This window comes from Nelumbo lutea, chromosome 3, assembly GCF_056320005.1.
Source record: "Nelumbo lutea isolate HS-2025 chromosome 3, American lotus-T2T, whole genome shotgun sequence".
NCBI lineage: Eukaryota > Viridiplantae > Streptophyta > Magnoliopsida > Proteales > Nelumbonaceae > Nelumbo > Nelumbo lutea.
In genome coordinates this window covers 61,394,506-61,538,684 of record NC_142686.1, presented here as the reverse complement: position 1 = coordinate 61,538,684, position 144,179 = coordinate 61,394,506, and the positions used below count along the sequence as shown (strand labels likewise).

The 144,179-nt window shown below is 37.7% G+C and overlaps 3 protein-coding genes and 1 long non-coding RNA gene across 6 annotated transcripts; all 4 read right to left on the bottom strand.

The window, feature by feature from the left end:
* Positions 1-20,390: 20,390 nt before the first annotated feature.
* Positions 20,391-22,766, bottom strand: LOC148865263 (transcription factor FAMA-like). 2 transcript variants are annotated; one of them, XM_088975761.1, is made up of 4 exons: positions 22,364-22,766; positions 21,592-22,281; positions 20,812-21,258; positions 20,391-20,707 (listed from the first exon to the last, which is right to left on the bottom strand). In XM_088975761.1, the coding sequence occupies exons 1-4, from the start codon at positions 22,385-22,387 to the stop codon at positions 20,603-20,605; spliced, it is 1,266 nt and encodes a 421-aa protein (XP_088831887.1). In that variant the 5' UTR covers positions 22,388-22,766; the 3' UTR covers positions 20,391-20,602. The 2 variants fall into 2 exon arrangements, with proteins under 2 accessions (XP_088831887.1, XP_088831886.1); XM_088975760.1 differs by lacking the exon at positions 22,364-22,766 and having other exon boundaries at positions 21,592-22,363.
* A 12,088-nt stretch (positions 22,767-34,854) lies between these two features.
* LOC148865262 (uncharacterized) lies at positions 34,855-36,761 on the bottom strand. Its single transcript, XR_016109381.1, has 2 exons — positions 36,301-36,761; positions 34,855-36,210 (listed from the first exon to the last, which is right to left on the bottom strand). It is a non-coding gene; the product is annotated as an uncharacterized LOC148865262 (long non-coding RNA).
* A 14,401-nt stretch (positions 36,762-51,162) lies between these two features.
* LOC148865261 (26S proteasome non-ATPase regulatory subunit 1 homolog A-like) lies at positions 51,163-97,398 on the bottom strand. 2 transcript variants are annotated; one of them, XM_088977810.1, is made up of 15 exons: positions 97,116-97,398; positions 96,818-97,021; positions 84,486-84,549; positions 63,539-63,644; positions 63,333-63,444; positions 62,947-63,115; positions 55,836-55,973; positions 55,387-55,748; positions 55,126-55,261; positions 54,769-55,026; positions 54,459-54,679; positions 54,118-54,376; positions 53,409-53,641; positions 52,793-53,312; positions 51,163-51,973 (listed from the first exon to the last, which is right to left on the bottom strand). In XM_088977810.1, exons 2-15 carry the CDS (start codon positions 96,958-96,960, stop codon positions 51,647-51,649), a joined length of 3,048 nt encoding a protein of 1,015 aa, XP_088833936.1. In that variant the 5' UTR covers positions 96,961-97,021; positions 97,116-97,398; the 3' UTR covers positions 51,163-51,646. The 2 variants fall into 2 exon arrangements, with proteins under 2 accessions (XP_088833936.1, XP_088833937.1); XM_088977811.1 differs by having other exon boundaries at positions 97,128-97,288.
* A 15,491-nt stretch (positions 97,399-112,889) lies between these two features.
* On the bottom strand, positions 112,890-115,485 carry LOC148865260 (uncharacterized). The gene is made up of 5 exons (XM_088976371.1): positions 115,142-115,485; positions 114,985-115,051; positions 114,741-114,887; positions 113,231-113,281; positions 112,890-113,090 (listed from the first exon to the last, which is right to left on the bottom strand). The coding sequence occupies exons 1-5, from the start codon at positions 115,483-115,485 to the stop codon at positions 112,890-112,892; spliced, it is 810 nt and encodes a 269-aa protein (XP_088832497.1).
* Between the last annotated feature and the right edge of the window lie 28,694 nt (positions 115,486-144,179).

Below are 144,179 nucleotides of genomic sequence, written 5' to 3'. Positions count from 1 at the left end.
TGAATATTTCCCTTATCCTTTTAACACTTTAGGAAATTACTTGATCCTATTTTATGTGATATACATATATAATGAGGAAGGCTATTTAATAAACCTTCTTCTCAGGAAAGAATAAATTATGTTCTGAGGATTAGAAAGGAACATGACTTTACTATGAGCCCCTAGCCTCTTCCCCATTCTTATCAAATCATCACTATAGGGGATCTTATGGACCAATCTTGAAATTGGAATACAAATCTTCATCAAAAGCTACTTACTCCAAATTTGGTGTTGCAGATTACTCAAACTCTATTTTCTCTTCTATGACCTTGGTTAATTATAATTGGTGGAAAGGTAAAAATGTTCAGTTTACTTCCAAACAAGCTTATCTCGATTCTCAAAGTCCCTTCCTTTAGGTCTACTTTAGCTAATCAAAAGTTTTGTTTAAAGACTGTTTTGGAAGTTGCATATTCCCCCTCATTATATATTATTTCTTTGGAGAGTGATCAAGGATTTAATTTGCTTCCTACTAAGGATAGGCTTGGGTTTGATGTGAATGATGTAATGTGTTGCTTTTGCAATTAGGCCAATGAATATGCTTTCCACCTATTCAGTGAATGCCCTTTTGCTGCTAATCTCTTTTTTGCTTCAAATTGGAATTTTCTATGGGTGAACAAATGATTTATTCAGTTCCAAAATTTTAAATGGAAAACCAAACTGAAACTGGAACCGAAATTATCAGTTATTTTGATTAAAACCGAATTTCAACACTATATATATATTTTAATATATTATATGTTTTATTTATTATACAATATATGTAATAAATTATATTTTTCAATGTATAATATAATGCAATATAATATATATTAGAGAAAATTCCTAAACTTTAAAACGTGCCAATTCAGTACCCAAACTTTCAAAACATGCCAATCTAGTACCTGCCATTAATGGACCGTGAGTCAGAACCATCACGTGACATCATGTGCAAATTAAATAATTTTGAAATAACTAAACTACCCTTTATGATATTTTTTGGAACATTTTACCCTTTTCTTTTAAATGTTAAAAGAAAGGGAAAGGGTTATTTTCTCTTCAATTTGGATTGAATGAACAATGAAGGAGAATCACCATTCTTAATTTCTGAATGTGCGGAGGGCTCCTCTGTTAGAACAATCAATTGTAATTGGTTATTGATGAAGAAGGAGGTAAGTTCATGTCAGTTCCCTTTACATCTTTCCTCCTCTTTTCCTTTTATGTTTATGGTCATTTTCATGTTGATTGTTTACCAGTTAAGTTTATTCTTCCAATAAAACTTAGGTCCTTAAAAAACTAAAAAGTTCAAGTGAAATTTTGAGTTGGTGTATTTTTTATACTCGAAAGGAATATTGTTTAGCCTGTATCTTTTTTTTTTTTCTATCTATTTATGCAATAAATTTTGTTTCACCTTCAATGCAATTTTTTTTTTCAAATGTTTTGATTGTAATTGCATGTTTCATAGATTATTTTGGTAAATTTTTCTGAGTCCACAAGTGATAATTAACATGTTAAGTACCTTAAATACTAGCCAAAGAATTGTAAATGTGGAAAGAGGACAGTGATTCAAGTTTTGGAAACAAATTATAATCCTAATATGATATTTTACAACTGTACAATTAGTCTTATATGCAATTCAGTTAAATCATGTTGTATGATCTTTATTACAATGATGAGATGTTGACCTCCATTACATTTGATTGTATTTAGGGCAGCATACCTCTACCATGCAATTTTTTTTTATGGGTAGTTTCCACAAACTAATCTAATGAAGACAACTCAGCAATGATTCATTTGGAAAATTGTATTGGAGAGCTTTAGGAATTGGTAGCTGATTTGGACTGTCATATGAAGGCTATGGAGTCCTTCCAACAAACAATTATTGAAAGGTTGAAGACCATGAGGGTCTTACTCATTGTGTTCATTGTTGTGTTTTTTGGCATGTATATGTATAAGAATTAGAGTTGGGATTATGTGTTTGCTTGTTTTGTTTCTGGACATGTCTAGTTTTTGGTTACTAATGAACCATATATTGATGAACTTGAGTGTTCTGTGTATGGAAAGGGTTAATAGTATGTCACCATTGGAGTAGCTCAATTATACATTTTATTTAACTTTCCATTGTATTCAAGTTTAATAAACTAATCAATAAAGTACCCATAGTAACAAAACTGAAGTCATGGGTTCTATAACAACTAATACACTAATAAAAGGAGAAAAAGAAAGATAGAAACTACATAGATAACCACATGTACATAAAGAATGAGAAAATTAGTTCTTGAATAAATTGTGTTACTATCCAAGAAAGAATAGATGTTTAGTCTAGCAATTAGGGAGATGTTAGTGTCCAAGAATGAACATATGATTTCATGGATCTGTTGAGGACTCAATGGTTCAGGTTGGGACTCACTGTTCTAAATGGATCACCATCAAAATTCCAAGTAAAGAACCTGTAGTAATGCAACTTATTCTAAACTCAGCGATTGTCATTGATCAATGCAAGACTTCTGATGTGTTCTTACAACCCTCATTCTCATGTAGTTTGGTTCTGAACAACACTACTACACCAACAAAGTATGGCTTCTCAATAATAGAGACTACAGTAATTACGGCCTATGTCCATCCTTACGGCCTAGCTCTTTTTGGGCCAACTGTCTTTCACCCTTCACGTTGATGTCTGTAGAGAAGTTCAACACTAATAAGGAACAAATCTTTAGGTGTAGAGTGGTTGTCTCTATGGAGATTTGGTGGATCAATTTTGTTGGTCTTGTTTACATGGATGGCACTAGTTCCATTTGTTATTAGTCATTGGTGAAAGAGTTATTTGCCAAAGAAACATAGGGGGATCTGCCTCTAGTAGTAAAAAGAATTGAACACGAACTAATTGTTAGTTGGATGGGTTTATGGTGCATACTTGTAAAGGTTTTGCTCTTGAACCAATTCTATGCTCTTTATTGCAACTTCTTTATTGTTTCTTATCTTATGTTGCATCTTTCCCCAACTAATGTCTTTGGTTGCTGTGAGAAGGGACATGAGAAGGCACAAATCCCTGAAGTTTCTAGAGATGATGGGTTATTGAAACCTGTTTTAGTAGGTGCATGTTCAATAACTTGCTCAAGAATGAGAAAATTAGTCAATAACTTGTACAAAACTTGCATATCCAAATATATATATCCTACACAAACTGTATCTCCCTCAATACACAAAAGTTCACAAAAACATGTATCACAGGTCCAACTCCTCCCATACACAAAATATATATTTCTTGTGATTCCAACCAATAAAAGGCACATGTTTAACTCTTCCTATTCACAAAATAAATAAATAAATTAAATAATTAATTCATAAAACACTTGTATCACAAATCTCCTATCATCCACCATTCAAAAAAAAACCCCAGAAGTTCCAATTGCAAATTATCCTCTCTACAAAAGCTTCACGATCAAAAGTTCCTATACATTAATGTCCAACCATTATAGCCTTGTATCATACATTAAGCATAACAAATTAGAAATGCATTGACCATGTTTACATGCTAATAAGGCATCATGAATTTACATGGCTGAGGCAAGTGTGTTCTTTTGGTTTTCACTCTATTAGTTTATTGACAAGATGTGGTTGTTAAAGATTAATGTAGAAACTATTTACTATTGAGTTAGTCAAATAATGACTTAGTCCTTTCAATTGGGCTATATTTGCTATTTTTTAGGAGTCATATCAGGAGTGTTTGGTATTAGAATCTCTGATAGTTTGTTATGTTTTCTTGCTATTTAAATGTTGGTTATACAGTGAATAAAGATATGCCCTTTTTGCTAATTTCGTTGTCTTGTTACTGTTGTGTTAACCATCATTTATTTTTTTAACATCTGATATTAGAGCTATTTCAATCCAGATGGCCAATAATCACATTGGAGTGAACCCATCACAACCTTCAATTCCGATTTTCCAAGGGAGTAATTATGATGTGTGGAGTACCAAGATGAAGACCTTGTTTTTATCCAAAAGAAAGATGCCAAAGCTTTATTCTTCATCCAACAAGCTGTGGATGACGTGATTTTCCGACACATATCTGCTGCAACAAGGTCCAAAGAAGCCTGTGATGGATTGTATACAAAGTATCAAGGCACTGCAAAAGTGGTAATTGTTAAACTTCAAACTCTTCGTAGAAAATTTGAAAGTTTGCTTATGAAAGATGGAGATGTTTTGTCTGATTATATTTCCAACATGATTGATGTTGTGATTCAAATTAGATAGTATGGTGAAGATTTGAGTGAGCAAAAAGTGGTTGAGAAAATTCTTTGGTGTTTGCCTAAGAAATATGATCATGTTGTGGCTGCAATAGAAGAATCAAAAGACTTGAGTATGTTAACTCTTGATGAGTTGTAGGGTTCTCTTTTCTCTCATAAAGATAGGATGAAGAGATATAATGATGTTTCTGTTGAGAATGCTTTTTACAGTAAGATGCAACTCTCACAAGATGAACCAAGAAATTTGAATTCAGCTAGTTAACAACTAATTACACTCCACAGCAAAATGGAGTGGCTGAGCGGAAGAATCAAAGTCTTGTAGCAATGGCAAAAAGCATGCTGAAAGCTAAAAACCTTCCAAAAACTTTTTGGGCAGAAGCAATCCATATAGCATCCTACCTTCTCAATAGATCATTAACAACTTTGAGTCAAAAGACACCATTTGAAGCATGGCATGGGTGGAAGCCTAAGGTAACTCATCTCAGAATCTTTGGATGTATTGCACATGTGCATGTTCCATCTCAAAAGAGAGGGAAGTTAGATGACAATAGTATTAAATCCATATTTGTTGGCTATAGTACTGAAACTAAAGGGTATCGTCTCTATGACCCTATCACAAAAAATGTACTAATTTGTCGTGATGTTGTATTTGATGAGAAGAGTGCATGGAATTGGGAGATTGTGCAATCAGGTCCAATGTTAGAAGATAGTGAGTTCCTTAACTCTCCTACAAGGCAAGAAAATGTGAATGGAGGTTTTGGTTCCTCTACACCAGCAAACAGTCAATCACCGGTCTCAAGCTCACACTCACCAAGCTTGTCTTCATCAGAGACACCTCTAAGAAAATGAAGATCATTGCAAGAAATTTATGACAACACAAAACGATGTCAAATTGCCAAGATTGATGAACCAATTGTCTTTGAAGAAGCCATCAAGTCCAAAGAATGATGTACAACAATGGATGAGGAAATGAAAGCCTTAGAAAGAAACAAGACATGAGAGCTACTTGACATTCCAGATGGAAAGGAGGTCATTGGGCTGAAATGAGTCTATAAGATCAAGTACCAGGCTGATGATTCTGTAAAAGTATAAGGCAAGTCTTGTTGCACTTGGTACATGTAGTGAAAGGGGATAGACTTCAAAGAAACCTTCTCTCTAGTAGCAAGGTTTGATACTATATGAACTATTTTATCTATTACTGCTCATTTTCACTAGAAAGTTTAGCAGTTTGATGTGAAGTCAACACTCTTAAATGGAATCTTAGAAGAAGAAGTGTACGTACGACAACCGAAAGGCTATGAGATTGCAAGCCATGAAGATAAAGTGTACCAGTTGAGGAAAGCCCTTTACGGCTTAAAACAAGAACCACGTGCTTGGTATGGGAGAATTGATGGACATTTTAGTAATAATGGATTTCAAAGAAGCCCAAGTGAACCAACCTTGTACGTCAAAGCCAGAGATAAGTTTGACATGACTGATTTGGGGGTGATGAATTTCTTTTTGTGGCTGGAAATTAAGCAATGTGATAATGGGATTTTAATGACACAAGAAAAATATGTCAATGATCTTCTTACAAGGTTTAGCTTAACAGATTGCAATCCTGTGAGTACTCCCATGTGCACTAATCAAAAGTTCAGCTTGGATGATGGAGGAGAAAAAGTTGATGTTCAGCTCTATCGAAGCCATGTTGGTTGTCTATTATATCTCATGAATAGCAGGCTGGATATTTCGCAAGCAACAAGTCTCTTGTCCAGGTTTATGCAAAGTCCAAGCAAGTATCATTTGGGGGCTGCCAAACAAATTCTCAGATACTTGAAAGGGACAAGTTCATTTGGGATATGGTACAAGCACAATAACAACTTCAAGCTGTATGGTTTTTCTGACAGTGATTGGAGAGGTTGCATTGATGATTGGAAGAGTACTACAGGTTATGTTTTCACTATGGGCAACAGAGCTATTTCTTGGAGCTCAAAGAAACAACCATCTACAACTTTATCATCCTTAGAAGTTGAATATATGGCAGTAAGAGCAGCAGCTTGTCAAGGAGTTTGGTTGCGAAAAATTCTAGATGATATGAAGCAAATTCAAGTAGAGGCGACTACTATTTATTGTGACAATCAATCCACAATTGCTATGACAAAGAATCCAGTCTGTCATCGTAGAACAAGGCATATTGAGACATGTCATCATTTCATAAGAGAGCTAGTTACAAAAAGAAGACATCAAGATGGAATATTGCAGTACCAATGATCAAGTTGCGGATGTATTCACCAAGCCACTTCCACTAAAGAAAATCATGGATTTGAGAGATCTTTTAGCGTGTTGTTAAATTTCTACATTAAGGGATGGTGTTAAAGATTAATGTAGAAACTATTTACTATTGAGTTAGTCAAATAATGACTTAGTTCTTTCAATTGGGTTGTATTTGCTATTTTTTAGGTGTCATATCAGGGGTGTTTGGTACTAGAATCTCTGATAGTTTGTTATGTTTTCTTGCTATTTAAATGCTGGTTATGCAGTGAATAAAGATATGCCCTTTCTGCTAATTTCGTTGTCTTGTTACTGTTCTTTTCATTGTGTTAACCATCCTTTATTTTTTTAACAATGGTCTATTAGTTAAAATAAAGTATGGGTAAAAATTTTAGATGGCAAAAGTGTATTTAGTGTATGTAAATGAGGGTACTTTGATCAACTAAGGGCCTCCATCATGAAGACTAGTTGTAGCTAAAATTGTCTTGAAACATAAGCTACATCATCAAAGCCCTTATTCTCCTGTATCAACTTGGTGGTAACATGGGTTTCCCCTACTATCTGTTAATTGCCTTCATCTGGTTTTTGTGAACAATATTCTTCCCAACAAATAATTGTCTTTCTCATAGGCATCTATACAATAGTTAATAGATAAACTACCTTTTTCTTTTTTCTTTTTTTTTTGAGAAGTAAAGTATTAGTAAAAATATATGGGTCTGGTCATATCTATAGGGTATAGCTATGTACAACCAGCTGTTGTGATCAGGGTAATAACCCAAAAGTGCTACCATCATCCATATCCCATACCACTTATACATTATCCATATTTTAGCCATATCATCATTTTTTGTTTGATGCTCTCTTAGCCAGAAAATGATGATGGAAAAGCAAAGGCCCTAGCTACAGCGACATCTGAGTTGGAAATGTTCTTCAATGTAACTGATTTTGGCATAATGAAGGTGTTAGCTATAGGTGATATTGGCAGAATGAAGGTTCTAGTATGATAAACTGTTTACTTTTTTTCAACAAAAAATTTAATGAAGTTGACTTTACCATTGGAAAATAGATGAAGGACTTTTCACTGTAAATTAGGTAAATTTCCTTTTTCAGGTAAGTTTCCTTTTTCAAGTTGCATTTTTAGCTTAATTTAGAAGGGCACTTGTTAAGAGGCTATCTCAAACAATTATCTTGAACCTACAACCTTTGCCTCAGAATATATGAAGTACTTTTTTTGTGAACCACTCTTTTGTTTTTCATAGAATATATGATATTGGGTGTAATAGTAAAAGACTAGATGGACTCGGGTCAAATTAAGGTGCATAATTAAACCTTCACTGTGGCATAAGAGGAAACACATTTTCTTTAAAGGTGAACAAATGGAACTAGAGAAGGCAGCATTAAGTAATAGGAATTAGATGACCTGTTGATATTGCAACAGTGAATGCAAATACATAAATAATTCTAGAATATGTAGTGGGTGCAAATCAGAAGTGATATATAAATCCAATATCAATTTGTATGCACCACTATATTCATCTAATCTGATATACCATGTATAGTACTAGGGACCTATTCATCCAATATCAGTGTGTATTCTTCAAAATACACTTTTCCCTATCAATAGCCAATACAATACTAGGAACCTCCATGGTTGATGGATTCCATTTATCCTCCTAGAATCTCATATTGGTCATTCCTCTCTGTTATGGATGCATTCATGGGAAAGACTTACTGCTGCCAGCAACAACAATAAGGAGGGGCCCACACGACAGCTCATCAGGGGTCCACACTTATCTTGCCACGACAACTCTTCTTGCTAACTCACCACTTGCTTACCTTATCCCTTATCCCATCTATCCTTATCTTATCTTCTGTTCTTAGTAGGAGTTTTGTTACCATTAGAAGTAGGAGTTTGATTTAAAGTTGGATTATCCTACCCTAGTCGAATACAATAAGGACTTCCCTCTTGTAATCTCCTATTTAAGGAGCTGTGAATTGGAATAAAGTCATTTTGTTTTCCAGTTAAGAGAAGAGTGAGGAGAGTTTGGGTGGTCTCTTGGACCAATCACCCATTCGGTTACCACAATAGGGTCTACATGCAAGGGAAGGTGCAAGAGGTTCTCCCCGTGGACCGACCCGCGATGAGATCCTACCCCGGGCCCATAACATTCTGGTATCAGAGCCTACCATCATGGGGGAACAGAAGCCGCTATTATCCAGGGTCCACGAACTGGAACATAGGCTCGCAAAGACTAGAATGGAGGTTTGTGAAGTTTAGGATGATGTCCGGGAACTGCGACCCCTGCTGGAAGCATTCCTCTCCAACAAAGAAAGAAGTTCTAAGGGAACTACCACCACCAACAGTCGCCGTCCGGACTGGACAAAGACATCCAAAGAACAACAGATCACTGTGCCGATAGCCGCAGTTATTCCCAAGTATAGCCGGCTGGAATTTCTGTCTTACAACGACACCGAAGACCCGTTAGGATGGTTTTACCACTGCGAATAGTTCTTCCGTAATCAGTGCACTGATGACAAAGATAAGGTCAGTCTGGCCGCCTTCCACCTATTGGAAGACGCACAACTCTAGTTCTATCATCTGGAGCAGGAAGAGCCTGGGCTCAGTTGGGGGCAATTTAAATCCTATTGCCTCCTCAGGTTTGGACCCCCATTGACAAGCAACCCATTGGGCGAGTTAATCAACCTCAAGCAAACTGGAACCATGGCAGAATACCAATGTTAGTTCCAAACCCTCCTCGCCAGAGCAACCTCAGTTCGCGCAGATCAGCAAGTCAATATGTTTACAGCAGGGTTAGTAGAACCCCTACGAGTGGATGTAGAGATGCAACACCCTCCTAACCTGGTCACAGCAATGGACCTCACCCACGCCTTCGAACGGAAGATGCAACTTTCCCACGGAAACCTCAGTATAGGTCGGTTGGCAACGACCTGGGCACCTTCGAAGACAGCAGGAGTGCCTCAATCTTTGACCGCCAGTAGGGAATAGAGGCCCCCTGCCGGTAACCCTTCCAGATCAGCATCAAGTATAGGGAGTAGCAGGATAGCACCCCCCATTAGACGGCTGTCCCGAGCCCAGATGGCAGAACGGCGCGCAAGAGGGCAGTGCTTCAACTGCGACGATCTGTGCTCCTCTGGGCATAGGTGCAAGAAACTATTTTGTCTACTGGTAGATGCACCCGAAGAAGACGAGGATGAACCTACAGCATCTGAACCAGAGATCTTCCTCCATGCCATCACAGGGATCAAAACATCACAGACCATGCAACTAAGGGCACTGGTAGCAGGGCAACCAATTCGCATTCTCGTAGACTCCAGAAGCACCCACAACTTCGTCAGTGAACAGGTTGCCCATCAGTTAGCGTTACCGATGGAAATCAGGCCGCATTTACAAGTAGCCATGGCCAACGGGGAAAGAGTTCATAGCCCCGGTATCTACAAGGACACCAAGATTCAGGTCGGATCAGAGTCCTTCTATGTTGATTTATTCATACTCTCCTTGGATGAATTCGACATCGTCCTAGGAGTCAAGTGGCTGATAACTCTAGGGCCCATCCTATGGGATTTCAGTGCCCTAACAATGACTTTCCACCTGGATGGGAAACCGATTACATGGCAGTGAACCATAATAAGAACTAAAACACAACTACATACACTCCAAGGTGAGAACTCGCGCGCAACAGATATGGAGAGGCTCCTCATGAATTTCTCTACAGTATTCAAAGAACCCAAGGGGCTCCCACCTTCCAAAGCCTACGATCATTGAAACCCTCTGATAGCCAGATCGGATCCCGTTGTCGTCCGACCCTATCGCTACCCACACCAATAGAAGGATGAAATAGAAAGATAGTGCGTGGACATGTTACAACAGGGGATCATCCATCCCAGCCGCTCCCCCTTCTCATCTCTGGTTCTATTGGTACCCAAGCAAGATGGGACTAGGAGATTTTATGTGGACTACAAAGAACTTAACAGTCGGGCGGTCAAGGATAAATTTCCTATTCCCATCATAGATGAGCTATTGGATGAGCTCCATGGCGCACAGTACTTCTCAAAATTAGACCTCCGATCAGGTTACTTCCAGGTCCGAATGACTCCCGAAGATGTAGAGAAAATGACCTTCAGAACACACCATTCGGCCTCAGCAACGCTCCCTCCATGTTCCAGGCCTTGATGAACGAGGTGTTCCACTCCCACCTCCGCAGATTTGTCTTGGTATTCTTTGATGACATCCTAGTCTATAGCAAGTCGTGGGTAGAACACATGCAGCATCTACATGTCGTTCTTGAACTCCTGCAGCAACACCAACTTGTACTTAAGCGATCCAAATGCTCCTTTGGAGAATGCCGGGTCCTTTACTTTGGACATGTGATCAGCGGACAAGGGGTCACTGTGGATGACTCCAAGATTCAGGTGATCAAAGAATGGCCCAGACCACAATCCGCCAAGGCTCTCTGCGGGTTCCTAGGGTTGACAGGTTACTACCGCAAGTTCGTACAAAATTATGGAATTTTTGGCGGCCCCACTAACCAATCTGCTCAAGAAAAATGCCTTCCACTGGGATAGTACAGCCGAGGAGGCCTTTGTAAATTTAAGAGAAGCCCTCCTCCATGCCGGTTCTACAGTTACCAAACTTTGATCTCGAGTTTACGTTGAATGCGATGCATCCAGCACCGGCATCGTTGCCATACTACAAGAACAAGGGCATCCGGTAGACTTCTTCAGCCGTAAACTGGCCAGCCGCCACTTTAAGTTACCCACCTATGAATGGGAACTGATTGGGCTGGCAAAGGCAATGCAGCACTGGAGGCCGTACCTATGGGGAAGGTCCTTCGTGGTCAAGACGGACCACTACAGCCTCAAATATTTGTTGGAACAACGGCTTACCACCTTGCCACAACAACATTGGGTCAGCAAACTTCCTGGCTTCGATTTCTGGGTGGACTACAAGGCGGGAACCTTGAACCATGCCGCAGATGCCTTGTCTCGCCGAGAGGAAGACAATATGCTCCTCCATGCGATCTCACAGCCCCGAGCCACCCTACTGGAGGACATTCGGAACATACTGCCATAATCACCAGAGTGGAACGATCTTGTCCAGAGAATACAAGCCGGAATGACCAACCCAAACTGGTCCATGCACGGCGGGTTGGCACTATACAAGGGACGAATTTATCTCCCAACTGACTGTCCCTTAATCCCTTCCGTCATCTCCAACATACACAACTCTACGCATGAAGGTGTACTGAAGACTTTGCACTACATCCACGCTGATTTCCACTGGCAGGGTATTAAGGTTGCAGTGCGGGACTTCATTCAGAACTACTCTATGTGCCAACAACAAAAGTGGGAAAACTTGCACCCAGCTGGCCTTCTCCAACCACGTTCACTTCCAACTCAGATCTGGGCAGATATTCCATGGACTTCATCGAGGGCCTACCCAAGGTTGGCGGAAAGACGGTCTTATTTGTGGTAGTGGACCGTTTCTCCAAATATGCTCATTTCCTTCCCTTATCCCACCCTTACAGTGTGGTTTCAGTGGCCCACACCTTCTTTACCCACATCTTTCGATTGCATGGGCTACCCGAGCCCATCGTAAGTGACAGAGACCCGATCTATACTAGCACCTTTTGGAAGGAGCTATTCCAAATGCAGGGAACAACCTTGGCCTTCTCCTCTGCCTACCATCCACAGACTGACGACCAAACAGAGGTGGTAAACCGAACAATAGAGATGTACCTCCGTTGTTTTGTGGGAGACCAGCCCCGACACTGGGTGGAGTACCTTTCATGGGCCGAATACTGTTACAACGTCTTATCACTCCTCTCTTGGCATGACTCCCTTCCGGGTCATTAATGGTCAGGGCCCTCCCCGTCTATTGTCTTACGAACCCAGTTCAACACGGTTGGAAGAAGTTGATCGCAACCTTCAAGATCGTGATGCCCTCCTGGCCGAAGTCTCCCAATGCTTACAACAGGCTCAGGCACGCATGAAGAACGCCTACGATCAGCACCATCGAGAGTTAACCTTCGAGCCAGGATAGTTTGTTTGGCTTGTTAGACAATTTTGTATGCCCTTAGCTTCAATCTGATTTGATGTACTTTTGGCATTTAGTGTAAATAAATAAAGTGCATGTTTGATTCATGTTGTTTGGTTTGATTCTATGTAAGACCCTAAAACTGGACACTTATTGAGACTCGTGTTAGTTTTAAAGGTTCACAGCCATTGGATAAGTTTGGGGAGATTTATCCTGCCAAGGCTGATACTAGTGTGCCGCCAAGTGTTGGGATGGTCTGTCTCGACCACTAGTGTAAGACCCAAGGCACGTGCAGTATAGGATTACACGAACCCTTGAACTAGACCAGATTTCCAGTATTGCCCTGGACCTTAGAGATAGATGGGCAAAACTGAAAAGTTACACCTGACCCCTAGACTCGATTATGATACTTCACTAGATGTCGGATTGGACTGTCTTTGATATGCCAATCAGTGAGATCCTTAGCGAGGGTCAAAACCTGGGCATGTTGGGGCAGTCTAAGAATTCATCTGAGTGGGTGATCATAGTGACAGGATCAGCCCCTTTGTCGAACAAAGGTAATGATCAGGAATGCACTCTCTCTGATGGAAACCAAATTGCCGGCAGTTGATTTCAATCGTTGGAATTTTGTTTTGCAAAATGTTTGCAAATGGTTTTAATTCTCGGGATCCATGTGAGTAGAGAGTGCAACACTATTCCTGATGGGCTAATCTTGCACCTGCCCACAGTCCCTGGGTTTTTATAAGATGGCTTGTCCCAGGGACCACTTAATGTAAGTGTTGGGCCCATAGGGTCCATATGATGGGCTCAGGGGTTCACTGGGCTTCTTAGTGAATTCGGCTAGGCCTTGTAATAAAGGTTGGGCCGAACCCATGTTGGTGTGTAGATCAATGCTTGGGTCCCACGCCATACAAAGAAGCCCAACTGGGTAGCAGATTGGAAACTAATTAAGCAATGATTATTTAATGGGCCAAAAGCCCATTTTGAACTAGGTTGATATGATCATCCACTTAAGGGGCGGATTGAGATTAAGGTTAGCAAAAGGATTGGGCTTTTAACCTAATCCACTCTAGGACACCAAATTCAAATAAGATTTGAATATGGTAATCTCCTAATAAGATTAGGAGTTATCGAACCTAATCTGCAGATAGGATTAAGATCATCCCCTATCCAAATGCTGATTTGAATTGGGATAACTCCTAATTAGGAGATTTTTCTTAATCATGAAGAAAGGAGGAGAAACCCTAAGAGAGAAACAACAGAATTCGAACCGAGGGTTTTTGAGAAAGAAATCATCCTACGAATTGAGATAGGATCTCATACACACTCTAGAGAGAAGAGAAGCATTCTTTGCCATCTTCATCTTAGGAATTTTCCTCCAGCCGCCGCCTTTCTCTGAAAAGATTCAATCTTTGAAGAAAAGAAATCAAGAAATCAGTTCTTGATATCAAAGAACTGAAAATGTTCGGTGCTCAGTGTTTCCAGAGGATTATTTTGAAGGATTCAATGTGTGGGACGCACTCTGCTGGTTCCGTTCCACATATTGCCGTGTCGTCTTCAGCAGGAGCAGATATTGGTGTCCTCTTTGGGCGTGAGCACCAACTTTGGGAGATACTGCTTCTCTGGATTAGGTATAATTCCTCCCTTGTCCTTTGGTTCAGATCTGGTTCGATTATGGTTCAAGTAGGATCCTTGAATATTGTATTCTAAATTTAGGGAATATAATTCCTAGTTGGAAGAAGGTAAGAATTTTTTTTGAAATTCGCCCACCCATTCCGCAACCTTTTTGGCGTCCATACGATGGATCCTACCATTCTTTCATGGCTGAAGCTCCAACCCTATCGGCAGCTCTCCCTCAAACGTAGAGCCTTTCCTAAAATGGCCCCCAAGTTCTACGGGCCCTTCAAGATCTTGCGGTAGATCGGGAAGGTCGCATATCATCTCGAGCTACCAGAACACAACAGACTACATGATACCTTCCACATGTCCGTCCTGAAGCCTTTTATAGGGACTCCTCCTGATCAAGTACCTTCCCTACCCCCTTGAAGGACGGCAGACCCATTCTCTAACCTCGGGCACTTGTCCAGTCTCGCGTCAATCGGGGTACCTTAGAAGTCCTCGTAGAGTGGGATGGACTACCATTAGCTGAGGCCACCTAGATTCTCTAGTCTGATCTTGACAACGCCTATCCAGATCTCGAGCTTGGGGACAAGCTCTTTGCCCAGGAGGGGTGTGATGTTATGGATGTATTTGTGGGAAAGACTTATCGCCGCCGGCAGCAGCAATAAGGAGGGTCCCACACGACATCTCATCAGGGGTCCACACTTATCTTGCCACGACAGCTCTTCTTGCCAACTCGCCACTTGCTTATCTTATCCCTTATCCCATCTATCTTTATCTCATCTTCTGTTCTTAGTAGGAGTTTTGTTACCATTAGAAGTAGGAGTTTGATTTAAAGTTGGATTATCCTAGCCTAGTCGAATACAATAAGGACTTCCCTCTTGTAATCTCCTATTTAAGGAGTTGTGAATTGGAATAAAGTCATTCAGTTTTCCAGTTAAGAGAAGAGTGAGGAGAATTCGGGTGGTCTCTTGAACAAATCACCCATTCGGTTACCACAATAGGGTCTACGCGCAAGGGAAGGCGCAAGGGGAAACAAGAGGTTCTCCCTGTGGATCAACCCGTGACGAGATCCTATGCTCGGACCTATAACACTCTCTTTCAGAAAGCTTAACCCAAAGAGTTAAAGTTGAGAGAAGAGTTGGCTATTTCAAAGCAGTTAAAGCTTAAGGAGAGATTTTCCAAGGTTAGGTCAACACGGAGATTTCTTACCCAAATTATTTAAGTTGAAAATCTTATTAAGTGAATTTCTATATGCTGAAAGGTGTGGGGGGGGGGGGTCTTTGTGTTATTATGTCATTAAGCTCATTTATGCAATCCTACACTGGATGAAACATGGCACTCATTATGATTTAAAAAGCCTTCAAACAAAGATGCAAGTCCTCTAAAGAAGATGGTTTGTGTTTGTCTTCATGCCTATCAGAAGCATGACACAAACATAACTAACAAGATGGTTAGTGCTAGCTTCATGACTCTCAGAAACTAACAAGAAAATTCATAAGAAACCTATGAGTGTATGGTTAAATTATCTAATTAACTTCACTGAACCCATGTAAGAAACAAGTTTAGAAAACAATGAAGACCCATGCATACGAGTACACTAAAAAACTTCAGAATAGAACCAACGAATGAATGACGTGTATGGTAAAATCTTCTTATCATCCAAACCCATGCATGGTACTTTGTAGAAGGACCATCATCCATGTTAAAGCTCTCTTGCAACAATCTTCATGTAGTAAAATTAATTAATGTGTTCAAACATGCAAATAAACAAGCATACACATGTAATGAGAGTAAAGACCATTCAACATGGGAATAAACATCAACAACTACATTTGGTAGTTGGGGTGTGATGGAAGCTGCAACAAAGGTCTCATCTGATGTGGAATTTCATCCTTCCTATATGTTGATCTTCCTCTATGGGATGATGATCCACTCCTCTAGAATGATGACCCGCCTCTAGATGTTGATGATTTACCCCTTTGTGATATACCAACAATCCTGCCCCAAGTCTGTCTTTATGCCCCAAATGATGATGTTTGTGATAGGCCTATATTTGATGCCTAACACCACCCATTGCAATACCACCTCTCATACCATAATCATTCCTACTCTCAGAGTTTCCTTGCTACCGGCCCTTGCACACAGTAAATTTGATGCCTAAGCTCAAAATCATACCCTGGCTTTATGTAGCAAACTTGATATTGGCCTTTCTATCCCAAGTCCTTCAACATGACCTCTATCTCAATGTATGACAATAAGTCACCGTCAACATTGTTGCACACAATTTAGAAATAACATCTTTATCTACCACATTAATTAGGGGCTCTCCATCCACCCAATTGTTAAGCCAGAATCTAGTTGAGTTACCATTTCCAATAACAACTCCAATTCCTCGTTTAATAAGATCTCTAGAAGAAAGGATGCCTTTCAAGGTTCAAGAATATCTTTTCTTGCTGCCTTACTTCTAGAAACTCTTTGTTTCTTAATTATTTCTGTCTTACTACTTGGATCAAAAGATTATCCTCTTCATTCAAAATTCTCCAACCGAGCTTAACCAAGTTTACTTGATTGGTCCGCAAGAGATTTCTAAGACCCAAACCACCCCAATGTTTGGATGTACAAACTCTATTCCAGTTAACAAGATGAAAAGGATTTCTATCTTTATGACTTGTCCAGAGAAAATCTTTTTGTTTCCTGACCATTTCTTCTATGGCACCTTTGGGAATTTTAAAGGCCCTCATTGTATATTGAGGAATCATACTAGCCGAAAACTTGAGGATGGTAACCTTTCCTGCAAGAGACAGAGTGTTTCTCTTCCATCCCGCAAGTCTTCTTACAATACCTGTAAGAGAAGACAGAGGCCCCTAATCTACTTACACTTCAAATCCTTTTCTGTGCCCATACAAGATTCGTTTTCTATATATTTCAACTAGCATCTCTGCTATCCTCTTCTCTGATGGTGGCACTAGTTCTTCTAATGTCAGTTCTTATTTTCTAATCAGTTTTCTTTTATAGAAGCTTATGGAAGACATTTTGGAAGTTCGGGGTTAGCAGATGAGACTGAACTTAATCTAGGTATCCAAATTGAAAAAAGGAGGGAAAGGCATTTTGACTGAAGTTCTGTTTTGAACTCGAATTTTAACTGAGAACACTCCACAAGTGTTCCCAGCTATATCACACATGCATGATGTTTCTTCTCTAGGGCTTTGAAAAGTCAACTGGGCTCCAGGAGGATTATGTAGGCTCCAATGGGGGGGGGGGGTGTGGATCTTCACTAGTAATGAACCATTAAGCCCAGCTTTGAAAAAGAAAAAAGAAGTGTTCTCTTAAGAATCCCAGTCTGGTTGACTGGTTGGTTGCTTATTAGGTGCTTTCTGGGCCATATTTTCACTAGTAATGGGCCATTAAGCCCAGTTTTGGAAAAAAAGTGTTCTCTTAAGAAGCCCAGTTTTGTTGCTTATTAGGAGCTTTTTGGGCCAGCATTAAAGCCCTCTTTGGGATGAAACTAGTTGATAACCACAGACAATTAAAAACTTTTATGGGACCGGATGACTGTCATATCCCTAATATATTATGTTTGAACATGGACAAGTAAGAAGAAGACAAAGAAACGACCTTTTGCAAATTGCAAGGTGCAGAAGAGTTGGAAGATACGAGGTTGAGTAGTAACAAATGATTTGAGAGGGACCATAAATATAACAATTGATTTGATATTCAAGAGATAGAACTGATTGTAGCCGGACCCATATAGTTGGGATAAGGCATGGATGATGATGATGATGATATGATATTGAAGATTGCAGAATGGGGGAACAATTGGAACAAGAATTAAGGTCAGTTAGATAACAGCTGATGTGGCTGAATTGAGTAAATTGTTGATTTGTCTTGTCTTTTAGTGAATAAACAATTAAATAATAAAATATTCGATAAGTATTTAGTGGATGAAACAATTAAACCATTGTCTTTTAGTGGATATTTCAGTTGAGTTGCTTGGAATAAAAATATTAATAGAAACTCTTGATCAATTGAGTTCCAAGTATAAGAAGCATGCTATTTTAGTTCTGCAAAAGAAAATAACATAAAAAGATTTTGAATTGGGAAAAAAAGTGATCATTAAAAAGTAATGGTGGTGAAAAAATACAGCACATGCTTTAAGCTATTAGATTCATTGATTTTAAGCCCTTTTGGCTTCTCTATTACTTTTTGTACTTGATCTTGATGGATTTAAGTTTTAACCTCTTGGATATACTCATCTGGAGATTGTTCTCTACCATTTCTTTAGCTTTATTTATTCATTTTTTTATTTTCATACTGGTAGTGGTGAACAACAATACAATTTAGAGGGATGTTCATCAATATATATGATTTTGTTCTTTTAAGAACAATAACAACTGCCACATTAGCAAAATCATATTGTTTTAGCTGATGTAATAGTTGTCTTTATTTTTGAAAACACAATAATATATATTGGCAAACAGCCCCTTATGTTTTGCAAGAACAAAAATCGTGTAGATAAAGTGGTGTTTGCCGATATGTTTGATTTTTTAAGGCAAAATCATCCATTTTAGAGAATACCCCCCAATAGGAAAGTTGCCCCCCCCCTCAGAATTTTGGTTCCCCTTCTTCAATATCTCAATCAATTTTCTAAGATTTTCTGTTTTCCAATTAGCATTTCTTTTTCATGCCAAAAAAAAAAAGGGAAAACCTTAAGGCTGTATTAGGTTTGAAACAAAAGGTAGGGAAGCCTTTTCTTTCAAACCAAACACAGCCTGACTCTTGATTGGAAATGTAGAAGGGGAAATGGAAAACGATGAGAAGCCATAGGAAACGTTTTTAGCCCATTATGTATCCCAGTTGTCTATCTATCCTGGAGCAATTTTCAAAATTTGTGCCTCCAAAGCCTTGAACCTATCAAAAGCCCAAATGTATAGCATTCAACATGGCTTGGCCTATCAAATCAAATTACAACCCCTAATTATAAATAAAGAACTTCAACATGGTCTCCCCATACACCATCATGAACATTCATATTCTTCTCCTCCCTTTATTCAATTCATGGGTGAAATTCAGCCGAGGAAAACCTGTCCATGAGCTCAAATATGCCCCTCTCTATGTGCATTTCTTGTATTAAATAGCAAATAGGAACATACACTAATCAAGCTTAATTGCTTTATTAATTTGGGATCTTGTAATTAATCTTTAGTTTAATAGGGTTTGCCGCATTCACTAAATGATAGACCAGAAAAACAATATCTAGTTAAACAATGATAGACCAGAGTCATTTTGTTATTATATGCCAGTAGCAGGGATGTTTTAGTAATTCAGAGACTCTTTTTAATTGCACTCCACCACAGCCTTGTCCTTGCATTCTGGAATCTGTTATCCTTACTTGTTTGGACTTTGGACAGTGGCAAATCAGGTCCACATTCTAGTAAATTTTCAGAAGTCTTGATGGAATCCTCTCCTTAATTAGGAGAACCAACATGGGTTGTCCTCCTTGGACTAAAAACAATTGGAATGAGACTCACAGTACTCTTGTCTCCTGGGTAGATTATAGATAGAGTAGAAGAAAAATCTCAGCTCGGAGGACCTCTAGCCATTGCTAAGGGAGATAAAAGGAGATTCCAATTCAATGGCTTCCATTGCCTGGGACCCACAACCCCCAAGTATATATGAATGAAGTAAAGTGATCTATCAGTTACCTCAACTGAAAATTTATTAAACCAACAGTTGTAGCCTGAGAGGACAAATTAACCCCCTTTGTCCCCCTGAGGAGACTCCATTACAAACTCTTCTTTAATTTTAACCAGAGTGCCCCTAGGCCCTTGAATGGGGCTGTTCAAACCAAAAGAAGGTAAAAATTTTTAATTTGGTCGAACAGATGGTGGGGTATTGGCATCAAACGGTCAAACCCATACAAACTCCAAATTACAAAAGGACAAATGGGACCCATCCTCGTGCACTGCAATGCATTGCAGCCTAATACAACAAAGATCTCCTGACAAGTCAACCCACTGCATAAGAGTACATACGCGTTGACTTTCAACTCAGTAGCTTGCAAAACATTTTAATTCACACAAGCGCCATTCAATGCACAGAACCTGTCTCCCTCCCCATCTCTTCTTCAACCAAAAAACAAACTGGTCCACTGCTCCCACACAATTTGGATAGATCGATTCGATGGATAGAAACAACAGATGTCTTCCTCAAATAAAACTTCCAAATAGTTAAGTAAAGCTTCTATTGTTTCACAAGTATTGAAGTCACGAAGAAAACAAGCTCCCCCCAGTTCCCCCCACAAACCCAGATCATGAAAATCCAAGCCCCCAACAAAGAAAACTATTAAAAGAAAAAATAAGATCAATAGAAAACACAGACCCATCTTCTTTAATTCACAAGATTACATTACATATTATATGGTGGTGGTGGTGGCAGTAGTACTTGCATGAATGAAATTGAATATCTGCTGAACTGAGCTCGCAATGTCCTCGGCCGTGAACCTTGACTCACTTGCAACCTGATGAAGATATGTAGAAACCATGAAACCATGATCAATTTGAGCATCTATCTGAAGCTGTAATATTTTCAAGGAAGAAGAAAGAAAAGAAGTTGGTTAATTACCTTGACATTGAAGGAATACAGAACAGTTTGTTCAATGGTGGTAATGTTGGTATGGAGGATATTGAGCTGCAAATCTTCGAGGGCGGCAATTGTTTTGAGGAGCTGACCGGGCCTTCTTCGAGAGAGGATCTTAATCATGGCGTCGAATCCCAGGAGCTTCACTTCGACGTCGGCTAAGCACGTTTTGTTTTCTGCTGTTTCTTCCCGGAGTCCAGCTGCTTCGAATTCAGCAAGCTTCATCTGGTCATTGGGGAAGGCCGGCAGAGGAGGAAAGAATGGTGGCTGAGTCTGCTGGATTGCTAGCGAAGGTGTGTCATCCACAGGTCGTGGAGGTTCAGTACCATTCCCATACAGTCTTCTGCGCTTCTGAGATTCTAAGCATTGAAGAAGCTGCTCCAATTCTCTTACGAACTCAATGGCTCCACCTATAATGGAGGCTTGATCTCCCTGTAAATGTTCGCATAAACAAATGCTTGCACCATGAGCTTGTGGATTGCTTCAACGTCAAGTCTCTCAACTTTCAGAAAAGATATATATATATATATATATATATATATATACTTACTGCAGCATATATATATATATATATTACTTTGTTGGATCTAACATGATAAACTGTAAATCAAATTTGGAGTTGCAGGTTCTAAAAACCAAGATATCTTGTTCTAAGTGGGATCAGATCAACTGTTCTTCTTAACAAAAGTGCCAAATTTTGAATGCACAGAAAAGCAGAAATAATGTATATGTGCAGTGCAAGTATATATATATATATATATATACCCTTTGAACATATGAGCTCGGCATGAGAGACCTGAGCACTCGTAGGTGCTCGTTCATTTGCTTTCTTCGGTTACGTTCGACGGCTATGTGAGTCATACGTTGGCTCTCGACCTCCTCGCTCGTCTTCACCGTCCTCGGCCTCTTGCGTCGGTTCTTTGCTTCAGCTCCAGGGCTTTTCGTCTGAGTATTATTTCCTACGAGAATATGGAGCTGCACCGAGTTGTTCTCAGACACACGGCCTTCTTCCTCTACTTCCTCTTCCTGATCGGGCGCCATTGTTAACTTACTTTCTGCTACATTCCCGATAGCTTTGAATTTTTCTTCCTCATTTGCTGTCGGTAGAGGATTAATAAAGAGGCTTTGATCCTGCAGTTTGTCATTCAACACTGGAAACTTGAGAAAAAAACCTGGGTCGATCCCGTTTTCCTCATCGGATAGCTTGGCCTGGTTCACGGCCAATTTGGGTCCAAAGTCGGCGAATTGCATAACTTCGGCGAAGCTCAATCTATCGAGAGACGTGGCACTGCAGAAGCCAGAAGACATTTGGGGAGGTGGAGGATTGTTCAGCATGTAATCCACCATTCCGGTATTGTTGTCGTCGGAGTTCTGATCACCAAACCGTTGCTTCAGTTGATGGTGATAGTGGTCTAGAGGGTAATCTAGACCTGTGAAGCCCGTCGGCAGACCCGCCTGCAACAATTGAGGTTTCAAGTAAAACATGGCCATGAATCAGAAGAAAAAAAACGCGAGATGACTGAGAGAGTAAGCCTACCGAGTAGCTTTCTTCCTTGTCCATTATTTTATATATAGGAGAAGTGAGACGAGATGACAAGATCGAACCAGGAAAACCCAAGTGGAGTCAATCTCAACCCATGTAAGAACAGAAACTTTCCTCCAAGTTACCCAACTTGGGTCCCCACCAGAGAGAAGGTGACAAAAGAGTCAATTTAGAGCCAGTAAGTCGACATGTTTCGAATCAGACAACTTAAGGAATAGATTTTCTTCAGTTGAAGCAATGAATACTGAACATCTGACGACGGTGAAAACTAAGTAGAAGGCTGAAATGGCTTCTCTCAATTGTTTGAGAAGAAAAACAACATAGAAAATTAATTGGGTTCTGCTTTTGAAGAGGGAGAAGTACTTGCAGAAGCTTGGCCACCGCCATGCATATTCAGAGTTCAGAATTCAGATTTGATATGGGGATATGGCGAAATTATCACCTTAGAGAGAGAGAGAGAGAGAGAGAGAGAGAAAGAGAGAGAGGAGCCTGTTAAATTTATTGAGGTGGAGATTAAATTTCACCACCTTTTATTTATATTTATCACAGACCTACAACGCTCTTCTTCATCTCTGACCCTCGCCTCCTCCCTCCCTTATCTCATGACACCCATTTAATCAGACGACGACGATTTCAAACGTCTCAGGAACCAGGAACGTAATGATATGGTGTATAAACATTAATAGACCAAAAGTGATCCATTATCAGCAGATTCTGATCAGATGGTTGGGATGATTCCTTGATGGATGCACATGCGGTATCCTGTCGCTCCAACGATGTACGTCAAAGAATCGATTGGACCCGGTTTAGAACAGTGATCGTGAATAGTGTTTTAGCGCGTTGAATTCCTATGATGCACCCAGGCGTTCCCGAGGTGGGCTGATGATGGTACAAGGAAAAATAAAAAATAAAAAAAAACAGAAAAGTTCGGTCCTTGGAGGACCTATAGTGAATATGGGGCCCGCACTCCATTGGCTCTCACATGCTTTGTTTGGGGTTTAACCCCTTCTCATCAGATGCTACACGTGGAGGGCTAATGTCCAGACAACTGTTTAAATGGTATGACAATCCATTTATGATTCCAATTTAATGGTTAGTTGTTTTTCGGATATCATATCTTCGAAATTAATATGTAAAATGCTATTTGGCCCGTAGATGTTTTTTTTTTTTTTTAATAATATGATATTTAAGGTTATGTTAAAAGTGCACCACGTGGCACTATTATTTACAAATGTATTTATTTTCGTCTTTTGCGTGGAAGGAAAGACACGTAACCAAACATAACTTTTTGGCTCTACATAGTAAGTACTTCGGCTTTTCTTACGTGGATGACAAAGTCACGTCTCTTGTGCTGCCAAGGATTGTAGCGTAGCAGGGGTGATATGGGAACTTTCAAGTTGATTAGGGTAAGGGTTCCACCTATCAATACTGTTACTCTCAAGGATGAGCCGAGGGCAGGTAAATCTGCTTCCTTATACGAGGTTGATGTATCCAATTTGAGAGCAAGAGATTATACGTTACAGTGCCCCAAGTGTTTTCTTAGAGATGGAGGTTTCGACGGTCAAGTTAAGCGTGTATGAGGGGTTGGACAAGGTCCTAGGTGAGAGCTTAAACAAGATCACTCGAGAGCAAGAGAGCTAAAGAGCAGGAGTGAACAAGATGGTTTACTTAGAGAGGGGCACCCCTATTTATACTTGACCTTACCTTGGGAGTGGTTGGCAATGGGTGGCCAGAATTGCATCCAGTCAATGCCGCACGGTGCCATCTTAGGCATTGCCACATGCACCTACATCATTTGCCCCCCCCACTCTCGAGGTCGTGATGGACAAGGTCTAATAGATGACTGAACGGAGACCTCGACTTCGGCCAAAGAGAGTGCAATAGTGCCATTGGGAGGCGTTGGATGGTGCGTCAATTGCCTTGACTTGGTTAAAGAGGGTGCCATTCAGAAGTGTGGAGGCATTAGCCTCGGTTCCTAGGAGCTCCCCTTGGTTGTGCAGTGGCAATTTCCTTGTAGTTGACACCACCCCTTAGGAGGACCATGGAGGGCCAAGGGTGTGGAGTCATGGCTTGCACGGGCGTAAGGCATCTGTGTTCGCCGATCGTGCCCTTCACGAGTGCCATTGTGGACTCGTACGCCAGACAGGCATTGGCATTGACTGGTCGTGATTGTACAAGAGACAGGCGGTCAAGTCACCTGGATTGGATCACTTCAAACTTGGAGTTGGAGGGCGAACCGCCTAACTTGCTCGATGTTGTTTCGTATTCCTGAGGTCGACTATATGTGTCATGCATTGGTTCTAGCTGTCAAGTCGGTTGCTTCATGGCCATTGGATCGAAGCAATCTGAGTCATTTGTTCTTCTTTAAATAGCGTCATTGGTTGAGGCAATCGCTACCATTTGCTTGCTTCCGCTCGAATCTCCAAAGACCTCGGCCACCTTGTAGCTGAACCCTTAGCTTTCTTCTTTAACCTCAACTACTAGGTAAAGGACTTCTCCCTTGACCATGTCATACTCTGATTCTGGTCCAAATGCTATGAGCTTCCTGACCTTTCAAGCGCTAGCTCGTCCTGTTCCAAACTTGTCCAATGGTAGTGAGAGTTTTAGTAGTGGGTCCGAGGGCTCACCTTGTAGGCCCGAGGTCCAAGTACTGAGGGAGAGAACTACTCCTGGAGGCACTGAGTGCGAACTGTGGGGTGGTAAATCTCCCGATGAAAGTAATAGTTCTATGAGGCCAAAGGGCAGCACGACTGCAAATGCCTTGGCACCACCTGAAGTGGTGAAGGGAGATGACATCGAAGACCCAAGCCTTGAGGACATAGCTGGGGCCAAAGCTCAAGGCGTCACACTGATGCACTATCCGCACTGCGACCTGGATAGCAAACTTAGCATATAGCAAGTGAGGTTGCTTGTTGAGTTGTACCATATTCTCAGGGGCTATAGGCTTAGAGTCCCCGATGTAGGCGATAGACCCTAGTGGCTAGCCAGGGGGAGGTGTCCATACATGAGCATTACCTCCACTTCGGCCTCCGATTCCCCATGCCTCCTCTCATCTCCAAGCTCTTGAACTGCTACAACATCTCCCTCAATTAGCTTGCCTCCAACATTGTTAGGACTATCATTGCCATGTCAGTGATGGCCTGGCTCCAAGGTGTCTACGTGATCATGAACATATTTCAGTGTCTTTTCATCTTGAGGAAGCACCCTGTTGGGAAAGGTCTTTTCTACTTCTAGGGCCGACATGGTAGAGTGGTGGACAACCTGTCGTCTATCCACAACTGGAAGAAGTACTCTTTCACATCTTATTCGGAGTGTTGGCCATTTAGGTTTGACTGGGGGAAGCCGGATATCATGGCCAAGATGACTCGTATTTGATTGAAGGGGACGATTCGTATTTTAAGGATGAGGAGGCCAATGTGATGACCTAGATTCGACTGAAGGGGACGATTCTTCTGAGCCCTTGGCATCAGAGGAAGCCTTTGTGTGGACTGGCCTCAACCTTTCTCACCTTAGTAGGGGAACTCCTACTGTTGGTTGCACACATCATCTTCATCCCTTCTTTTGCACTGCATATTGACATGCTTCGCAGTGTTTTGCAGAGATGCAGGGCAACATCAAAGACAAGATAATGCAAATGGCGAAGTCCAAGAAGGGGACTTCAGGCATTGGTCTATTGAGGAAGCAGACACCAAGACAAGTTGTTACAAGAGAAATGCCACGGGCGAAGGCTCCCTTCGAGGCTAAGAGGAGAAAGGGGCCTACTGAAGCTGAGAGGGGGAGGAAGCCCATCGAGGCTGAAAGAAGGAAGGAGCCTACCCCCAAGAGACCTGTTGAGCCCCTCCAACCTTTGAGGGGAAAAAGACTGGCAAAGAAAGAGCCCACCCCCAAGAGGCCATTGCGATGAAATGCCATTGATGGTGCGATGTATCTTCCGCTCTCATTGGAGCGTTTGAGAGGGTGATACCTTGAGTACCCTAGAGGTTGGCTAGGCCTTGTTGATTGGGATGCTCCCATCTAGGGACAGGCAATCCTAGACCCAGGTGAGCGTTTAGGGTGTCCGAGACACCCTTCTAGATCAATTGGCCGAGGTAGTTTACATCTTCAAACACTTAGCTGAATTTCTTCTTTTTCTTGCTTTTCTTTAGCTGATAGTCGGATCTTCGTTGGAGGCGTTTTTGACAGTTGTTAGCCTCTATGAAAAGGTTGAGGTCCTCTTGCAACAATTAAGGACCTCACAGGAGGAGAAGGAAAAGTTAGAGCGGTAACTAGTCGAGGCTGAGAAGGGCCGAGAGGCAGCCACCAATGCGACGCATGAGGAGCGTACTCACCAAAAGGATTTGGAGGCCGATGTCACGGTTGAGAAGGAGTAGCTACGGGCTGCTCGGGTTTCTCTAAGCGAGGTAGAGGAGAAGCAGAAAGAGGCTGAAGGGGGCCAAAGAGAACCTGCGAGAGGACGAAGAGAGACTTGAGGTGGCCGAGAAAAGAGCTGAGGAGGCCTCGGCCCAGGCTATCAAAGAATGGAAGACCATCGAGGCCTATGCAGCTAAAAAGGTTGAATTCAGTGTCACCTCTTGGAGGACATCAAAGATACAAAGTCCCAACCGTTGGCTCTATTGCTTGACCTCGACGTCAGTTAATTAGGAGTCCAACCCGATCCGATGGTGCCGATGGCAGAAGGGATGATGCCTGTCAACGAAGTGCAACCTTCCGAGGGCATAGCCATTGATGAGCTGCCCGCATAAACCGAGGTAGTCGAGGAGAACATGGAATCCGAAGCCTGAGAAGCTTTGAAGTATCCTTTCTTGTTTTTGCTTAGTTATTTTTTGTAAGGGGCTCGACCTCCCCCATCTGAGGTCATTTTTTGTAAAGCTCAATGTGAGAAATCAATGAACGAACGAAACAAACTTTTTGTCTAACTTGTACCTTTTTCTTCTTCTTTCTTTGTGCTTTCTTTCTGTCGTGCTAGGGGCCGATACCCCTCTCCGAGGGGTCATAGTAGCAAAAATCTGTTGCTCCTTACTTAGCTATTCACTTTGGAATTTACGTTAAGTGGGTTAGGCCGAGGTTGAGCTTTGTCGTTGATGTCTCAAGGCCCCTTTCTTAGCAAGGAGGAAAGGGAGGCGAGTGCCTTAGCTCTCTTGGTTAGCTCTCTTGGCTTGTTCCTTATACCCGTCAAGGTAGTTAGACCGAGGCCGAGCTGTATTGCTAAGGACTCGAGGCCCCTTTCCATAGTGAGAAGTGAAGGGAGGCGAATGCCTTAGCCCACTTGGCCTAACTTTCCTTAGGGATTTAGTGTATGGACTCGCGTGCAGCCGAGGCTTTGCAAATGGTGCTTGGATGAGGTCACCGGGTGTTTCTTGCCTTAACGATATAGTTTGTCTATTTTAGTGTGTTTGTTCATTAGGTAGTGGGTTGACATCGCAGGCCGATACCATGGCCGAGGTCCCCGAGCGTATAACCTTGGTGAAGGTTGTGTGCTACAGCTAGCCATGTGGCTGAGGGGTCCTAGCGTTTAATTGGAATAAAAATGTTTACACTAAAATTAGAGCCGAGGTGAGAGGAACTTTTCACTTTTCATTGATAAGTTCTTTGTGCAAAAGATTACACATCACCACTGGTAGTATATCCAGAGGTTTTCGGAGTTCTAAGTACGAGGTACGATGTTTTTGTTTGAGGTTTATGAAGTCAATACAGATCTGCCATTTGCCGTTGGCCTTCTTAACCATGACCACATTGGACAACCAGTTAGGTAGTGTACCTCTTGGATGAAGTCAATGTCAAGTAGTTTGTCCACCTCATCTCCAATTGCTTTCCAATGCTCCAATGCAAAGTTCCTCTTTTTCTACCGAACTGGCCTACAGATCGGGTCCACACTTAGCCTATGAGTAATGACCAAGGGGTCAATTCTGGGCATGTCAACGGAAGACCATGCAAATACGTCAACATTAGATTTGAGGAAGCTTACCAGTTCGGAAAGGGTGTCTAGAGGAAGGCTAGACCCAATACACACCATCTTCTCGAGCTCGGCCTCGTCTAGGGGAACTAAGACGAGGTCCTCAGTTGGCTGGTCTCGGCTCACTAATTCATCCTTGAGGTCGAGCCCTTCCATCGGTAGGACTTTTTTATTCTTGCCTTTTAGTGCCACTATATAGCACTGTCTAGCTGCTTTCTGGTTCCCTCAAACGACTCCAACATCATGCTCGGTGGGGAACTTCACGGCGAGGTGGTAGGAGGAGATGGCCGCCTTGAGTTTATGAAGGGTCGGCCTCCCAATGATATCGTTGTATGGGGAGCCTATCTTCACTACCAAGAGCTTGGTCATTTTGGTCACCTATTGAGGCTTTATCCCTATTGTGATTGGCAAGGTGATTCTTCCTTCCAGTTTGATGATGTCTCTGGAGAACGCGACTAGTGATACATCAACTAGCTACAATTGATCTGGTGTGAGCTTCATCTTTTCGAAGGTATCATAGAAGAGGATGTCCCTAATGATCTGCTGTTTACAAGGATCCTCTTCACCATGTAATTGGTGATGGTCATCGACACCACCAATGCATCATCATGGGGGACTGAGACCTCCTTTAGGTCATCGTCCGAGAAGGAGATGACATTGTTTGTCTTCTTCTTCTTGGGTGTTGGTCTCTGGATGCTAAGATTCCTAGCATAGGCCTTTCAGGCCAAAGCCGAGGCTCCACCCAAGGCCGTACCCCTAGCAATGACATTGATGACCCTAACCAGGTTGTGATGCTACTATTTCTATGACTACTATTGTGAGGACGAGGCACCGACGTTTCTGCCCACGTGCTCCTTCAAGTGACCACGGCGGTGGTATTTGCAGTATTTCTTTGGATTACCCTTCTTGGGATTCCTCTTCATCTTGATCGAACACTTCATTATTCCTCCTTCCTTATTTGCATAAGGATATGCATTCAGGTGGAGTTGAGTGGCATGTATTTGTTGAAGGGTGGGGCCAGTAACTTCTTGTTGGCGTCCTTGTGGTTGCTGTGGCCATGGCCGTCTCTATCCTTTCTCTTCTTCTCTAAGACCCCTCGGCTAGGGTCGGCCTCATTCTCTTGGAGACATTCGCTGGTCAAGGCCTCCTCTGCGCCAATGTACTTTTGCGCCTTCTTCAGAAATTCTGCCTTGTTCTTGGGTGGTGTCTTGGCGACAGACCACTTGAGGGGTCCAAGATAAAGGCCGTTGATGGTGGTGTGCATGGAGACCAAGGGGTTAAGGTCCTGGACCTCGAGTTCTTCCTTTTTGAAGTGGTCGATGTAAGATCAGAGGCTCTCTCCACGCTTCTATCGGATTGACATGAGGGTGACGACAGTTTTCTGACGAAGTGGGAGAGGAAGAGGTCGGCAAACTGCTCTCACGTTGCTCTTAAAAGAGGAAGCTCTAGTGCAAACTATGCTTAGTTTATCTTACCTCGACAGAGACACATTCATGGTGAGCTTTTTATTATTTGCAAAGTAAATTGTATTGATTTTTGTTTGTTCACTTGTATAGATATAGATCCCATTGAAGCTGAGGCCGAGGTTGTAGAGAAGAGGGTCAAGGCGGCAAAAGGAAAGGCACACGGTCAGCACCAAGGTTGCAAAGAAGAAAAATACCAAGGTCGGAGTCGGCCAATAGAAGAAGAAGGCCATCAAAAGCAAAAGGCCTTTAGGTGAGGTTATAGGATAAAGACCTTCAAAGGAGTTGGCATGCCCTGATGTCGAGAGAGCTACCGATGGAGGTGAGGAGGGATCTTTAGTTATCACACCCCAGCACACATCCCATTGTGATCTTCCACCTACTCTCCCCCTCAGGTTCGCCTAAAGGTCGAGACAAAGAGCCTCTTTGTCATTGACTGTTGTACTGATCGAAATGGTATGTTGGTGAAAGAGGTGAACTCCATCTTGAACAAAGTGCCAGCACAAGAGTTGGCCAAGGGCTGCATCTTCCTTGGTTACAAGAAATCTTTAGCTACCAAGCTAAATGGTCCCATCATCAACATGGCATGGATAAGGAATTCAAGGTAAGAGTGGGTTTATCAAGTACCTTTAATCTCGCTTTTGTTGGATTAACGATTGACATGAGTCCTTTTCAAATCCTTCTGTCAATAGTTTCCCTTTGGGATTAGGTTCAATACCAAGAGGAGGTGTCAAAGAAAATGAGAGTTGAAGTCAGCCAACTAACGAAAGAGAAATTTTTGTTGTAGGGAAAGGTTTAGCAAGTAAATGGGTGATTCACCAAGGCTAGGGAAGAGTACTATCACTCTCATACTACCTACAAGGAATGAAAGTATAGGGCCTTGAACGATGAGCCTAAGCTTGCTACTATCAAAGATCTGTTGGAAGGGGTGAAATTCAATTGTTTTGGGCGAACCTGTTAGGGTTGTTAGCCAAACTACAAAAAAATTTCAATCCAACCTAAAAACTGATTTCTTGGTATTTGAAAATCTAAATTTTTTGGATGGAACCCTATATATAGAACTCTCTCCTACTGTAATTAGGACTCGATCCAAATTAGATTTGGATTAGGACTTAACCACACTAATAGAATAGACCTCCATACCCATATTCAATCCAAATTGTCATGTGACTACTTTAGCTATTCTTTAGTGTGAGCTTATCCATGTGGTTATGTACTCTTCGAATAGGAATCCATTTTCTGATAGATCTTGGCTTTCATGCTTTGGTGGGTCATCTGAGATTCTTTCGATGACCTATGTTGTGTTGAAGGGATATCTATATGATCTAATCGATTGCATAAGGCCCCTAGTAGCAACGAAGCTAGAGAAAGTATACAAAAAAGACTGTGTTGAAGGAATATCTATATGACCATGTGGTTAAGCATTACTCTAACTTGATGACCCACAGACTATGACTGAGGTTGTAACATCCCAAGGGTAACTTACCATTAAGGCCTGATGTGAAATAGAGAAGATGCCCTTCGAGGCCTGTGAAGTGACAAGGTTACCCCTAAGGATGCCACATGTTCATCAGTGATTTGAGGGATAATTAATGTTGTATCACTCTATTTTGTTTTTTAATTTCTGAATTGTGGATGAGGCAGCTTTAGCGGTGCAACTATGGCAAGCTTAACCCAAGCTTGAGCCCGACCCTAGCCTGTCCTAACCAAATCCAAGTTCATTTGAACAAAAATAGATACATTCATGCAATGTTCATATAAAATCATCTTTCTCTAATAATGTGTACATGTATAAATGAAGTTTGTACATATTTTTAATCACTTATACTCTTAATTTGGGCTATAAAGCCTAATGTGTACATGTATTCATAAATTCTTTCAAATCCAACCATCCCACCCAACCCTACTAAGCCCAGCCTAACCTAACAAAATTGTGTTGGGTTAAGCTTGGGTCAAGCCTAGGTTGATAAACTTGGGCTTGACCTCTGGTTAGGCTAAGCCCAAATACGAGGTTTGCACTTTTGGCTTGAGCCTAGGTTGACCTTCAACCCAATCCAATTGACCCATGTACCCCTAGGTAGCTTTAACATCCATGTAAAAAGTGGAAATACCTACAACGAGGTAGGATTGAATAAAGCTCTTTAAAGTTTAGGGTTGGGGTCTAGAGATTTAAGCTTTATGATTTAAGGGTTTAGACTTTAGTTATAAGTTTAAGGTTTAGGGTTAGAGTTTTTAGAATTTATTAATTTAGAGTTTAGAGTTTAAGGTTTAGATTTCTTGGTTTAAATCTCAAAATCAAGAGGTGGTAAAGCATATATCCTCCATCAGTAGGTGTCAAGTATTGCCCCAAAATTTGTTAGTAGATTGTTTAAAAGGGAAATTTTTTACTATAAAATTCAACAGCATGGGCTACCAAGGGTGCTACCAGTGTGAGCCAAAAGTTTATGGGAAGCAACATTCACTGTTGGGGACGTTTATGGGCTTTGACACCTTATCAATCCCTTGCTTGTCTTTTGGGTCAAAAAATGAAAGATAATTAATCTTTTACCCCAAGATCATGGTAATGTGTCATGCACGAGAATATTTCCAACGAATTCACATCTACACCCCATAGAACGTGTCCACATGCACATTTGAGCATGCATTGGGAACATTTCCCTGCTTGTCATTGGGAGCTATTCCCAATGCACGGTTTGGATGTGCTATGAGGCGCCCATGGGGCACACTGTGGGGCGCCAATGTGATCTCATTTCCATCATCACAACCCTTAACAACCAAAGGTTTTTCCATAAGAATGTTTTTTTTTCTTTTTTTTTTTCTTTTGTCTACAAAAATTGCATTTTTCTTGTAAATGTCTGTGGTAAGAATGGAACTAATATGACACGTGGCGAGAATTCTGTTGATAGTCCACGCTGTTACAACGTTGACAACCAAAGTTTTGTCTTGAAAGAATGATTGAGAGGAGTCAAATTAAACTCACACAATAATTGCATCTTTTGGGAAAAAAAAAAGAAAAAAACTATCATCTTTTCAAGTACCTATAATTGGTAGCATTGATATGTGATTTGATACAATTTGTTGATAGATATATTGTATTTAGTTATATTTGGGTATATTTGTAATATTGTGGGGATTTATATGTATTTATGGGAGAAAAAGGGCCTTATCTGTAATACGGATCTAATTCGCTCGTTTGCTTATTTAAGCAAGTGGTTGTGTGAGATTAGGGTTTTGAAGAAGAGGAGTGGGAGTTGTATTTCTTGTTTTCCTAGTGAATATTTTTCTTCACCTCCCGTAGATATAAGCTATCAAGCCAAACCACATTAAATCCTGGTGTTTCTCTCTATTTCTTTTTCTTATTTTCTTCATGATTTGTTGTTCCATTTTATGTTAGTTGACATAGTATCAAAGCTATTTTATATTGTTTAACATGATACGAGATTCAGATTATCCCGGTTGCTTAGGAGGTGTTCTAGTTGTTGTGAAGATGTTTCAATTATTGTGAAGGTGTTCCATTGCTGCTATTTCATGTTTAGTTGAGGTAGTAGTCAACTACTACAAAATCTCTTCGTGTGGTAGTCGACTATTATCAGTATCACTATTCTTAGTAAACAACTATAAAATCTCTTCATGTAGTAGTCAACTACTAGCCTTAGGATGCAGTATTTTGTGAGCTAGCATTGGTTTTGTGAGTTGAAAAAGGAGCTTTGATTCTTCAAATTGTGGTTGTTTGTGAGTTGGTTGAAAAAGGGGTTTTGATGCCTCGGATTGTGGTTGTTTAGTAGTTGGCTAGAAAAGGGGTTTTGATGCCTTGAGCTATGGTTGTTTGTTGGTGGTGGTTTTGTGGATTGGAAAAGAGGTTGTGATGCCTCAAGTTGTGGTTGTTTGTGAGTTGGTGAATTGAAAAGAGGGGTTTGATGCATCAAGTTGTGGTTATTTATTGGTGGCGGTTTTGTGAGTTGGGGTTGATGCTTTGTGCTATGGTTATTTGTTGATGGTGGTTTTGTCAGTTGAAAATGAGGCTTTGATGCCTTAAGTTGTGACTATTTGTGAGTTGGTTGTGTTTTGTGAATTGGAAAAGAGGTTTTGATGCCTCAAGTTGTAGATGTTTGTGAGTTGGTAATTGTTTGTGGTGTGGTGATATGGAGTGTGTAAAGTTCCCATGGTATTCGAAGATAGTGATAGTTGACTATTGGTGAATGTGTGAAGCACCCTTGGTGAATTATTGCTTCAGAGGTCCCTTTTTCAACATCTCAAGGTTCATATTTGTTACTTCAATAATAAACTTATTTCCATGGAGGTTGTTTCAATATCCTTACATGCAAACTCAAGCTGATTTTCCCATGAACCTTGAACTTGAGGGGGCATGTTGAGAGGTATATTGTATTTGGTTGTATTTTTGTAACATTATGGGGACCTATATGTATTTACGAGAGAAAAAGGGGAGTATGTGTAATATTGATATAATTTAGTCTTTTTCTTATTTAAGCAAGTAGTTGTGTGAGATTAGGGTTTTGAGGAATAGGAGTGGGAGTGAGTGAGAGAAAGAGAGAGAGGGTTGTATCTCTTGTTCTCATAGTGGATATTTTCCTTCTTCTCCCACGGGTGTAAGCTACCAAGCCTAACCACGTTAAACCTTGGTGCTTCTCTCTATTTATTCTTCTTATTTTCTCCTTATTGATTTGATATTTTATTTATGTTATTTGACATGGTGTTAGAACTATTTTATGTTGTTTAACACAATTGACTGAAATCCTATCTTTTCTTTTTCATTTTTCAATTTGAATAGACCATTTAAAGTCTACGATGGGAAATTCCTACAAGGAGGTCTTTCTTACATGGACTTGGAACATTTTATGTTGTATTTGGTTATTGAGAAAATAAGAAAGGACAAATTTGGACAAGAATTTCCCTCAACTTTTTATTTCTCTCCTTTTTTTTTCACATCAAAGATAGTAAATAATAGCCTTAGGGATTGTTTGATAATAACTGAAGATGCTGAATTGAAAAGTTTATTTATCAGGTTGTCTTTTAGTGAATAAGATTTTAGGAAGTTGTGGGCTCTATAATGGCTAAACTTAAATTAAGTAGATCATTATATCATTGAAATTTGGGTAAATTACAAAGACCCCTGTACTATGGGATCTGTGACAAAGACCCCCTGTACTATGACCATGAGACAAAGACCCCCTTGACCATTAAGTCAATTAAGTCAGATGACAGAATGCGTTAAATTACCAAAATACCCCACTAAACCTTTTCTTTTTCTTTTTTTTTGCCCATTTAACTTAAAACCTATTTAACCTATTGTTTTCCCTTTCTTCACTTCTTTTCCCCTCCCTCACCATCCTCTCTCTTCTTTCTCTCTCCCAACTCTCCAAAATGAAAGGACGGATGAAGCCCATTTCTCATCTTCCCTTTCTTCTCTTCTCCATTTTCAATCTCGTCTCTATAGCCGTCGTTGACGATGTCACGATCATGCTTGATAGCCCAACAATAGATGTCTGCCCATATCTCCGTCTTCCATCTTTTCCTCATCGTCATCCTCGACTTCTTCTACTTCCATGGCAACCAGCAGAGGGAGAAAAAAAGGACGGAAGTACTTGTAGTTGATGGAGCCAAAGACTCTCCTCCTGCAGCACTTGCGGAGCTGGAGCCGGCATCACATCCCACCCTGAAGACCTCGTCGCCACTGCTAATCCTTCCTTTTCCATCCACGAGTCCTACAATAATGGTAGCCACCGACCTGATCTCAGGGTCCTGTTTTCTCCACCACTTGGACAAGGGTAGATTCATCAAAGAACATATCCTTACTTAACTGCTTATTTTTTTCTATAACTGAAACTAATTTCTCCAATTCCACCACCATGGGTTTCACTTCTTGATTAGGTTTTCCTCCAATAGCAGCAAGGCAGAGCTCCTCTACCTTGGCCCAGATACAGGACTCAGAATAGTCTCATGCTACCTTCCTATCGGCATGCTCAAGCCATCTCAGTGTACCTATAACGCTTTGGCCTAGCTCATTTCATGTACGCCTCGGTGTGATCGTTCTTCGAATGTTGGTAGAAATTGGCTATGTCTAGAGGCTCCACAAGGTGTCGGAACATCATCCCCAGCTCAACCCAATCCGGCTTAATCTCAAAGTCATCGGGCAGTTCATACGTCTTTAGCATCTCAATAATCTCATCCCACATCCCTGCTAACTCAAGGCTGGTCACATTGGCCAAGAAATCTTTTTCGCCTTCTTGGCGTTTGAAGGAATCGTAGTAGCCTACCTTATCTACCTCACATTTGAATTAATAATTGTTTAGCTTCCTGAGAGCTATTTTGATTTTTCCACAGTTAGCCTCGATCTTTTGCTGCTTTTCTAGTTTCTGCCTCTCCGACTCTCCTGCTGTGCAGAGGCATAGCCTTTCCTTCGTGCTCTGGAATGCGACATAAGCACAAAGAACGTCACCTAGCAATTCTTTTAATGTCTTATTGAAGTAGTAAGAAGAAGCAAGAGTTGAACTTACCAACCCAAGATCATTCTGAACTATGTCAGCATTTGTTGAAGAAATTGGAGGATCTAGATTGACCAAGTGTGGCTGATTCTGAACGTCATTCCAATTCTAGGGCTAGGGCTAGGACTTCTTGCAGATCGTCAGATCTCAATTCAACATCTTCCGCTCTCGGTGCAAATCCCAACCTCCAGAATATTCGTCGTAACAGCTATGGCGCTCCTGGAACGCCCAAAACCTATCATGCTTTCACGATGGCGGAAGTTGCCTATCCAACTGCATTTGAGGATGGGTTGAAAGTTTTGAACTGGTTAGGGAAGCAGGCAAATGGAGAGAGAGAGAGATTGGGATCTGAAGAAAGCAGTAATGGAGAGAGAGATCGGGATTGAATTAAATGGGTTCAATCCCGACGCTCTTAAGGGGAAGGGCAAGAAGAGAGATCGGGGGAGAGAGAAATGTGAAGGAACAGAAGGTCGGGGAAGATCAATAGTGTTTTTTTCGTCTAAGTTAGTATAAGGGTAGTATGGCGATTAAAAAATATCGTAATGGCATTTTTGGACGGAAGGCTAACAGAAAGAAGTCATAGTATGGGGGGTCTTTGTCGCAAAACAAAGTACAGGGGGGTCATTGTCACAGACCTCATAGTACATGGGGGCTTTTGTAATTTACCCTTGTTATCAGAATAGGAATCAATTCCAATTCCCCTTAACAAAAATATTAAGCTGACAACAAGTTAAAGAGAAGAAGGGTTTGGAGGAGCCACTTGTATACTTGTAGGCTGGAATGAGATTCTCATTCCTAAGGGGAGGACAAAATAACCATTCTCTCAAATAGGGAAATACTGGGAATCAGATTCCGACTTTGCCCAACCAAATGTCAAATGTCATGGGCCATTCCAATTCCGAATCAAGACCTCTGCTCCCGTGAATCAAACAAACCTTTAACTGTTTTAACAACCAATGCTCAATTTAAAAACAAAACGATAACACATCTGACACAATACGGCACCCTTAAAAGTCATGTGTCGGTGTTATGGTTTGAGCATTCATCGTGTTCAGTTGCATGCCATGGCATTTATGCCAAGATATTTTACAGAGAAACCATTGAAGGAACACCAAATTGATACGTTTCTCCAATCAAGCACATAGGAAAAAGAAAAAACAAACTACTTTTAAGTTTGCCCTACTCTGATTGCAAAAGAAATAATAATAAAAAATTATTGAGACTCTAAACACCTAGTAAGTCCAGTACATGTCTCTATTAAACACATTTATATGTTGAAGAAATATTGCATAATCAAGAGACTGTTAACTTTGCATTTCTTAATTATACAAAAATTCAAAGCAGATAGATACCTAGATGCCAAACACCATCTTTGTTTCCTTTACTGATTTTATCAAAACAGAGATTAAAAGAAGAAGAACAAAGTCTTGTTTGAAAAGGGAAGTGTTTTTTGTAAAACAAACCAGATATTTGTGACTAATTGAACCAGGTTCACTGAAACTAGATCTCTTCTCAGCAATAGAAACTCAAATCTATACAGGTAGTTGAACAAGAAAACCAGGAACCAATTTTTGGAACATTGGACAACGAGTATAAATAATTATTACTGAAATATTTCAGTTTGAATAATATTTCCATATCCAGTTTACAAACAATCAAGGATTCAAGGTTAGCCTAAGAAAAAAGTTTTGTCAAGTTCCAAATTTCCATTCACTTATTTATTGGTAAGTTACTTGGCTGGATAACTTTTCTCTGTTACCTTTTTACCCTTGCTTCAACCACTTATCATGTTCTTTTTGCAAGGGCATTTTACTCCAATTAATTTCGCCTCTTTTCCTCTTAGGGATGTTCATTTTTGGGATTTTGATAGAGGGGAACTTGATCAATGGGATATACAACCTTATTGACCAAGAAATCCATGTTCTTTTTTCAGATTTATGTGGGGAGCAAGGAAATTTTATTTTTTTGAGCATCATTTATCCGGGTAAATAATACCCATCTCCTAAGTGGGTAAATTAGATTTCCCATCTAAGGGAAAGTTGCCAACACATGGATGAGACAAAAATGCTCCTTTTGATAATGAAATTTTTATGACTAAAATGGTCATTATTTTATTTACGTAAAAAATAAAAGAACGTGGATAAATACACTTAACCGTATCCGAGTTTGTGTATTTACCCAGATAAATAACCGAAAAGCAAATAGCATCCTACTGAGAAATTAAATTACTCACTTGGAAAAAGGGTAAGTATTTCTAGGGAAAGTGACCAAAATACTTTCCAGGGGAAAAGTTTATTTATATTGAAACCCAAATGTGAAAAATTAGTCAATTTTTCCATTGACCAACTCCCACCCTCAATTTACCAATAAACAAATGAGACCTAAAGGACAGCCTCTGCCATGCCAAAGAACCCACCATCACTGATATGAAAAGGTATAGCTATGGCTGTTAATTGCTTCGAGTAGTCACAGCTTCAATAAATGTCTAAAGCATACCCTCATCTGTTTCGCCATATTCCATTCTTTTCACTGTCATATTTATTATTAAATTATGAATGCTTAAATCATTTTTTATTATTTTCGTGTTAAATCGACGTTAGAAAATATGTATTAAACTATATTTTACTATTTATAAAAAATGCTTTGTAAAAACAAAAATGTCAATGATTAAGTAGGATCATATCCAGTACTCTTACCCCAAGACCCAAATAGCTGGGACCGACATTTTGTGTTTTTTTCTTTTTTTTCTTCTTTTTTTTTTTTTTGTCACAGCTGGGACCAACAGCCTTTTAATATATATTGAAAAACATGTGATCATACTGATTTTCAAGAATACAGCCAACTTCATTAGTAGAAAAAAGCTCAGTTGTGGGCCCTATTTCTCTCTTTGCTAGCACAACAGAGCACGGCCTGTTTCTTATAAGTTATAACTTGGGAACCTTCATTGGCAGTATTACAGTTGAAAGAGAGAGATGGGAAAAAAGAACCTAAGGCCGTGTTTGGTTGCAATGCAAATAAATTTGTATTGCAAATGATTTTGAGTGTAAATTTTGACCTATTTTTGTTTTAAATTTTAGCTTATTGTGTTTGATTACATTATAAATAATGAAATAAATTAAGACATGAAGTAAATTAAAGTAAAACCCAAAATGAAATTAAACGAAAATTTGCATTTTTTTATTTGTATTCTCATTCATTTGTACTGATGCAAATAAAATTGCATTGCAACCAAACACAGCCTAAGGCTATATTTGGATTAAGATGACGACAACAGAAATTGGTTTCCACCTTCACTAAAATCATAAGAGAGAGAGAAAGATTATATTCTTTTTATTTATTTTAAAGTGCATAGTAGTAGCTCAAATTCATTCATTCATTCATCTCAGATTAGGTAATTTAGTACAATAAATGAAAGAAAGTCAGGAGACTGTGACCATGTACAACGACTGATTGAAGTAGCATGTCTTGCTAAACAATGAGCAACCTTATTCGCTGATCTTTTCACATGTTCTACACTTCTACTAAAGACAAACCGAAGGCCAGATAATAAACTTCTGCAGTTCTCAATCAAAGTCTAAAAATATGTACCATGGTGGCTCAGATTTTATTTAGGCCACGTTTGTTTAGAGTGGAAAACTGAACCAAGGTAAATTTATACTCCAGTTTGATTTTACGTATGTTTGGAAAGAGTGTAATTTTAAACCGTAAATTGGTGTAAAACTCATTTTTTATTTTTTTACACTGATAATCGGTGTAAAATATATATCGAAATTGTTGGTGTAAAACTAACATCTCTTTCTTGTTGTTTTTTCTCTCTCGCTGGCACCGATGCATCTCCGTCAAACATCTAGAAGGAAAACATAGCAACAGCAGCGGTAGTATCAGATTTCTCTCTCCCAAGGTGGATCTGAACCTAGGGCGATAGTGGCAAAACCCAGTTGCAGCGGTAGTATGAGATTTCTCTCTCTCTCTCTCTCTCCACCTTCTCTCTTCTTCTTCTTCCCCCCTTTTTTTCTCTCTATTCCATCGCCACCGCTGCAACCAGTTGCAAAGGCAAATCTGTGAACCCACTTCCGACCTTTCTCTCTCCATCTGTCTCTCTTTCATTCTCTCTTCTCCTCCTTTTTCTTCTTCTTCTTCTTCTTCCTCTGCTTCCCTCCTTCTGTGTCAACTATAGTAGCTCCAATCTTAGGTTTCGTTAGTAGTTCCCATCTCACCGAATTTACACCTTGACAACCAAACATAATCGGTGTAGATTTTCAAAATCTACTAGTCGCAATTTCCATCGACAACTAAACCGGTTTACATTTCCCATCAGTGTAAAACTGAATTTACACCTAAAACAAATGCAGACTTATGAAATCTGATATTTTCACATTTATCCTATTCAATATCACTATTTTGTATTCCTATTTATGAATAACTAAGTTTAAAATTTCTGAAAGTCTCATAAAAATTTTAATTATAATTCATTATAGAATTAAGGCCATGTTTGGGAGTGCTTAAAAATAAGTCTTTATTTGGGCCATTAAGCACTTATTGGTATTTGGAAAATAAGTCCAAAATATATAAGTGCTTTTTATTTTAAATAAGGGCTTATTTTTTAAGCCCAAATTTCTAGCTTTTTTTAAGTGTTTATTCAATTTTTTCTTCCAAAATTATCCCTAGTTGAATTTTAAAATACCACTTGCAAAATTGTTCCTAGTTGAACTTTGTAAAAATACTTTTACAAAAATACTTTTAAGAAAGTACTTTTAGGAAAGCATTTTTATGAAAATACTTTTATAAAGTACTTATTTATTAAAGTGCTTTCAAAGGGTATATTTTGAAAATTAAAAAAAATGAAAGATAAAATAATAAAAAATACTTATTTAAATAATTATTAAAAAAAAAGACTACCGAACACCCAATATAAAATAAGTGCTTATTTTAAAAAATAAGCACTTGAATATGGTTGGTGCCAAACTCAGATAAAGCACTTTAAAAAAAGCATTTATTTTTAACTTAATTACAACTAACCCAGTCAACTATAGGCCCCATTGTATCCTATCCCCCTTGGTTGGGTAGGGTATGTCAACATGTATGTTGGATGAAACAATGGGCGTCACATTGGGTAGGGTATGTCAACATGTACATGTTGGGTGAAACAATGGGCGTCACAACATCATCAGTACAAAGCTAATACCACGTAACGTACATTTTCACTCTACAACTTCACAACGATGCAGTCAAAACCATGGTCATTCGCAGTTTGGCACTCGTCAGTACAACACAAGCATTTGTCATACAAAAGAGTAATTTGCTTAATTCACTTAAGGTAGTTTCTGTGGGAGCCAAAATGAGCGAATGCAGTTTTGGCTACTTTACCAACAACTTCTTCCTGATAATTTAAAATCAAATTATCTCTTTAAAAATTTGTCTTTACACCAACCTCAGTGTTTTTAGATAGAGGTAGAAATTGGGTCGTGCCGTTCGTGGCCTAGCACGAATTTGAATTGGCCTGGTCCGATGGTCTACAGGCCATGTCATGGCCCAATACAATTATATGGACTAATGGGTCATTCCGAGCTTGGGGTTTCAAGTTAGTGGGTCGGGCCGGTACGACCTACATTATCGTGTCATGACGCCCGTGGCACGACCCATATATGTATTATTATGTATTTTATATATATATATATATATATATTATATATTATATAAATTATAGTATACAATATATTAATAAAATAAATATTTTTTTTCAATTTTATTATACTATTTTATTTAATTATTGTATATAAAAGCAATTGTATACATCAAAATTCATATAAAATTATAATTTTAAGTTTTTTTCAAAATTTTAAAATAAATAACTTTGGCCTGATGCACGGCCCAGCTTAACCCAAGGCTCAGCTTATAGACCTATTTGACCTGACGTGTGTTGTGTCGAGCCGACCCCCCAAAATATCCCAAGTGAGGGAGGCACGGGCTATACAAGTACGAAAATGTTCCCCATGTCTGGTTACAAGGGCTGTGGATTGGGTGTGGACCAATTTTTTAGGGGGAATCTGAACTCTAATGATCGTATAGGATGATATCTGACATTTATGCCCATTTTGAAGTTACTACAAAATGGGTTAGAGTGTTGCAAATCACATCTCACTATACTTGGCAAAAAGTTCACTCAACCCGTGATTCCGACTCAATTGAACCCAAAAAAACAGGGTTAGGGTCTCATATTTAGATATCTGAATGTGAGAATGACTCAACCCGACCCAACCCAGAAAAAATTGGGTTGGGTTGGGTCATGGATCAACCCACTAACTCGATTGTCAAGTCTAATTGAGATTATTTATGCATTGCTAGAAGTTTTCACTTTTTATTTTTTTTTATTTAGTCTTTACTCTTTATTGTTACTCTTTAAATTGTTAAATGTTCAAGTTTTTTTTTATTATTATTATTATTTGGAATTTTATGGTTAATTCCTTTAATTTTGGCATTTTTCATGTAGTTTTTCTTTAATTTTTTAAATTTCAGTCATTTTTTGGGATAACCCGAATTGACCTATGGGTCAACCCTAACCCAAACATTTAGAGTTAGAGTCTAGCATTTGAAAATCCAACCCGAAATCAACCTGAACTGTCTTGACCCAACCCACCCAATCCAATTGCGAGGTCTGCATCTCACAAAAACCACCGAGTAGTGGGAGATTTTGGAAAATAGTTCTCTGCAATCGATAAAGATATTAGGAATCCACCAAGGAGCAGTGAAGAAGTCATCTCCAACAGAGAGCCAAGCATTTCCTTCAAAAATAACAAAGTTCATTTACAATTTTACATCCTTAGGCCTCACAGCAAATATTGGAATAGCATGAGAGTCGTAATGATATAAATCTTTTATTTGTACTCTTTCCAAACTGAGACTTAAAAACCAGAAAAGTAATGATATAATTTTCGAGTATCGTTTCGATATTTTAATCCTTGCTTCAAGAGGCCAAATGGTTGATCACCCTTGAGGATAGTAGCACTTCACATTCACTGGATCCTCCCAATAAGGTGAACTTTGAATGTTCAATTGCGCCACTTCAAATTGAGAACCAGTTTGCCACGTGTTCAACGCAGAGCTGATTATACTTCAATCATTCATGAATTGAGATTCAGATGAGCAGATGAGCCTTTAGGAGAGATCTCTTTCACTCACATGATCTTCCCAACCCAGCCTTCGATTCAAGTAAATTAAAGGGCGGTAAGATCTCCTGCATCACATGAACTCAACCCCCTTTTTATCCTTTTGACCGACTTTTGCCCCATATTCAATTCCTGCTCACCTAATGCAACTAAATTTAATAATACAACTTTGGCATGTGATAATTTTGATTCCTAAATTCTCTAAAGTCTCCGACGCAATTAATAACTAGGCGGCAATGAATCGGGTTCCCAAATGCTAAGCTCGAATACGTTTAAATCGGATCCATAACTATCCTAATTGTGGAGGATCCATCGGCTTGATGGGTCATCCAGAAGTTCAAAAAATATAGATACATCTTTGACTTTGAACCCGGAAGCTGTGGATCTAAATATCGGCATTAGAGGTGTATCGGAGCGAATATACGATACGGATCGATACAAGCGAGCTTATTCATTAAAAATTAAAGATAAACAGTAGGGTGACTCGCACATGGGTCTTAACACAACTCATCAACCATTAGGCAAACTTACTTCTTGTGCAAATGATTGAAAATAAAATAAATGTTTTTACATATAGCATCTACATATTACATGTAATCGAAATAAATAATATATTTATGTTCAACAATTTTAACTAAAAATTATAAATAATAATATACAAAATTGATACCAAAAATGGTTAGAAAATATTTGAGAGTATAATATTAAATAGAATCTATCAACTCTATAATCAACATTTATACCAAAAATGGTTTTTAATTAAAAAAAAACTATAGAAACAAAACTATCAATAATGTAGTAATTATATTAATAATTAAAAATGTGTATATGTATGTATGTATGTATCTTAAAAATTTTAACAGATTTGATATATTTTAAATTGAAATTATACTTTTTATAAATTATTAATTGATATTTTAATTTACATTTGAGAATTTAATATTTGGTTGACTTTTTTGTTAATGTAAAAATTTTAAAAATAGTAAAATAGAAAATTATTGATATAATAATTAAGATATAATATGTGCATATGCTATGTGTCTTGGACTCTTGATTGATGCATTATCAATAAAATTGTGTGATATTTATGCATCCTGCTATATTAATTATAACATATTTTAATATATATATATATATATACACCATTAAAATGTACATTTTTTATATAAATACTCGATACCAATACTTTGATCCTTGCTTTAAAAGAGAGAAGGGAGGGAAAGATTCATGTGTTTTTTAACAATGTTTTAAAAGCCAATCCGGAACTAGAACTGCTTAATTTGGCCACCAGTTTCTGGGTTAGTGGTTTGACCGTCTGGTTTGAATGGATGGCCCATTACAAATTAAAAAAAAAATAAAAATAAAAAACAGTCAAAAACACATGAAATTGCATAAAAATTTTAGTATTTCATTGAGGTAGATCTTTGCTATCCTACTAATTTTATTACAATATTTATCTATGTAGCTTAAATTTTTCTATATCAATACTCTTTATAGCTTAGATTTTTATCTTTGTTATCTTTTATTTAAAAAATCCTTTAAAATAATTATTGATATATGCTACATAACTTATTTTCTTGATTCCGACCAAAATTTTTGTCTAAAATCATTGAAAACTCTATGAAATGTTTGAAACTATTAAATTTTTTTATGAAGTCAAAGTGATAATGGATATGGTATTGAACAAAATAGAATGGTGAAACATGATTCCTATAAGGGATGTTTTATAACAGGAATGTTTTTATTTTGAAATTACCACATCAGCAAGAAAACAAAAACATCTTGAACTCTATTTTTATTTTGAAAGGTGACAACAAGTTGGTTTTGTTTTAAAAGTATAACACATGTCTTGGAACCATCAAAATAATGATTTTTATAACAAAAAAAACACATAGAAATCTATAATTTATTAAACATGATATTAAATAACCAAATGAAAACATGTTTTTGGTTTCAGTTTTGGAAACGGAAAACACTCCTTTGGGCAAAACTCAAGGTTGAATATGGGACTACAGTGGAATGTGGGGAACAAACGGCTAATCTAGGGGGTCTCCTCTATCTAATATATATGGTCTACATTGACCAGACCATCCCTCTATATTGCAGAAGTAGATGGAGTATGTAGGAAAGCATCTCACTTAACCATAGAGATGTAAAACGGGTCGTGCCAGGTTGGCTCGCCTGTAGCCTGTGCAAAGTACGAGTCAAGTTGCGATAGCCCGCGGGACGTCCTAGGCTGTGCCACCCTCCCAAGGGATAATTTGGGGGATCGGCCCAGCACGGCCCATGGCCCAAGCCCGTGCGGGCCTGTGCCATGCCATTGGCTTGGGTCGGGCGGGCTGCAGGCCATGCCAAGCTAGGCCACAAGGCGGGCCTTGGGCGTGGACCGAACCGGGTCATATTGTTTTTTTTTACATTTTTTATTTTTTTATTTCTTTGCTAAGTAAAACTAAAATATTTAACTTTCCTTTAGGAACTATTTGAAAAAATAATAAATCTAACAAAGAATTTTTATTATTCCCCATTACTTCAAATTCATATAAACTATATATTTCAAATAATAAACTATTAACTTCTTCTTTATTTCTAATTTCAATATTCATACTTTCACAATATGTTTCAAGTAAAATATCTAAACTATCTTTCCTAATCGTAGAATCTAATATTGTAGCTAAGCAAAAAAAGAGGAGAAATGTTATCCCAATATTTTTTAAATTTATTTTCCATTATTTCAATAATACTTTTAAATTGTAGATTCTTTTTATATTTTTCAAAACAATCACTAATCATCATTAATTGATAAGTTCAATTACAACTAGTCAGATAATAAATATCCAATAATTCATTAGTTGCATCATAAAAATGTTTTAAAAAATCTCTTATACAATCTTCCTCAAAAATAATATTTATATTTTAACATTTAATATACAATGTTTATATTTTAAACCATAATTTTGACATAAATATTTCAATTCTTGTTTTCTTGCTCCAGAACTTTTAATATATATAATACAATTTCTCGTTTTAGAAATATGAGTAGAAATAATATTTAAAGCATCCTGAATACATAAATTTAAGATGTGACATGCACATCTTATATGAAATAATTTACCATTTAAACATGGTTTTAATTAAGTTTTTAAAATATTTATTGTTGAATCATTATTACTAGCATTACCAAAACTAATAAAAAATAATTTATTGTTAATTCCATAAGCATGTCGGGTATTTAAAATACTTACAGCAATAGCTGGGCCAATATGTGGCAATTCAAGCCTAGTAAAACTTAAAATTATTTTATTTAAAAGATAATTTTCATCAATAAAATGATTGATAGCACAAATATAAATTATGTTAAATTTAAAAGTCCAAATATCAGAAGTAATTGCAACTTTAGAATTAAGATTTGATAACATATAAATTAAATTTTGTTTATATGAATAGAAAATTTTTAAAGCATCTAATCTAATAGTATTACTATAAACTTTTTTAAATTGTGGATTTCTAAAATTATGTAACCATTTTTCAAGTTCAGTATCTTCAGCTAACAAAAATGGTTGTTCAGCATGTACAATGTATTTTGTTAATTCTTGCCTCTTTTTTTTTTTTGAGAATATTTAAAAGTACCAACCCCCCCCCCCCCCGTCCAATTTGTGTTTGTGTTGTTTCTCTCCATTCTTCTTCTTCTTCTTTCTCATGGATGAGCAAATGTCTACTCAAATGGCTAGTACCACTCTTCCTACAATAGTTAAAGTTTTTCCTACATTTTTTGCAAACAACCCTTTTTCCCTTCCCCTAAACCTCCTCTATTTTAAATATTTTTCAAACCAGGCTAATCAACTTAGTGGCCTTCTTTTTCTTTTCCCTAGTATTAGTACTAGGGATGGAAGTTCCATCAATATCAATAGCATCCATATTGGTGCTAATACTACCATGCTGCAACTGAATATCATCAACATTGAATATGTTAGGGAATTAGTTTCGGGAGGAGTTGGCCATTTTTTTTTAATTCTAAAAAAATAAAAATTAATTTAATTACACTTACCCCATTTGCCAGTTCGGAATCCCAACTTGACTTCAACGGTTGAAGCCTTTCAACTCCAAGAGTCCAAGTCTTTCAAATTGCTAACTTGAGAGCTGAGATACTTGAGTTGTTAAGCAAGCCTTCTTCGTGTTGAAACTTCAATAAAGTTGAGAATTGGAGAATCAGAAAATGTACGAGAGATTGAAAGATTGAGACTTGGGAGAGTATAAGAATTAGAGAAGAGATTAAGAGAATTATTGAATTGGTGTGATGAGAATGGTGGAGGATAGGACTATTTATAGGAATTGAAAATAATTCAATTGCCCAAAATACCTTGAAAAACTAAGCATTTTTTAGTTGTTGGAAAGGGTATTTTGGTCATTGTAAAGTTATTTATCACTTTACCCAAAATATCCCCACAAACTAGCTGTTATATAACTGTTGGGGGGCATTTCTGTCACTCTTTCTCTCTCCCCCCAAAACCAAAATACATAAATACACCCCTATATAGTTGTTTATAGCTGTTGGAGGGTATTTCTATAAAAAAAAAAAAAAACTATATAACTGAAAGTTCAGGATGATCTTAGCACCTCTGAACTTTCCTTTGTGACAAAATGTCACTACCCCAAAGTATAGGATGGCGGTTTATTATTTACCCTAAAATTTTTACCTCTTTATTTGAGTGGAAGATTAGCCATGATTATAAAAGAAAAACTCTCATTTGGAAGTTTTCCTTAATATACTAGTAGGAATGATGCCTGGAGATGTATAGAGGAAGAAAACCAAAACACCTTGAGGTATAATTGAGAAATTGAAAAAGGTTTAGTGAAGCTTTACAAGAAAGAAAGTAAAATCATAAATCTGGTAACATGAAAAACAAAAACAGATAGTGACATTCTATTTAAAAGAAATAAGGAGAAAAAAGATTAATTTGAAACTAAAAAGTTTAAAGATAAAGTTTATATTTGTATACATATCTGTATGTTGAGAGATAGGAATTGGAAGATGAAGAGACCAGAAAAGTGAAATCCTAAGAAAAATGTGAGAACAGAGATAAGTCAGGATTATGGACGGATTTCATAGGAAAAGGTAACCAACAAATGATATTTTGGATATCTAGGGATGAAACTTTGGTGGGCTTGCGTTGAAATTTTGTTAAAAACTGAATGGGCCTGGCCCAGAATCTCGGGCCTGATGTAGTTCAAATTTCTACAAATCGTGTACCCAACTTGAACCCATATACCTGATTAGTCAGATCAGTCGGTGAGAGGTTGATGGGTACAAAGTAGGGTGCAATTAGGGCGTATTGGCCAAGTGGTAATGAGTGCTTTTTTCGGTAAGAATTGGTAATAAGGGCCTATAATTTGACAAAAGAATGATTATAGAGCACAAGATGGAAAGAAATGTATCCCTAGGGTTTTCTATAGGTTTAAATGTAAAAAGATTATATCAATAACGGTAAATATAAATTTAGGTGATTGTAAATAACTTGTAAAGGCCGCTTTGGGGGAGGCCTGAGAAGAAGAGCTAAGCTGTTGAGATTCTTTGAATTTGGACTCTGCAAGTTTTCACCGAAAGTATCTTATAATCTGTACATCTCGGACCCACCTCGAAAAGCAATAAGCAACTGTACTCCCAAATACAATTGAGTGGGTGTTTGCCATCGATGTCGTTTTCTGAGAAAATGGTGTCACATCAAAGAAATCAGTGTTTCAAACAATACCCTCTTGTTTAACACCGCTTTTCTAAAAAAAATATTGCTCCAAATCATGTATGGGAAATCGGGAAAGTGTGGTCTACAACAACACTAAATTCAATGTTTTCTGAGAAAACGATGTGTTGCTGCTAGCGGTGCAATGATGTGGCATCATCTTAGACATTGGATAATGTAGATCAATGTTGAAAATATTGCTACCAGCTTTGGTACTAAGCAAAACCAGTGTTGTTTTCTCAGAAAACGCCTATGTGGCAGCATCGGTTCCAAACAAAAACCAGTATTGATTCGGATCCTACTTCCAACACAAGCAATGATCACATTACATCTCAATTTATCAACAATGACTAGAAAAACAGTAGACAAAGTCGCTGTTTTATTTTGGCAATCAGCATATCTAATCAGTCCATGAGCTGCCTTGTGCCAACGTCAGGATGTATGATTGATGATGACATTTTTTTATATATCTTTTGAAGGGCTACACAACTGGGGGTATCCCAACCCCCAAATCAGGTGCAGGCGGGATCTGATTCCAAGTTTCCACTACCATCAGCAGAGAACTTACCAACCAGTTGGTTGGCACCTTGCAGTTATGATGACATTTTCAAAATCACTTACAAGCACTTTACCAAGTACACCATGGCTAGGTCATCTGTAAAAATAAGTTGAACTAATCAGGACCCATGTGATGCATGGGTTTTATTTATAAGCAAAATTGAAGGCGGAGTTTATCCAATCACATTTCCAATTAAATGGTGTTCATCTAAGTTCAATCACAATCTAAGTTGTGCTTTAGTGAGAGTGGTCAATTCCCTATTCTATAGATAAATTTGTATTATTATTTTTGTATATTAATTTTTACTTTTATTGTTTTTTTGAAAAAGAATTTTTTATTACTTTTTATTAGTTAGTTGTTATTTTTGTTTTATTTTTAAGCAAAATTATAGAAAACATCTTGTTATAACAATTCTATAACCCTAACAAAGGCGTTTCCTATAATTTTGATAAAAAAATGCAAATACCTCCTTTTTCCTTGGCTTTTCAGTGATAAAGACATTGAAGTTACCAAAATACCCTTATCATACATAATTTAAAATTCCAACCTTATCCTTCACTAATTTATTTTGTCAGACAACTTTTAAAGAATAATTCTCCTTACTCTTCTTGGACAAAGTAAGGTAAAAAAGTTGAAGTGAAGAAAAATTAATGCATTACATCAATATTTTTTATTTAGAATGTTGACCAAAGCAAGGTATGTGCACCTTTTCCCAAAATAATAGTGGAGGTTTTTGTTAAGGTCAAAACATTGGAGAGTTTCATAGGATTCTCAGAAAATCCAAGTAGGTTTTTATAATTTTTATTTTTATTTTTAAATGGAATTTAAATTGATTTTAAAATAATTAAACTATACAAATTTTTATTTTTCAATGAAACTTGAGTTGGTATAAAATTGATCATTTTTTATTAATTTTTAATTTATTTTATTCCTTTTATTAATAAATTCTTTGTTGTTGTATTAATATAAACATTTTTATCAATAACAATAATTAATATTATTTTTATTTTGTTTAAGTGACTTTAAGAATAAACCACATGGCAAGAAAGTGAGAGCTTGACAATTAGCATCACTCTCCAGACAAATAGTAATCATTATAGTCTTCATAGTGGGAACTGGGCTGTTCATGCTCTATCTACAGTGATGAAGCGTCTTGACACGCCAAACTAAAGACGAGTGGAAGGTGCAACAGTAATGTGGGAAAAGAGTAAACCATGTATCTTGCAGACAAAAAATTATAAACTGAAAATAAAATTGCTCTGCAACCATATTTTAGTCTAAAACTCTAAGTCCAAATCTGAAATGTGGTGCATATAGAAAGACTATTAACACTCCAGACACCATTATTAGACATTACAAATGCTCAAAAAGGCGACCATAAAAGAAACCAAGGAAAGGAGAAATAAATAGGGACTTTTGACTATCAAAATAAATTGCGATCCTTTGCAAGATTGATGAAAGCAAACAGAGAATTAAGTTCTTTGACCGTTCTAGTTTAAAAAGGGGATGAAATACAACACGAAAATGTTGCTACTCGTTGTCTCAGGCAGTTTGGAGTATGGACCTTTGGTCAAATGTAAAGCTTGATGTCCAAGTTCAGCAGGGAAGGATGCAAACATCCCAGAAACATAATAAAGACAAACCCCAGATCCCCCGAACCTCTCACTTTGGCATAAGCTTAAGAATGAAAACAAGATAGCAAGTGGCTTCACATGAGAAGCTTACGAGATTCCTGTCTAAAAAGAGCCATTCTCACCTTTTATGACAATTAAGGAAAAGAAGAATGGCATAGCTGCACATAGTACATTTCCCTTCTCCGCAAAAAGCAGCTTCCTTCGTCCAGACAAGTACCAGGAAGACCTTAATCCCCAAATTAAGTATTTGAACCAAGACCACAATTATGTTGTGTACTCGAAAGGTTGAGGAGGTTGAGGTTCCTCATCAACAGCCATTGCTGATGCTGACCCCTGCTGGCCTGTCGCTGGTCCTCCTGCAGCTGGTGATGCCATAGATGAAGGTGTGTCGGTGAGAGAGAGTACCTCTGGTTCAGTTGGCCTTTGGTCCTTTAAAAGAACGAATCCTGAAGGGGCCAACTTCACAGGAACATATCTGCTTTCCTCCAGGAACCTGATGAACTTCTCCTGACCAGGAACCACTCTGGCTGGGTTTGTCAAAATTTCAAAAGCTGGCTCAGACTCTGCTTTCTTTTCTGATGTGCTATCAACCTGGGATAAAAAAGCATAATGTCAACTTTGCAATTGATTTGAGTATTCAACCATGGACTTCACATTGCATGCGACTTTCCTCCTCTCTGATCATGGCTTTCAGATGGAAGTCTCTGCATATTCTAAAACCACAAGACTTTTTGGTGTTCATCTGCAGAATCACTATTGCTCAAAAGGGGACTGTAGAAATTATTGAAATTGAGCAACAGTTATTTCTGTATATTTTCAGAATTCTGTAAAAGTTGTGTTCAGTTTCTGTAGACATTATTGAAATTGAGAAAGTTGTGGGAAAGTCCTTGAGGCATTTTATGAAATCCCTCGAGAATTTTCCCATAATTCCCTCAGAAACCAAATGCAGTGTTGTATGTCTTTTTAGGACTTGCCTAGCATGAGTCACCGTAACAGTATTTTTCAGTCTTAGCATCAATAGAGGCTATCATAAAAAGAAGTAATTATTTTAAACACACTGCTGCTCCATGTATTTCAATTGGGCCATCTATGACAGTTATCATTACATCAGATCTTTCGATCTTTTTAGCATTTGTGCAAGATACAAAGACCAAAAATTAAGTGCATATATGGGTAGGTGTACAACTTGGGCATGCTTGGGTTGAACATTTGTTAAAATTTGAATGGGTCTTGGCCCAATGCTATCTTCAAATCAGGTACTGACCTTAACTCCTATATATGGGTGCAGGTATGTTCCAATTTGCCAACAATATAGATTGTCTGGTTGCCAATGGACATTATTAAGTCCTCATTACTAGAGGCAGATGCATAATAGGAAAACCAAGCAACAGCAATGAGTGACTAATTTACCTGCATAGAGTCCCCATCCTTCTCACTAGATGATTTTCCTTTTCCCAAATTCGTACTAACTGGGGCAGATTCTTCCCCTGATAACTTTTCAGCATTAGCCTTCTGATCTGCCTCTTTCTTAGCCCTAGCTTTGGCTTTTGCAGATGTTGACAGAACTGCTGTGGGAAGTTTTACTGCTGAAGTTGTGGTGGGCACAGTAGTTGGTCGAGGATACTCAAACAGGGAAGGTTTTGCATGTGACAAGAACTCAAACCTTGGAACTTTCAGATCATAATTAAGTCCAATAAATGCCGTGGGGGAGAATGAAAGGCTGATGAAATAGATAAGGGGATACCAATACCAAAACTGACTAAAGACAGCAAGTCCAACAACAGCAGTGATTTTATCATGCTTTGTTTTAGAAAGCAGCCTGATGGTTACATTTCTTCCACCAGCATCAAGAATTCCAGAAGCCAGGATCGCTCCCATCTTGCTCATTGTGTCTTCATGCTTATCCAGAATTATTTTCTCTAGTTGGCGCCTAGAAGAAATGATGACAAATATGAAAGGGACAACATATGCAAATTACAGAAAAATTATGCATTTGCTTATACACAAGAATCACTAATGACCATACCTGAAAGTTCCTACGCGAGAATCACTAGCTTCACTAATCTGGACCATGACCATAGCCATAGCGATGAGGGCCCCCTGACGAACAAAATCCACAACATCTGATGTAAGCGGCTCTAGCAAAGATATGGCCTCACTCAGACCAGTACCCGCACAGGAAATTCCTACTGCCAATGCCGCACCATATCGAACGTGTGGATTGTAAGACTCAGAAAGCAGTGAAACAATTCGAGGAGTCTGCAAATTCAAGAGCATGGTGAAATCTAAAATAAGTTGATATTCCGTTGATCTGGTTATCATGTAAAGTTGTTCTACATGTAATCCATGTGAAGTTAATAGCAACCTTGACTAAAAAATACAGCAGAGACAAATAAATGAATGCCCAAACAGGGCATATGAAGGTCAGTTGTCATATTTAAGAATTAAGATCTCCAGTTCATAATAGTAACTCATACCATTAAACAATGTCAATACAGTATTATTCCAGATAAAATGAGTTCATCAAAATGTTCATTATTTGCATGCCAAGAATAAGTTGAACCAGAATTGAGATTTCAGAAGAATAAAAAGCTTCCAATCGAGCTCGGAGTACAGATACTATGAAGGCTAATTAGAGAGAGGGGGAGAGAGAGAGAGAGAGAGAGATCAATTTTCCAAATGGCAATCAAAAAATAGGGACAGAGATAAACTGTGAAGGGTTATGGAACACCAACCTGTTCTGGTTCAGAGTAAAGAACAAAACCAAGGGCCAGAACAGCAGTCCTCCTTACATCATCACTAACATCCGATACAGCAAAATGCAGTAGCTGGCGGATGGCCTTGTTATTAGCTGTTCCCCTATAAGCCAGTGCCAAAGCATACATTCCACCATAACGCAGTATGGGATCTTGATCACGAGTCATTTGCTCAATCAGTGTGTCTGCTTCTTCCTCCCTTCCATACACTGTAAGAGCAATTCCCAGTGCCAGCCCCCTGCAAAATATTTGAATATCAAGATAATCTAGTCAAAAATATTAATCACTGGAAGTCTCAACTGAAGACCCCAAGACAGCACCTAATAATCTTCTCATGCTGCGTCTCATGTGCATACGTAAGCATCTCACTTGCTTTCTCACTTGCAGTTCCAACCATGAGTAAACCCATACTTATGCCTGCAGCTTCACCAGCCACAGCACTGTCATTATAAAGAACAGTCTTGACATCATCATAGATATCTTCATCTGCTGTTCCTAGAGCTGCCAAACCAAGACCTAAGCATGCACCATGTTGGATCACCTGCACATCAGGAAACATTTAATATAAGAATGATAGTGATCTACAAGACCTGACCAAGAAAGGATAATGAATGTTTCCAAAACTATCACCTCCACATTGGTATTGCGCAGGCTATCACGAAGGAATTGTTTAATGCCCTCACCATGGTTGGCATGGATCAGACCTAGAGCATAAAGAGCACCACCTTCTGAGTATGGACTGCCACCGCCACCACCACTACCAACCCCACCCTGAGGCAAGTAAGGTGCCATAAGTGATCTCCCTTGCTGCAGGTGGCCTCTATGAATAACACCAAGCCCAGCAGTAGCACTAAATTTCGCCCAGTTTGTGGCTCTACTCAGCCAGTCCTGCCAAGCCACAAAATTTGAGACAGTAAACTTTCATGGTTAGGGGAGCAAGATAGCAAAGGATTAATCAAGTGGAGAAGAGAAAGAAATCCAAATTACCAGATTCTCTCTGAGAAACGTGTCCACAGTGGTTCCAGCATGCATAATTGCATTAGCATAGATCGTAGCACTGTGGCAAACACTATTTCTCATCTCGACCGATTGCTTTATAGTCTTCAGTATCAAAAGATCTGACCTATATTCAAAATCATAACAGACTAAGTATTAGGTATATTCTCAAAACATTCAAGAGAATCTTCTAGAAATCATTCTTCAGACATCAAGGTTACAGGAAAAGAAATACGGGTTCAGGTGCCTCACTTATTATGGCTGTATAAGAACTGTAGCGACAACTGTATTGATGTCTCCCCAGACAAAATACCCTTGATTTTTGCTAGCCTCTTGGCATATCTCTCTTCATTTGGATCCATTTCATGTGCATTCCCATTGGGACCATGAGTTTCATCTGCCATGTGGACATCCTCTGATGGGGTGGTAATATTTTCATTGCCAGTAACAGGATTTCCATTTTGACCAGAATCTGTTACACTGGATTCATGTTGCACTGCTTCTGAAGGTCGAGATTTTGGAACAGAGAGACGACCTCTCACATTTAAGAGAAATGCTTGGTGCTCATTCTCTACAAGATCAAATGCAATCTGAAAGGCCAGCAAAGCTTCATCCTGCAAATCATATGTTGGTGCATTGTCATTTTAATAGCCAAGTACCGAAAATTAAAGCAATAACACCAGGAAATAAAGTGCGAGTACATTATTTCCAGATCGCAGAAGCTTCTCCAATATGCTTGCAACACCTTCACGTTCATCCAAGAACATGAGGCACTGGCAAATGCTCAAGTAATCTGGAGAAGGCAACTTTTGATATATCTTTACAAGTAGATGAAGAACCTGTATAAAACAATTGTTAAAGAATTAGAAATATCTGATGCTGAAATTCATCAAAAGATCCACTTAAAGGTTTAAGGATTCTTGATCAACATTGTAGTTTGTTTTGAGGACATCAAATGCACTCAAGAAAGGCAGACAGAAAACAGTCACCATAGGACCATAGCAACTCTGAACATAAAACATATAGTTCAAGCTTTATATATGCTATAGCTAGAACAATACATCAAAGTACTTACTACAACTAGAAATTAGTCCATACTCTAGCTACTCCAATAGATGAGATGCACATAAACAAACTTTAAGTAATCATCCTTGTTTATACACATTCAGCAGGACAAAGTAAAAGATAAAGGAAGATCAGCTTCTCATGAGATAATATAGTGGTTAACATACACCTGATCAGATTATCATCAACGCATCACAGCCAGTGTCAATATAGTCTCAACTAATCAACCAGTCAGTTAAGGATCATAACAACTGCATACTTAACTAGTTGGTCAATATTGACATTAAGCATAAACTAGGTAGATTAAAGATTAATATGCCACCAACTTACTTTAAAGTATTTCACTTGCTTGTGTTTATATACAACTATTTCAAATAGTATTTTATATATCCTTATGTAATTATATTGATTTGGGTTGGTTATTTTCTGTGATGGCATGCAGTTGATTAAGTCTAATAAAATAGAACAAGACAACTTAAAAGGATAAAAGAAGAAAACCTATGCATAGATAAGGTTCAAAAATCTGGGGATGGTTGCATAGGTCAAACTGTCAAGGGGGTATCAGACTTATATTCAATCCTTGGGTTCAAGGTTGCATATATCTTGCTTGTTTGCCCACATCAAGAATCCCTGCCAAATTGATTTACTTCCATAATCTATTCTTGTGATCTATTGTTCTCCTGAACTTTCCAGATTTGTTTTAGATATCAATGGTCTGGAAGCACCATTGATGAAGAGGGATTCCTACTGCATTAATCATAAACTTCTCCCATGGAACTTTCTAATCATTTTGGACATCAGGTTCCAATGACGTAAGTTCCATTTAGGGAATCAGTACTGATTTTTCTCCATTTCTAACACTTTCCACCATTTAGTGAAATCGGATAGGGTGTGTCGGAATAAGAAAGATGGTGGGCTTGGGGTAGGAAGAATAAGACCTTTTAACAAGGCTCTTCTGGGGAAGTGGATCTGGAGGTTTAGAGAGGAAAGAAACTCTTAATGGAGGAAGGTGGTGGCTTGCAAGTATGGGGTGAATGAATTTGAGTGGGATTTAAAGGAAGTCAAAGCCTCCTACGGAGTTTGTGTGGAAGGGAATCATGAGATTCAATCGGCTTTTCTGAACTTTGCTTCATTCAAGGTGGAAGATGGAAGGGAACACTAGATTTGGGGAGAACGACTGGTCGGGTATTGGTAGGTTGTGTGACTTAGGTTCAAATTTGTGTTATGTATTGGATTGTATCATCTGACATGTATCATATCGGTGGGTCACCAACACACTTATTTAAAAGAGTTTTTGAAAAACATTTTTACATGTTAAATAACCTTATTACACCCCCCCCCTAAAATTTTGAAGCAAAAAACTAAAAAAAAAAGTATAAGCATGAGGTTCAAAATCCCGATACATCCCGATACAGCATATCAGGGTGTTTCAAAAGTTTGAACCTTGGTATAGGCTCAACAAGCGAAATATGTTTAATGCCAATTACTATAGTGTGATCCAAGGAAGAGAGGTCTGGTGCCCAAAGTTCAGGCACCTTTTTTTTTATTAGGAAATTGAGGAGTGTGCAGGCCTATTAACAAAGCTTCAGTCAATGGAAATCCAAGTGGAAAGAAGTGATGTGGGGCGGTCAAAAGAGAGCAGGAATTGTGTCTTTTCAGTAAATTCTTTCTATATTGCTTTGGCAAGGAACCGGGTGGAGAAATCAGATGTCATAAGGATTTGGGGGAGATCCTATCAGTGTTTTAAAAGCGCAAGGTGCAAAAAAGGAGCAGGGGTCAATTTGCACCTAAGGCGCAAGGCAAGGTGCGTGCCTTTTTAAGCAAAGCGCAAAAAAAAAAAGCTAAAAATTTCAAAAAATGCAAAAAAAAATAAAGAAGTATTAAACATAATATTAATAAAAATATAAACTTAAATTTTAAAATAAATGTTTTAAAAAACCTATTATCTAAAATTAAAATACATAAATATAGCATGTAAAGCAAATTCAAATGAGAATTTAAAAATAAAATCAAATATATAAAACATTTTCAAGCATATAAAACCAACAATCTCTTTTATTCTCAATTGCATTACTTCAAGTAGCTAATGTGATGTAAAACATATTACATTCCTGATTCTACGAGCCGCCTTTGTGCCATGCCCCTCAAGGCAAGCCCAAACAAGTCCATGTTAGGTCTTGAATTCTTAGTTCTCACACAAAAAATATTTATTTTATAGTTTTAACTGCTTCTTAAGAAGATATTTTATTAGGATGAATGAATGAACATTACCAAATAGGGGGGTTCTCGAAGCTTTGATGTGAGAACTAAGAATTTAAAACCTAATGTGGACTTGTTTAGGCTTGCCTCGAGGGGCATGGCACAGGGGTCCGGGGGTGGAGCCCCTGGCCCAGCCGCTAAACACAAAAAAAAAAAAGCAAAAAGGCATCAAATTTTCAAAAGGCACATGCCTGGGCTGAGGCGCAAGGCGCACCAGGCGTGTGCCTTTTGAAAGGGCTGCACCTAGGACCTGGGTGAGGTGCCTACCCTAAATGCACCTCGCCTTTGCACCTAGTTGCCCTTTTAAATAACTGGATCCTATACTCCTAGAGTGGGAATTTTTGTGTGGTTGTTGACCTTAAGACAGAATTCTTACTCAAGATCATATTAAAGGAAGAGGAATTCAGTTGGCATTCTTACTCAAGATCATATTAAAGGAAGAAAAATTCAATTGGCATGGAGATGATACCTTTGCCTGGCAAAAGAGAAAAGTGCAATGCACTTGTTTGTTGATTGTTGTTTATCAAAGTATGTTTGGGGGTATTACTTCAGCCTTTTCAGCCTTGATTTTGGAGACCAAGGTAACTTCAAGAAATTTTTGGTAGATGGCTGTGCTGAGGGGAAGTAGAAAGGTGAAGATAGTTTGGAGTTGCATCCCTTTTGCTATTTGCAGGAAATTTGGGAAGGAAAAGAAAAAAGGAATTTTCAATGATTTCCGGACAAAACACAGGGATCAAGTTGTCTTCTTATGTTGAAAGAGGTTTAGGGATTGGGCCTTGCTTCTCCCAGAATGATAATCACAAATGAAGATTTTAATTGTAATTTTTGGATTGTTTTAGATCTAGATCTTGGGAGATGAGAGTCTTGTACTTCTCTTTTTTGTTTTGGGGTGATCCCTCATCACCAACTTTGGATGTAATATTTTCTCTGTTTAATAATGTTTTCTTTATTATTTATTACCAAAAAAAGAATGAAAAAGAATGGCCCTACATTCATTCTTTTGACCAATACAGAACCCTCCAATCCCCATGTCCTGCTTGCCCATTTCTCCCCATGGTCTGCACATGCAAATCTTCCAACTAAGAAAGTATATATATTATATAGAAGTGTCTAAATCTGTTGAAGAAGTTAGAAAAGGGTGAAGATCTCAGCTAAGTCTAGGGATGTATGGTGAGTGCCTTGCTCAGTGCCTCAGTGGGCAAGGCTGTATGTAACTCTTTCAGTCTTCTTTAATGAATTACTTTGCCTTTTCTCTAAAAAAAAAAAATCTAGGGATGTATGGTGGAAAGAATGCTCAAATGGAAAGTATACTATTAAATCCTGTTATTCAGTTTTGTGCAGGAACCAAATGGTGGGGTGTGGGGTAACCCAGTATCCCCTACAGTGGAAGCTTTTGCTTGGCTGGTGGCTATGGATGCGTGTTGACAGTGGATCACTTGAAGACATGGGGGTTCAGCATGGCCAGCATGTGTGTCATGTATAAAGAAGATGAGGAATCAATCAGCCATCTCTTCCTTTCATGTAAAATTTCAGGGTTCTTGTGGAATCTCTTCACAGCACTCTTTGGGGTTAGGAATTACCAGTCAAGGACACCTGATGAAACCTTTTCTTCATGGCCAAGAATCAGTGGAGGAAAGAAGGCTAGAATAATTTGAAGTTGTCTTCCATTTGCCATCTGCTGGAACATATGGAAAGAAAGGAATAGAAGAATATTTGAAGGCAAGGAACGGAAGCTGGACAAACTAGTGGCGGCTGTAGGCAAATCTGTTGCAGATTGGATTTTGACATTGCCTGAGTTCTCAGCTCAAGAGAGAAGATTTAGGAGAAAGTTTATATGAGGTGGTGGGGTTTCCAAGTTGTGAGATGGAGATTTTAAAATGAGTGGATTTTGTTTTGTTTTCTGCTGTTAGGTGTTACCTTAAACACCTAACAGTGTGAAATTTTCTTTTACTAATAAAAAAAAATATACATATACATATACATACATACATACATACATAACTCCGCCAGTGTGAGCTTGTCTTACACTGCCAGTCCCAAGCCCGGATAAAGGTGGAGGTAATAAAGCAAGTGCACTGGAAAAGAACAGGAACTAGGTCGATCTATCCTATGAAGAATATATATATAAACCATGACTAATGATCATCCAATATAATGAATATAAAAAGAGAAAGGAAAAAAGAACAGTCCATTCCCACCCACTTACACCTCCCTGCTTCAGCCCAACAAACTCCCCCAAACAATTTAACCCAACTACTCGAAAACAAACCACCCATGCCCCATTCCAGTACTACCAGCATTATAGCATCTATCCTCTCCTTGAACTCTAATGGAAAAACTCTATCACTTGTCTCTACCAACAATTTGAGCAACCACCTTTTTATTCTCCTTCAGAGTTTTCTTAGTTTTCTTCACCTTGCTAATAGGACTTAACCCGAATAAACCCCCTCCTAACCTTGCAAAGACTTTTGAGACCTGAACTACTTAATTCTGCTTCTCATTCCTGCAACATTTCCCTGCCTTAACATTCAATATAAGAGTTTTCTGGTCTTTTAGACATATATCCTCTGTTCTCTCCATCCAACATTATACTCCTAAAGTGAAGCATCTCTGTTGCATTGGTGCACCTCTTTCTTAAATTAAAATGTGGGATAATTACATGTTGCAGGTTACAAATGATTTTCCCCCGATTTCATTTGCAGCTCATCACTGAACTTCTTTCTGCATCATGTTTATTTTCCTGAGAGAGATGGAGGTGTTTACAAAAGCATCATTAGAACTCTTTATCTGATGCAGCTCCCAAAGCTGTGATTGAGGAAATGGAATAGAGAAAATAGATGGGAGAGAAGAGAATTAGAATGTTATTAACTCATATACAATGCTTAGCAGCCCTATTTCTACTTAAGCAAAGTTGAAAATATGCATGCATTATTTTGATGGAAGATATTTGGCTACTAACTTTGGATTTGTTTAGACAGAACTCCTTTGAAGATACCTGGAGGAACTGGTACTCAGTGGCTTCAAGCTCAGTGCATAAGGTTAAAACAAGGTTGATTTGGGTACCTCCATTTGAAGGTTTTCTGAAACTAAATTTTATGGTAGTAGTCAAGGCAACCCAGGTCCTTCTGGAATTGGAAGGACCATAAGAGATGAGGAAAAGAATTTAGTAGCACTCTATTCAAGACCAGTGGGGAATGGAGACTCGTTGGAAACTGAACTGTACGCAGTCTTACAAGGTGTTCAGATAGCAAAAGAGATGAATTTGGAGAACCCGGTGATAGAAGGGAACTTCAAGGTGGTGATGGGCTGGCTAAATAATCCGGATCCACTGATATGGTGCTATAGAGATGAAATGAAGAAATTCAAATGGCTACACAACATATGAATCTGGCTATACAATGGGTGGGGAGGGAAGCTAATACTTTGGCTGATTCTTTAGCTAAGCAAGGGGTAATAAGGGATCAGTTATTTTGGGGCACACTTGAATTTCTTGCTGTTCTTTTCTTTAAGAGTGAGGCTGCATCTCGTGCCTCCCTTTGGGATGCTTGTAACAGTTGCTTATCCTTTTTGATATCAATGAAATTTTAATGAATTTTTACTTAGTAAAAAAATATGCATGCATTATTTTGTGGAAAGAGTTTAACAAACTGCATTTCAAAAAGGTCCATAGACAGGAAATGAGTAGGAGACAGTTTCAAGAAGAAGACTTGACTGACTAAAAGGTTTAAGCCTTGTCTTTAAAGGTCTTCAAAACTCTCAATCCAGGACTGATACTTTAAGCTTGAAAGTATTTAAGTTGCTCAGAAGACTAACACCAATCATCAAAAGTTGAAGGAGAAAACTCTTGACTCTCCCAAATTTGAAAGATTTTCATTTGTTGCAAATTTACAATCCATTACCAGATAATAGAAAGTTAGAAGAGAAACCTGGGTTTAACACATTAAAGACAAACCTGGGTTACCAAAATACATAATAAAGAGAAATAGTGAATAACCATAATATATAATTTAAAGTTTTGATAGTCTAAGACATTCCAAAATAATTGAATCAACCTTCTAGTCTTACTGGAAAGACCCAACCTGCCCTCCTGCCGGTCAAACCCTGAATGTTGGTTTGCATTTAATAGTTTAACATCTCTTCTATAACCAGAAACAGTATGGCTAATTGCTTTCTTACACTTTAATGAATTAAATCATGCATATTATCCGGTTATGCATATCAAGAAACATATCTAGATAAATGGAAAACAATTTTTGAATATGCAGTACTAATCAGATCATATAATAGATAGAAAGAAGAAAAAAAGGATCATTTTGACTATAAGAAACCTGCTTCTGGAAAAACATCTGCCATGTTAATATATGATCAAAATTTGTAGATAACTACAACAACAATGCTTCGTAATGATTTACATAATGTAAAAAAAAAAAAAAAAAAGAAAATCTTGGTTAAAGGCCTTTGTTGCATAAGAATGATAGGCCCCCTTACCTCACGACGATATTCTCTAAGATTAACAAAGGAATGGGAGATATTAATGCAGTAGGAAAGAGTTCCCTGAACATTATCACTCTTCATAATTGCTTCTTCAAGTTTATCCAATCTTCGGCACTCAATTGCTATTCCCATAGCTTGCGGAAATTTTCCATCCATGATGCACCTGTGTGAAACATAGGTAAGATATCCACCCAGAAAATTAGAAAAATGCTAGCACCATGGGCCTTAACAGCCCACAGGTTGACACAAAACATAAACAGGGTATCTATGTAAATACACATGTTACAAGGTGTTTTGTTTTGTCACTTTGCAATTAAAATGCCTGCAGTATTGTCATCACACAATGATACATGAAAGAAAATGAAAAACAGTGGACATACTTATCAAGCATCCTCTCCACAATGGCCTCCAGTCTGGAATCGACCTTTGCTGCTTCTTCACTTGACTCTGCTGCTTTAGACTTGAGACTGGCATATTCATCTATAGCTTTAGCTGGAAGAGAAAAACAAAAGCCCGAGATCAATGTTTACAAAACCCAATAACTTCTGTAGAAAAGCAAGCAGACTAAATGTATTAAAACATTTACCAAGAAGAGTGTGAACATAATCAGAATCCTCTGAAACATCAAATAGAGGTCCAGCCCCTAGGGCATATGACAGAGAGTCATTAAGTTCACCCAGGTAGTAGAAAACCTGTTCCCACAACCAATATAATTGATGTAAGAAATAAATGCTAGATTATCAAAAATTCATAGAATTTGAAGCAGTAATAATTAATAATCAATACAAAATGGTGCCTAAGGCCCGTATCTTCACTTTTTACTCTTTAGACTGCAAAATTCCTACCAAATCAATAACACCAATGCTAGAAAGAACAAAACATTGATTTTTTGTGGATACAAGTATAACCAGCATGTGATGTACATATAGAAAAATGCCATTAAATTAGCACATAAAATTTGAATTATAACATTGTATGCCTATAGGTCTAGAGGTTAAACATTGTTACTTGAACTTGAGTAACATTATACAGGAAAAATGCCAATCATCATGTATACATAGTTTTCAAGAAGCCAATGCAAAGAAAGCTGACCGGGGGGGGGGGCCTTCTCACTTAGTCATCTAGGCATAACCAAGTTGATGAGTTTTTTAAAATATAAATATAAATCATAAGGCAGTTCCCTAGGCTTCATTCATAGTAATCAGCAGTAAACTATAACTAATAATTACCATGATCCTCATGAAATAAGTATAAATCTCATAATAAAACACAGAAAAACAACATGCTTATAAGAAGAAAAAATGAAAGAAAAAAAACATAAAAAATACAGGGGACGAACCCTTATTTTTTTGTCCTAGGAAGAATAAGGTTATCTTAGAAGAATAAGGCCATTTCCCTTCAATCTCTCCTTTAGGCAACTAAGTGAGACCCAGAAAAGTTGGCTTGAAAGGCCTTTTACAGAAGAGGAAGTCAGTGCAGCAATTAAGAAGCTTGAAGGTGATAAATCACCTAGGCCGGATGGTTTTACCAATCTGTTCTATCTGAAGTGCTGGGACTTTGTGAAAGAAGATGTGATGAAGGTGTTCCAGGAGTTTCATGCAAATGCGTCCCTACAAAGAAGTCTAAATGCCACTTTTATCTCCCTTATTCCAAAAATTGAGGGGGCTGTGAATATTAAGGAGTTTAGGCTTATTAGCTTACTTCACAGTTTCTATAAAATCTTGGCGAAAGTCTTGGTAGAAAGAATAAAAGGGGTGATAGGTAATGTTATTTCAAATAATCAGAGTGCATTTATTCCAGGCAAACAGATGGTAGACTCAATTTTAGTTGCTAATAGTTAATTGACTCAAGGAGAAGACAGGTTATTCCGGGGGTTGTTTGTAAGCTTGACATTGAGAAGGCTTATGACAACTTCAATTGGAATTGTTTGGATAGGGTGTTGGACTGCATGAATTTTGGACAGAAATGGAGAAACTGGGTTAGTGTTTGTACTAAGACCTCTAAATTTTCAAGCCTAATTAATGGGCAGCCCACGGGTTTCTTTGGTAGTTCTAGGTGGCTGAGACAAGGAGATCCTCTGTCACCCTTGTTGTTCATCTGTGTGATGGAAATCCTCGCTCTTTTTAGTAAGAAGGCTGCAGAATCGGGATTATGGAATGGGTTTGCTATCTCTCCAGGTAAAGAGACAGTTAATATTCTTCAATTTGCTGATGATACCCTCTGCTTTGTGGACGCATCTCTGCCTCAGTTGGAAATAGTTCTTGGAATTCTGAGTTGGTTTGAAGTGGTTACGGGTCTCAAAGTCAATCTGAACAAAAGTAAGATCATCCCAGTGGGTCAAGTTGTAAATTTGGAAGATTGTGCACAGATAATGGCCTGCCATATGGAGATCCTTCTGGTTAAGTACTTGGGGTTGCCTCTTGGGGCAAAATGTTCCTCTTCTTCAATCTGGAGTCCAATCATTGAAAGAATGGAGAAGAGGTTGGCTCTTTGGAAGGCTAAATATTTATGTTTTGGTGGTAGGGTTACATTGATTAAAAACTCCCTGTCTAATCTCCCAACACACTTTCTTTCTCTCTTTCCAATTCCAAATAAAATTGCAAAGAGGTTGGAACAGCTTCAAAGGAACTTCTTATGGAGGGGATGAGAGGATGCGAAGAAAATTCACATTGTTAAGTGGGAGCAAGTGTGTAAGCCTAAGGAGAAGGGTGCTTTAGGAGTTACGAAAGTAAAAGATTTCAATGTTGTTCTTCTTAGCAAATGGATATGGAGATTTGCTTATGAGAGATGCTTGGTGGAGGTGCCTCATTGCGGCTAAGTATGGTGTGGATTGGGGAAATTGGAAAACTCTCGATCCCCTTTCATTTTGGGGCAGTTCTCTCTGGGCTAGTATTTCTAAGATCAGTACTCTTTTCATGAACGGGGTCAAGTTTAAAGTTGGAAAAGGGGATAGAATCAAGTTTTGGAAGGATTCCTGGTGTGAGGAAGGCCCCTTGGCTGATGCTTTTCCCCGGCTGTTCCAAATTGCAGTGAATCAAGATTCTTCAGTTGCTGATAACATTAGTACCGTTGGGGGCTCCTTCTCTTGGACTCCCCTATGTAGGAGGAATTTGCTAGACTGGGAAGTGGAGGAGTATGTAGGTCTGTTGGGGCATATTCAAAATCAAAGAATTGATATGAGTATGGAAGATGAATGGACTTGGAAGTGGAATGCAGATGGTAGATTCAAAGTTAAATCCCTTTCCCTTAAGATGTGCAGCTCAGGTCAGGAGAACTTCCCGGATGGGCAGATTTGGAACCCCACCTGTCCCTCCAAGGTTAACTTCCTAGTTTGGACAATGGTTTTGAATAAATGTCGGTCAACTTGGAGAGAAGGGGTATGCAGATTCCTGATCCCTCCTATGTCTTATGCGGCATGGGTGCTGAATCTATAGATCATTTGTGCATTCACTGTCCGATCTCCTCTTCAATCCGGGGACATTTCTTCAAGAAACTAGAGGTGTGTTGGGCTATGCCTAAGTCTGTGAAGGAGCTGTTAATGGGTTGGAGATTGGAGGGTCTTAGCATGAAAGGCAGGCTTGTTTGGAATACTATTCCGGAGGCTGTTCTTTGGTCCATTTGGATGGAAAGAAACAATAGAATTTTCTGTAATCAATCTAAAACTCCAGATGAGATTGTGCAGAAAGTGGTGGGGAAGATTTGCTCCTAGGTGTCGGTGAATGAGTTTAAAAGTCAGAATGTTTCTCTCCTTCTTTGTACTAAATCATGGATGTTCTTGTAATATGTTTTGGGCTCAGGAAGGCCTAGTTGGCCTGAGTCTTGTTGTATTTGGCTTTCTCATTGAATAAAATTACTTTACCATTTTCCAAAAAAAAAAGGTTATCTTAGAAGAAGGAAATAAAAAAACATAGAAAATAAAAATAAATATATAAGTAATGGAGCCTAGGGGTGAACCTGGGTCAGGCTTAGCATGGGAGCACCTATGCTAAGGGTTTTAGTCTGGGCCTAGGCCTGCACCAGCCCAGACCCCAGTTCTGGGCCTGAGCTGGGCCTATGATTACATGTATGACTTAGATGTGCATGGCTTTAGATTTCAGATTTTGAAAAGTTTAGATTTAAATACATGTATTTAGATTTTTAAACACAACTTAAATTTAAAAGAGTTAAAAAGATGAAAAGAAATTTTAATGTCTTGGTGATTTAGATTTTGAAAACTTTATCATTAATTTTTAAATGTCTTACCCAAGTGATTTTTGGACAACCACCATGTACAACCAAGGCAAGTGGGCCTTATCAGGTTACAATGTTTAGCTCAAGAGTCATTCTGGTGTTTTTCAGGTTCTTGTAGGTACAGCCTAACCAGATTTTATTTGAAGAACTACCATCCTGAAACAAAGATGGAGATGAGAAGAGAAGAGAGAAGCAGGAAGAAGATAGGGATTTGAGATTTGATTTTTTTTATTTTGATCAATAACAAAACTTTTATTAATCAAACAGAATAATTAATTACAAAGAAGTGGAGATAAACTTTCTTAACTCCCCCAACATAGAGCCCCCAAAGTGATAAAAACTAGAATTAACTGAGCCCAGAATATAGATTCCCTAATCACCCATTGCTTGGCTAACCCATCAGCAAAAGAGTTAGTAGATCTCTTCACCCAGCTATACTTTATTTCCGAATCCCCTTTGGACACCCTCCCCTTACAATCGCCCACCCATATATAGATATTATTACATAGAATCAATTCGGTTATGCTGTGGGATCTGTGCTCACTAACTCCAGCTGACATGGCCTCCTTCAATAAACATGCCAGGTTGCAGCCTTCTCACATGAGCTCTCAACTCTGACATCATTTGGGCCTGGCTTCAAGGGCTGGATCCAGTTGGACCTAACAATCCCCTCCTGGTTGAGATGGACCTTGGCCTCAAGGTCCAGCTGTGGGTAGTCTTCCCGGAGCTTCAAGTATGGTTCCCATGTGGCATCTTCTGCAGAAAGATTGTTCTAGATCACTAGTGCTTCTAGTATCACCCTACCATTCATTCTAGACCATCGAAAATCAATTATTTGTTTGGGCTCAGTCACCAGGTAGCCATCTTCAGTGAAGTCTAGAAGGGAGGACCCTTGAACTGGAATACTGGACGAATCTTTGAGACAGGTGGCAACTCCAGTTTGTAAGCAACAGCCCCAATCCTTTCAATTATCTAAAAGGGCCCAAAATATCTGGGTGCTAGCTTGCTCCAAGCACGCCAAGCAACAGAAACTTGTTTGTATGGATGTAGTTTGAGAAATACCCAGTCTCCCACCTGATATTCCACATCCTTGTGCTTCCGGTCATAGGCCCTTTCAATTAGTTGTTGGACTCGGAACAAATTGGTTTTGAGCACCTTGAGGATAGCATCCCTCATCAATAACTGTTCTTCTAAGGTAGCCACAGAGGTTGATCCTCACTCATAAGGAATAATATGTGGTGGGTTCCTTCCACTACTCAACACATGGTAACCACTTCTTCTAGGGAGATTCCCCACAAAACACTGTGAGTAAGGCATCTGTTTACTACTTCAAATACTTCAGTTTGCCTGTCAGACTGTGGGTGGTAACTGGTGGACTTCTTCATCTTTGTCCCCTGTAATCTGAAGAATTCCTCCCAAAACTTACTCATAAATAGGGAATCTCTATCTGGAACAATGGACCGAGGAGTGTCGTGAAGCCGAGCCACTTCTCATACAAAAATTTCAGCTACCATTGAGGCACTGTAAGGGTGAGGCAATCCTACAAAATCTCCATATTTTGTGAAACAATCAACTATAACCAAGATAACAGATTTACCTGAGGTTCCAGTAACCCAGATACAAAATCCATTGAAATGTCATTCCATACCCGGCCCGGAACCAGTAGGGGCTGCAACAGTCCTGAAGGAAGCTGGGTGTCATACTTCTGCTGCTGGCACATAGAGCTAAACTCCTACATTCAAGTCCTTATCCCCTTCCAAAAAAAAAATTGTGTTGCTAACCTCTGGTATGTACGAAGAATTCCTGAATGCCCTCCTTCTGTTGTTCCAGAAGCAAGGTAATATGGGCCAAGTCCTCAGGTATAACCATTTGCCCCTTGTAATGTAATGTGGATCCATGAACAGAATAGCCTAGAGTAGCCTCTGGGTGCTGGGCCCATTGGTCTTGGAGAGCTTGCAGCTTTGGGCTTTGGGCTGCTTCACTCTACAACTCGGTAGCAAGGGTACAAATGGGTTGGATTACAATCATGGTCCTCAGCTCTTCCACCCTAGATAATGCTCAGCTACCTTATTCTGGGCCCCAGCCTTATATCCTATTTCGTAATTAAACCCAAGTAACTTGGTCACCCATTTTTTCTGTTTAGTAGACAGTACCCTCTGCTCCACGAGGTACCTCAATCTCTAATGATCTGTATGTATAGTAAATCATCAGCCCACAAGTAAGATCGCCACTTCAGCATGGCTAGCACTACCACCATGAGCTCCAGTTCATAGGTTGACTTCGCAAGTGTTTGGTCAGACAAAGCCTTGCTAAAAAAAGCAATGGATTTCCCTTCATTAGTACAGCCCCTACACACCCATAAGAAGCATCACTTTTTTGCTGAAATCGTGTAGTGTCAAGGCAGGGAGCAAAGATACAGCAGCTTTCTTCAAATACTCAAAGGTTTCTTGGGCTTTTGGGGACCCATTCAAAGGAATCCTTCTTGAGTAATTGGGTTAGTGGAGCTACTGTTAAGATCCTGGTAATCAACACAAAACCTCCACCCTCCATCCTTCTTTTTTGCTAGTAGAACAGGTGAAGAGAAAGGGCTATGGTTGTGTTGTATGAAGCCCTTTCCCAAAAGTTCTTGAACTAGCCTTTCAATTTCTTGTTTATGACAGCGAGGGTACCAGTAGGGCTGGAAATTTGTGGGCCCAGCTCCAGGCAATAAGGGAATGCGGTGGTCATGGACTTTTGGAGGAGGTAGATAACTAGGTTCCTGCTCTACATTTTCTAATAAAATTGTCATTTATCAAAAAAAAAAAAACAGTTCCTGAAACACCACTTCATAGTGCTTCAATAGGTTGTACAGTTGTTGCTGAAACTCTGTTGGCCCACTTGGCCCATCGGCTTGTGATAGAGTGGGACCCCCAATACTGCCCCGAAAACACAATAGAAAAGGCAGATCTGGGTCAGGTCCAATTCGACTAATCATAGCCAAGTGCACAGGTCTAGGGGCAGATATCATACCCTTGCAGATGATGTGTGGAATCTCCCATCTGGAAATCCTCAAATCCATGGTCAAATGACTACAAATCACATATTCATCAAAAAAAAAAACCAACTCCAATCACATAAAACGGGGCCAAGATGCCTCAACCATTGAATTCTGAGAACGATATCAGTGCCACTAAACACCAGAGGATACAATTCCACCTTGAACTGATAATTCTAGACCTTGAGGGTTAGTCCAGCACATACGCCATCACATGTGAGCTGTTCACCATTAGCCACTCTAACCATGAAACCATGGTGAGTAGGACTGTCAACCACAATTGCTTAACCAGAGTACAAGAGATGAAGTTGGTGAGTTTCTGCTCACCTCAGAAGCCTCTTCGAGGGGCGCTTGACCTCCTGAAAAAGAAGATGGAGAGAAAAAGGAAAGGGAAATTAGGAATAAACTGGACTCAGGGAGAAGAAAATTAAAGGAGAATCATTCATTGCTTTCATTATATGATGATGGCCTTATATAGCTGGCCTACAGGTGTAATATCAGAGGGAATATCCTCTGATTTCTGGGTAACTAACTCTGGCAGATAATATGGATGGAATATCCTCTGGCAGCAGAGTAACCAACTCTGAGTGTAACTAATTCTGGGGCTCTATCGCCTGTCTTCTCTGTCTCCTTGTGAATGGCTGATGGGTGGTGGCCTGCTCCACTCCCCTAGTGGGTTCTGGAAGGAGTGTTTGGGTCTCAACAGTTCCTCCCCCCTTAGCACTGACCTTGCCCTCAAGGTCTAGGTTGGGAAACCTCTCATTCAGCCTTAGATAAGGTTCCCAAGTGGCCTCTTCTGGAGGCAGTCCGGCCCATTCAACCTTGGCTTCTGGCACAACCTGCCCTCTTCGCCGAACCCATCGGAAATCCACAATCTTGATAGGCTCCGTGTAAATGTCCCCTTCCTCTATAAATTGGGGTAAGTTGGGTGAGATAGAGGTATGATTCCCCACAGCTTTCCTGAGAAGTGAGATGTGAAACACCGAGTGAAGCTTCCTCCAGCACCTTATAGGGCCCATAATATCTAGGAGCTAGCTTGTGCCAAGCCCGTCTCATCACCGAGACATGGCGGTAAGGTTGGAGCTTAATGTAGACAAAATCACCTACCTAAAACTCTAGTGGGCGGTGGTGAGAGTCATAGTAGACCCTCATCCGTTGCTGGGCTTTAATCAAATTGGCCTTGAGCAGTCTAAGGATCTCGTCTCTTGCCAGTAGGCGAGTCTCTACTTCTGCCACCTTAGCCGACCCAAATTCATAAGGTAATATGGGAGGAGGTTCTCTGCCATATAGAGCCTTGAAGGGTGTCATTCCTGCCGTTGACTGATAAGTCGTGTTGTACCAGTATTCTGCCCACGGAAGCTAGTGGGCCCACTGTTTGGGCTTCTCCCCTATGAAGCATCTCAGGTAGGCTTCTAAGCATCGATTAAGAACTTCAGTCTGTCCATCGTCTGGGGGTGGTAACTTGTGGATGGGTGCAGTTGGGTTCCTTGCAATCGGAAGTATTCCTTCCAGAATGAACTCAGGAAGGCAAGGTCACAATCTGAGACAATGGATCTTGGTGTCCCATGCAATTTTGTGACGTCCCGTATGAAGATGTCAGCCATCGTTGTTGTAGTGTAAGGATGAGGCAGGGCAGAGAAATGGCTATACTTGGTGAGACGGTCAACTACTACCATGATAACCTCCTTCCCTATAGAACAGGGAAGTCCAGTGATGAAGTCCATGGAGAGGTCTTCCCATACTTGCTCTGGAATCTTGAGGGGTTGTAGAAGGCCTGCGAAAGACTGTGAGGAGTATTTCTGCTATTGACAGGTTTGGCATTCGGATACATAGTGTAACACGCCCTTGCGCATTCCTACCCAATGGTAGTGGATGCTGAGCCTCTTTAGAGTCCTTAGCACTCCTAAATGTCCCCCCAAAGTGGAATCATGAAACAACTTCAATAGTTCAGTTTTGTGGCTGGAATTTTGAGCAATCACGAACCTACCCTTAAAGAAGAGGTTTGGTCCTACAATTTGGTAACCTGCAACCTGGGAAGGGTCCTGCCTCCATTTTTCCCTAATGTCCTGTAGCTGCGGGTCAGACCTTGCCTCTTGCCGTATAGCTTCAAACAAGGGAAAACTGAGGTGAGAGTAGGTTAGTTGGGCCAGCTCCTCTACCCGCGATAAGGCATCAGCTACCCTGTTGGTGGGCCCAGGTTTATACTCTATTCGGTAGTCAAAGCCCATCAGTTTACTAAGCCACTTTTGCTGCTCTAGGGTGTGCACTCTTTGTTCTTCTATATACTTCAGACTTCGTTGGTATGATCTTATGATAAATTGGCGTCCCAATAGGTATGCACGCCATTTCTGGACTGCCATTACCACTGCCATCATCTCCTTGACATAAGTGGACTGGTTCTGGTGAGCGGCTGATAGGGCCTTGTTGAAGTAAGCAATGGACTGTCCCTTCTGCATCAGGATGGCCCCTACCCCTGCACCTGAGGCATCACACTCTATCTCAAAGGGTTGGGTGAAGTCCGGAAGAGTAAGGACTGGAGGGCTCGAAACTGTTGTCTTCAAGTCTTCAAAGGCCCGTTGGGCCTCATCAGCCCAGCTGAAAGAATCCTTCTTCAACAGACGCGTTAGAGGGGCAGCCATGAGCCCATACCCCTTAATGAAGCGCCTATAATACCCGATAAGCCAAGGACACCCCTGAGAGCCCTTACAGTAGTGGGCTTGGGCCATTTTTGGATGGCATCTATCTTTTCTGGGTCTGCCATGACCTGCCCTGCTACAACCACATGGCCTAAGTATTGTATCTGTTTTTGTCCAAAAGAACACTTGGTCATTTTGGCATGTAACTGATGTTCCCTTAGAGTGGTGAGGGTAAGTTTCAGATGTTTCATATGGGTGTCCCAATCCTTGTTGTAAACCAGAATGTTGTCGAAGAATACTAAAATAAATTGCCTTAAGAATGGTCTGAAAATGTCATTCATGAGGGCCTGGAAGGTGGAGGGGGCGTTTGTGAGTCCAAACAACATAACCAGAAACTCATAATGGCCATCGTGGGTTCTAAAGGCTGTCTTGTGGATGTCGGCCTTGTGAACCCGAATCTGATGATACCCGAATTGCAAGTCAAGTTTGGAGAACACTTGTGCTTCTCCTAACTCGTCCAGCAGTTCATCAATGAGGCGGTAATCTACACAAAACCGCCAACTACCATCCGTCTTTTTTACTAGGAGTACAGGGGATGAAAATGGGCTGGTGCTGATCTGTACATGCCCCTTGTTCATTAGCTCTCTTACTGCCTTTCCAATTTCTAGCTTCTGGAAATAGGGGTATCTATATGGCCTCACATTGGCCGGTTTAGAATCTGGTAAGAGGGGTATCTGATGGTCATGGGCCCGGGGTGGAGGTAATTGGCTTGGTTCCTTGAACACATCACCAAACTGATCGAGTATCGCTCGTAGTGCCTCGTGTTGGGCTTTCGTGGGTTGGTCACAACCTTGATTGTTTAAAGTTGGAACTGTGGGCTGCATGCCTAAGTGCATAAATAAGGGCTGTCCAGTATCCTTGGAGGCCCGTAACATGGAAGCTACAGTATCACCTTGGGGACTCGGAGGTCGCACCCCTTGTAGATGGCAAGTCTAACCATCCTGATAAAAGTCCATTTGTCATTTTAGCCCAATCACAAAGTGCAGGCCCTAGGCCACGTAACCAATGAATTCCCAAAATAATATCATCCCCTGAGAACTCCAATAGGTGGAGATCTACCACGAAATAGTGGCCTTGTATAAGGATCTTTTCCTTCTTGTGCACACCATCACATAACATCTGACTTCCATTAGCCACATAGATCGAAAAGAGTGGAGTGGGTTGTATAGTCATACCTAGTTGCCTTGCTAATCGGCAAGTGATGAAATTCAGGGTAGAGCCACTGTCAATCAAGATCATCAGAGATCGGCCCACCAACCTTCCTTCTGCTCGCATGGACTGAAAAGGGTTGAGGCCCATGAGGGCGTGTAAGGAGATCTCGGCTCCAACAGGTTCAGGTTCATCTGAGATCAGTTCACAGTCTTCTACGTGTTCTGGAACGGTCCCTTCTGGTTCTTCCTCTGTCTGAAGGAGAAACACCCGTTGAACTCTGCACTTATGGCCCGGTCCAAACTTGTCATCACAATTGTAACAGAGGCCCGCTCAACCCACGAGAGGCGTTTGAAGGGCATAGTGGGCCTGGGCAAAATGGGCTTCTGAGAATCCCCAACTTGTTTCATGGGTTACTGTTCGGCACGCTAGGGAACCCTCACATTCGGGTAAGATAGCTTGCTCGTTCTGCACATACTATCAATCTTCTCTTCTAGCAGACGAGCCATACCCACCGCCGCCATGACTGTCACTGGTCAAAGAGCTCACACTTCCAGGCGGATGTCTTCTCTGAGACCTCCCACAAAACACCCTACCAGGGCCTTCTCTGGTCATCCATGTACCTTGGTCGCCATTCTTTCGAACTCGAGCTGGTAGTCTGCTACCGTCCCAGTCTGTTTTAGTCAAGTGAGGAGTTCGTCGTAATCCACGAACGTCGTCAGCCCAAAACAGATGCACAAAGCTTTCGTGAACTCCGCCCAAGTTACCTGAGGATGGGTTTGTCGATACCACTGGAGCCAAAGAATAGCGTCTCCTTCTAGGTGAATGGAGGCGATGGCGACGCGCTGGTGTGCAGGGGTTTCATGGTACTCGAAGAATCTCTCTGCTCTGAAAATCCAAGGAATGGGATCTCCACCGGAATAGTTGGGAAAATTGATTTTAGTGACCTTTCCGGCGGGGTAATACCCAATTCCTTGGCTACCGGAAGCAGAGGCATCAGCCCCTGCTGGATGACTGGTCTCGTCGAACTGTTGTTGAGAGACGAGGTTAGAGATGACTGGTCTCGACCTCCATTTGATCCATTCGTGAATCCATGGTCATTGCTCAAGTACTTGGCATTGACCTCGCTCTCATACCAGATGTTAGGTACTGCCTAACAGGGGTTATTTGAGGACCCCCCCTCTTGGAACAAAGATGGAGATGAGAAGAGAGAACCAAAAAGAAGATAGGGACTTCAGATCTGATTTTCCACACCCTCCCCTTACAATCGCCCACCAATATATAGATATTATTACATAGAATCAATTCGGTTATGTTGTGGGGTCTGTGCTAACTAACTCCAGCTAACATGGTCTCCTTCAATAAACATGTCAGGTTGCAGCCTTCTCACGTGAGCTCTCAGCTCTGATATCATCTATGCCTGGCTTCAAGGGCTGGATTGAGTTAGGGCCAACAATTCTTCAAGGAAATTTTGCGTGGTGTCCAAGTGCTTTCAAATTGATTGTACCTCTTCTTTCCAAGGAGATATCTTATCATCCAATCTTGTATTCTATTTCTCTTTATTTTCAAATAAATTTCATTTTTATTATCAAAAAGTATTAATATTTTTTTGAGGAAAAAAAATGATAACACCAACATCACTCTAATTACTAATACTTTTGAGAAAAAATACTACTACTTTTTCTAGAGGTTCTTTAAAAGATGGCACCAACATCTCGCTACTTAACACCCACTAACTCAATTTATAGCTATGCATCTTCCAAAATCCACATATAACTTACCAATAGGGACCTCATAAAAGTCCGTTGTTTTGTAATTTGAAATTTTGAACTACCACCAGCTATATTTTAAGAAAATTTATTTTGATAAGTTTTGAGCTCTTGATTACAAGTGATTGAGCCCAACTCTATCCCCTGCTGATCCATCTCCTCTTTTCTGATTTTTAAGTCTTCCTCAGTTTCTACTTGTACATCACCACCAGACTTCCCTACTCTATCCACCGAATGTTCCTTCTCAATTACTTCGATCAACCCATATTGCTCCATGCATTGATTCAACTCTACCTTTTCTCTTATCTTTCCTAATAATCTTATTCGAGGGAGTTTCCCAATATTTGCAATCATCAACCACTGTTGCAGATCTATCAACCGCCTCACTCATTACTCCATCTGGCACCTCTATGCCTTCACCGCTACATCAGAGTTGTATCTGATTGTCACCCGTCTTTGTCTCTGAGATCTGAGACTGCCTAAACCATGAAGTTGTCCTTATGAAGGACCACGCCAACTTTTTCCCTTCATCACAAAAGATATCAGAATCCTCCCCACCACAAACCATCCCATCAAAACCTTGAGAAAGACCAACATTTTTAGTCTCAATATCACCAAGGAAGCACACAGGCTAACCTTCAGTATGAGAAATCACACCACTAGCACAACCTCTCTCCAAAGCAGCACTATTAACAATCTTCTCATCAACAACCCGATAATCATCAAGAAAGGCGAGATCTAAATTCTTGACAATTGCCAACATTGCTGACGCACCATCCCTTTCCTTCTAGTGGCCTCTCCACATGCCTCACAAACAGAAAATCCCTTTAGGTGTCAATCTTTAGCATGCACCCACCAAGAACCAATTTGATTCCCAACATCAGAATCCTGCCTTGGCACCCTCTGCTCAGGAACAGAGAATTCATTGCATCAGCCCCAACCCACCCTACTAAATGCCACTACCTCACTTATTTAAACCACTTGACTAATGTTGGTTACTCCCCATGCTAAACCCATTACTTCCCAAATGAAACCACTACCTGTCAACCTCATACTGACTGAAATTTTTCTAAAAAGAAACCCCTCCATTTCTCCCAACATTCTTTTTTCTAAAAAGAAACTGCAGGGTCGGTGACCGATTAAGATGACACAGAATGCATGGAAGGGTCTGATACCAAGCATCTAGAGAAAGGTATTTACCCTGGTTACTGTTTGGCTTTGGCCCTTGGTTGAGAAGATGGTGGGAAGAGACTTTCGGTGGAACACCACAGGTGCCAGAATAGTGAAGTGGGGGTTGGAAGTAGGAAGAGGAAGGGTGTGGTCCCTGTGGAAGAGGAAGGAAGGGGAGATGAGAAGGAACTTGTATGAAAAGGAAAATAGGGGGGCTTGACAATGGAACAGATAGGGAGAAGGAAGGTGAGGAGCACAGGAAAGGTTGTTCAGAGGAACCGGGGGTGGGGGGAAGGGGAAGGGGAAGGGGAAGAGATAGCAATGAAGGGGAGAAAGGGGTTTAAGAAGGGGTGCAAAAGAGTGGTTTGGAAATTAATACTTTGGCTGAGGAGGTGACAGTGGGTAAATCATTGGGTTTGTTTTTCTGGGAGGGGAATATTTTGCAAGGAGAACCTTCAAACAGTTAGAAAAAGCCAGGAGGGAAGAGAAGAATAAGAGAGAGGAAAGTCTTTTAAAGAACAAAGGTTGAGACAAAAAAAGGAGAGAGGAGGTGCTGAGAGAAGATATGTAAAGACTTGGAGTTTAACTTTGTCAGGGATGAGGTAGGGGTTAAGGACAAGGATAGGGAGTTGGAATGTTAGAGGTCTGAAGGAAAAAAAAAAAACAAAGGAGACTAGTGTTCAGAAGCTAAATAGGCATTACAGACCAGGTAGTTCTTTAACAGGAAACAAAATTGGAGTCTTTGAACATGAACCAGAGGAAGAAATTTGGGGTGGGGGCAACGGGAAGTGGTTGGAATTAGTTGCTATGGATCTTTCAGGGAGTGTTGTCCAAAACTATCGAGGTGCTGGTGGCTTTAGTCAGGCATTATGTATCAGATTGGGTTCTGGTGTTCCCTGAGTTTGAACAAATTAGTAGATCAGATTGGGGGAGATCTTTTGGAATGTGCTTGAGTTTTAGTTTGTAACAATCATTTGTGTTTTTGTTGGTCTTTAGTTGCTTTGTATTGTTATGGTGCCATCTTGTCACCCCTATTTTGTAACCTTTTTTTCTTTTCAATAAAACATTTTTAATATTACTCTTCAAAAAAAACCTACCCCCATAACCCAGGAAACTCATTCAACTACCTTTACTGATATACACAGCAAAGCCTTCACCATTCCATTTTATCAATAAACATCTTGTCCCCCACAGAATTTCTAGAAATATCCCTAATAAAGATATTCAATGTTATTCAACACCCCAACCTGACATTGTCTTCCAACTAAGAAACTCCCAAACCAGACATCTTCTGTCCAACTACAACCTCCTGATCATTATACAAGTTTCCAATTCTAACCTCATCCACATGATCCATCTTAACTACCAACTACCCATCATCAACAATAATCCTTAACTTTTTTTTTATAAGAAACAGTAACTTTCATTTCATTAGATTTGAATAATCTTAACTTCCTATCCAAAAAAATAAAATAATAAATTAATAATAATAACAATACTCAACTTATAATTCTCCCCTGCAGACTCCAAATTACCATCCAGCAAACTACAATGATATCAGAAACCCCTATATTCTCATGTGTAATAAATTTCCAAATGAGATAATTCCTACCAACTGACAAAAAATGACCACATGCATCACCAATTGCCTTAATGGTTTGGAAACACCATGAGTGGAGAGGCATACCTGCAACATTAATCCAAAGAACTCCCAAATATTTATCCTTTTTAATGAAACCCACTACAGCATACCACCTATTAATAATGGTACTGAAACCATTCCCAATTGCTAAAGCTTCCTCTCTACTCTGTAGGCAGAACAAGAACAGACCTCCACAAATCACTTTTACCTAACTTAGTACCCAAACACTAGTCTCATAATGCTCACACTGCAACAAACTTCTGCATCAACTCACAATCTACCAAGACTAGATTCCAAAAACTTTACCCAATTCCATAATCTCACCATATCCTTCACCTCAACTACTTGCAACCATGCCTTATTCAGATCTCCACCGCAAGCAGGACTATTGGCATCCCTCTTTAAGCTAAGATACCCAAGGATTAAATCAATATATCCCGATGGTTGGGCTGTTTGGAAGACCTAATTTCAGTCCAATAAGATCACGAGTTATGATTTTTGCATATATTATTCATATTTGATGTGGAGTGTGGACAATAACTTAAGTTGACGATTAATTATTTTAATATTTCTTTAATGAAAGTTGGGGAAGTCATTGGAGAGATTTGATTTCCAAAGCTTTGCCTAGAGTCATTTCAGATCATTGTCCCATTGAGCTAGGACAGGAAACCTTTAGGTGTGGACCCCGACCACTCAGATTTGAAAACATGTGGTTAACACACCCGGATTTTTTGAAAAACATTGAGGATTGGTGTAAGGTATAAATAAGTGTGGTGAAGTGGAAAGGTGTGAAGTTTCAGAAAAAATTAAAAAGCTTGAGATGAAAATTAAAAGAATGGAATAGGGATCATTTTGGGAGAACAAAAGTAGTGAAAATGAAAAAGAAAAAGTCACAGAACAGCCCAAAACATTTTATCCCTTCCCACCCCCTGCTTCGCCAAAGCATCAGCAAATGCATTTGCTGTTCTCTTGGACCCACTGAAACTTGATTTCCAGTCCTCTAGTTAGCCATTTAATCTCCCTCCTCTCATTAGCATATTTCCAAAGTCCACTACCTTCTTGTAACCAACTTAAGACCAGCTTTGAGTCCCCTTCAATGACTAACTTTTGTATATTCAATTCCTTAGACTTCCTTATACCCTCCAGTACTGCATAGACCTCAACTTTGAGAGAGTCTCCTAACCCAATGGAACCTGAATACAAATCGAGCACCTTCCCATCCTCATCTCTGAAAACCCCTCCTTTTGCGAGAGGAAATTTCATGGAGGCAAAAATCCAGATGTAAATGGATCAAGGAAGGCGACAGAAACATCAATTTTTTTCATGAATTAGCTAATGGAAGGAGGAGGAAAAATCTTGTCTAAACTTGAAGTAGATGGTTTGGTTTTTGAGTCCCAAGAAGAGATAGCCAATTGTTTTGTGACTCACTTTAAATCTATCTTGAGGAGGCCATTAGGCATTAGAGAGGAGTTGGGAGAAGTAAATTGGCCGAGACTTTTAGAAGAGGAAAAAGTTTGGCGGGAAAGAAATTTTGAGGAGGAGGTTAGGCAAGCAATTTTCTCAATGGATGGATCCAAGGCACCAAGGTTAGATGGTTTCACCATGGGTTTTTATCAAGATTGTTGGAACATAATTAAAGAGGACTTGTTTGAGGACAAGGCTGTTATTAGTCGCGGAGTTAATGCCACTTTCCTAGCCCTGATTCCAAAGAAAAAAGAGGCTAAACATCCAAAAGATTTTAGACCTATTAGTTTGGTGACTAGCAGTTACAAGATCTTGGCCAAAGTCCTTTCACTGAGGATCAAAAAGGTGCTCCCCTCTATCATCAGCCAAGCCCAAGGTGTCTTTATACAGGGGAGACAAATAATAGATCAGATCTTAATAGCAAATGAGTGTGTGGAGGAGATGAGAAGATCGGGTAATAAAAGCTTTGTCTGCAATTTGGATCTTGAAAAGGCCTATGATCTAGTGGATTGGAGCTTCTTGTTAGAGATGCTGAGAAAGTGTGGATCTGGGGTTAGATGGTGTAATTGGATCAATGGTTGTCTTACCTCATGCCGTTACTCAGTTCTAGTTAACGGGGTTGTCAATGACTTCTTCCCAGGTTGCAGGGGCCTAAGACAAGGTGATCCACTATCCCCTTTTCTTTTTACACTAGTTGCAAATACTCTAAGCAAATTGATATAAGCGGACATGGCTAGGTCAATAAGAGGTTGGAGAATAGGTAGAGATAGAATTCCAGTAACACACCTTCAATTTGCATATGACATCAAATTTTTTTGTGAGGGTTTTGACTTGATGAAGGTAAGAAATTTGAAAGATGTGATAATTCATTTCAAAAGTGTCTCTAACTTGAAAATCAATTTTGAGAAAAGTTGTGTGGTAGGGTTAAACCTAACTGGGGAGGTGATGGAATCTATAGCTGCTTATTTAGAGTGTACCTAGTCTCAGTGGCCTTTGACCTATTTAGGACATCCCCTAGGCACTAACCCAAAAACAAGTCGTTTTTGGAACCCTGTGGTAGAAAAATTTGAAAAGAGGTTGGCAACCTGGAAAAAGAATTACACTTGCCAACCTACCAGTCTATTTTTTTCCAATCTTAAGAATACCTAAAAGGGAAGGAAAAAGGATAGAAAAACTTATGAGGGATTTTTTATGTGAGACAGGGGAAGAGAAAAAGGACCATTTGGTTAAGTGGGATATAGTGAGTCGAAGCAAGAAAGAAGGGGGTTTAGGATTAGGGAATGTAGTTAGCAAGAATGAAGCTCTACTAGGCAAATGGCTTTGGAGGTGTCCTTTGAAGAGAGAGATTATGGCATGCGGTGGTGGCTAGTATCCATGGCTGCTCTGAAACTAGTTGGGATGTTGGGGTATCTCGATGAACTTTGCTCACAACTCCATGGAAGGTAATTTTTGGCACACTCCCTAATTTCCTCAAATTTGTAAGGTATGATGTCTGCACTAGAAATTTTGTTCTCTTTTGAGAGGATGTTTGGGTGGGTAATCAACCTCTAAAATACCGCTTTCCCTCTCTCTATTCCATTTCCCTTTTTAAAAAGAAGCCTATTTCAAGGTTCCTTTCCCCTCCAGTTCTTCCTTTGACTTTAAATTGGGATTTTGGGTTTCGTTGAGGTTTAAGGGATGAATAATCAACCTGTGTCTCTAAGATTCTACTTCTTTTAGACTCTGTGTGTTTGGATCCTCTCAAAGCTAATAGAAGAATCTGGACTTTGACCTCGAATGGTTCCTTCACTTGTGCTTCTTTTTTCAAATCCCTTTGCTCTTCTTCCTCGTTTGGGGTTTTCCCTGTCAAAGAGTTTTGGTTAAGGCCTATACCTCCTAAAGTTGTTATCTTTTGTTGGGAAGCTTATTATGGTAAGATCAATACCTTGGATAAAGAGTGAGGACCATCACCACTTGCTGATATCTTGTGCTTTTGCTGCTAATATTTGGAATTAGGTTTTCATGATGTTTGAGTGCAGGTGGAACTTGCCCTCCGAAGTAAATTTGCTTTTTGATCCAACTACCTTCCGGTGGTCAACAAAGAGAGGGAAACTTATGTGGAAGTGCATAAGGGCAGCTATTTTGTGGACCATTTGGGAGGAGAGAAATGCTAGAATTTTCCAAGAAAAAGAAAGAAGTTTAGTCAAAGTAAAGAAGTGTATCTTGACGAACAATTTTTTGGTTGAAAACTTCAAATCTTTTTATGAATTATTCCTTTGATGATCTTTGGAAAAGCTGGGCAAAGGTCGCCTCCACAACCTCTAAAAAGAATAGTGTAAAAGCTGAATGGAAACCTCCTCCAAAAGAAATGGTTAAACTGAACTTTGACGGGAGTAGTCAAGGTAATCCAGGGCCTTCAGGCATAGGAGGGGTTTTGAGAGATAATGATAGCAACATCTTATCCCTATACTTTGGATCAATGGGCGTCGGTGACTCTACAAGGGATGAGATATTGGCTGCAGTACAAGGAATACAGGTTGCAAACCAACTTGGAGTGGAACACTTGATAGTTGAGGGGGACTCTAAGGTGGTAGTAGGTTGGCTGTCAGATCCAGAAACGGTTTTCTGGAGTTATAGGAATCTTCTCAAGAAAGCTAAGTGGCTGACAAGAAACATGACTGTAAACTTTCAGTGGGTTAGCAGATCAGCAAATGCTATGGCTGATTCCTTGGCTAAACAAGGGGCTTCGAGGGGTGATTTGTTCTGGGCTACTTTATAAGTGTATTTCTGTTAAGAGTGTGTTTATATTCTCTTTCCTAAGGGGAGGTAACATCTCGTGCCTCCTCTTAGGATATCGGTACACCTTTTTTATCTAATTAATAAAATTATCTTTCATTTATCAAAAAAAACTTTATCATTTTCAAAAATTATTTTAATATTTTTTATGTGGACAAGAATGATTCATATTTGATGTGAACAGCCACTCTAAATAGATCTTTGACAAATGAAGAACTTGATTAGGAGGGAGTGGGGCACTGGAGCTGAATGATGACATTTGCATACCATGTAATGATGTCAATGTGTCGGCAAACCATTTGTATATCCATTAAAATTTTTGTTAAATGAACACATCTTGTGAATTAAGAGGTGTAAGGCTGTAACTTCCCATTCAACATGTCCTTGGTGTACATGGGACTTTTGTAATGCTTTTGTCTCTTTTTAATTATAAGTAATCTTCTTACAGAAAAAAAAAAATCATTTCAATGTTTTCTTCATTAGTGTGGACAAGTAAAATGGAAAGTTTATTGCTATGTTGTTAGTTAACAAAAAGGGCAGCCCAGTGCAGGAGGCTCCTGCCAATGCTATTTGTTAACAATTATCTATAAAAATTGTTTTTTTTTCTGATGAATAACTATTATCTATAAAATTTGTTATATAATTGATCATTCCATTTTTTTGTAATTTTGTTTAACAATTCCTCCAACATTTCAGATTGAACCTTACAATTTCAATTTGAATCCCACCTTATAGGATTTTTCAATTTAATTTTGCCTTGACAAAATTGTTATACAAAGCTTAAATTGTAAGGAATAGATCAAGATTTAAAATGTTGATGCCGATGAAAATGTCACTCATCCAAATATAAGAAACATGTCAGAAATATCGTATGGAAATATTGTAGAAATTATTGATATGGTGGAAAGGTTGTAAAATATGCAAAAATGTAGAATGGTATTTTATGAAAATGATAAAAGAAGCACAGGCACACATTTTTAAATTATTATCTAGTTCCAAATCATTTAACAAAGCTAAGAAACAAAGGTTATAGACAAAAGAATATGTTCTGAAGTTGTCCTGTAAACCTTAAAGATTCAAAACTTCATGACAAAATGAGTTAGGGCAAAATTTAAACCCATAGAAAATGTAAATGGTTGTAATATATCAACGAAATAATCTATTACACAAAAAATCTAACATTTAACTTAATGTTTGAAATGAATATTGAGCTAGCTCAAAGTGGGAATCATGTAAGTTAGGCAACCAATAATATTATTACTCCAATCTACAATATTGTCACCAACTTATGTTATAATACTATCTCTTCTAGTCTGTATGGTGTAGGTAGTGTTGTTCATTGGGGAATATATCGATTCTAGTAAAATTTCATGTCTCTCCATGGAAGTAGAAATGGAAATATGTCATGGAAACTATCTCTTGTATTCCACATAGTGCTGGTTGTGTTCATTGGGGAATATGTCAATTCAAGTAAAATTTTGTCACTACTCATGGAAATGGAAATATACCATTGAAATGTTATGGAATTTAGGGACATTCTAAATCATGGAAATAGAGATAAAGATTATCAGAATATGGAACATAAAATAGACAATGATTGCTACCTTCGACACAAGCAATGCAGCAAGCTGCCTCTGGTCAAACTCCTCATCTTCGTACAAACTTTCACTACACAAGAAAACAGACAAATAATTGAATTCCACATTTCCTACATAATAAATAAATATAATTATGAAACTTTAAAACTCCATGACACACTAGTACTCTAGCATTTAAAAAAATGAAAGGAAACATGGACCAGGAATCATTGGCTTCATTTTATATAAATTAAATAACATCCTAAACAAATATTCATTATTTGAGATGGAGCTGGCAAAATTTTCTTATTCAAACTGAGACATAAATCCAGAAGCAATCTTGAAAATTCGCACATGCACAACAAATATTCATTACCATACAATGTTTGCAACCAATGCAAGAACAGTGATTTTCCTGTCAGGATTTCTGCAATAGTAAGTGTAAAAATAAGTAATATTTGCAATACAAATGATGTTCAGTGCAAAACGTTTTACCTTTGGAGGAACCTCAAAACTATATTAAATTATGATTAAAAAGAGCTTCTGATGCAGATGCAGAAACAAGGAAAGAATTCGAAGGGAAACAACCCAACTTTCCAATTCCAATGCCAATTTCGGAAATTTTTTTTTTATCAATGCCAATTTCGGAATTTTTGGGTCATATGATATTGGTACTGTTTCAGTTTTTTTATTTACTCTCTAGTTGGTGTTGTCTTAAGAACATGGTTCTGTTTTTTAGATTTTTATTAGTATTTTGAAATTACTATTTATGGTAAATAATAATTTTGATAATTACCATTTTTAGCAATTTCCAGAGTCCTTAAAGTAAGTCAGTCATAGTGAGATCAGTAATGAGTTATTAGAGTTCTTTTAGTAATTAGAGTTCTCATTGTAGTGTCCTTATGGATCAGTTATGGATTTGTCTTAGTTTTAAAACAATTGGAAGTTGATTTAGGTCAGTTTCCTAGTCCAAATTGGAACCTGTAAAGGGACATCCGAGTTAACAAATTAAGTCTATAGTCATTGTAATTGTTGGAGTTCAGGAAGAATTGATTTGCTGAAATAAAGTTTGGTTTGGTGAATTCTGGTTGTTGCCAAGAAGTTTCTCTTTTTCCTCCCTCTCTAATTCCTTCTTCTAAGTGATTCACCTCTTGTTGTTTACCCCAACAACAAGAGCTCCTCTCTCTTCTGATTTCTTGCTCATTCCTTGGTAGACACAGTGTTTTAAAAGTGCAAGGTGCAAAAAAAGCATAAGGGGCAATTTGCCCCTGAGGCACAAGGCGCAAGGTGAGGCGCACGCCTTTTTGAAGTAAGGTGCAAAAATACAAAAAACCAAAAAATAAAAAAAAATCAAAAATGTCAGAAAAATCAAAAAATCAAAAAATTCTAAACATAATATTAATAAAAAATATAAACTTAAATTTTAAAATAAATGTTTTAAAAAAACTTATTATCTAAAATTAATACACATAAACATAACACGTAAAGCACATTCAAATGAAATTTAAAAATAAAATCAAACATATAAAACCATTTCAAGCATGTAAAACCCACAGTCTCTTTTTTTCCCTCAATTGCATTACTTCAAATAGCTACTAATGTGATGGAGGTAGGAACCTGCTGATTTCGGTCTTGGAAAAGTTGGGCCATAGATGATGGAAAAGTTGTGGAAAGCTGAACTGAGGGTTGAGACAAAGAGAATCATGTTCGATCTTGGAAGGGCTGGAGGTAGGAACCTGCTGAAAATCAAAGAAAGGAGGGCGACAATCCTCCTGCCTGACCAAGTTGTGTTGTGGTTGAAAGGTTTCATTGATGGAGTAGCCTACCCTTTCAGGACAGTAGGTTGGAGAAATTCCCTAGAAGTGCAAAGGAAGAGATTTGAAGCTGAGCTGAGAAAGAATGTAGAGGATGGTTCATTGCTATCACAGAATACTTTGACAACAGGAGACAAATGGTATGTCTTCCGGAAGGGAAGGAGGTACAGGGATGGCTGGTCTTTGCAGATAAGTTACAACAATACCTGTTACAGGTTGACAGCATATCTAACAAGGCACAGGACGCAAACACAAAGGAGCCTATTGAGCAAAACAATCCAAACCAGTTGGTAGTTGACAAAAATGATGAGAAGCAGGAAGCTACAAAACAAAGCTCCTCCCTTTGTGGAGAAGCTACTGTTAGATCGACAGGTGTAAAGAGGTTATTGCTTGAGGCTGAGAAAAGTATCTGGGAGAGGAGAATGGTGATAGTAGCCAACAAAGAAGTGAAGGACTGGAGAAAGTTGCTGGACACAGTGGTGTGTAACTTAGGAACGGAATCTGCTGCATAGTTGTCAAGGCAACAACTAAGCGAGTAGGCGGTTTTTCATGGTCACCTCGCCCAAATGCCATACGTTTTGCATGTTAGGCGCCCTGCCCAAAGACCTAAGCGGGCGCCTACATTCATCTAAAAAACTATTTTTTTTTTAATTTATTGGATGTTTTATTCTTTTAAAATAAATTTGGTTACATGATATCATTTTAGTATTAAGACCAAGCAGCCTGTTTTTTCTTTACGTCATAAGGGTTTTTTTTTTCGATTGGAGAGGAGGAGAACCGAAGGCTTCAAGCCCAGCCCAACCACCTCAGCTCCAGCAGGTAAGTTCCTCTTCTTCTTCTTCTTTTTCCAGATTTCAGACACTTTTTCCTTTTTTTTCGAAAAAACAGGGGCTCCACCAGTCCTCCCTCTCTTCTTCTCTTTTCCAGATTTCAGTCAAACCAGTCCTGAGTTCTCTCTTCTCAGCTCAGACATTTTTTCATTTTTTTCGAAAAAACAGGGGCTCCACCCCTATACTCCTTGGTCCTCCCTTTCTCCACTCATCATCATCATCATCATCATCTTTTTTTTTTTTTTTGAAAAAACAGGGGCTCCGCCCTATACTCCTCTCCTCCCTTCACTGATTCAGTCATTGTTCTCACTTCTCACTTCAGTTTTTAACAGCCAAACCTATCATTAATATATATGAATATGATTATATGGCTGAAATCTATAGATATTATATTTATAGATTCCATCGCCTAGGCGCCTGGGCGCCCCATGGTCGCCTAGCCTCACCTAGTCACCTTGGCAACTATGATCTGCTGTAGCATTAAAGCCATTCTCAGACAGGAAGGCAGTCCTTGATGTAGGCAATGGAGCGTGGGGTTTCACAACATCCGATTCTGAAGAGGGCTTGATCCAGCTTCAAAACTGGAACCTGCTATGTAATGAAATGGAACACACCTCTAGAAGCTTCATGCTCAAGTTGATAGGACTTCCTTTTCATCTCTGGAACGAGTCGAACCTGGAGAATATAGTGAGGCTGTTGGGAGGAGCTCTGGAGGAAATTAATCTTCAAGATTTACACACGGCCGAGGTTAAGATTGCAGAGGCAAGCCTAATTGGGAAGCTGGAAAGTCGGTGAAGGAAAACCAAAAGATAAGCAATCTAATATTAAGGCAAGGAATTCAAAAGGCTTTGAATTAAAAGGAGAGAAAGAGCTGGAAAAGGCAATGAAAGGAAGATTACAAATGGACGGTGGGGATGAGAAAAGAATTGAAAAAAAAAAAAAAAGAAATGGGTGAAAGTCAATGGGTTAGGAGATAAAATAGGAATTACATCAAAAGAAAAAGGAGAAGAAGCTAGAAAGAGAGGAACCGGCACCAGCTGGTAATGGAGGATTTAAGTTAAAGAAGTTTAACAGTCTAAATAGGTTGGCGGTTAATCTTAAAGTAAAGGCGGGATTTAAAAAAGAGGGACTATAGAGGGGCATTTCTGGAAGAAGACACATTCGACTGAATGAGAAGAAGATCGATCATCTGAGAATAGATCGACTGCTCACAGAAGGGGAAGAAGAGGAGAAATGGATCTGGGCAATGACAATATACGATAATGGAAGAGAGAAAAGTGTACAAGGAGGTGAAGAAGACAAGAGAGGGCTGCCAAGAACGGGGGAGGAGCCCAATCCCAGAAGACAGAGACAGCGGAAAAAGCCCACAGTGCGGGGAGAAAAGATGGAGAAGTGGGAGAGAAGAAAGTAGATGATGGATGTCTTGTTCAGGCGAGCTGCAGGTAGTGTGAACCGCATAAAGAAAAGGGATTTAATAGGGAGGAAAGTTTTAATGACGGACAAGGAGAAGTGACGGGGTTGCAGATGAGTTCCTTGGAACAAGGAGAGGAGCATATCCCTTCTCAAAAGTTTGTTCCGGAGGAAGAAGAAGCAGAGGAAGGGGGGTGCTAAGTAAGCAAAGAAGCAGAGTAAAGGGGGGAAAGTAAGAAGAAAAAATCGTGAATCCATCTATACTGATTCAACTCCAAGATCAGAGGAGGTGAGTCAATACTTCATTCCGGACACTCCTCTACTAGAAGGGTTAAATAAGGAGATTAGTGAGGGTGAAGAGAGTTTAAAAGGAGGAGAAAGGGAGAGAAAAAAAAGAAAAATAGAAGATAGAGGGAAGGGAAAGGAGGAGAATCGCAAAACACGGTTAATAATAGGAAAAGGAGACAATCAGGTAATACTATAGAGTCAGGAAGAGGGGAAAGGAAAAGAAAGGAATGAAGTTAACAAAACAAGGGAGGGGGAAGAGGAGGAGGTAACTATGCACTCCCCTCAAATTGGTCAAACTGATTCAGAGGTAATACAAGATGGGGAGGTAAATATAGAAAAATTGGTATAGAGGGAGGTTCAGATTGGAAAATCACTTGGATTAGTCTTCTGGGGAGGGGGAGGTTTTGCCCAAAACCACGTTCGAGAAATTTTAGCAGAAGAAGAAAGAAGAGAAAGAGAGAAAAAGAGAAATCCTAGAGAAGAACAAGGGGGGGGGGGGGGAATGAGGAAGAGGAAAAAGAGGAAATTTTGGATGAAAACGAGTAAAGAGGAATAGGATAGTGGGGAAGGGGGGAGGGGAAGAGAGATGAATATCCTCAGTTGGGATGTGAGAGGTTTGAGGGATGGAAAAGGCGGAAGTGGTAAGAATTCTAACTAGAAACACCAAACCAGATGTCTTACTGTTGGAGGAAACAAAACTGGAAAGTTTTGACTTGAGATTGGGGAGAGTGTGCAGAATGGGTGGACCTACAGGCTTAGGGATGGTCAGGAGGGGTTGGGATAATTTGGAATTCAGAAGGCTCCAAAGTTGATTTATTGGGAAATTTCTGGAATTCACTTGTGTTACAGCCTTGTAATGTAGATGCATTGCCAGTTTAAAGTAATGGGCTTGTAATTGAAGTAGGTGCTTGATGTTGTTGGTGTGTCATCTAGACAACCAATGTGATAGGATGTAACCTTTGCTTTTAATAAATTTTCTTTCTTCTTGATTCTTCAAAAAAAATGATTCTGCGAGCCGTCTTTGTAACAAGCCCCTAAAGGCAAGCCCAAGCAAAGCCATGTTAGGGTCTTAAAATTCTTAACCCTTACACAAAAATAAATGATTTTATAATGTTAATTGTCTTTTAAGAAGATATTTTACTAAGATGAATTAATGAACAACATTAGCAAATATAGGGTTCTCAGAGCTTCAGTGAACGAGCAAAACAAGTGAATCCGAGTGGATTAAGAATTTAAGACCCTAACATGGATTTGTTTGGGCTTGCCTCGAGAGGCTTTGTTTGGGGTACAAGGGTAGAGCCCCCAGCCCAACCGTTAGGTTCAAAAAAGAAAAAAAAAAGGAACAAAAAATTAAAAAGGCGCAGGCCTGGGCTGAAGCGCAAGGCACACCAGGCGCACGCCTTTTGAAAGTGCTGCGCCTAGGACCTAGGCAAGGCACATACCTTAAAAGCACCTCACCTAAGCGCCTAGGTGCTCCTGAGGTGCACCTTCTAAATCACTAGGTAGACAACAAGCAATCTACTTACTTTAATCACTCCTCCACTCCACTAAGCTCACCACCAGATCTTAGATTAGGACCCCTACCTTATCCGCCATCACCCCTTTATGCTCCCTTATGAAGCAATAAAAAATAATAGATGTCCTAGAAATAAACGCTTTATACATTGCATGATAATGTCTTTGTCAAATCAAAAAGTAAACTTTTACATTTGTGTATGTCCAATTCTATTTGTGCACATCAGGAAAGACAAATAAAACATTTAATGAAAATCTCAAAAAAAGAGACCAGGATCAAGAACTGAACCAAAATCAAGAAAAATGTGGATATAGTTATCGCGAAGACCTTAGAGACCACAGTATGACAGAATATCAATGGAATCATCTTATCATTCTGAAATAGGCAACTGTACTTTCTTAAACATAGACGAGATAATTGCTTCCCTATGGACAAAGTCAAAGGTACCAAGCAACATCATGATCAAGGGGAGGGGGAAAAAAAGCAAAAATGCACTGAAGCACAAAACTGTTAAATTGCATTAAATCTTTTCCTCACTCTTACCCTGATACAAACTGAGCTCCATTATAACCAGAATAGGTATATAGAATGCATCAATCATGAGTAAAAGTGCAAACAAAGATGCTGACAGCAATAAACGGGGAAAAACAGTCATATCAAAGGCAATGCCTATTTTCAGCCTTCTTTACATGCATCCACCTTTCCAATGTTCCCAAAGATGACAAAACAAAACCAAGCAGCAACAGAGTCCTATTTTGTTTTCTGTTGATATGATTACATCCTTAATTGCATATAACACAACTACTGATGAAAGGGGAGCAATAGCCTACTAGAAATATGCAACTATAGAAAAAGATTTATATGGCTGAACACAAAGAATTGAGTTAAGATTTAAATGATGATCAAGATGACAAAAGGGGGATAATCAAAACAAAAAGGAAAGAATCCCTCCCGTACATGTGAAAGCTGTTTACAAATTAGACTGATCCCCATGATAAAGAAATGGTTGGGCAAAGCCAAAATGTGAAGGCTGCTCTTTAGGTGATACCAGAGTTTTAAGAGCAAGAGGCGCAAGAAAAGTACAAAGCCTTCTAGCTCCCAGGGTACAAGGCACATAACTGGACAAAGTAAAGCACAATTTAAAAAAAAATAAAAACAAAAATACATGAAAACCTGAACTTTAAGAGAAATTAAATGCTTTATTTAAGCTTATTAGCTTAAATCAAAATACACAAGCATGAAACATGAAACAAATTCAAAGTGAAAGTGAAAGGAAATGAAAGTGGATCATGCCAAAGTGCTTCAAACACTTGACAATTCAAGCATGTCAATAGGGTTGTCAATGCATTGGACAGACCTGAAACGAACCAAACCACTTATAGGGTCTGTGTCTATATTATGTGTCCTGATTATAATTTGGGTTGGAATCAGTTTTGGCTGTTCCAAAGTAGTTAAGACCTGAATCACACAGACACACGCAAACATATATGTGTGTATACTGCTATCCTTGGGAAAATAGCTACCAAAGGAAAGGGATGCAGTCTTTCTCTTGGCTTTTGGAGAGGAGAGGGCAGAGAAGAAAACATCATTCACACAAGTTTTCGTGCTTCCTGCGCTGGCTTGGCTCTTTGACCAAGGAGACATTCTGGTGGGAAGCTGACTACTACATAAGCCTCCATCAGTCCAGGAGAGAAGCAGGCTACCTTTCATATATATACATACGCACATACACATATGCATATGCATGTATATATGTACATACATACATACATATGTACACACACATATTCTATTCTACCTCTTAGAAAGAAAAGAACTTAAAACAAACTTTGTGACTTGTCAAGGAACTTTCTAATTGACCTTTACGAAGAAGTCCCACATCCTCTTTTTCAACCTCAAACTTTGTGACTTATCAAGGAAACTACTTCCAGCAGAATCTTTTCCTTTAATTTTGGTCTTTGAAACCATTCCCTAATATGTCCTCTTGAATTTACAGAAAGGAGCCAAGGACCACCACCGAAAATGCCCTCCTTCAGTCGTGAAAAACTTTTGTAGCATGAACTAATTGTCCATGGTGAGACAGGCACAATATTCGGGCTCCATATTGATAGCTCATTTGACTGGGTGCCTATAAGTTCTAATGGACTTGTAGATATTTTCGCTAGGATGGGTGGCAAGGAACCAGTTTGAATGGGGATGTCCAGGGCCAGGTTGTAATTTGTAATTTCCTTTACTTCTATAATTAGAGTTCCTTGTGTTTAGGAGCTTATCTTGTATCACCTTTGGGTCTGTTGTATATGTTTTTCCCTGCTGTTTTCTTCTGGAGCAGTGTGGTAATTTTTTTTCTTTTTGTAAATAACATCAGTTCCATTAAAATAATGAATAGATACAAGAAGATCCCCTCAGAGGCGCGAGGAGCAGCCTCTCCAAACAGCAAATACAGAAACTACAACAGAGAAAACATGATTGTTGAAATTAAAACAATATTTACAATTGTGCCCAGAACAATGTTTCCCTATTTATCCCTTGTTTTGCCAAGACATCAGCAAAAGCATTAGCTGATCTCCCAACCCAGTGTGGCAATTTTCTTGAATGAAATTTTTTTTTTTGATAAATAATTTTCTTGAATGAAATATTTACTGTTGCTTATGAAAAAAATGAAACAAGGCAGTGCAACTGACCCAAATTTTTGGGCCAGTATATATGAAGGGGTTTGTTGTATGATTTACGCCATAGTTCAGTCTGTTTTATGGCTAGAGATCGCAGATCAGTTGTCCTGGTGTTGCTTCTTTAGTGGAAATTTTGCTATCTTAGATCTTTTTTTTTTTTTTTGGATAGACAATTTTGCTGAGATCCTATCACCAATAACTAGAGCTTTGGGTATTCAAAAAGTCCCTTTTTTTTGTTTTAAAGGTTTGTAAACTATTACTAGTGCACAAGCATCAATGAAAGGTAATTTTCAAGCACTAATAAAATGGTGTAAAACACATAAGATGTTAAACAATAACCAAAAAGAAAACTTATTAAAGGCATGCACCTAGGTGCACCAGGCATGGATCTTGTGAAAGAGGCCACGCCTAGGTTGAAGCAAGGTGCATGCCTTAAAATGTGATACCAGCCCTGCAAAAACCTAAAGCATCTATAAGGGTGAGAAAAATGCAATTCCTGTGCAATTTCCACTGAAATGAAATAAAATGAGGTTCAAAGAAAATAACCAATGACATATTCCTTCAACTAAACTCTCCTTCAATCATAAAATGATGTATGAGGTCCAAAGAAAATAACCAATGACATATTTTTCCTTCAACTAAACTCTCCTTCAATCATGAAATGATGTGAATAAAATGCTATTTGTTAAGCTTTTACTGATAAAAAAAAATGCTATTTGTTAAGCAATGGATATGATGGAAACTTGAAAATATTTGGATAGGTTAATATTAGTGTAAGGCGCAAAAATACAAAAATGCCAAAATAGTTAAAAAAGATCAGAAAATTAAAAAAATATTAAGAAAATATTAAACATAATATTAATAAAAATATAAACTTAAATTTTAAAATAAATGTTTTAGAAAACCTATTATCTAAAATTAAAATACATGAAAATAACATGTAAAGCGCATTCAAATGAAAATTTAAAAATAAAATCAAACATATAAAACATTTTCAAGCATGTAAAACCCACAATCTCTTTTTTTTCTTCAATTGCATTACTTCAAACAGCTAATGTGATGTAAAACATCTTGCATTCCTGATTCTACAAGCCGCCATTGTACCAAGTCCCTTGAGGCAAGCCCAAACAAATCCATGGTAGGGTCTTAAATTCTTAATCCTTACACAAAAATAAATGATTTTATAATGTTGACTGTATTTTAAGAAGATATTTTAGTAGGATGAATAAATGAACAACATTAGCAAATAGGGGGGCTCTCAAAGCTTCAGTGAACAAATAAACCAAAGCGGATTAAGAATTTAAAACCCTAACATGGATTTGTTTGGGCTCGCCTTGAGGGGCTTGGTTGAGGGTCCAAAGGCAGAGCCCCTGGCCCAGCCATTAGGTTCATAAAAAGGTGCAAAAAATTAAAAAGGCGCATGGCTGCACACCTGGGCTGAAGTGTAAGGCACACCAGGCACACGCCTTTTGAAAGTGTTGCGCCTAGGACCTAGGCGCATACCTTAAAATGCGCCTAGCCTGAGCACCTAGACACGCCTGGGATGCACCTTCTAAATCACTAGTTAATATCAAACAAAAACACAATTGTCAAGGCAATGCCTAGTAGGGGTGGAAACGAATCGAGCTTTTCACGATCTATTCAAGCTCGACTCGTGAAAAGCTCGATTTGGCTCAGTTTAAACCAAGCTTTGAGCCGAGTTCGAGCCCAATATATAGGCTCCTTTGCTAATTGAATCAAGCTCAAGCCCAATGACGCTCAGCTCGTTAGGCTCGCAAGCCTAATCGAGCCTCACATATATGTATACATATATACATACATATATATTAATTAATTTTTATTATATATAATAATACTTTTATTTTTATGTATAATAATAAATAACTTTTATAATTATTATTTTTTTGTATGTAAAATAAAATATATATATATATATATTATTTATCATGTGTATACATATATACATACATATATAATAAATAATTTTTATTATATATAATAATACTTTTATTTTTATGTATAATAATAAATAACTTTTATAATTATTATTTTTTTGTATGTAAAATAATATATATATATATATTATTTATCATGTGTATACATATATACATACATATATAATAAATAATTTTTATTATATATAATAATACTTTTATTTTTATGTATAATAATAAATAAATTTTATAATTATTATTTTTTTGTATGTAAAATAAAAAATATTTTTATATGTATATTTTTAGCTTTTATAGGAAGCTTGGCTCGTAGTTGAGCTCGAATTTGCAAGCCTTTGAGCCGAGCCAAATTCAAGCTGAAGTCTCTAGCTCGAATCAAGCTCGAGCTAGAGCCTAACATTGTTTTGGCAAGCCAAACTCCAATAGCCAGGTATTCAGATCAGCTTGGCTCGAATCTACCCCTAATGCCTTGGCAACAAGGCACCCATGGATGATCACCTTGCTTAGGCAGCTACATTTCTGTACAAGGTTATATGATATTTCTCTTTTATGTTATGAGATTATAACTCTGTCTGTCTGTTAGTGTGAGCTTGTCTTACACTGCGGTCCCAAGCCCAAATAAAGGAGTTGTGTCAGGTTCGCAGCCAGCACTAAAAACTTTTTCCAAACTCTTATTGTCATGAATCCTGAACTGAGATGGATGAGTGGAAAATTTAAAAAGGATAGAGTCAGAAATGAAGTCATTCGAAGGAACCTAGGATTAGCTCCAAGAGGTGACAAAATGAAAGGATGTAGACTAAGATGGTTTAGTCACGTGCATAGGCAACCACCTACAGCACCCAAGAAGAAGCGATCTGTTACAAATTGACTAGGTTAGAAGAGCTAGGGGCAGACCAAAATGGAGATGGGTTGAAGTAGTATCTAATGATTTAAGCACTTATAATTTAACAATAGATATGGCACTAACAGAACAGAATGGTGAAGCAGGATTCATGTAGCCAACCCCGTATAGTTGGAATAAGGCTTAGATGATTTTGACTATAATAATAAAATAGACACTAATAAACCAAATTATTCAGTTTGTGGGTTTATATACTAGTTTTCTTTTATTATGTCTTATTTGTTAGGGTTCAATCAAGAAATTTTCTGGATTTTTTTTTCTTTCTTCTTTTATTTGTTATGAATATGTTGATTTTCTATATATAAATTTCATACTTATTTGATGAAGATCATTCATACCACACACACCCCCCAGTTCCCCTATCCTTCACCTTGGTAACTTGAAATCTATGAAACAAAAATTTTATAAATAAACACAGTATTCCAATGTATTACTTATTCATTTGTAACAAAGTTTCCTAACCAGTCCCTTACTTCACACACTCACTCCTTCCTTTAATTACTGTAATGGTCCTGAAGGAATGGAGATTGTGATGACAACGTTTATCTTCTTTGGGTGTAATGTAGTTTGTCATGTAAATCAACCTAGGGACTCCAGCAAGTCCCATATGGATAGATACAACAACAGTAAAGGAGTGAGCTGTCGGCATGAAAACAAATAACACATCCATCCAACATAATTGAAGCGGCAAATTTGAAAGGCTTGGACTATGGACACTGTGCAATGTATATATTGAAGTCAACTTCTCTCTAACAGCAAAAGTGATCACGGAGTGGAGTTTGAAACCAGTATGGACCCCAATTTACAACAACTGTATCTACAATTTATGTAAGAAAGGATCATAAAGCTCTACTCCCACATTCGGGATCCTAAGAAGTCCTGCAAAAGACAGTTCCGAGATCTGCAATCTTGACGAAAACAACTGCAAGCTCGCAATAATTTGAACCAATCAAAGAGAAAAAGGGAAATTAGAGCATACATAACGGGAACGCTAGTTGAAATCTCGGGCCAGAAGTAATCAACAAAGGTGTTGAGATTGGAGAGCGCGTGAAGCTTCAACAACGGATGCTGCTCGTTCAGCATCGCCAATAGGCCACTCGCAGAGCTCACCATCGTCGCCATGGAAGAAAACCTTGCACGTTCTCCTTCTCCTTCCTTTACTAGGGTTTCGTCTCCGTTCCTCCTGTATTTTCACAAGACTAATAACTGATAAGATCGAAGCACGGAACTTTAGGGTTCGGATGAAAGCTTGAAACAACAATCTCAAAATCCAGTACCGATGCCACGACCTGTGGAATCCGAGTGGAAGAAAATCAAGAAATTGAAAGAATAGAAAATTGAAAATTCCTTTTCTTTTCTAGTCTAGTTTGACGGATTTCTTCGGGATCCAGCAAGGCAGCAACCATCTGGAGCCATGTCCTGAAGGTAAATTTTTAAAATAACCGTGCACGCTTTGGTAAAATTCTTTTCCTCGCTATATCCTGTCAGGCTGTCCCTGTGTCACTGTGGGCCCATATGAGGCCCATTAACCTTCAAGGTGTCTCATTATGGGTGTTACCTGGCGTCTTGGGTGTAAGAATACAAAACGTTTATATAATTTGCCACCTTGTAACAAGTGTTATCTTCGTCGATTGCCGCACAGGGCCCCAACGATTATCCCCGTGACAACCTGTCAAGTGTTTCGAGAATCAGCTCAACCTATCGAATGGGTCCCGATAAAATCTCGAACGTCTGATTTGAACATTTGTATCATCATAATTGACAAAAGTCTTAAGTAGCAATCATGCTTATTGCTTAATATAATTGAACTCAAAGAAGCTTTAGTCAAGTTAATTGCATGCTTAACACTGTTATAATACACCATTAGTATTCTCAATGAATTTAATATTACCAAAATATATAGAGTTAACATTTCCCCCTTTTTTATGATGACTAATCATTAATAAAAAATGATAGCAAATAGTTAAGCTCAAGTTAAGCGGACCAAGTTTACTCTCTTGAACAATATGCTACATAGATGCTTCTACTTAGATTATGTTTGATTTGAAGTAAAATGTAGGGAAAGACAAAAAAAAACCTATACAAGATTTGTAAATGTTTCTCTATCTTTTCCTTTCTTTCCTTATCTTTTCCTTCGAACCAAACACAGCCTTAATGATGTACAATGAATTTAAACTATTTAACAAGACATAATGAATATGGCATTCATAAAATGAATATAAACTAAATTTTCATAGTCTCAATTAATCATAATAGATGTTAACATTTAAGCTCATTTAACTAAATGGTTAATAAACATTGAGATGTCATAATTATAGTATAACCATTTAGCTTCCGCTGAATCACATGAGGAACTTATATGAGTATATTCCCCTTGAATCATTCATAACTTTGGGAAATACTCCAACAATTTCCCAAAGTTCCCCTTGAACCACATATGGGGTAGTTAATCTAAAACTCCCCCTAAATCATATGTGGGGAACATCTCAATTAATCTCCCCCTCAAACATATATGTAAAGGATTGTTGCAAATATCATGATAGGAGGTAAACTCCTTTATATTTGGGAAGATGCATTCGTCTCATTTGCATCTCTTCCCTTGATTTCTGCAACAATCATTGTTCAACTAATATCAAACTCCCCCCCCCCCCCTTGTCATCAATAAAAATGAAGGAAACATATATAGACAATTTAGATGATATGAATAGAAAAATAGTCAAGTATCATAATATATCAATTGGAAAATAAATTTATGCATCTAAAGAATCTACTTCAATTGAATATCTAGACCAAGAGTGGTAGCTTGCTTGTTTTAGGGGTGAGATTGAATTTGCTCCCCCTATTTTGAAGGCTTTTAAGAAAATGATGCATTTAAAACCTTTCATGCCATATATCCCCTCTTTCACAAAATACAAATAACAAACTTTCAAGAGCACAGAGGGGGAATAACGGCATATCTGAAATATACATCATGAATGATTCAAGAATAACATTAAAAGCATATTACTCATAAAGATGAGGATGCTGAACTGTTAATCATCAACCCTTCTCACAAAATCATCATAATCATGGGTAATCAATAATATAGCAATTGCCTAAATTACTCGAGTTAACCAATAGCATAGTTGGATGAGCACTTCAAGTAATATCTTACAAATAAAAGTTTGACAGATAAGCTAAGGCCATGTTTGGCTTAATTCCCATTCTTTTTCATTCTTACCCAAGAGGAAATTCTAAGATAGAAAAGAATAAGTAAAAATGGGAAGAATGAGAAAATATCACTACAAACCAAACACTTTTTTCTTAAAAAAAAGAATTTTTTTGCAGCAAGAATGAATAAAATTTGTAACATGTTTGGTTACAAATTGCATTCTCATTCATTTTTTTTATTAATCAAAATAATAACACAAGTATACATACTACACTCAATGGAAAATATATATCATGGAAGCATATGGGCCCACATCAATCAAAATAATAACATTGTTTTCTGGAGAGCACCTTCTACATGTACTTGTTCATAGTTTATACTCCTTTAATCTGTATGACTTAATTGTTTCTTATCAATCCAAGCCGTCTAACAAGCTCAAAAACTCAATCCAAGTGGATGGTAAATTGGACAATTCTTGTAGCCACAAATAGAAGGCAATGGTTAAGAAAAGATAGTCTGCAAAGAGGTATTAGGAACTATTTGAATGATTATTAGCCAACAAATCTCATATGTGAGTTTTAGTACTGCATAGCCTACACCCATGAACCTGATTGAATTCATAATTGATGCAAAGAGTCAAGAGTCAATCATATAGAAATGTATTTATATATGATTTAAATCTATTTACAACAATTTTCATGATTTTTTGGTACAAAGTTTGAATTTTTAGTAAATTCAACATTTTTTCTATGCATGAGCAAAAAACCAACTTGAAATTTTTGCAGTATATATGAAGCTAGATGCAAATTTGGTCTCATTAGGCTGGTTTTTTGGAGGCATTAAGAGATCAGCAATGAGGTTGTGCCCAATTAACCTGAGAAGTACGATTAGATGACCCATCAGCCAGCTTGGCTTTTAGGTATATTTTTAGTCCATGCACACCCATTCCTGTGTTGATATATTAGTATAGTAGTAATGGTTTCAACTGTTGACATACGTTGAAGGAAATAGGATATAAGCAATAAAACCACACAGTCCTATGGATAACACTAGCGGCAATAGGATTTTATCACGGGTCTCTAACTTCATATAAATACCAAGTTTTACTTGTAATATCAAATGTACAGTACATATTTGTTCAAGGTCCAACTTTAACCCAATTTTGTGAGGCTTCATTTACATTTTCTGCTTCAGAATTGGTGGTTCATAGGTTGGTCAAGGGATCCAAATATCAAAATCTGAATCAACATTAATTGTTATTGCTATTAATAACTGAAGTGTTTTAAACTAAATGACTTACTGTTCTAACTCTTAAGAAATGCTCAAATCAAAGAGAATATTTTTCCTAGATGGTTAGCTCATTATTATACATAGATTAAAATCTAGATGCAGATCAGATGGTTACAAACAAGAATAAAAAAAGAGCTTGCCCCTTAGGCCCACTTGGAATACTTCCTTTGAGAAAAGAGGTTACCTTGATTGAGAAAACAGAAAGTACATGAGATGATGTACAATCAAGCTACACATAGGTTATAAAGGCATACTTCTAGATGGAAGGCATAAGTAAATAAAGTTGCACCCTTATCATCAACTTCAACTTCTGGCACAACAGTAAGCCCTTAACATAGAAACTAGTAACAGAGCTAGGTTGTAGGTTCAAATTCATTGGGTAAACCTTCATGCCCCCTACCTATTACTGTGTAATGCACTGCAAAGCCCCCTCAGGCCCACCTACATCAACATAAACCCATCAATTTAGTGAACCAAGACATGTTTTCAAGCTATTTTTTTCATCACCTTGATGACACCATGGCTGCATCCATGTGGTTTTCATCTGAATAAAGAAGTTAACCTTGGAAGAGTTTCAGTTTTCGGAAGAAGCAACTCTTAACACCCATATTCCAAAGGGTATCTCATATATTGAAACTTGAAAGGAAGATCTCTTTGTTTGGGATAGCTGGTATACAAATGAGACTTACCATGAAACAAGCGTTCTTGTCATAAGAGAAAAATAATGGTTGTAACTAGGGGTGGCAACGAGCCAAACTTTTCATAAGTTGCTCAAGCTCGACTCGGCTTGGCTTCAACCAAGCTTGAGCTCGAGCCTACTAAAGCTCAACTCATGAGGCTTGCGAGCTGGCTCGAATATATATATATATATATATATATATATATATATATATATAAAATAAAAATATTATAATTCTTAATTTTTAAATATCAAATAAAATATTTTTATATATAATTTTTTTATAAATTATTTTTTCTCAAACTCGAGTCGAGCTCCAACTCAAGGTTTTGGCTCAAACCGAGCTCGAGCTCAAGCTCGAGCCTTGTAGAACTTTTTCAAGCCGAGCTTGAGCCTAGTAGTATTCAGCTCGGCTCGGCTCGAATCCACCCCTAGTTGTAACTAAAAAGGTTCCTTCTACTTCCTACATACAAATTCCCATGTCCTCCACCTCATCTAGTGAAACATGCTCATTCATTCCAATCATAAAACTTAACAACTTGTGTACTCATAGAGGTGTTCTTCATAACAATATACATATCAATCCCCCAAGGTCTTAAGACTGCATAAAATAAACCATTTGCCTCCCAGCATTCTATTCTTTCATAGAATTCCCATCATTGATAAGGCCATGGAGAAAGTGGTTCACTAGATGTAAACTGCCATTCCATTCTTCCAAATCCTAATAACTCCAAAATTCACATGGTAGTTAGCCTTTCCATGTTTGTGTTGCACATTAGATAAGAGAGTTTCATCTCTAAGTCTTTAAGTCCAAAACCCACTTTCTACAAGCACTTAAATTATTGTATGAATCACTACATTCAATTAATAAATAGAAAACCATAGAGGTCCCAACAATTTCTTGCTTTGCTTAACTTTACTTCGAGTGAGCTAGTCTCAATAAACTGTTGTTTTGGTGCCAAGTGCCCCAATAACTTAAGGGTTTCCCACCTCTTGTGATCAAGGTTTAGGGGTGTATCGTATCGTATCTTTGAAAAACAGATACGAGATAATGCATGGAAATCAGGTGTCTCATCTTTTTTTCGTGCATATCGGACCCATATCGGGGCATATCGAAGATGTATTGGGGAGTATCGGGGGTGTATCGGGGCGTATTGGTAGCGTATCGACGAAAAAGATATGGCCAAAAACTTAAAAAAAGGGGGAAAAACAAGATTCTTTTCCTTGAAATAAGCCTTCTTTCATCCCCAAATGACTCTAAAACTCCAAACCTCATTCCTAGAGTTTATATTTGCAAAAAATTGCAAGAAACAAGTGTGAATCATTATTATTATTTTTTTTTGGATTTTTTTTCAAATTTTGAAAAAATATGGCAGAAATAGGTAAATTTTTATAATACCTTGTGATTTAATTTTTTCTTGAATTTTTAAATTTATGTTGATCTACATTTCTTACATTCAAAATCATATTTTTTTGTGATATTGATAAATTTATGGAAATTTCATGAAGATATTTGGAGAAAATATAAATTTACAAAAAAATTGAACATGTAATTTTTCTCTGCCTATAAAAACTAAATATGTTTTAGATCTATATATTTATCTATCATATCCAATGAGCAATTGAAAATTTCTTCTTTAGTATATTTTGATTTTTTATATTTTTAGAATAAAAAAATAAATAATAATTAATTATATTTTATCATTTGATCACAACAGTTGAATATATTATAATTCTATGGATGATCTTTCATATCCATAGACTAATTAAAATTTCTTCTTTAATAATTATTTTTTATTTTTATATTTTTAGAATAAAAATTAATTAATTAATTAAATTTTATCATCTGATCATAATGATTGAATATATTATAATTCTATGGATGATATATCATTTCCACAAAGCAATTGAAATTTCTTATTTAATAACTATTTTTTGAATATATTATATAATATTTATTTATTTTTATAATTTTTAAAAATAAATAATAAATAATTATTGATTATATTTTCACTTAGAAGTTGTGCCAATGCATGTTTTATGGTTGGACAGGATAGTTGAGTTTTTCCTATCCCATAAAACATTAAAAATTAAGAATTATAATTTATACATTATAGTTAAGCATAGGATTTTTAACGAAATTATAATTACCTACAACATATTTCTTCATAAAACCATTAAAATATATTAATTCAATGTATATACACCTCATTGAGGTCTTGTATTTTGTGTTGTTGGTGTATTTTTATGATTTATTAAAATATTTATAGTGTTTCCAAGCATATCTATGCGTATTTTAGTTTTTCTCCAATACGCATGCGTATCCAATGTGTATCCCGATACATCTCTTAAAATTGTCTTTCTGATAGACTTGGCGTTTTCGATACTTTGAACCTTACTTTTGATGAATGCTTTAGAGAATTTTCTTAACATGCATCTGTGGACCAATCCTTGGACTACCAAATCAATTGGTTCATGATTTCATGATGAAGCAATACATAGTTCATGACCCTTGCAATGAACTAAATATCGGTAAATTGGTTCATCTTCATAGAAGAATTTTCAAATTTTTTGTTCTTACATCATTCTAGAAAACAAATTTTATTGTTTCTTTTTATGATTGTTAAATCTAAGGAATAAACTCACAACTTTGAACACAATCACATGTAGGTTTGGTATTAAATTTATTTTGATTGATATTGTGAGAGAATTGTAGCATATGACATAGACTCTAATGATGTCCGATTTTGATGTGAGGTCCACAGGCCACATATCATACATACACACACACATGCATCCTAGTATCTCTACCTCATTCAACATAGCAAGAGGCAAGAGCCCCATCCTTCATTTGTTTGTTTTTCCCCTTCTCCAATTTATACATATACATATACATAGATTCTCATTTACTATGATATTTCTCTTGCATTAATAGAATAAGGGCTCCATCCTGATTCCATCCCCCCTCCCCCCATTGTTGCTTCCATTCTACTTTTAATGTTTGATACTTGCTCTATCAAATCTACAACTAAGAAAGCAAACAAACTAATAAAAAGCTAGGGAACTCTCAAGGCAAATTTTCATTAGTCTCTTATTTAAAGATCTCATGTAAGACATAAGACCATTTTGAAGTCCAAGTTCCTACTTCCTACTAAAATAAAGGCTTTAGAAAGGGAGGACACATGGAAGAAGGTAAAGACTACAACACACTCAAAAACAATTCATAGGTCATGAAATTTGAGATTTTCAATGACCCTATCAGTTCAGTATTCCAATGATTCAAAGTCCATGTGTCATTTAACTTCCAATTAAACTGGCTAAAAAGAGACAAATTTTGAATTTCAAATACATAAATTACAATTTCAAAATATGATGATTGCAGCTAAAACATAATCGAATAACACAATCTTCAAAAGAAATAGAATATTTTTCCATCGTTGAAGCATGACATAAATTTGAAATTCTCACCTGTGTCTGTTGCTGCTTCACCAATCAATGTCCTAGTAGAAAACCAAACAAATCAACAATTTGAAAGAAGAAGAAGAAGAAGAATATCAAAGTTACCACTACAGAGAGATCGATCTTAGCCTTGTTTTTACTGGAGAAATCAATCTTAGCATCGTACTCTGTATGCGAAGAAGAAGAAGAAGAAGAAGAAGAGGGATAAATTTTACCTAAACTGCAGAGAGATCGAATTTTCACTTCACTAAACTTGAGACAGATTGATTTTACCTTGTAGAGAGAGAGAGGGAGGAGGGTTCCATTGAGCAAAGACAAAGAGTCAAGGTTCAAACTTTGAATGAAAAAAATGGAAAATGGGGCACGAATAGTTTTCGTGCCACAAAATACATATGTTTTTTTGCCAGAGACCCAAGTTTCATTCCGGGAAAAATGAGTCCTACGGTAAGAAATGGTTATCCAAACACCCACATTTCATTCATTCTTGCCCATTCTTTTTCAAAATTAGTAAGATTTAAAAGAACGAGGCCAGTGGCAGCGAACCAAACATGGCCTAAGAGTGTCATAGAAAGTTGATGATCCTTTTTGGAGGTCATCAGTTGCTCCATTCACTCTTTCTTAAAAACCAAGAAACTCTTGTCTATTCCTCTCTATCATTTTTCTCAACTTTTCCAATCCTAATGTGCATTAGGTCAATTGTTTGAATTGTTATCATTTTGCTTCCATACATTTTTTCCACATGTCCTAAAATATTAAAGTGAATATCTATCTCGATCTCATAGATCTATGATTCCATTGTTGAGAGTATTAAAGGATTGTTCAAAATTGGAGTGCATCCAAATAACTAAATTCCAAGGTTTCTGACCATTTCCTTTTTTTCATGAATTGGAAGTCCCTTCACTACTAATTCCTAAAGATCTACCTATTTTTTTCCAAAGATAACTGTTTTTAACTCCCTTAACTGTCGTCTTAATTTCATATTCTTTTAAAACAAAGTTAGAATAAAAGGGGCATACAAAAGTGGGGTAGACGGGTTTGTGAAAGTATACTAAGTTTTTCTAGAGATTTAATGGTTTTTGTAGGTCTATTCCTTCCTTCTTCAGAGAGGAAAATTCAATCATACGACCTTCCAGAATATCTTTATGAGCAAAGTTAAATAAAGACCTCTCTTCAATATCTAAAGCTACTTTTTTGATTTTGAATGAGACATTTCTTTTCCTTCTTGCACTTGATGAAGCCATTTGATGAGAGTCAGACAATCAAAGGAATACTAGAAGAGTCCTTAGTTAATTTTGGGGCCAAATGATCATGTAGGCTCAAATGGTTTTAGTGATAGTTGTTTGATAGGGAAGGTAGTTAACTAATTTTAATAAATAGTCACTACAAGAAAACTCGGCAAAGCCAGCAGTTTTGGACTGGCGGTTCATTATGGCCGTCGGCATAGAGGTTCCTAAGGCGGCAGCGTTGATTTAACCGCCGACTAAAATACAAATAGACGATTTTAACTAGGCCAGTGGTCTTTGTGTTGAACCGGTCTAACTTTAATCAGCCTACTTGTTACTTGATTCTTTTTTCCTTTATATGTTCAAAAGAGGGTTTTGAACAAATCAACAAAACATGGTAAAACCAACGCTTGTTTTGTGAGAGACATGAAAATGAGCTTTGGACCTCCAAGTCACTCCCGCCATCAGAAACCCAAGGAATTGAAAGTGGTCTCTTACTACACTGGTTCTTCCTTACAATCTACTACTTGGATTCCTCCATCAAATCCATTGACAAGTGGCAACTCAAACATTCTCTCAAAGAGTTCCTGAAGAAGATCGAAGATCCCTTTGCCTCTGACACTCTTTACATATGAGATTTAGGGTTTCTTGTAAGATCAGTAAGAACGATAAGAATTTGAAGGACTGAAGAGCTTGGGAAGATTTATGTGGATTCGACAATTCAGGGTCTTACTCAAGGGGATGAGAGACAACAACTTGACACAATTATTTTGAGGTGAAAGAGTTTGAAGGGTCTTGTTTGAGATTCAGCGCCATTTAGGAGAATGAATATACTGTGTGATTGTCTGCATAGGGAATCTCTATTCCGTGATTTTAGGTTGAACTAATGATTTTAGCTTTGTTAGTTCATTTTTGCTTTCTGAATTTGTTGAATTAAAGTAAACAAGCTTCTTACAGATCAATACAACCCTGAATAATAAAACAAGTGGGTTGAAGGTTTTATTTTCTTTTCTTTTCTAGCACTTTGCCCGGTCTTTACATTGACTGGTATGCGTAGAATGATTTATACAAGATTAGCCGCAAGGTTGTATCTTCTAATTTGCACATTTATCACAATAAAAGCAAATGGGTTCTTTGTGGGCATTGACTATGTTGAAAATGATATAGCAAAGGGAGGCGGTAAGACATTCGCTAATTTTGTTTTAATTTGAAATTTGGAATGATTGCACAAGGAAGATTTTGCATTTTGAATTACCAAATGCCTTGGAATTTACTTGGATGGGAGTCCCACCAACATGCCATATGGATAAAGGATTTGGACCAATAATTAACAATTGGCCGGTTCACCTTGCGGTTAGTCGTTTTTTGGAAACATACTTGCTTAGTGTTTCTCTCTTTATAGAATAGTACTTTTTATCCCAACTGGGCCCAGATTGGGAAGATCGAGAAAGGATTCGACCAACGAGCAAACAAAGGCAGTTTTGGGTCTAATTTCACAAGGTATGGTTTTCGGACAATTTGAGGTGATTGGTAAAGTCAGATTGAGTAAAATGGGTCTGGATTGGGTAGACATGGAACTGCTCAATCTAGAACCGTGAAATAGAGTCTTGATGCGATTGAGGGTAAATGGAGATGTTTTGGGTTGAAATTTCATATGTAGGGGTTTTCTAGCATTCTGGGGTGATTGGAAAGGCTTGATTGGTTTAGATGTGTTCGAATCAAGTGGGTATGGGTTGTGGGTATGAGAGGGGTCAAAATGAAATATTTGTTTGATGGACGGGTGAACGGAGGAATCTTGAGTTCAAATCTCACGGGTAGGTGTTTTGGGAGGTCCTGGGTCTGGTGATTGTGTTTGATCTAATGGTTGAGGTGTAATTGAGGGTCAATCGGGGAAGAAGAGTAATAGTGCATCAGAGCATGAGCCTCCATTCGATTCCGGCTCTAGGGCGAAATGCAGTGTTTGGTCCCTTTTAAATGACACTAGGTAATTTTGTAATTTTGGAGAAAGTATAAGGGGGTATTTTGGTAATTTTGGGAAAAGGGTCAAACCGAGTCCAAGGGTTGAACCGGGGTTCTGGTACAATGGTGGGTGGTTTTGGGTAAAAAAAGTGGAGGGTTGAGCTGGGTTTGGCTATTGAGAAGAGTTTTGTGTGAGTGGACCAACGAGATTAGTTGAAATGAAATTTTTTTAGATGGAAGGGTAAATGAGGGTATTCTTGGTTGAAATTTGGCAAGGTGGGGTTTTCGGGCATTCTAGGTTCATTGGTGTGATCAGATTGGCCTAACTGGCCTCAGATTGGGAAGATCGAGAAAGGATTTGATCAACAGTCAAACAAAGACAGTTTTGGGTCTAATTTCATAAGGTAGGGTTTTTGGACAAACTGAGGTGATTGGTAAAGTCATATTGAGTAAAATGGGCCTAGATTGGGCAGACATGGAATTGATCAATCTGGGATCGTGAAATAGTCTTGATGTGATTGAGGGTAAATGGAGATGTTTTGGGTTGAAATTTTATATGTAGGGGTTTTCTAGCATTCTGGGGTGATTGGAAAGGCTTGATTGGTTTAGATGTGTTCGGATCAAGTGGGTATGGGTTGTGGGTATGATGGACGGGTGAACAGAGGAATCTTGAGTTCAATTTTCACGGGTAGGTGTTTTGGGAGGTTTTGGGTCTGGTGATTGTGTCTGATCTAATGGTTGAGGTGTAAGTGAGGGTCAATCGGGGAAGAAGAGTAATAGTGCATCAAAACATGAGCCTCCTTTCGATTCCGGATCTAGGGCGAAATGTAGTGGTCGGTCCCTTTTAAATGGTATGAGGGTAATTTTGTAATTTTGGAGAAAGTATAAGGGGGTATTTTGGTAATTTTGGGAAAAGGGTCAAATCGAGTTCAAGGGTTGAACCGGGGTTCTTGGTACAATGGTGTGTGATTTTGGGTCAAAAAGTGGAGGGTTGAGCTGGGTTTGCCTGTTGAGAAGAGTTTTGTGTGAGTGGGCCAGCGAGATTAGTTGAAATGTAATTTTTTTAGATGGAAGGGTAAATGAGGGTATTCTTGGCTGAAATTTGGCAAGGTGGGGTTTTCGGGCATTCTAGTTCATTGGTGGGATCAGATTGGCCTAATTGGGTCCAAATTGGGAAAATCGAGAAAGGATTCGATCAACGGGCAAACAAAGGCTGTTTTGGGTCTAATTTCATAGGGTTGGGTTTTTGGACAATCTGAGGTGATTGGTAAAGTCAGATTGAGTAAAATGGGCCTGGATTGGATAGACATGGAACTGATCAATCTGGAACCGTGAAATAGAGTCTTGATGTAATTGAGGGTAAATAGAGATGTTTTGGGTTGAAATTTCATATGTAGGGGTTTCCTAGCATTTTGGGGTGATTGGAAAGGCTTGATTGGTTTAGATGTGTTCGGATCAAGTGGGTATGGGTTGTGGGTATGAGAGGGGTCAAAGTGAAATCTTTGTTTGATGGACAGGTGAACGGAGGAATCTTGAGTTCTTATTTCATGGGTAGGTGTTTTGGGAGGTCCTGGGTCTGGTGATTGTGCCTAATCTAATGGTTGAGGTGTAAGTAATGGTCAATTGGGGCAATCAAATTGGTATCAGGTAGGTTTAATAGTGGATCTGAGGGTTCTCAGGGTGAAAGATGGGCTTTTTGGGTATTTGGGTGTTTCAGAGAGGTTGGATGGGTTTGATCGGGTGTTTGGGGTGAATTGGGGTACAGGTGGTGGACTGAGCAAAAACCGTATGCTGACAACATATATATACATGTATGTATGTATATATGCACGTATATATGTATGACATTAATTTCCCCGTACTTAGTACGAGATCATTCACTAGTTTCTATTATATTAAGCAAAATAAATTGAGAGAGAGAGAGAGAGAGAGAGAGAGAGAGAGAGAGATTCTATAAAGTGGGTTTCATTGGGCGTCATTGTGTCACTAACAAATTACAATGCAATGGTAAATAACACTTTTATAACTGTCATGTAAAAGTAATAACCCTAAAACACATCTGTACTACAAGGATACACCCACTATGGCCAGCATTGGAAGGACTTCAAATAAAAGAATGATCCAATGAGATTAGAAAAATTAGAAAAGAGTTAACTACAAATATCTAGAGAGAGAGGCAGGGGAGAGAAAGAGAGCTTTTTCTTTCTTTTTGATATCTTTTGGAGCCTTATATAACCATGGAATGGTGAGTTGGGTCTTTTTATTCTCCCTCATAACTAGAGGTGTCAACGGTATTCGAAAATCCGATTTTGAATTCGATATTCTACATAATCGAATCAAGTTCGGATAATTCGAATATATAATTGGTCGAATTTGGATATCCTATTCTTACCGAATAGTTAATCGGATTCGAATTCGGATATGACCTGATTCGATTCGATAAATATATGAATTTGACCGATTATTTAATTCTTATATAAATATATAAAATATTTTATATAATTTATATATTTATATACTTTATAAAAATAAAATATTTATTTTTATATTTATTAATTATCTATAATAATTAATTAATCGAATTTGAATCAAGTCGAATATTCAAATATTTAATCAGATTTGAATTCAGATATTAATTTTCAATATCCATCGGATATTGAATCGAATTTGGTTACCATATTTTCTAATCGGATTCGAATTCAAATATTACTTGATCTGATTCGAATTCGATCCGTTTACACCCCTACTCATAACTTGTCCACCCTAACCAACATTATTAAAAAGGTAATATAATTCTCTCCTAGTATAACACCTAAACAATGGTGTTAGAATTCCTTTCCTTTGCCTCCACGTTGCCTTGCCTCTTGGAGTCTCTTGATGCTATCATGCTCCCCAAATTGACTAATCAACAGCCAAGTAACACCTCTTGTTGAACCTTCGCATGATATAAGATTTATTAAAGTTATAATTTGCCAAGTACATATTTTAAGAAATAAGAACTATTAAATAGCTAATTGACGGTATGTATGGGGTAGAAATGCCATTCCTTTTATACCATGTCAATACACACATGTCAGCTTGTTTGAGGTATTACATTTGAAGTTCAAATTTATCATGTGCTTTTTTAATCATTCTATTATATTCATGAATATTTTTATCATGATTATAATTTAATGATTATCATGTATAGTCTTTAGCCCAAGTTAATCTCTTAGTTCCAGGAAAAGTTAAGAATGAACTTGTAGCAAACGTTTATTTATCACTGATGAGCTTAAAAAAATCGTGTGGAAAGAAGAAGTTGGCTATGAATAGTGCAAGATAGTGATAAAGAAAGTTTTACAAAAAGATTGTTTAGTGATGAAAAGACACGCAACTTGAAGTCCTTGAGAAATGTACAAGACTAGCTATAGCATTCCTTAGGTTATTTTCCTTTATATGTACCAATGTTTAAAATGTCGATGTTGATGGAAATTTTGCTTGCCAAAATATAGGACATATGTCAGAATTATTAGAAATGTCGAGGGGAAATATTGTAAAAATTAGAGACATTATAAAAATATTATGAAATGTGTGAAAATATGCAATGATATTTTGTAAAATGATAAAAGAAGCATTAATACATATTTTTAGACTATTATCTTATTCTGAATATCACATAAAGCTAAGAAAGTAAGAACAATAACAGATTAGTAAATGACGAAGTTGTTATATAGACTTAAAAAATAAACAATTAACACCTAAATTACAAAATTTATTATATAAATAAAAATAAGGTTTAACATCACATTCAAATCATCACACAAAGCCAAAAACTAAGATTGACAATAAAATGATAGAAAATGAAATCACCTTACAAACTTCAAGAATTTTCATTAGTAGTTAAACTACATGGTCTATTACATAAATAAAAACTCAAATTAAAATCACATCCAGAAAGAATTTATAGGTGGCTAAAGGTGGTCATCATCTCCTTTAGGTGGGCAATAATACTATTATTCTAGTGGTTTACAATGTTATTGTCAATTATCATATTTTGATAATACCATCTCTTATAATCTTCTATGGAGCATGTTGTTTTCTTGGTTCGATACACCACTGTATCGGCGCCACAACATATCGGTTGATACACATCGATATAGAGACATATCGAACCCGCGTATTACACAAAAGTGCTTCATAAGCTTAACTATAAAAAATGATTTTAGCGTGATTCGGTCCTTGCAAGCCAAGTCGCACAACATCCAGGAGTGCAAGGGTTTTAACTATCAAGTCACCTTCCATTTCGTGACAACAATTGGAATAAATTGTCTTTTATCAAAATTAATTTTTTTGAGCCCCAAAATTTACTTCCGGTGGAGGGGTTGCCACCGAAATTTTATTAATATGAAGAAAACTGTGGAGGGGGGGGGGGACGTGAAACCTTACCTCTCGCTCCATACAAAGGGAGCCTAGATCATATAAACATTAAGTGTCCAGGCAACCTAAAATCAACAAATTTGCCAAAAAGGAAGACCTAAACCATCTGCTGTAATCAAGTGTTGTACGTGGGACGGAAGTGTATCTGTGCAATCATAAATACTCTAAGCAACCCAACTTCGCAAGAGTATCCACCGGTTGGTTAGCCTCTCTTGAACCTGAGACAACCAAAACCAAAGTTTCCAAGGGGTTGTACAAGTACCATTTAGAATATTAATCAAAAGTTGGGAATCTATTTCCACCATTATCTTCTCTAGATTAAGAGCAACTGCCAGGTGTAAGCCATTTAGCAAATCCATAGCCTCTGCGACTAAATTGGAGTTTGAACCATAGGTGTTAGAGAAAGCACTAATGAAACCATTTCTTCCGTCTCTAATGATACCCCCTCCACCACATGGGCTAGGATTTCCTCTAGAAGCACCATCAACATTCAACTTAAAGTAACCCTCCGGAATTGGTAATAAATGCACCACCTTGATGTACCTATTCTTAATTGGGTGAATTCGCAACCCCAAACCCTATAAAGAGAGTTGTTGAGTAAAATTCACTCTATGGGAGAGGTGTAGAGGAGAGGATACCTCTTGAATCCATCGCACAATTACCCAAATCACCATATAAGAGTATCTAAATTTATTTTTCATTCTGTGCCTGTAGAGGAGAGGATACCTCTAGACTGCAAAACAAGCAATCAACCCTACTGTAACAACCCAATGGTTTTTTCTTGAGGCTACTAAAAAACCAAACAGAGAGGAGCTCCTTAATACTCTCAAGGAAAGCCCAAGCAATCTATTAAAGAAAAGCCAAACTTTTCGAGCTAGATAGTCATGCACCAAGAAATGATTAACATTCTCCTCTGAGTGATCATGCCAGCAAACACATCAGGGATCCCCAACTCCTTTATATCAGAGTCCACCCCTACCTTTCCCCCATAAGTTTTCAGATAAAGACGCTTATCTTGGTGAGCAATAGAGCATTCCAAACTGCCTTGTACCAATCCACCGTAGGATGAGCATCCCTATAGAAGGGCCAATAAGCTTTAACAGAGAACTCTCCTTTCGATTCAGAAAGTCAAACTATCTTGTCTTGGCTATTAAAGAGCTTCACACTTGACCTTTGAATCTGTCAGAGAGCCTCATCCTCAAGAAATCCCCTAACCTGACCCAGACTCCCAAATCCTACCTCATCAACAACATCACAAACTCTCAACTACAAATTAAGACCATCTAGCTGAGTGGCTTTCTCAATTAAAGGACTGCCCATGGTTCAATTATCCAACCAAAAGCTGATTTCGCCCCTTCCCACTAACCACCCCGAGAGAAAGACTAAATCACCTCTTAGTTCCATGTTCAACTTCCAGGTACGAGAAGTATAGCATGGAGGGATGGTTGTATAGAAATGACCACCCTTCAACACCTTGGCTCTAAAAAATTCTGCCCACAATGAATTTTGGAACAACACTCGCCACAAAGCTTTCAACCTGAGTGCTTTTTAGACATCAAATAAGCTTTTAATGTGCAACCCACCTTCAGAAAAAGGTCTCACAATTTTTCTCCAAGCTATCCAATGGTGATGACTACTTGTCTCTGAATTAGACCAAAGGAATCCTTTCATCAATTGATCCAGGCGTTTGATAACTTTCTTGGGAGTTGCAACTGCCGACATCAAGTATATCAGAATACTGCTCAACACATGTCTAATTAAGACCAATTACCTCCCGCTGAAATCATTTTCCCTTTCTAGCCCGAAATTTTTGCTGCCACTTTCTACACAATCCCATTAAATGCTTCTGCTTTCATTCGACCCTTACCAATGGGGATCCCAAGGTAGGTGAATGGGAGAGACTTATGCATGTAGCCCGTGACTGAAGTTATGATTTGGATACTGCTGCGAGAGGCTTTTGTTGAAGTGAAAAAATAGCTCTTTGCCTTGTTCACCAATTGACCCGAACATTGATCATACCTTCGGATTATTGACATTACTTTCTCTAACACCTGCTTGGACCCTCTTGTGAAGATAATTGTGTCATCATCATAGAGGCTGTGGGTGATAGGAGGCAGCCCTTGTGAGTCACATAAGCATTTGCAGGATATTGTACACCTAGCTTGGACAAGTTTTTGCTGAGTACCTCCTCTGCAATGATAAACAAATATGGCAAAAGGGGATCCTATTGCCGCAAGCCTCTGGTGGATTGAAAAAATCCTGTGACTCCTCCATTCCAAAGAACTGAAAACCAGCAATTCACAACCATTCTTCTAATCAAATCAATCAATTGTTCACTAAAACCGAACCGTCTCAGGACTTTGAAGAGGAAGTCCCAATTTAGCCAACTGTAAGCTTTGGCCATATCCAGTTTCAGCACAACATTTCCCCCCACAACCTTTATATCAATATCTGTTATCATTTCATGTACCAAAGCTACATTATCCATGATGTTTCGCCCTTGAATAAAAGCACCTTGCTCTAGTGAAATTAACTTAGGTAAAATACCCGCCAGTCTTTTAGTAAATATCTTTGCAATAAGTTTGTAGCAGAAATTACCTAAGCTGATGGGACAAAAATCTGTGAGACTCTTAGGGACCTTGCATTTTGGTATCAAAGAAATAAAGGAGGAAGTGTAAATCATCGGAAGCTGGCCACCATTAAAAAAGAACTAGACAGCCCCTACCACATCTGCTCCAACAACGTCCCAGCACGAGACAAAGAAATGTCCTGTAAAACCATCTGGCCCCGGTGCACTGTCTCTGTCCATGGCATGAACCACCTCTTTAATTTCTGCCTCAAAAGGTACAACCAAAATATTGGCATTGTCTTCCTGATTAACCACACACAAAATGATATCCAGCAATTCCTCATCACCAACTGCTCATTCCTCTGAGAGACCACTACAAAAAAAAAAAAAAAAAAATTACAACACCTTGTTTTAACTCCTCTGGGTCAGAAATCCAATCACCTGTGGAATTTTTAATTTTGCTAATTCTGCTCCACATTCGGTTCAACTTAACAGACATATGAAAAAACTTTGAGTTTCTATCCCCCTCATTCAACCATTAAATTCTCGATTTTTGCCTCAAGAAAATTTCCTCCTGTTTGTGAATTTCATGAAGTTTCTTCCTCTCCTCCCTTAACTCCGTGAGGCTAGCTGTAGAGTTCATCTGTAAGTGATTCAATTCAGCCTGTTGGACCTTGTCTTCTGCCTCCTTGATAGCCTGATGAACATTCCCAAAGACCTCCCAGTTCCATTGCTTGAGTTTACTCCTTAATTTATGTAGTTTGAGAAATAAACTCATCAATGGATTGACGTGAACCTCCTTAGTCCAATAATCCCTGATCGTCGTGTGAAAAGAGTGATGAGAGAGCCACATCTGCTGAAACCAGAAAGGTTTAGGACCTGTCTGTCTTTCCTCCTCCATAGTAAAAACTAGAGGGCTGTGGTTTGAACATGTGCGATTAAGATGAGTCACCGACTTCAAAGGGAAGGGTTGCACCCAGCTTGAGTTAACCAGAACTCAATCTAGACGAGCCCAAACACAATCCAAGCCCTCTCTATTATTGCACCAAGTAAATCGGCTTCTAGAGAAACCCAAATCAATCAGTCCTACAACATTTATTAGATCCACAAAATCCTCCATTGCAGACACATAAGGATTTCTTCCCCCCACTTTTTCCTCTCTACATGTAATCACATTAAAATCTCCAGCTAACAACCAAGGTTCAGAGATACCAGAGGCTAAGTTCCAAATTCTATCCCAAAGAGACATTCTTTCCAGCCGATCACATTTGGCATAAACCACAGAAAGAATGAAACTCTCATTGGCAGTGGTGGTGACTTTTATCGATAGGATTTGATCACAATCATCAATCAACTGTATAGTGAAAAGACTATTCCAAAAAATAACAATTTTGCTACTAATATTCACCATAAAACCAGTCATATTGAGTCTCCTAGAAATTTGGGAAAGTCTATCATCCCCAATCATGGGTTTCGAAACTGTTACTACCCTAACTTGTGCAGTTTACAAAGTTTTTCCAAACGAGTGATAGAGGGATCATTTGCAATCCCTCTAATATTTCAGAAAAGACCATTCATTGAGAACATCTATAAGTATTCATACCTTGGCCAGTCTGCGATCTGGTAACTGGTCTATTCTCACTCTGAACATATTTTTTTTCTAAGGCATTTTCTTGCAAACCACTTGTGTCTAGTTCGCTTCCACTTCTAGCCCGACTTCATCCTTAGATAAGGCTCAAGAAGAATTTTGAGCCTTCTCAGTGATTTTATCGAGCAGGTCGGCATTAGAACTAAGGCCAGTGTTGTACTCCCTATGAGAAAGTCTCTCATCCAATTCCAACTTAGATTGTTGCAGCTTCTCTAGACTCCAGATCCTGTCAGGTTTCCTAGATGAGAAAGAAATCGCCTCCAGACTGATTGGCCGAACATGCTTCAAACTGATATCATCTTTAGAAGCAAAAGACATTCACACTCCCTCTACAGGTAATGTCAGTTGTTTTGGGATTTCAGGTTGTGGATCCTGGATCTCTTCTGTATTTGGGTTTTCTATCACTACAGCTTCTGGTACCGATGCTGGGGTTCTTTGAACCTCCTGGTAAACCTGCTTCACAGTTTTTTTTTTTTTTTTCTGGTTGCTTTAGGATTACCGGGAATTTTAGCTGAAGTGGGTTTAGACTTGGCAACTTCTCCCTCAAATTTCGAATTTCTCTTCAGTTTTAGTTTGCATTCCCCCTCACCATGACCATGTTTGAAGTAGAAATTGCAATATTTTGGGAGGTTCTCATAAACAATTTTCTGCCAAAAACCTTCCTTGCCAAGCCCAACCCAAACATGATCAGGGTTTTCTTTAAGCAGATCCACCTCCACGCAAACCCTAGCCGTGGTTGTTCTGGTCAAACGAGTAGTAGCCAGATCAACTTTTAGCACCCTTCCTGGTACCTGCGTAATTGATCGCAAGAACTTGTCATTGTACAAATTAATCGGCAACATTGGTAAAGAAATCCGAAGAGGAAGCACAGACGGTTCCCAACCTAACTCCAACCCAAGCGTCCATTTTAGAAATCTTAGCAAAAAATCCTTGACAATAACAGCCTCTCTCAGCCAAACCCTAAGGTATTCCTCCTCACTTTCAAATCTGAGAAGCACATGTTTCGGATCTAATGCAGTGATCACAATGGCTTTTTGGAGTCTAAAAGTACCTACCAGAAATTCCCTTATCTCAGCTAGGGAAGGACGACCATATGAACATTTTCCAACCAAAGCAAATTGGAGAGGGGAAAGAGATCTCTCAATATCTTCTTCTAAGAACAACACTGCTGGTTCTCCACACTTGATCGAAGGTACCTTCAAAGGAATACCCACCGCCGGTGGATCAAGAACAACAAGAAAAGGACTTGCAGTAGTAGCAACCACCGAGGCAAAGGAAGGAGCACCTCGAGAATTCCCTGGCGGCTCCCCCATTTCGTCCCCTAGGGATCTAGTGCTATTCTTTTGTTAAAATTAATTATTACATTTAATCTAAACAAATAGTATATTCAATAACTCCAACTCCAACTCTCCAAGTATAAATTAACAAGAATAATATTCAAAATTATTATTTTATAAACTAATAAAATAAATAATTTATCAAATCCACATATATATATATATATATATATATATATATAAATTATTTTTAATTTCAATATATTTATACAAATAAAAATATTATTAATAAAATAATTATTTTAATACTTAAAAATTATTTATGTAGGCTTGATAAATTACAATAATTATTTTATAAATTATTAATTAATATTGCAATTTGATAAATTGAATTTATCAAATCCACTAATCTACATTTAAATAAAAATAAAATTTTTATTTAAAAAAATCATAAAAATAAAAATATTACTAATGAATAATTATTTTTGTAATTAAAATTTATGAATTTTCATATGATATGCATCTTGAAAATTTCATTTACATTTTATATAAACATATTTATTATTTACAAAAGTGAAAATATTATTTACTAAACATTTGCAAATTAATTTTTAGTTGATGTTAAAAATTGATGCATTATCAATAAAATTGTATAATATCTTTGTATCCCATTATATCAATAATAATATATTTCTTCAGACATACCATTAAAATATACAATTTGTATGTATTTATAGTTATTCTAGCATTAAACTTGAAATTTTTAATATAATTTTTGAAATTTTCCTTTGTGTATCCAAGCATTTTCATATTTTTCGTCTATATCTATGCGTTTTCCAAGGGTATCCGTATCCGTATCCAAGTTGTCTGATATGATACCCGATACCGATACTTTAATCATTGAGTGGGATATATTCATAGCCATATGATGGTGTAGAAGCAGAAGTGCCCACTTATAAGATCTAGAAGAATTATCTATCCCCATTGAACTTAAGTTTTTCGACAATGGTTGCTCATAATAATCTTCTGCTCTTTTTCTTTGTCTTTGATATTGCCTTCTCGGTTTATTTGTAGAAGTGGTAAAATGAAAAGCCTGACCATGATCTAACCTTAACCCTCCAATATTTAGGCTCAAATATCTTTGACTTTGTCTCCTATTATGTTCTTGGATATTACCCCCATCATCACCATTATCACCACCACCACCACCACCACCATCATCATCACTTCTCCCACCACTTTCACTTCTTTTGTTGCTTGGAATTACAAATTCATTAGATCAATTTTCATCTTCATCTTCCTCTTCCTTAATTTGTTGTTGCCCTTGATTTTGAGATGCCATAAAATCATTGACATTAATTCCCATCTCATTGGCTATCCGATAATTTGGCCTTGGACCCCTTGGTTCATCTAACAAAGGCTTAGGAGATTTATCCATTCATAGAGTGGGTTCTCTTCATCTTCTTTAGCATATACATTTAGAACATCTAAAGGATGAGTATAAATCTCTTTTCTTATCACTTTTAAGATGTATTGCCTTGAGACTAAAGTTATAGTGGACAAAAACTAATTTTTTGAGCTTTTCATGACCCAAGTGGTTCTATTGTTTTGTATGGATAAAAGAAAACATGCTCCAAATTCTTTCACATCCTGATGATATAGTTGTTTGAGATAACAAACGTAAAAATATATGTCTCAATAATTTTTATGTCCATACATCAAGTCCATATATCTATAAATAAAATCATGAAATCTAATTTAAAAAACTAAATAGAGACTCTCTAGTTGAGTTTTGAGCTTTGGCATTATGGTATCACCTACCTGGGTCCATTTTTGTTCTTAAACTAATGGTGGATTGCTTTTCAAATGAGCCAATTTCATCCCCAAATTTTAACACCTACAAAGACAGGGGTAGGTGGCAATTGACAAATAGTTGATAATAATAGCGACCCTCTAGTTGAGCTTTGAGATTTGGCGTTATGGTATCACCTACCTGGGTCCATTTTTGTTCTTAAACTAATGGTGGATTGCTTTTCAAATGAGCCAAATTTCATCCCCAAATTTTAACACCTACAAAGATAGGGGTATGTGACAATTGACAAATAGTTGATAATAAAAATAAGGGTAAAATACAAAAACCTCCCCTAAAGTCTCTGACAATCATAAAAACCTCCCTTATAGTTATACTTTAGCAAAAAATCTTCCTTCTATTTTCAAAAAATCGACAAAAACTTCCCTTCCGTCAATAACCAAAACAGAAAACGTTAAACCGATGATAATTTTTTTAAAATACCTATTTTACCCCTTCAAAAACCGATGGGAACAATGATGGAAACCATCCACCAGCAACTCTGTCGTGGGCTTAAACATGATGGAGATAGGAAATCTCGTGCTCTTCGATGGGAACAATGGAGCCGTCAGGTAGTAGAAGGGCATAGGTTCACAGCCAACATCTCATCTTTGAACTGGTTTACAGGTGTCCTATCACTTTTCGTTACTAGCAATGGAGCCGTCTTGTTTGTTTGCCCTTCGAACTGGTCTACAAGTGTCCTAGTAATGGTTTGTTTGCTCTTGATCTAAATGCAGGACTGAGCTATATTAGATTCCTGAATGGAAATCCTTCTCTCTACATATTGTTCGTCGAGCCACGCCAGCCTGATGATACAATTCCTGTGAAACCAACAACCTCGATGCAGTACATTAAATTCGGGTCAGATGGGCATCTAAGAGTTTACGAGTGGAACTCGACCTCAGGGTGGACAGAAGTGGGCAATCTTCTGACAAAAGATTTATCTTATGTAGAGTGTAGCTACCCAACTATTTGTGAGAATTATGGTATTTGCTCAATTGGGTAGTGCAGTTGTCCTAGAGGAATTGGTAACAACGATAGCTATTTTAGGCAATTAAGTGATTGACAGCCGGATCTCAGCGGCTCCGAAATTATTTCAAGAGCTAAAGGATGTAACTTACTTCATCTTTTTTGTCGGTGATGCAAGCACAACTTAAATGATTTTGGAGAATTGTAGGCAGGCATGCTTGAACTGTTCTTGCAAGGCTGCTTTGTTTCTATATCATGCCAATGCTTCCACAGGTAGCTGCTTTTTGCCAACCAAACTTTTTTCATTGATGAACAATGATAAGTATAATACGTCTGCATTTATTAAGGTGTAGATACCAGATGTTTCTCCTACTCCATACCTTCTTCTTGAAAAGAAAACAAGCCAGACTGCAATAATATTAGGATCTAGTCTTGCAGCTCTATTTTTTTGTTTTTATTGTAGTTTGTATCTTGATTATTCTTTAAAGGAAGAAAAATAATGAGGAGAAATATGAGGAGGATGATTTACATCAAGTACCAGGAATGCCCAGTAGATTCTCTTATCAAGATCTTAAAGATGCCACAGAGAATTTTTGTAAGAAGCTTGGAGAAGGACGATTTGGACTGGTTTTTGAAGGGACTCTCGGAAATGGCACAAAAGTTGCAGTGAAGTGTTTGGATGGTTTGGGTTAAGTCAAGGAATCGCTAAAAACTCTTTCGATGCAGGAAGTATGCACATTATGAAATTGTTCCTTCTTCCAAAACAGGTCCTAGGTTCATGTCGATTCCTTCCCCTAAACTCAAAGGTAATGGGAAAAGGTTGGTATTGGTATTATGCATCGGTTAATCTTCCTAGATACATTCCACTGAGCCATTCAAAAATCAAAACCGAATGCCATCAACCGCTTTAGTGAAGAAATCGATCAACAAGATAAAGCACGGTGGTCGTCCGGTGAAGAATCGTCACCGGAAGATGTACGGAATATTCTGATAATTCTTCCTCATTCGTTCTTCACCCATGCTCATCTTCAGATTGCACAAAAGATGAAACTATGATAATAAGAGGGGGCAAAGGGTATTCTAGTCAAAATAAGTGTACCATAACTCATAAAGGGGTAAAATAGGAATTTTGAAAAAAATTATCATGGGTTTAACGTTTTCCGTCTTGATCATTGACGAAAGGGAGGATTTTGTTGATTTTTTTTTTGAAAATAAAAGGGAAGTTTTTGCTAAAGTAAAACTATAGGGGAGGTTTTTATGATTGTCGGAAACTTCAGGGGAGGTTGTTGTATTTTACCCTAATAATAATACTAAAAATATGATAAGTATATATATAGAGGTTTATATATTTAATTATAACAATTTACATGTATTACTTCTATCATGCAATTGGCTTACCCATTAGGACTTGGTTCTAATCTTTCAATCACATCTTATAATGCTTTCAACAAATCAGTATGATCCCCAAGCTTATATTTGTATTGATACTTCGAGTTTATAAGTAAGATGACATGCATTTAAAAATTAAAATATAAATTTTGATAGCATTATAAAAATAAATAAATAAAATGATAGAAGTAAAATATTTTGATAGCATTATACACTAATCCCATGGTTGGCCATATATCACCATCAACCATTTTTAAAACCTTATACATAGGCTCAAAGATATTAACCATAGTATGAACCGAATCCCAAAATGAATTACTACAAAATTTTCCTAAACTTTTCTACATTTAGGCATCTTACTATGGTTAGATTATTTCCATCCTTCAAAATTAAATAAAGTTCTCAAATCTTGCTTATGTTTTTAATGCTTTTAAGAGCAATGAAGTTTGTGGCAAATCGTGTCATTCCTATTTGAACAATGTCCCCTTTACACTGCTCTCTCATCATAACAAGAAGCATACCATGGTTGTAGATAAAATTTGCTATTTTTTTTGCACTATGAATGATGATTTTTGTTAATTTTCTCTTTCCAATATCTTCTATTAACAAGTGAAGTCAATGTGTAGCAAATGGAGTCCAAAATATGTTGTACTTATCCATTATTCTTTTTTCTACCTTCAAATAATTGTTTTCATTATCTATCACAATTTGCATCACATTTTCATGTCCTACCTCATTAACAACATGTGCCATCAACTTATAAATATATTGTGCCATTTTTATCTTTTGATGCATCAATGGATGTATTAAATATTGTCTTTCCATTGCAATGCACCATAAAATTGATAATATATGGCCTTGTAGGACCCGTCCAAGCATCACACATAATTATTACCTCATATTTAGGCTAATTCAGCTTAAGAGATTCTATATATACTTTTATTTCATCCAAATAAGGTGTGGGTGATTTTACAACTGGGCCACATCTTACCACTTCATCACACATTATCCTATAAAGAGGAGAGTTGATTGCATTGGCATGAATATGATTGAAATGAAAGGATTTTGCCATTGCTCTTCCCAGCTTTTCTCAAATCTTGACCATTAAACACAACTTTCAATTTCTTTTGACCTGTGCCTTTATATTGATATAGTTGTGGGTTTATAGGCAGTTCTAGTTCTTGTACACTGTATGAATGATGTATACTACTTTATCCTTGTCCTTGTCTACTACTACCACTAGTACTAGATCTTTGGTTGCCACCGCTTCATCTACTTGAATTAACTCTCCGTAACTGATCATTGTTCCATTTGTTTTCAAGAAACTCTCTAACAGTTTTTCTGTATGCTATTCTATCTCTTTTTATCACACAATCATCTGAGTATGGTATGTCATATTCATCATCAACCATATCATATTGGTCATATTCATGTGATGGTTAGGAGAGTACTTCTTGAAACTCTTGTACACGTTTTGCTTTTTTTTGCTTAGATGCTTTTTATTTCTATAGTATTTTATGCATAGTTAAACTTAATTCTCTTGGACATTTTTGGCATTGGGCTACAATTTTAAAACCACCTACCAAATACTGTTTCAATCTAGAAATATCACGATTCTCAATTACTTTACCACAATATTTAAAAATAAACTTATTTGTATCACTTTTTATTCCATGTTGCCACTCAATATCATCTAGTCTTGGCATTTTAAATGTTCCAGTCTTCATAAGGAAAAATAAAATATTATAAATTTATAATACAAGTTTTATTATTAGTTATTAGTTTATTACAACAAAACGATCATATTGTATTAATTTTACTATCAAAATATTTTATTTTTCTAAATTTATTATGTTTATACACATTTTTATTAAAATATCATTATTTTTTAGATAAACATCACCATTTGCAATAATTACTACAATTCTTTTTGATAAATATTTCAATTTTCCAAATTTATTATGAATTTTGACATATATATATATATAAGGTTATACTAAGGTTTTTAAATTTTTATGTTTTTATTATGAATTTTAATAAGTTTATTATAAATTTAATTATTTACTTATTTAAATATTATACTAATCCATTTTAATAAATTTTAAATTTATACAGTGATTTAATATGAATTTTGACATGTTACAAGGTTATCCTATTGTTATTTCTGTGTATTTCTGATTTATTATAAATTTTAATCAATAAGAATTAAAATATTCTAATTTATTATAATAAATTTTTAATTCTGAGTTATTATAAATTTAAATCAATAGTAAGAATTAAATTATAGGTTAATCATTTAGTACTTCTATTACTATAAATAAACATTTTATATGTACATCACCATTTGCAATAATTACTACAATTCTTTTTGATAAAATATTTCAAATTTTCAGATTTATTATGAATTTTGACATATATATATATAAGGTTATACTAAGTTTTTTAAATTTTTATGTTTTTATTATGAATTTTAATAAGTTTATTATAAATTTAATTATTAACTTATTTAAATAATATATTAATCCATTTTAATAAATTTTAAATTTATACAGTGATTTAATATGAATTTTGACATGTTACAAGGTTATCCTATTGTTATTTCTGTGTAATTCTGATTTATTATAAATTTTAATCAATAAGCATTTAAATCAATAAGAATTAAAATATTCTAATTTATTATAATAAAATTTTAATTCTGATTTATTATAAATTTAAATCAATAGTAAGAATTAAATTATAGGTTAAGCATTTAGTACTTCTATTACTATAAATAAACATTTTATATGTATGCCTATTTTATATTCTAGTTTTTTTTTTTGTTTTATTTGAAATATTAAGTTTAAATATGTGTCAATGTGAGTAAATTATATTAACACAATGGGTGTTAATGTTTTTAAATATATATTATATAAATATATGTATATTTGTATTATATTATTTTTTTATTTGAATAATATACTATTCTATTTTAATAAATTTTAACTTATATAGTGATTTATTATGAATTTCGATGTTTAAAATATTCTGATTTATTATAATAAAATTTTAATTCTAATTTATTATAAATTTTAATCAATACTAATAATTAAATTATAGGTTAAGCATTTAATTCTAATTTATTATAAATTTTATGAATATTTTATTTGAATTATTATGCTTAAATATGTGTCAACATGAGTAATTTATATTCACATAATGGGTGTTAATGTTTTTAATTAAATATATGCATATTTTCAGTATAATGTTTATTTATTTAAATAATAAAGTATTTTATTTTAATAAATTTTAACTTACATAGTGATTTATTATGCATTTTGATGTTTTTTATAGGGTTATCTGATTTTTTCTTATTTTTAATTCTGATTTATTATAATTTTTTTTTTATATTTGTATCACACTAGTAATCAGAAATACATTTATTCTGATTTTTTCATATTAAAGTTATAATACATTATGTTTTATTATAAATTTAATAAACCGATTCTCATGTTTTAGTATTAGGATTATAATAAATTCTGATTTCTTATAAATCTTAATGAATTTATTCTGATTTTTAATATTAAATTTATGATAAATTATGATTTGTTAAAAAATTTATTGTATTACATTTATAATAAATTATGATTTATTATAAAATTTAATAAAAATTTTCTGATTTTTAATAAATATTTTAAAAATACTAACTAGTTAATATTTTATTACTTGAAAATATTTTATGTTTTATATTATAAAGTGATTAATTTATTCTTTTGTTAATTATTTGTTATAAATATTTTATTTGAAATATTAATAAATTAACATTTCATTTGGTATTTTTGAAGGTCTACAATATAACGATGGACCTTCAGCTACTGTAGAATGTATGACATATTTGTTGTGATGGTCTATGAACATTTCATAGACAACTACACATAATAGTAGAGTAATTAAAGCTTAGATTGAGAGACTATGCTCTGGAGCTTTGCAACGAAACTCCACACTTCCATAGCTGTAGAAGCTTGAAGGCATGAAAACCAAGATCAGATTGGAAGCTTCAAGTTCTAGGCCTCTAACGAAAAAATCTTTCTCCTTAAGTTTTTCTTTTCTTATTTTGCTCCTAAAAAATCTTGAAGAGGGTTTTTTGTCTTACCTAAGATTTGAGAATGACTTAGATGAGAAGCCTCAATTTTCGGTTGTTGGCTGTTCCAATGGTCCAGCCTCCAAGTCTCCAACTGATTGCTAGTGATTCAAATCCAAAACCAAGCTTCATTGCTCCAAAACCAAGCTCCTTTAAACTTCTAGGATTTTGGTTCCAACCTCCAGGTATGTAAACTTGTAAACAATAAACCCCTTGTATATATGAAACCCTTCTTTCCTCTTGTTTCTTACTTTCTTTTAAGCTTGGATGGGTGTAAGAATGATTCTCTGTAGGCATGTGGTCTTCTTTCCCCTTGTTCCTTCCTTTCTTTTAAGATTGAATGGGTGTATCTGTGTTATGAATGATTCTATGTAGGCATGCGGTTTGTTTTCAGAAATCTTTGTCTTTTTTTTTTCTATTCGATGTGAAACATTAATTTATTTCTATACATTGCTTGACATGATAGGAAAATCTGTCTTGTTTTTTGGTTATTTGGACCGATTTGGTCGACATTTCCAAAATAAAGGAAATGTCGCGAAATTTGAAACCATGGTATATACATACATTTATTTACACATGCTTATAGCTAAGATCATAATCGTGTTTTATTATTGATTTGGCTCTTTTGATAATTTTTACAAATTGAAAGGCAATCAGGTGGAAGGAAAAGGCATGCGGGCAGATGTTTTAGGTACTCGAAGATCCAGTATCCTTAGCATTTTATCTTATTTTTTGTTTCATTTTAAAGATTTTTACTTGATATATATGAATTGCAATAATAGTTGCATGTATTGCCATGTAGAGAAGAGTGTTTAGGTATATATTTTCCTCCACATAGTCATGTTTATTGTAGGTGATGGTTGATGATATTGATGGTGGTTGGATGAATTTGAGTTAGAAACATGGGTGGAGTGTTTTAATCTTGGCTCCTTTTAGAAATGTTTTTTTCTTTGCAAGTTCCCTACCTTCTTAAACCACTAAATCTACCATTTATAGTCTAAAAGCCATGTCCAACTTAGCTTATAAAAAGTCCTAAGGCACAACTTAACATTCAACCTAAAGTCAACTCCATCTCACCCAAGTTTTAAGTACCAAGAAACCTACCCAATCAACCTAGAAACTAACCTAAAGCCAACTTGATTATATCCTAAAACCTATCTTAATTCGTAGTTAGGGTCACCCCCAATTCAACCATACCTAAGACCTAAACCAAAAATAATTCTATCTACCCTTACAACCTTAAGACTGAATCCACAACCAATTTAATCTCACCAAGTTTTTATATCTATGAAATCCATGCAATTATCTTAGAAGTTAAACTAAAACCATCCAAATTTCAGTATTAAACTAATCACATGTTGACCCAATTTAGCCTAGAATCATGTCTCAAGTCATATTTAGAGCCATTTCTATTTTGACCATAGATCCAATCCATGATTAATCCTTTCTAATTGACCAAATCACCTCACTTTCACCTATTCTTACCAGTTCAAGACCAAAATCAAAAGTTGTTCATTTTCACTTAACTCTTACAACCCATGGCCTAACTTAAATCACCCTTACAAGCTTAAGATTGAATTTGGAGCCAATTCTATCTTGTCAAATTTTTATAACTATGAAGCCTATGCAACTATATTAGAAACTAAGCTAAAGCTCACCAAATTTCAATCATAAATCCATTATCATCTTGCCATAATTTACTCTAAAACCATACTCCAAGTCATTTTTAAAATCACTCCCAATTTGGCCTTAGAATCAGTCCATAATCTATCCCTTCGAAGCAACCAAATCATCCCATTTTCACCTAGGCCTAGTAGCCAAAAATCTATACCAAAATTACAACTTTGAAATCCCAAACTTCCCCAAGGATACCCTAAAGAGCCTTGTTAGTGTCGAGTATGTAGGGGTAATTTTGTCTTTATGCTTGTATTTAGGTGCTGATGTGTAAGTTTATGTTAGACTTAATGTCCCTAACTTAAGTAGGGGCATATGTGACTTTTTCACATTATTTTAGTAATATAAAATACATCTGGCCGAATGGGAGAGGGAACTTTTTTCTCTCTTTTGAACCAGAATCTTTTCTCCTTGTTTCTCTTCTGCTCTTCTCCTTTCTCTCTTTCTCTCCTTCTCTCTTCTCTTTCTCTTCCTTGACTGTTATCAGTCTAACAGGCAGACTGAACATTAACATGGTATCAGAGCTAAACTGAACAAATCGGATCTGCCCAGAATTCTATTATCTACGCACCCAGCTTAGGGTTTTCTCTTATTTTCTTCACCATCACTAGAGATAAGGGAGATGGCTGAAAAGGAGTGATCGTCCTCTCCCCTTGGAGGTTTCTATGCCTCTAGTTGTGGTGTTTGTGGTTGGTTGCTGCAGTTTCTAAGAAGCCCTCCCCTAATCGATGAAGAGAAGAGGGATGATTTGTGTGGTGTAGTGGGTGTCTAGTGTGATCTGATTTTCGGTGATCAGGTAAGAGGTTTATACATTTTTTTTTTGGTGTGAATCAAATGAGAAGTCTATTCCAAACTATATGGTGGGATTTCAGATTGTAGTGTGCTAGGGTTTGTGCACCCTTTAGTGTGATTTGAAGGGGGGTGTTCCTTAAATAGTGTTGGGAAGTTTTAGGCAGTCGTGGAGTTGAATTTGTGGTGTAAAGAGTGCATTTTGCAGCAGTAGTAAATGCTGAAATCAGGGTGTAGTGTGATCTAGTGTGCAGTTTGCTAAATTTAGCAATATCAGAATTGAACAATGGGAGACAACAGTGATAGCAAGATTAGTGTGATTGCCCCTACTGAATACCTGAATGTTCAAATGACCTCCATTAAGCTGAATGGAGAAAATTATGTACCTTGGGCCAAATTTGTAGAAGTCTTTCTTAAGGCAAAGAAGAAGGTGAAGCACATAAGGGATGAAAAACCTTCCACCGATTCTCTTGAGTATGATGATTGGGAGCAGGCAGATACACAGATCATCACATGGCTATGGAATAGTATGGAACCCAAGATTAGTGTATTCAGGTCAAGGCAACACAACCTGAGTATATCAATTGTACAAGGAATACTTTAATATACAACAAGGTAATCAAAGTCTTGAGGAGTACTATGATAGTATGAAAAACATTCATAATGAATTAAATGTTTATCACCCCCTCACTTTTGATGTCAAAATTCAGCAACAATAGAGAGAACAACTTGATGTGACTTGGCTTTTGGTGGGGCTGAAATCTGAACATGAACCAATGCAGGCTCAAATACTAGGAGGGTCAGCTCTCCCTTCCTTAGAAGAGGTGTTTTCTCGACTTAAGAGGATTTCCATTGGATCTACCGAGAACCCTAATATTTCTGATAGATCAACCCTAACAGTATCTAGTGGCTGTGGTGTTAGAGGTGGAGCTCTGGGAGTTTAGTCTGGCCGTAGTGGTAGAAGTGGATCGGCATATGGTCGGAGTGGTGGTAGTGGACCTACATATAATCGTGGTGGTGGTCATACTGGAGGTCAAGATTCAGGGGGAGCCCGTGGCAGAGGACGTAGTTCGGGTCCAAGGAGGTGTACACACTGTGGTATGGATGGACATACCATCAATTATTGCTTTGACTTGCATGGTCCACTTTCAACTTGGGCCAATCATGCCGTGACTAGTGACAGGAGAGCCATTTAGCCAATCAGATACCTCCTACATCCACAGATGTTGTTGGGAAGGAGATGATGAGTATTCCCCGTGATGAGAATGAGAGGTTAGTACATACCACATCTCAGCAAAACACGACCACTCTCACACACTTAAGTATGGCTTGTTTGGCATCCACACCCCATCCCTAGATTATTGATTCTGGAGCCTCCGATCACATGACTGAAACTCCATGTGTGTTTTCTTCCCTTCCTCATCGCTCAACATCACAATCTGTTACCCTTGCTAGTGGTTCCACATCCTCCATTTTTAGTGTTGGTAATGTTGACCTGGACCCTGTATCCCTATCCTCAGTTTTGTATGTCCCTAAATTTCTTTTTAATCTTATGTCTATTAGTAAGTTGACCAAGTCTTTTAATTGCTCCATTACCTTTTACCCCTTTTCGTGTGTTCTTCAGGATCTCAAGACATGGATGAAGATTGGTGGAGGGCATGAAGCTGGTGGATTGTATCATCTTGATGGTGGTGGAAGTACATCAATAGCTCTCTAATTGTCCCTCTCTCCTCTCTAGTGGCACTATCGATTTGGTCATCCTTCACTGAAAGTTTTGAAGTTTTTGGTTCCTTCATTGAGTCATATTTCTGATTTGGATTGTGAGTCGTGCCTGTTGGGGAAACATCATCGTGTTCCTTTTAGTCCTAGAGTTGATAATCGTGTATTGAATTCTTTTTCTTTGGTTCATTCAGATGTTTGGGGTCCTTATAAAGTGATGTCATACAATGGATATAAATATTTTGTCATTTTTGTTGATGATTATTCAAGGATGACATGGCTCTATTTAATGAAAGAAAGGAATAAATTGTTTACTATTTTCCAAAAGTTTTATGCTGAGATTCGCAACCAATTTGATGTTCACATGAAAATTCATTTTGATAATGGTCATGAATATCTCTCTTCATCATTTCAGGATTACCTAGACCAACATGGCATTATCCATCAGACTTCATGTACCTACACCCAACAACAAAATGGGGTGGCTGAGAGAAAGAATCATCACCTTTTGGAAACAACTTGGTCCCTCATGCATCACATGAATGTTCCCAAATCCTTTTGGAGTGATGTAGTGCTTATTTGCTACTTCTTGGTTAACTGGATGCCCACGTCTATCCTTGATGGTCATTCCCCATTCACCACATTGTTTCTTACCTTGTCTCTGTTTCCCCTCTCTCCTCGAGATCTTGGCTATGTTTGTTTTGTTCATAATCTAGGGCCAGGAATGGACAAGTTAGATGCACGGTCTATTAAGTGCATCTTCCTTGGCTATTCCCAGACTCAGAAAGGGTATACGTGCTATCACACTAGCTCTCGACATTCCTTTGTATGTGTTGATGTTACTTTCTTTGAGCCTACTCCATTCTTCTTGGGGTCCAGTGATATTTCTTTCTCCTCATCACCTCCTCCCCTTCCTCTTCCAGTTGTGGAATCTGTTCCTCTTGTTCCCACAGTGACCAAGTCTTTGCCTCCGATGCCACCACATGTTGAATGACCACCGATCCATCACGTGTATACACATCACCTATATGTACCAACACCTCCTCCAGTTTCATCATCGTCGACAGATCCGACAGCTGTTACCACACCAGACCTGACCACAGTATTTGATCTTGATCTTCCCATTTCCTTGCGGAAAGGTAAGTGCAGTTGTACCCTTCATCCTATTTTTAATTATGTTTCACTGACTCACCTTTTCACTTTCCATCACCAGTTTATCTCTTTGTTATCCTCTGTTGTTATACCTAAGGATGTTCAGGAAGCCCTTGTCTCTCTAGGATGGTGTCGTGTGATGGAAGAACTCTAAACTCTAGCTCATAATCATACATGGAAACTTGCCACTCTTCCTCCTAGTAAGTAGGTTGTTGGCTGTAAGTGGGTTTATACAGTCAAGTACTTACCTGATGGTAGTGTAGAGCGGCTGAAAGTTAGATTGATTGCCAAAGGGTATTCCCAAACCTATGGTATTGATTACATAGAGACTTTCTCCTCGGTTTCTAAGATTGGTTTAGTCCATGTTGTGATTTCTCTTGCTATGATGTATGATTGGCACCTCTATCAACTTGATATCAAGAATGACTTCTTGCATGGTGATCTGCTCGAGAAGGTCTATAAGGAGCAACCCCGGGGTTTGTTGCTTAGGGGGAGTATGGTAAGGTGTGCCGGCTACTAAAGGCCATTTATGGGCTTAAATAGTTTCCTTGAGCATGGTTTGGCAGATTTAGTGAGGTAGTAAAGAAGTTTGGTATGAAACAGTGCCAAGTTGACAATTCCATCTTCAGTCATGACTATCAAGCAAGGAAGATGCTATTAGTGGTGTATGTAGATGATATTGTCATTATCGGGAATGATAAAATGGACATTGATAGGTTGAAGATCTTTCTGCAGGATCATTTTCAAACAAAGGACCTTGGTAAATTGAAGTATTTCTTGGGGATAGAAGTAGCAAGGTCCAAGCATGGTATTAACTTGTGTCAGAGGAAATATGCTCTTGATTTGCTTAAAGAAACGGGTTTGTTAGGTGCTAAACCAGCTGAAACTCCTATGGAAACAAACACTAAACTAAGCAGTGATATGCGTGTAGTGTTTGAAGGCCCTAGCAGATACCATCGACTAGTAGGTAAACTGAATTACCTAACCATCACTCGGCCAAACATTTCATTCGCAGTTAGTGTGGTAAATCAGTTCATGCAGAAACCTCTGGTTCCAAATTGGGATGCGGTTATAAGGATTGTGAGGTATTTAAAGGGGGCTCCTGGTCACGGTTTGATATACAAAAGTGGTGGAAAACTTGAAATAGAAGGATATACTAATGCTGATTGGGCCAGTTCTGTATCTGATAGGAGATCTATCACATGCTATTGCGCTTTTCTTGGGGGTAATCTGGTGACATGGAAAAGGAAGAAGTAGACAGTTGTGGCAAGAAGCAGTGCAGAAGTAGAATATAGAGCTATGGCACATACTACTTGTGAATTAATGTGGCTAAGGAACCTTCTACAGGAGATGGGATACACTGTTGATACTCCAATGAAGCTCTACTGTGACAATCAGGCTGCAGTTCACATTTCCTCTAATCTAGTGTTTCATGAGAGAACCAAACACATAGAGGTTGACTGTCACTTTGTTAGAGAGAAGGTGCTGAGTCAGCATATGTCAACACAGGGAACCAATGGGCAGATTTGTTTACTAAAGGGTTGAGTTGGGGGAGAGTGGAATACTTATGTAACAAGCTGTGATTATATGATATATACTTTCCAGCTTGAGGGGGAGTGTTAGTGTCGAGTATGTAGGGGTAATTTTGTCTTTATACTTGTGCTTTGGTACTGATGTGTAAGTTTATGTTAGACTTAATGTCCCTAACTTAAGTAGGGGCATGTGACTTTTCCACATTATTTTAGTAATATAAAATACATCTGGCCGAATGGGAGAGGGAACTTTTTTCTCTCATTCGAACCAGAATCTTTTTTCCTTGTTTCTCTTCTGCTCTTCTCCTTTCTCTCTTTCTCTCCGTCTCTCTTCTCTCTCTCTCTTTCTTGACTGTTATTAGTCTAACGGGCAGATCGAACACTAACAAGCCTAATCAAGAACTTGACAAAATTGTAGAAATCAAGAATAGGTGATACCCAAATGACCATGATACCAAGACACCATCTTCAACTTAAACTTTCATTCTTCTCCCCCCTTTGTGAAAACATTTCAGCAACCTCCTTTCAATGTTCATCAAATTTTCTTCTTCCCACCATTCTCCTTTCTCCCAAACCTTACCCTGTTCCCCATTTGATTTTCTTTTGTTATATTCTTGCATTCTATTTTTTTAAAAAGTATTTAATTGCTTTGTTCACCAACCCTTCCCTCAAAGAAAAAATAAAAAGAGAACAGGTTGAGAGACGTCTCAAGTGCCACTGGTCAGTTTGTAAGCCGATAAATACCTACTTTCCCCTTCCACAAATTTTTTTAAGTCTCCCATCTTTCACCTTTCCCCACTCTATCAACATTAGCCTTTGCATTTTACTTCATTTGAGTTTTGCATATGTCATTTTTCTTAAAATGTCATGCCTTGTAAAGAAATATCTAATTCTAAAATAGAACGTAACTGAAATTGAAGAAGATTGAAATCAATATCATAATCTCCATGCAATTTATTTTCTTCCTTTCTCATAAGATAGTACTTGAACAAGTGCACCAAATTGATTTAATTATAAATTCAAAATTTATTTTGCATTGACAAACTACTAATGAATTTTATTACATACTTTCCTTTACTTTTTTTATTATTTATTGCATATTTAATTATATCATCAAAATAATACTTGTCCTAACTTTTTTTTTCTTTGTAAGTTAAACATGCAACAAACAACTCTTAAAGTGTAATTGGAGACAATGGATACTTCTTTTATTTTTAGAATTTCACTGTTTTTGAAGGTCATGTAGAATTTATCGTATTGAGGAAATTTTGACATTTGTAATACATGTTAGACAATGGATATAATTGTTTTGGTTAACAATGGATGTATTCAAATTATACATGGCAGGCTATTTCTTATTTTAGTAATATAACCATGTGCTAAAAACCATTATATTATTTTCATGTGATGTGTGAATGAACAAGTATTGTTTTAAGGTGGTGGTTCCAATTGCCACTAATTTATTATTTTAATTTGAATAATTGGCTATTGGATGTATGATTTAAATAGGTATTTTATTAGCATTTTTGTCAAAAAAAACTGTGGCAATAGATTGAATAGATTTTGGCTTTTAGCCATGGTTTATCAAAACCATAGCTATAGGTTAATGCATTTAGCTCTGGCTTTATAGGAAACCGTAGTTATAGGTTGCCATATCTACTATAGTTTTGCACTATGGCTATAGATTACACATTTTAGTTACAGTTTATCAAAAACCGTAGCTACGGTTTTACAACAAACCATGGCTATAGGTTGCACATTTTAGTCATGATTTGTCAAAAACTGTAGCTATTAGTTGAAGTATTTAGCTTTGGCTTTGCCATATAACCGTGGTTACAAGTGGTGCATTTAACTACGGTTTTACAGCAAATTGTGTCTATAAATAAAAACTTTAGCTATGGTTTTATGAGAAAACAATGGTTATAAATTTGAATAGCCATCAACAAAGAGTTCTCGATCCTATCTCCCATCTAGAGCTCACCCAAGTTCTCGGCATTGTCCTTAACACCCTTGAGAAGCTTACATAAGGGAAGACTATAATAGCTAAATGGCATCTTAGTATCAATGGAAGTGAAAGAATCTACCTTCACCGACAACTGGTTGTTGACCTAGTATTTGTGAGGGTAACTACCAGGAAGATAAAACCCATCTATAGATTGAAGAACCAAGAGTGAAACAAGGCCTAGATCACAAATTGATGGGAAAAGCTCAACTTTACCAGTTTCTACTAAAAAAGACCCAAGTAGACACATATAAAGAGAGATAAAATGACAAGGAAAAGCTACATTAATCGGAGACTCTCTCTGCCTTGCAGCGATGGATAGGACATACACTAAAAGAGTAAAGTAGTTCCTCTTCATCCTTGATAGCTCTTGAAAATTTTCATCAAATGGGTTTTATTTTGAAAATTTAAGGAATAGTGGAGGGCAAATTCAGCATTTCATTTTTTTCCATTAGTGCTTAATGACGTCAATTGTCAAAAAACTTAAGGATGCTTTAAGACAATATGTAAACAATAAGGGTAGAGTTAGTCAATTTCCTAAAGTATTTTGACTACAAGATAACAGATATTCAAGTTTAAGCAGTTAGTAGCACAATAACTATATAAAATTGATGAGTAAAGAAAGATAAAACAAGGAAAACAAATAGAAAAGAGACATAAAAGATTTTTATAGAGGTTTTGTAGAAACCCCTGCTTATGTCCTATACTTTAGACTCCCTCTATAGATTTCCACTAATAAATCAACTAGACTTCATAGGTGCTAAGAAAACCTTAAAGCCAACAGGACTATGGCAAGATACAAAAAGCCTCTCGAATAAACATGTAGAACAGTACAATCTCAAACCTATTAACCCGCAAGAGTGTATACTTAAGATTCTTAAATCAATGAAGGGACCCACAATAGATGGAAAGGGTTCTCAAATTTTCTCACCTCTAAAACTATTAAAACTCAAAAACCTATTTAACAAAAAGACTCTTGCTAACTTGCTCTCAAAAAATCTAAAGACTATATACAATGTTAGCTCAAGTTGTTTTTCCTTTTCTTTTTTTTTTTTTTTTTGAATCAAACAAAACACTTTTATTTATAGAGGTCTTGAGAGAAAATGACCCTTTTCTAACTATTGAAGAGTTTTTTCATACTTCGTAAACATTCAAAATGTCTCCAACATGAAAGATGGTTTACTAAACATAATAGTCGTTTAAACCTTCAAATGATCAAATTCATTAAAGAAACTAATTACATCAAACAACTGGTTACATAAAAAATCTAAAAATATGACACTTTAGAGCAAGGCTTGATATAGTCTTTCTCCTTGATGAGTTATTGTAGCATAAGTCTACTTGAGCAGCTCTAAAGCGTTTGACATTTTTGTAGCCTTTATATGCTTGAGTTTCCTTAGAGCATCCTTATTGGAGGGGTATGTGTTGGTACAGAGATTATGGAGCTCAGATAGTTGAAACAAACAATGTTTCCATATTTTCTTCCTCAATAGCAATATTGTTTAATACAATTGAGATAAGAAGAGCTTTACTTGAGTTAATTGCATACTCAACATACCATTAGTACTCTCAATTTATATGCTATCATCAAAACACATAGATTCAATAGTTGTCATAAATCTCCCATAGCTAATTGCCTTTTATGCTTAGAACCTGTAAAGGTGGCTCACAAACTTGCTAGACATGTTACTCTTCTTCATACTTGTACTTGGTCGAATGCACCTCCCTTTATTTCTTAATCTCTTTATTATGATTCTAATCATTGAGCTATCAATGAAAGTTTACTAGAAGGCGTCAAAAGAAAAAGAAAACATGTGGGCATGTTTGATGCCTGGTTTCACATTTGAATGACAAATTTTACAATAATTGGGTTTTAATTAACTGATTCCTTCGATTGGGTGAAGAAGATGATGACTCATTTTCGAAAATGTATCACCCATTTACAATTGGGTACTATATGTACCCATTTATGTAATTTATTAATTTGTTGTTGTACCCATTTACAGGTCACATGGTATATGGTGAATAGTAATTTACCTTATTGCCTTACGCACCTTAAAAAGGGTACACAGTATATCCACTTATTAATAAAGTTTAATTTATTTTAGGGTAAATTTCTTAAGTTTAGTTAATTGACTAAGTGTATCCTTACTGTTTGAAATTTGACTGATGCTGGCATCCGTTAATATTTCGTCAAAGCTATTACACATCTAAGTCAAAGCTATTACACATCTAACACCATGACATTTAAAATTTTTTAAAACCCAATGTTACCCTTATCCCCTTCCTATCAACCCAACACCCCTTCCTCCTCCACCTCTCTCTCCCTTCCCTCTATCTTCCTCCGACCGTCTCTGTCAATGCCAAATTAGTTCCCAAATCAACATTCTTTCAACCCTCTGTTGAGCTCCCGAGCTAACAAAGATAGATTCTTCTCCGTCAACACTAGATCGGTTCCCAAATCAAGATCAACCCTCCGTTGAGTTCCTGAGAACAAAGACGATGAACAGTTAAACTCTCGTCACTTTGTTGAGCTCCTGATCTAACAAAGACAACGGGCCACCAGAATCTCTGCTCTCGTCACTTTGTTCTTAATCGAAGACGTTGAACAGTTAAACTCTCGTGAAGTCCTTGCATTTACCACCTTTTGTCTCTCATTCGTTGAAGTACACGAAGACCAGCAAGGAAGGAAACGGTTAAACTCAACCTTAAAGGCTCTCAGAGCTTTGCAAATCGTTATAGGCAGATGAACCTGTTGGGGAAGATGGGGTCACTATAACTTAGGAGGAGAAGCTCTGAGGCGCGTCTGAATACACTGTCTTTAGAACGTTATTTGCCCCCACTCAGTTTTACTGAGTTTGTTGTTGGTTTACAGGCAAATTTGTTCCCAGGATACAATAGAGCCTTGGGCGAGAATCTACAACCAGCAAAGTTGAAGAGTCTCCAAAGAAACGTTCTGTGAGATTGTAGCAGACCAGACTGAGAGAGAGAGAGAGATAGTGAATTTCGAAATTGTGTTTTTGGAGTCTGATTCATGCTCCTTAAATAAATTGTGAAGAGGTATGAGGAAAAGGTAGGTGCTGGTTTAGAGAAGACACCTTGAACAGTCACAATTTCAACCATTGTGACTGTTAAAAAAGTTGTTAACAGTTGGTGACTGTTAACTTTGAATTGTGCCTCTTGATCACACCCGATCGAATCGTGACCGTTGATCTCATCAATGGTGATCAACGGTCATCAACGTACCAAAACCAGAGCCGCCCATCGCAAGCCACGTGGGTGCGAGTAAGGTGCGCCTCTAAAGCGCCCCATTGCGCCACACACATGCGCGCACGCGCGTTGCGCAGTATCGAATCCCCATACTCTCCTCTACTAATTCTAAGGAGTATAAATCAGCTCCTATTGAAATATTGAAAACAAAACTTAAGACAGACCGGAGACACCTATACACATAAAAATGTTCAGTCTCTGCAAGAGTTTCAAATTTTGCTCAGCACTGTTATGGTCATGTGCTTCTTTCCTGGTTTCATGAACAATCCCGAGAGCAAACCCAAACCCTCATGAGAAGCGGCACCACTTCTATGTTCACATAGGTGAAGTTCCACTATGTGCTCCGTTATTTGACACATTTCAGAACTTCATTAAGAGTTTATCTCAACCTTTCATCATAACGGACAATACTATTTATGTTGTGATGGGAAATTTCTCAATGTCAGTGTTAACAGTCACATTGCTGTAAATTGTTGTTACCCATTAAACCCAATACTGATGGCTTTTCAGTTCAGGTTGGGTTACCATTACAGGTGACTAAGTAAAGGGTTTTAATCCCATCTCTTTTGTTGTCATTCTTACCAATTCTCTGGCTAAACCCTTGGTAAAAGGATTAGCCAAGTTTTTACTTGACCTCACATAGGTTATAGTGATGACTCCATCTTGAAATTGGAGGCATAAGACTAGGCCAAAGTTTTATATCCAATAATAAATTCCTAATCCATTCAGCCTCTTTTCCAGCAACCACTAAGGCTATGAATTCGGATTCCATGGTCGAGTGAGATATACAAGTTTGTCTCTTGGATGCACAAGAGATCGCACCCCCACCAAGGACAAAAATCCATCCAGATGTGGACTTGTTATCTCCATTACCGGTAATCCAACTTGCATCAGTGTACCCTTCTAGTACAACTGGATAATCATAATAAAACAAGCCAAGTTCCAATTTCCATTTATTGTGATTGGCTTAGTGCATAGCCCCTACTATGCTTTTTAACTTTTATTCCCTAGATAGTATCTACTTCTCCTAAATCTTTCATCTTGAAAACAGATGATAAGTAGTTTTTAGTTTCATTTATGCCAACCATATTTGTACCTACAATAAGCATATCATCCACATAAAGACACACAATTACTCCATAATTTTCAGTGAATTTTGAGTAGATGCATCTATCAGCACTATTATGTTTAAAACCAAAATCTAGAATGCTTATTTTAATCCATATAGTGATTTAACCAGTTTATAGACTTTCTTCTTGTTTCCAGGAAGAACAAATCCTTCAGGTTGTTCCATGTAAACCTCTTCATTTAAATTACCATTTAAGAAAGCAGTTTTAACATCCATTTGGTGAACAGATAAGTGGTAAATGGATGCTAATGCTATAAGTGTTCTAATAGAAGTTGTTCTAGCCACTGGTGCATAGGTGTCAAAGTAATCAATCCTTTCCTTTTGACTAAATCCTTTGGCTACCAATCTAGTCTTAAAAGTTTGCACAGTTCCATCAATGTTGTATTTTCTTCTAAACACTCATTTATATTTTATTAGTTTTGATCCCGGAGGCAGATCTATTAGTACCCATGTGTTATTTGACATTGTTGAATCCATTTCATCATTTATAGCTTCTTTCCAAAAGGCAGCATCTCTAGAGGTCATGGCCTCACTATAGGTTTTTGGATCATTTTCAATGTTTATGACAATGGGTATTTTATTTAAAATCTTCTCTCTATCAGCCTCAACCAAAAATACAATTGACTGAGTAGAGATAAAATCTGAACCTAAGTGTTTCTCTGTTCTTTGTCTTTGACTTCTTCTAAGTCCTATTGTAGGTGTTATTTGCCCCACTGTAACTTAGGAGGAGAAGCTCTGAGGCGCGTCTGAATACACTGTCTTTAGAACGTTATTTGCCCCCACTCAGTTTTACTGAGTTTGTTGTTGGGTTACAGGAAAATTCGTTCCCAGGATACAATAGAGCCTTGGGCGAGAATCTGCAACCAGCAAAGTTGAAGAGTCTCCAAAGAAACCTTCTGTGAGATTGTAGCAGACCAGACTGAGAGAGAGAAAGAGAGATAGTGAATTTTGAAATTGTGTTTTTGGAGTCTGATTCATGCTCCTTAAATAAATTGTGAAGAGGTATGAGGAAAAGGTAGGTGCTGGTTTAGAGAAGGCACCTTGAATAGTCACAATTTCAACCATTGTGACTGTTTAAAAAGTTGTTAACAGTTGGTGACTGTTAACTTTGAATTGTGCCTCTGATCACACCCGATCGAATCGTGACCGTTGATCTCATCAATTGTGATCAACGGTCATCAACGTACCAAAACCAGAGCCACCCATCGCAAGACATGCGGGTGCGAGCAAAGTGCGCCTCTAAAGCGCCTCATTGCGCCACACACGTGTGCGCGCACGTTGCACGGTATCGAATCCCCATACTCTTCTCTACTAATTCTAAGGAGTGTAAATCAACTCCTATTGAAATATTGAAAACAAAACTTATAATTTTCCAATGTGGGACAAGTTCAAAACTGGGTTTTGTAAGAGAAAAACTGATTTTTTCAAACAAGTGTACATGTGCAATTTCTCATGTAATTGACCAATCAAACCCATTGGATTTAATCTCTTATGAGATTAAAATCCAACAGAACCCATCTATATTTCCTGTGCTGCAGACAATCCTGATGTTGTTGCGTATGAATCCCTTCCTGAGTTGGGTCTATTCTTCTGAAACTCTCGTTTTGACATCGTTCTCATCTTCTTCCCCTGTTCTTCGTCTTGACATGAACCTGGCCAATGCAGGTGACTTTCTAGGACAAGGGCTCAGAAGTGTCGAATGTAGTAACTTAGACGAGGGTTCGCATGAGAGAAGGTTGGAGGGAAGTTTGAATGAGAGGGAAAAGTCCAACCCGATGGGAGCAGCTGGATGTTTAAAGGATTGGGTGAAGAGTATCGGCAACAGAGGAGAAGAAGGGTTCCTTGCAGATTGAAGCGGTGAGAAATTAACACCCACCTATCGAAAGAAATTATCGACAGTGAGTACCTACATTGAAACGGCAAACGACGGGCTAGATCTCAGATCTGGGTTCTCCTTGAAAATTTGAGATCTCCAACCTTTCTCACCGTCACACTACCATCCGGAAATTGCAGCGACAAGCCTCGCGGGTGAAGGCGATGGTGCTCCTCTCTATTCTTATGCACTTCAAACTCCATCCTTTGGTGGGGTTTGAAAATCCTCTTCTGGTTGAACATTTTGAAAATCCTCTATTGATCTCCATCTCAGGCAAAAGGATTTCACAGCAATCTAAGGTTAATCCAGCAGAGACTGGCGGCAGTTGATGTTGTAGTGTTTCCTTTGAACAGAGATCGGTGGCAGCTGCATTGAGCAGAGATCGGTGGCAGCTGCATCGAGCAGAGGTCGGTGGCCACTCATCCAAGTGAACCCGTAAATATAGGTTAAAACGGGGCATAAAAAAGTAATTTTACCAATCAGTCGAATGTTTGGATTAAAGGGTAAAACAAACATTTTAGTTTTTCTGTCATGATAAGACTTAGACAATTGTCAGAAACAATAGGGGTATAGTATCAATCAATTTTCAAATAGTAAGGGTATACTTAGTCAATTAACTAAATCATAAAAATAGTTTAGGAAATTTACCCTTTATTTTATTACATTGTTTAATAAAACTATGATTTTAATTAGTTTGCTTTCAATAGTTAATTAGTTAACTAATTAATGAACAATAATTATAACTTTTGTTAATTATAATTAATGGTAATTAACATTAACTCTATTAATTATAATTAACAATTAATAGTAATTAAATAATTTTGTTAACTAATGGTATTTAACAATAATTCATTAATTTTGTTATTTAATAGTAGTTAACAGTAATTCAATAATTTTGTTAATTAGCATTAATTTTATTAGCAATAATTAACCAATGTTGTAAGACTAGACTCAGCTATGACTAGATGGTTCAATCGTGAAAACCAGGAACTGGTGGTCTTCCAGTAATTACTATGTCATGTTCATGTTCACTTTTTCCCATTTCACTTTAGCATACCCTAATTTCTCAAAATCTCTACAGAGCCCCCTATTAGGAGTTCACATCTCTGCTCCACAACGTTTCGCCCGACAGCACATCCCCGCTGTGTATTGGGAACATCTCATCCCAATGATGGCATCATTGATTCTGGTATTATCATCGAGAAATGTTCTTAATACACGGCAGAGATGTGCTGTGGGGCGGAGATATAAACTCCCCTATCCGACATCTGCCATCGGATGAAACATTTATACAAATTTACTATACTATCCCTATGTAAATTTGTCAAAGGAGATTTCAACACTTAAATACAGAGTCACCTGATCTAGGAATGGCACTGACCCCAAACTCCAATACCTGACCTCATCCCCATCTTATACCCAAATGAGGTTAAAAATCCCCACCCCATCCAGTTCCCAGAAGAAAAAGGAATCCCCAAATTCGTCCCACCCCGTCTTAGTCTTTCTCACTTGCAAGTATATTTTCCTTTTTTTTTTTTTTTAAATCTACTTAAAACTCTATTATATTATATAATTTAATATAATACAATATAATATATGTTAAAACTTATATATAAATATAAAGACACACTTTTAGTTGGGGTAGGTGGACAAATACCATCCCCATCTCGTTCCCGATCATCAATGTTTTGGATTTCTTAGAAACCCGCACCAAACCCGATCAGTAGCCAAAAAAACCACCCAGACTGGAATGAGGTGAGGAAAAATGGGGACGGGCCAAATTGTCATCTCTACCGCCAGCCATCATCTGATTCTGAGAAGCAGAGAAGGATAGATTACAAATAGTAGACAAGTCATCTTCTGTAAGCGTCGTGCTGGGTTGCTTACAAATAGGCGTATCTCCCTAACCATGGAGAGAGGCGATGATAATCAGTATATTTTGCAAGATAGCAGTATGAGCTTTTCTTTGGCATGACAACAAAATTTTCTTACTTGAATCCAATCTCAAAATTTTCAATGGGATGACATCTCTAGTTGAGATGGTTGTGGCTAATTTTCAGCTTTTGAGCTGTTCTATTAAAGCAGAAAACTTCCATCTCTTATATTTTCTTCTTCTTTTAAACTTAGAGGGGAAAATACTAGGAGATCTTTGTTTCTCTGTAGCAAAGCTGAGTCCTTGGAGCTGGACTCTCCTTGGAGGACACCTAGGGTTGCAACTTGCGTGGATTGGGTCCGGTTGAACATCAACCCAGGCACAATCCTGAAGGTGCAAAACTTAGATTTGGGCCTGACCCAACTCAAGGTCAGGCCCAAGTTTATCAACCCAGGCTCAACTGTCCAACCAGAGCTTAACCAGACACCACTTGGACTGTGCTCGGGTTTGGGTTGGGTGGATTAGTCAGGTTTGAAAGTATTTATGAATGCGTCATCATTCATTTAGACTTTAAGAGTAGAGCTATATGTACAGATTCCATTTAGAAATGTGCATATACATGTTTTTATACATATTTAGATGAATGCATCATTCATATACATGTTTTTCTAAATGTGCATATTTATAAATGAGTTTGTTATATAAATATAATATGTAGATGCATATTATTGTTTAGGCTGATTTGGATTAGGTTGGGCTATGCTCGGCTGCCTGATCTTACCCAATCCAAATTTAAAAGTACAAATGTTTTTTTTTTGGATCCAGACACAATCTGCAGCCAAAAAATGTAAGCCCAACCCATGCAAAACTTGAGTTGGCTGGATTGGGTCGGTCTAAATTACACGTGGAATCATCAAATGCTTTACTAAACAAAATATTAACAAGCAATTAAAATCACTATTTATTTGAAAAACATTTATACTTGATTTATCTTTAAAACTGAGAAAGAGTGGTTGGTAAATGTTCCTTTAGTGTTTGATAGTTAGGTGTCATATAAGCCGAAAAGTAAATAAACACTTTAATGTTAGAAAAAACATTAAAATAAAGTTTTCTCAGTTTCTCTAATGATTGACTCGCACGTAAATTGAAACAAACATTTATTTAATAAACAATCTTACCAAATTCATTTTGAGATAAATGCTTACATGATGATTAGCTGGCACCCTTTTATCCCTTAGATTGAAATGGGAGATTCCCAGAGCACTATCTCGAGTAAGCGAGATGGTGGAGCTTCGATTTGATGAAGCCGTTCGGTGGTAAGTACATGGGAGAG

What these genes read in the sequence shown, in the direction of transcription:
- LOC148865263 (XM_088975760.1), bottom strand. Translation starts at nt 22,317, where the DNA reads ATGGCCATGTTTTACTTGAAACCTCAATTGTTGCAGGCGGGTCTGCCG. An exon ending in CGAGCTCATATGTTCAAAGG is followed by an intron (nt 21,259 to 21,591) that starts GTATATATATAT and finishes GAACATTTACAG; the next exon opens with GGAGATCAAGCCTCCATTAT. An exon ending in TGTATTCCTTCAATGTCAAG is followed by an intron (nt 20,708 to 20,811) that starts GTAATTAACCAA and finishes TATCTTCATCAG; the next exon opens with GTTGCAAGTGAGTCAAGGTT.
- LOC148865261 (XM_088977810.1), bottom strand. Translation starts at nt 96,960, where the DNA reads ATGGCGACGATGGTGAGCTCTGCGAGTGGCCTATTGGCGATGCTGAAC. An exon ending in TTATGTTCACACTCTTCTTG is followed by an intron (nt 63,445 to 63,538) that starts GTAAATGTTTTA and finishes TTTCTCTTCCAG; the next exon opens with CTAAAGCTATAGATGAATAT. An exon ending in GTGGAGAGGATGCTTGATAA is followed by an intron (nt 63,116 to 63,332) that starts GTATGTCCACTG and finishes TGTTTCACACAG; the next exon opens with GTGCATCATGGATGGAAAAT.
- LOC148865260 (XM_088976371.1), bottom strand. Translation starts at nt 115,485, where the DNA reads ATGGAGGAGGAAAGACAGACAGGTCCTAAACCTTTCTGGTTTCAGCAG. An exon ending in CAGGAGGAAATTTTCTTGAG is followed by an intron (nt 115,052 to 115,141) that starts GCAAAAATCGAG and finishes AATGTGGAGCAG; the next exon opens with AATTAGCAAAATTAAAAATT. An exon ending in GATTTGGGAGTCTGGGTCAG is followed by an intron (nt 113,091 to 113,230) that starts GTTAGGGGATTT and finishes GCCCTTCTATAG; the next exon opens with GGATGCTCATCCTACGGTGG.